Source organism: Lampris incognitus, chromosome 1, assembly GCF_029633865.1.
Source record: "Lampris incognitus isolate fLamInc1 chromosome 1, fLamInc1.hap2, whole genome shotgun sequence".
Taxonomy (NCBI): Eukaryota; Metazoa; Chordata; class Actinopteri; order Lampriformes; family Lampridae; genus Lampris; species Lampris incognitus.
Window position 1 is genome coordinate 85,592,667 of NC_079211.1, and position 144,179 is coordinate 85,736,845.

The window sequence follows — 144,179 nt, forward strand, 5'->3', positions numbered from 1 at the left end:
ACAAGGCTAATCTATGGTGTCTGCAGAGGACCAAAAACACCGAACAAGACTAATCTATGGTGACTGCGGAGGACCAAAAACACCGAACAAGACTAATCTACACTATCTGCAGAGGACCAAAAAAACCGAACACAACTAATCTACACTGTCTGCGGAGAACCAAAAAAACCGAACACAACTAATCTGCACTGTCTGCGGAGGACCAAAAACACCGAACAAGACTAATCTACACTGTCTGCAGAGGACCAAAAACACCGAACAAGACTAATCTATGGTGTCTGCGGAGGACCAAAAACACAGAACACAACTAATCTACACTGTCTGCGGAGAACCAAAAAAACCGAACACAACTAATCTACACTGTCTGCAGAGGACCAAAAACACCGAACAAGACTAATCTATGGTGACTGCGGAGGACCAAAAACACCGAACAAGACCAATCTACACTGTCTTTGGAGGACCAAAAACACCGAGCAAGACTAATCTACACTGTCTGCGGAGGACCAAAAACACCGAACAAGACTAATCTACACTGTCTGCGGAGGACCAAAAACACCGAACACAACTAATCTACACTGTCTGCGGAGGACCAAAAACACCGAACAAGACTAATCTACACTGTCTTTAGAGGACCAAGAACACGGAACAAGACTAATCTACGGTGTCTGCGGAGGACCAAAAACACCGAACAAGACTAATCTATGGTGTCTGCAGAGGACCCAAATCACCGAACAAGACTAATCTATGGTGTCTGCAGAGGACCCAAATCACCGAACAAGAGTGAACTATGGTATCTGCGGAGGACCAAAAACACCGAACAAGACTAATCTATGGTGTCTGCGGAGGACCAAAAACACCGAACAAGACTAATCTACACTGTCTGCAGAAGACCAAAAACACCGAACAAGACTAAGCTACACTGTTTGCGGATGACCAAAAACACCGAACAAGACTAATCTATGGTGTTTGCGGAGGACCAAAAACACTGAACACAACTAATCTACACTGTCTGCGGAGGACCAAAAACACCGAACAAGAATAATCTATGGTGTCTGCGGAGGACCAAAAACACCGAACACAACTAATCTACACTGTCTGCGGAGGACCAAAAACACCAAACAAGACTAATCTGCACTGTCTGCGGAGGACCAAAAACACCGAACAAGACTAATCTACACTGTCTGCACAGGATCAAAACACTGAACAAGACTAATCTACACTGTCTGCAGAGGACCTAAAACACGGAACAAGACTAATCTACACTGTCTGCAGAGGACCAAAAACACCGAACAAGACTAATCTATGGTATCTGCGGAGGACCAAAAACACCGAACACAACTAATCTACACTGTCTGCGGATAACCAAAAAAACCGAACACAACTAATCTACACTGTCTGCGGAGAACCAAAAAAACCGAACACAACTAATCTGCACTGTCTGCGGAGGACCAAAAACACCGAACAAGACTAATCTATACTCTCTGCAGAGGACCAAAAACACTGAACAAGACTCATCTACACTGTCTGCAGAGGACCTAAAACACGGAACAAGACTAATCTACACTGTCTGCAGAGGACCAAAAACACCGAACAAGACTCATCTACACTGTCTGCAGAGGACCTAAAACACGGAACAAGACTAATCTACACTGTCTGCAGAGGACCAAAAACACCGAACAAGACTAATCTATGGTATCTGCGGAGGACCAAAAACACCGAACACAACTAATCTACACTGTCTGCGGAAGACCAAAAACACCGAACAAGACTAATCTACACTATCTGCAGAGGACCAAAAACACTGAACAAGACTCATCTACACTGTCTGCAGAGGACCTAAAACACGGAACAAGACTAATCTACACTGTCTGCAGAGGACCAAAAACACCGAACAAGACTAATCTATGGTATCTGCGGAGGACCAAAAACACCGAACACAACTAATCTACACTGTCTGCGGAGGACCAAAAACACCGAACAAGGCTAATCTATGGTGTCTGCAGAGGACCAAAAACACCGAACAAGACTAATCTATGGTGACTGCGGAGGACCAAAAACACCGAACAAGACCAATCTACACTGTCTGCAGAGGACCAAAAACACCGAGCAAGACTAATCTACACTGTCTGCGGAGGACCAAAAACACCGAACAAGACTAATCTACACTGTCTTTGGAGGACCAAAAACACCGAACAAGACTAATCTACACTGTCTGCAGAGGACCAAAAACACCGAACAAGACTAATCTATGGTATCTGCGGAGGACCAAAAACACCGAACACAACTAATCTACACTGTCTGCGGAGGCCCAAAAACACCGAACACAACTAATCTACACTGTCTTTAGAGGACCAAGAACACGGAACAAGACTAATCTACGGTGTCTGCGGAGGACCAAAAACACCGAACAAGACTAATCTATGGTGTCTGCAGAGGACCCAAATCACCGAACAAGACTAATCTATGGTGTCTGCAGAGGACCCAAATCACCGAACAAGAGTGAACTATGGTATCTGCGGAGGACCAAAAACACCGAACAAGACTAATCTATGGTGTCTGCGGAGGACCCAAATCACCGAACAAGAGTGAACTATGGTATCTGCGGAGGACCAAAAACACCGAACAAGACTAATCTATGGTGTCTGCGGAGGACCAAAAACACCGAACAAGACTAATCTACACTGTCTGCAGAAGACCAAAAACACCGAACAAGACTAAGCTACACTGTTTGCGGATGACCAAAAACACCGAACAAGACTAATCTATGGTGTCTGCGGAGGACCAAAAACACCGAACAAGACTAATCTACACTGTCTGCAGAAGACCAAAAACACCGAACAAGACTAAGCTACACTGTTTGCGGATGACCAAAAACACCGAACAAGACTAATCTATGGTGTCTGCGGAGGACCAAAAACACTGAACACAACTAATCTACACTGTCTGCGGAGGACCAAAAACACTTAACAAGAATAATCTATGGTGTCTGCGGAGGACCAAAAACACCGAACACAACTAATCTACACTGTCTGCGGAGGACCAAAAACACCAAACAAGACTAATCTGCACTGTCTGCGGAGGACCAAAAACACCGAACAAGACTCATCTACACTGTCTGCAGAGGACCAAAAACACCGAACAAGACTAATCTATGGTATCTGCAGAGGACCAAAAACACCGAACAAGACTAATCTACACTGTCTTTAGAGGACCAAGAACACGGAACAAGACTAATCTACGGTGTCTGCGGAGGACCAAAAACACCGAACAAGACTAATCTATGGTGTCTGCAGAGGACCCAAATCACCGAACAAGACTAATCTATGGTGTCTGCAGAGGACCCAAATCAACGAACAAGAGTGAACTATGGTATCTGCGGAGGACCAAAAACACCGAACAAGACTAATCTATGGTGTCTGCGGAGGACCAAAAACACCGAACAAGACTAATCTACACTGTCTGCAGAAGACCAAAAACACCGAACAAGACTAAGCTACACTGTTTGCGGATGACCAAAAACACCGAACAAGACTAATCTATGGTGTTTGCGGAGGACCAAAAACACTGAACACAACTAATCTACACTGTCTGCGGAGGACCAAAAACACCGAACAAGAATAATCTATGGTGTCTGCGGAGGACCAAAAACACCGAACACAACTAATCTACACTGTCTGCGGAGGACCAAAAACACCAAACAAGACTAATCTGCACTGTCTGCGGAGGACCAAAAACACCGAACAAGACTAATCTACACTGTCTGCACAGGATCAAAACACTGAACAAGACTAATCTACACTGTCTGCAGAGGACCTAAAACACGGAACAAGACTAATCTACACTGTCTGCAGAGGACCAAAAACACCTAACAAGACTAATCTATGGTATCTGCGGAGGACCAAAAACACCGAACACAACTAATCTACACTGTCTGCGGATAACCAAAAAAACCGAACACAACTAATCTACACTGTCTGCGGAGAACCAAAAAAACCGAACACAACTAATCTGCACTGTCTGCGGAGGACCAAAAACACCGAACAAGACTAATCTATACTGTCTGCAGAGGACCAAAAACACTGAACAAGACTCATCTACACTGTCTGCAGAGGACCTAAAACACGGAACAAGACTAATCTACACTGTCTGCAGAGGACCAAAAACACCGAACAAGACTCATCTACACTGTCTGCAGAGGACCTAAAACACGGAACAAGACTAATCTACACTGTCTGCAGAGGACCAAAAACACCGAACAAGACTAATCTATGGTATCTGCGGAGGACCAAAAACACCGAACACAACTAATCTACACTGTCTGCGGAGGACCAAAAACACCGAACAAGACTAATCTACACTGTCTGCAGAGGACCAAAACACTGAACAAGACTAATCTACACTGTCTGCAGAGGACCTAAAACACGGAACAAGACTAATCTACACTGTCTGCAGAGGACCAAAAACACCGAACAAGACTAATCTATGGTATCTGCGGAGGACCAAAAACACCGAACACAACTAATCTACACTGTCTGCGGAGGACAAAAAACACCGAACAAGGCTAATCTATGGTGTCTAGGGAGGACCAAAAACACCGAACAAGACTAATCTACACTGTCTTTGGAGGACCAAAAACACCGAACAAGACTAATCTACACTATCTGCAGAGGACCAAAAACACTGAACAAGACTCATCTACACTGTCTGCAGAGGACCTAAAACACGGAACAAGACTAATCTACACTGTCTGCAGAGGACCAAAAACACCGAACAAGACTAATCTATGGTATCTGCGGAGGACCAAAAACACCGAACACAACTAATCTACACTGTCTGCGGAGGACCAAAAACACCGAACAAGGCTAATCTATGGTGTCTGCAGAGGACCAAAAACACCGAACAAGACTAATCTATGGTGACTGCGGAGGACCAAAAACACCGAACAAGACCAATCTACACTGTCTGCAGAGGACCAAAAACACCGAGCAAGACTAATCTACACTGTCTGCGGAGGACCAAAAACACCGAACAAGACTAATCTACACTGTCTTTGGAGGACCAAAAACACCGAACAAGACTAATCTACACTGTCTGCAGAGGACCAAAAACACCGAACAAGACTAATCTATGGTATCTGCGGAGGACCAAAAACACCGAACACAACTAATCTACACTGTCTGCGGAGGCCCAAAAACACCGAACACAACTAATCTACACTGTCTTTAGAGGACCAAGAACACGGAACAAGACTAATCTACGGTGTCTGCGGAGGACCAAAAACACCGAACAAGACTAATCTATGGTGTCTGCAGAGGACCCAAATCACCGAACAAGACTAATCTATGGTGTCTGCAGAGGACCCAAATCACCGAACAAGAGTGAACTATGGTATCTGCGGAGGACCAAAAACACCGAACAAGACTAATCTATGGTGTCTGCGGAGGACCAAAAACACCGAACAAGACTAATCTACACTGTCTGCAGAAGACCAAAAACACCGAACAAGACTAAGCTACACTGTTTGCGGATGACCAAAAACACCGAACAAGACTAATCTATGGTGTCTGCGGAGGACCAAAAACACTGAACACAACTAATCTACACTGTCTGCGGAGGACCAAAAACACTTAACAAGAATAATCTATGGTGTCTGCGGAGGACCAAAAACACCGAACACAACTAATCTACACTGTCTGCGGAGGACCAAAAACACCAAACAAGACTAATCTGCACTGTCTGCGGAGGACCAAAAACACCGAACAAGACTAATCTACACTGTCTGCAGAGGATCAAAACACTGAACAAGACTAATCTACACTGTCTGCAGAGGACCTAAAACACGGAACAAGACTAATCTACACTGTCTGCAGAGGACCAAAAACACCGAACAAGACTAATCTATGGTATCTGCGGAGGACCAAAAACACCGAACACAACTAATCTACACTGTCTGCGGAGAACCAAAAAAACCGAACACAACTAATCTACACTGTCTGCGGAGAACCAAAAAAACCGAACACAACTAATCTGCACTGTCTGCGGAGGACCAAAAACACCGAACAAGACTAATCTATACTGTCTGCAGAGGACCAAAAACACTGAACAAGACTCATCTACAATGTCTGCAGAGGACCTAAAACACGGAACAAGACTAATCTACACTGTCTGCAGAGGACCAAAAACACCGAACAAGACTCATCTACACTGTCTGCAGAGGACCTAAAACACGGAACAAGACTAATCTACACTGTCTGCAGAGGACCAAAAACACCGAACAAGACTAATCTATGGTATCTGTGGAGGACGAAAAACACCGAACACAACTAATCTACACTGTCTGCGGAGGACCAAAAACACCGAACAAGACTAATCTACACTGTCTGTAGAGGACCAAAACACTGAACAAGACTAATCTACACTGTCTGCAGAGGACCTAAAACACGGAACAAGACTAATCTACACTGTCTGCAGAGGACCAAAAACACCGAACAAGACTAATCTATGGTATCTGCGGAGAACCAAAAACACCGAACACAACTAATCTACACTGTCTGCGGAGGACCAAAAACACCGAACAAGGCTAATCTATGGTGTCTAGGGAGGACCAAAAACACTGAACAAGACTAATCTACACTGTCTTTGGAGGACCAAAAACACCGAACAAGACTAATCTACACTATCTGCAGAGGACCAAAAAAACCGAACACTACTAATCTACACTGTCTGCGGAGAACCAAAAAAACCGAACACAACTAATCTGCACTGTCTGCGGAGGACCAAAAACACCGAACAAGACTAATCTACACTATCTGCAGAGGACCAAAAACACTGAACAAGACTCATCTACACTGTCTGCAGAGGACCTAAAAAACGCAACAAGACTAATCTACACTGTCTGCAGAGGACCAAAAACACCGAACAAGACTAATCTATGGTATCTGCGGAGGACCAAAAACACCGAACACAACTAATCTACACTGTCTGCGGAGGACCAAAAACACCGAACAAGGCTAATCTATGGTGTCTGCAGAGGACCAAAAACACCGAACAAGACTAATCTATGGTGACTGCGGAGGACCAAAAACACCGAACAAGACTAATCTACACTATCTGCAGAGGACCAAAAAAACCGAACACAACTAATCTACACTGTCTGCGGAGAACCAAAAAAACCGAACACAACTAATCTGCACTGTCTGCGGAGGACCAAAAACACCGAACAAGACTAATCTACACTGTCTGCAGAGGACCAAAAACACCGAACAAGACTAATCTATGGTGTCTGCGGAGGACCAAAAACACAGAACACAACTAATCTACACTGTCTGCGGAGAACCAAAAAAACCGAACACAACTAATCTACACTGTCTGCAGAGGACCAAAAACACCGAACAAGACTAATCTATGGTGACTGCGGAGGACCAAAAACACCGAACAAGACCAATCTACACTGTCTTTGGAGGACCAAAAACACCGAGCAAGACTAATCTACACTGTCTGCGGAGGACCAAAAACACCGAACAAGACTAATCTACACTGTCTGCGGAGGACCAAAAACACCGAACACAACTAATCTACACTGTCTGCGGAGGACCAAAAACACCGAACAAGACTAATCTACACTGTCTTTAGAGGACCAAGAACACGGAACAAGACTAATCTACGGTGTCTGCGGAGGACCAAAAACACCGAACAAGACTAATCTATGGTGTCTGCAGAGGACCCAAATCACCGAACAAGACTAATCTATGGTGTCTGCAGAGGACCCAAATCACCGAACAAGAGTGAACTATGGTATCTGCGGAGGACCAAAAACACCGAACAAGACTAATCTATGGTGTCTGCGGAGGACCAAAAACACCGAACAAGACTAATCTACACTGTCTGCAGAAGACCAAAAACACCGAACAAGACTAAGCTACACTGTTTGCGGATGACCAAAAACACCGAACAAGACTAATCTATGGTGTTTGCGGAGGACCAAAAACACTGAACACAACTAATCTACACTGTCTGCGGAGGACCAAAAACACCGAACAAGAATAATCTATGGTGTCTGCGGAGGACCAAAAACACCGAACACAACTAATCTACACTGTCTGCGGAGGACCAAAAACACCAAACAAGACTAATCTGCACTGTCTGCGGAGGACCAAAAACACCGAACAAGACTAATCTACACTGTCTGCACAGGATCAAAACACTGAACAAGACTAATCTACACTGTCTGCAGAGGACCTAAAACACGGAACAAGACTAATCTACACTGTCTGCAGAGGACCAAAAACACCGAACAAGACTAATCTATGGTATCTGCGGAGGACCAAAAACACCGAACACAACTAATCTACACTGTCTGCGGATAACCAAAAAAACCGAACACAACTAATCTACACTGTCTGCGGAGAACCAAAAAAACCGAACACAACTAATCTGCACTGTCTGCGGAGGACCAAAAACACCGAACAAGACTAATCTATACTCTCTGCAGAGGACCAAAAACACTGAACAAGACTCATCTACACTGTCTGCAGAGGACCTAAAACACGGAACAAGACTAATCTACACTGTCTGCAGAGGACCAAAAACACCGAACAAGACTCATCTACACTGTCTGCAGAGGACCTAAAACACGGAACAAGACTAATCTACACTGTCTGCAGAGGACCAAAAACACCGAACAAGACTAATCTATGGTATCTGCGGAGGACCAAAAACACCGAACACAACTAATCTACACTGTCTGCGGAAGACCAAAAACACCGAACAAGACTAATCTACACTGTCTGCAGAGGACCAAAACACTGAACAAGACTAATCTACACTGTCTGCAGAGGACCTAAAACACGGAACAAGACTAATCTACACTGTCTGCAGAGGACCAAAAACACCGAACAAGACTAATCTATGGTATCTGCGGAGGACCAAAAACACCGAACACAACTAATCTACACTGTCTGCGGAGGACAAAAAACACCGAACAAGGCTAATCTATGGTGTCTAGGGAGGACCAAAAACACCGAACAAGACTAATCTACACTGTCTTTGGAGGACCAAAAACACCGAACAAGACTAATCTACACTATCTGCAGAGGACCAAAAACACTGAACAAGACTCATCTACACTGTCTGCAGAGGACCTAAAACACGGAACAAGACTAATCTACACTGTCTGCAGAGGACCAAAAACACCGAACAAGACTAATCTATGGTATCTGCGGAGGACCAAAAACACCGAACACAACTAATCTACACTGTCTGCGGAGGACCAAAAACACCGAACAAGGCTAATCTATGGTGTCTGCAGAGGACCAAAAACACCGAACAAGACTAATCTATGGTGACTGCGGAGGACCAAAAACACCGAACAAGACCAATCTACACTGTCTGCAGAGGACCAAAAACACCGAGCAAGACTAATCTACACTGTCTGCGGAGGACCAAAAACACCGAACAAGACTAATCTACACTGTCTTTGGAGGACCAAAAACACCGAACAAGACTAATCTACACTGTCTGCAGAGGACCAAAAACACCGAACAAGACTAATCTATGGTATCTGCGGAGGACCAAAAACACCGAACACAACTAATCTACACTGTCTGCGGAGGCCCAAAAACACCGAACACAACTAATCTACACTGTCTTTAGAGGACCAAGAACACGGAACAAGACTAATCTACGGTGTCTGCGGAGGACCAAAAACACCGAACAAGACTAATCTATGGTGTCTGCAGAGGACCCAAATCACCGAACAAGACTAATCTATGGTGTCTGCAGAGGACCCAAATCACCGAACAAGAGTGAACTATGGTATCTGCGGAGGACCAAAAACACCGAACAAGACTAATCTATGGTGTCTGCGGAGGACCAAAAACACCGAACAAGACTAATCTACACTGTCTGCAGAAGACCAAAAACACCGAACAAGACTAAGCTACACTGTTTGCGGATGACCAAAAACACCGAACAAGACTAATCTATGGTGTTTGCGGAGGACCAAAAACACTGAACACAACTAATCTACACTGTCTGCGGAGGACCAAAAACACCGAACAAGAATAATCTATGGTGTCTGCGGAGGACCAAAAACACCGAACACAACTAATCTACACTGTCTGGGGAGGACCAAAAACACCAAACAAGACTAATCTGCACTGTCTGCGGAGGACCAAAAACACCGAACAAGACTAATCTACACTGTCTGCACAGGATCAAAACACTGAACAAGACTAATCTACACTGTCTGCAGAGGACCTAAAACACGGAACAAGACTAATCTACACTGTCTGCAGAGGACCAAAAACACCGAACAAGACTAATCTATGGTATCTGCGGAGGACCAAAAACACCGAACACAACTAATCTACACTGTCTGCGGATAACCAAAAAAACCGAACACAACTAATCTACACTGTCTGCGGAGAACCAAAAAAACCGAACACAACTAATCTGCACTGTCTGCGGAGGACCAAAAACACCGAACAAGACTAATCTATACTGTCTGCAGAGGACCAAAAACACTGAACAAGACTCATCTACACTGTCTGCAGAGGACCTAAAACACGGAACAAGACTAATCTACACTGTCTGCAGAGGACCAAAAACACCGAACAAGACTCATCTACACTGTCTGCAGAGGACCTAAAACACGGAACAAGACTAATCTACACTGTCTGCAGAGGACCAAAAACACCGAACAAGACTAATCTATGGTATCTGCGGAGGACCAAAAACACCGAACACAACTAATCTACACTGTCTGCGGAGGACCAAAAACACCGAACAAGACTAATCTACACTGTCTGCAGAGGACCAAAACACTGAACAAGACTAATCTACACTGTCTGCAGAGGACCTAAAACACGGAACAAGACTAATCTACACTGTCTGCAGAGGACCAAAAACACCGAACAAGACTAATCTATGGTATCTGCGGAGGACCAAAAACACCGAACACAACTAATCTACACTGTCTGCGGAGGACAAAAAACACCGAACAAGGCTAATCTATGGTGTCTAGGGAGGACCAAAAACACCGAACAAGACTAATCTACACTGTCTTTGGAGGACCAAAAACACCGAACAAGACTAATCTACACTATCTGCAGAGGACCAAAAACACTGAACAAGACTCATCTACACTGTCTGCAGAGGACCTAAAACACGGAACAAGACTAATCTACACTGTCTGCAGAGGACCAAAAACACCGAACAAGACTAATCTATGGTATCTGCGGAGGACCAAAAACACCGAACACAACTAATCTACACTGTCTGCGGAGGACCAAAAACACCGAACAAGGCTAATCTATGGTGTCTGCAGAGGACCAAAAACACCGAACAAGACTAATCTATGGTGACTGCGGAGGACCAAAAACACCGAACAAGACCAATCTACACTGTCTGCAGAGGACCAAAAACACCGAGCAAGACTAATCTACACTGTCTGCGGAGGACCAAAAACACCGAACAAGACTAATCTACACTGTCTTTGGAGGACCAAAAACACCGAACAAGACTAATCTACACTGTCTGCAGAGGACCAAAAACACCGAACAAGACTAATCTATGGTATCTGCGGAGGACCAAAAACACCGAACACAACTAATCTACACTGTCTGCGGAGGCCCAAAAACACCGAACACAACTAATCTACACTGTCTTTAGAGGACCAAGAACACGGAACAAGACTAATCTACGGTGTCTGCGGAGGACCAAAAACACCGAACAAGACTAATCTATGGTGTCTGCAGAGGACCCAAATCACCGAACAAGACTAATCTATGGTGTCTGCAGAGGACCCAAATCACCGAACAAGAGTGAACTATGGTATCTGCGGAGGACCAAAAACACCGAACAAGACTAATCTATGGTGTCTGCGGAGGACCAAAAACACCGAACAAGACTAATCTACACTGTCTGCAGAAGACCAAAAACACCGAACAAGACTAAGCTACACTGTTTGCGGATGACCAAAAACACCGAACAAGACTAATCTATGGTGTCTGCGGAGGACCAAAAACACTGAACACAACTAATCTACACTGTCTGCGGAGGACCAAAAACACTTAACAAGAATAATCTATGGTGTCTGCGGAGGACCAAAAACACCGAACACAACTAATCTACACTGTCTGCGGAGGACCAAAAACACCAAACAAGACTAATCTGCACTGTCTGCGGAGGACCAAAAACACCGAACAAGACTAATCTACACTGTCTGCAGAGGATCAAAACACTGAACAAGACTAATCTACACTGTCTGCAGAGGACCTAAAACACGGAACAAGACTAATCTACACTGTCTGCAGAGGACCAAAAACACCGAACAAGACTAATCTATGGTATCTGCGGAGGACCAAAAACACCGAACACAACTAATCTACACTGTCTGCGGAGAACCAAAAAAACCGAACACAACTAATCTACACTGTCTGCGGAGAACCAAAAAAAACCGAACACAACTAATCTGCACTGTCTGCGGAGGACCAAAAACACCGAACAAGACTAATCTATACTGTCTGCAGAGGACCAAAAACACTGAACAAGACTCATCTACACTGTCTGCAGAGGACCTAAAACACGGAACAAGACTAATCTACACTGTCTGCAGAGGACCAAAAACACCGAACAAGACTCATCTACACTGTCTGCAGAGGACCTAAAACACGGAACAAGACTAATCTACACTGTCTGCAGAGGACCAAAAACACCGAACAAGACTAATCTATGGTATCTGTGGAGGACCAAAAACACCGAACACAACTAATCTACACTGTCTGCGGAGGACCAAAAACACCGAACAAGACTAATCTACACTGTCTGTAGAGGACCAAAACACTGAACAAGACTAATCTACACTGTCTGCAGAGGACCTAAAACACGGAACAAGACTAATCTACACTGTCTGCAGAGGACCAAAAACACCGAACAAGACTAATCTATGGTATCTGCGGAGAACCAAAAACACCGAACACAACTAATCTACACTGTCTGCGGAGGACCAAAAACACCGAACAAGGCTAATCTATGGTGTCTAGGGAGGACCAAAAACACTGAACAAGACTAATCTACACTGTCTTTGGAGGACCAAAAACACCGAACAAGACTAATCTACACTATCTGCAGAGGACCAAAAAAACCGAACACTACTAATCTACACTGTCTGCGGAGAACCAAAAAAACCGAACACAACTAATCTGCACTGTCTGCGGAGGACCAAAAACACCGAACAAGACTAATCTACACTATCTGCAGAGGACCAAAAACACTGAACAAGACTCATCTACACTGTCTGCAGAGGACCTAAAAAACGCAACAAGACTAATCTACACTGTCTGCAGAGGACCAAAAACACCGAACAAGACTAATCTATGGTATCTGCGGAGGACCAAAAACACCGAACACAACTAATCTACACTGTCTGCGGAGGACCAAAAACACCGAACAAGGCTAATCTATGGTGTCTGCAGAGGACCAAAAACACCGAACAAGACTAATCTATGGTGACTGCGGAGGACCAAAAACACCGAACAAGACTAATCTACACTATCTGCAGAGGACCAAAAAAACCGAACACAACTAATCTACACTGTCTGCGGAGAACCAAAAAAACCGAACACAACTAATCTGCACTGTCTGCGGAGGACCAAAAACACCGAACAAGACTAATCTACACTATCTGCAGAGGACCAAAAACACTGAACAAGACTCATCTACACTGTCTGCAGAGGACCTAAAACACGGAACAAGACTAATCTACACTGTCTGCAGAGGACCAAAAACACCGAACAAGACTAATCTATGGTATCTGCGGAGGACCAAAAACACCGAACACAACTAATCTACACTGTCTGCGGAGGACCAAAAACACCGAACAAGGCTAATCTATGGTGTCTGCAGAGGACCAAAAACACCGAACAAGACTAATCTATGGTGACTGCGGAGGACCAAAAACACCGAACAAGACCAATCTACACTGTCTTTGGAGGACCAAAAACACCGAGCAAGACTAATCTACACTGTCTGCGGAGGACCAAAAACACCGAACAAGACTAATCTACACTGTCTGCGGAGGACCAAAAACACCGAACACAACTAATCTACACTGTCTGCGGAGGACCAAAAACACCGAACAAGACTAATCTACACTGTCTTTAGAGGACCAAGAACACGGAACAAGACTAATCTACGGTGTCTGCGGAGGACCAAAAACACCGAACAAGACTAATCTATGGTGTCTGCAGAGGACCCAAATCACCGAACAAGACTAATCTATGGTGTCTGCAGAGGACCCAAATCACCGAACAAGAGTGAACTATGGTATCTGCGGAGGACCAAAAACACCGAACAAGACTAATCTATGGTGTCTGCGGAGGACCAAAAACACCGAACAAGACTAATCTACACTGTCTGCAGAAGACCAAAAACACCGAACAAGACTAAGCTACACTGTTTGCGGATGACCAAAAACACCGAACAAGACTAATCTATGGTGTCTGCGGAGGACCAAAAACACTGAACACAACTAATCTACACTGTCTGCGGAGGACCAAAAACACCGAACAAGAATAATCTATGGTGTCTGCGGAGGACCAAAAACACCGAACACAACTAATCTACACTGTCTGCGGAGGACCAAAAACACCAAACAAGACTAATCTGCACTGTCTGCGGAGGACCAAAAACACCGAACAAGACTAATCTACACTGTCTGCAGAGGATCAAAACACTGAACAAGACTAATCTACACTGTCTGCAGAGGACCTAAAACACGGAACAAGACTAATCTACACTGTCTGCAGAGGACCAAAAACACCGAACAAGACTAATCTATGGTATCTGCGGAGGACCAAAAACACCGAACACAACTAATCTACACTGTCTGCGGAGAACCAAAAAAACCGAACACAACTAATCTACACTGTCTGCGGAGAACCAAAAAAACCGAACACAACTAATCTGCACTGTCTGCGGAGGACCAAAAACACCGAACAAGACTAATCTATACTGTCTGCAGAGGACCAAAAACACTGAACAAGACTCATCTACACTGTCTGCAGAGGACCTAAAACACGGAACAAGACTAATCTACACTGTCTGCAGAGGACCAAAAACACCGAACAAGACTCATCTACACTGTCTGCAGAGGACCTAAAACACGGAACAAGACTAATCTACACTGTCTGCAGAGGACCAAAAACACCGAACAAGACTAATCTATGGTATCTGCGGAGGACCAAAAACACCGAACACAACTAATCTACACTGTCTGCGGAGGACCAAAAACACCGAACAAGACTAATCTACACTGTCTGCAGAGGACCAAAACACTGAACAGGACTAATCTACACTGTCTGCAGAGGACCTAAAACACGGAACAAGACTAATCTACACTGTCTGCAGAGGACCAAAAACACCGAACAAGACTAATCTATGGTATCTGCGGAGGACCAAAAACACCGAACACAACTAATCTACACTGTCTGCGGAGGACAAAAAACACCGAACAAGGCTAATCTATGGTGTCTAGGGAGGACCAAAAACACCGAACAAGACTAATCTACACTGTCTTTGGAGGACCAAAAACACCGAACAAGACTAATCTACACTATCTGCAGAGGACCAAAAACACTGAACAAGACTCATCTACACTGTCTGCAGAGGACCTAAAACACGGAACAAGACTAATCTACACTGTCTGCAGAGGACCAAAAACACCGAACAAGACTAATCTATGGTATCTGCGGAGGACCAAAAACACCGAACACAACTAATCTACACTGTCTGCGGAGAACCAAAAAAACCGAACACAACTAATCTGCACTGTCTGCGGAGGACCAAAAACACCGAACAAGACTAATCTACACTATCTGCAGAGGACCAAAAACACTGAACAAGACTCATCTACACTGTCTGCAGAGGACCTAAAACACGGAACAAGACTAATCTACACTGTCTGCAGAGGACCAAAAACACCGAACAAGACTAATCTATGGTATCTGCGGAGGACCAAAAACACCGAACACAACTAATCTACACTGTCTGCGGAGGACCAAAAACACCGAACAAGGCTAATCTATGGTGTCTGCAGAGGACCAAAAACACCGAACAAGACTAATCTATGGTGACTGCGGAGGACCAAAAACACCGAACAAGACCAATCTACACTGTCTTTGGAGGACCAAAAACACCGAGCAAGACTAATCTACACTGTCTGCGGAGGACCAAAAACACCGAACAAGACTAATCTACACTGTCTGCGGAGGACCAAAAACACCGAACACAACTAATCTACACTGTCTGCGGAGGACCAAAAACACCGAACAAGACTAATCTACACTGTCTTTAGAGGACCAAGAACACGGAACAAGACTAATCTACGGTGTCTGCGGAGGACCAAAAACACCGAACAAGACTAATCTATGGTGTCTGCAGAGGACCCAAATCACCGAACAAGACTAATCTATGGTGTCTGCAGAGGACCCAAATCACCGAACAAGAGTGAACTATGGTATCTGCGGAGGACCAAAAACACCGAACAAGACTAATCTATGGTGTCTGCGGAGGACCAAAAACACCGAACAAGACTAATCTACACTGTCTGCAGAAGACCAAAAACACCGAACAAGACTAAGCTACACTGTTTGCGGATGACCAAAAACACCGAACAAGACTAATCTATGGTGTTTGCGGAGGACCAAAAACACTGAACACAACTAATCTACACTGTCTGCGGAGGACCAAAAACACCGAACAAGAATAATCTATGGTGTCTGCGGAGGACCAAAAACACCGAACACAACTAATCTACACTGTCTGCGGAGGACCAAAAACACCAAACAAGACTAATCTGCACTGTCTGCGGAGGACCAAAAACACCGAACAAGACTAATCTACACTGTCTGCACAGGATCAAAACACTGAACAAGACTAATCTACACTGTCTGCAGAGGACCTAAAACACGGAACAAGACTAATCTACACTGTCTGCAGAGGACCAAAAACACCGAACAAGACTAATCTATGGTATCTGCGGAGGACCAAAAACACCGAACACAACTAATCTACACTGTCTGCGGAGAACCAAAAAAACCGAACACAACTAATCTACACTGTCTGCGGAGAACCAAAAAAACCGAACACAACTAATCTGCACTGTCTGCGGAGGACCAAAAACACCGAACAAGACTAATCTATACTGTCTGCAGAGGACCAAAAACACTGAACAAGACTCATCTACACTGTCTGCAGAGGACCTAAAACACGGAACAAGACTAATCTACACTGTCTGCAGAGGACCAAAAACACTGAACAAGACTCATCTACACTGTCTGCAGAGGACCTAAAACACGGAACAAGACTAATCTACACTGTCTGCAGAGGACCAAAAACACCGAACAAGACTAATCTATGGTATCTGCGGAGGACCAAAAACACCGAACACAACTAATCTACACTGTCTGCGGAGGACCAAAAACACCGAACAAGACTAATCTACACTGTCTGCAGAGGACCAAAACACTGAACAAGACTAATCTACACTGTCTGCAGAGGACCTAAAACACGGAACAAGACTAATCTACACTGTCTGCAGAGGACCAAAAACACCGAACAAGACTAATCTATGGTATCTGCGGAGGACCAAAAACACCGAACACAACTAATCTACACTGTCTGCGGAGGACAAAAAACACCGAACAAGTCTAATCTATGGTGTCTAGGGAGGACCAAAAACACCGAACAAGACTAATCTACACTGTCTTTGGAGGACCAAAAACACCGAACAAGACTAATCTACACTATCTGCAGAGGACCAAAAACACTGAACAAGACTCATCTACACTGTCTGCAGAGGACCTAAAACACGGAACAAGACTAATCTACACTGTCTGCAGAGGACCAAAAACACCGAACAAGACTAATCTATGGTATCTGCGGAGGACCAAAAACACCGAACACAACTAATCTACACTGTCTGCGGAGAACCAAAAAAACCGAACACAACTAATCTGCACTGTCTGCGGAGGACCAAAAACACCGAACAAGACTAATCTACACTATCTGCAGAGGACCAAAAACACTGAACAAGACTCATCTACACTGTCTGCAGAGGACCTAAAACACGGAACAAGACTAATCTACACTGTCTGCAGAGGACCAAAAACACCGAACAAGACTAATCTATGGTATCTGCGGAGGACCAAAAACACCGAACACAACTAATCTACACTGTCTGCGGAGGACCAAAAACACCGAACAAGGCTAATCTATGGTGTCTGCAGAGGACCAAAAACACCGAACAAGACTAATCTATGGTGACTGCGGAGGACCAAAAACACCGAACAAGACCAATCTACACTGTCTGCAGAGGACCAAAAACACCGAGCAAGACTAATCTACACTGTCTGCGGAGGACCAAAAACACCGAACAAGACTAATCTACACTGTCTTTGGAGGACCAAAAACACCGAACAAGACTAATCTACACTGTCTGCAGAGGACCAAAAACACCGAACAAGACTAATCTATGGTATCTGCGGAGGACCAAAAACACCGAACACAACTAATCTACACTGTCTTTAGAGGACCAAGAACACGGAACAAGACTAATCTACGGTGTCTGCGGAGGACCAAAAACACCGAACAAGACTAATCTATGGTGTCTGCAGAGGACCCAAATCACCGAACAAGACTAATCTATGGTGTCTGCAGAGGACCCAAATCACCGAACAAGAGTGAACTATGGTATCTGCGGAGGACCAAAAACACCGAACAAGACTAATCTATGGTGTCTGCGGAGGACCAAAAACACCGAACAAGACTAATCTACACTGTCTGCAGAAGACCAAAAACACCGAACAAGACTAAGCTACACTGTTTGCGGATGACCAAAAACACCGAACAAGACTAATCTATGGTGTCTGCGGAGGACCAAAAACACTGAACACAACTAATCTACACTGTCTGCGGAGGACCAAAAACACTTAACAAGAATAATCTATGGTGTCTGCGGAGGACCAAAAACACCGAACACAACTAATCTACACTGTCTGCGGAGGACCAAAAACACCAAACAAGACTAATCTGCACTGTCTGCGGAGGACCAAAAACACCGAACAAGACTAATCTACACTGTCTGCAGAGGATCAAAACACTGAACAAGACTAATCTACACTGTCTGCAGAGGACCTAAAACACGGAACAAGACTAATCTACACTGTCTGCAGAGGACCAAAAACACCGAACAAGACTAATCTATGGTATCTGCGGAGGACCAAAAACACCGAACACAACTAATCTACACTGTCTGCGGAGAACCAAAAAAACCGAACACAACTAATCTACACTGTCTGCGGAGAACCAAAAAAACCGAACACAACTAATCTGCACTGTCTGCGGAGGACCAAAAACACCGAACAAGACTAATCTATACTGTCTGCAGAGGACCAAAAACACTGAACAAGACTCATCTACACTGTCTGCAGAGGACCTAAAACACGGAACAAGACTAATCTACACTGTCTGCAGAGGACCAAAAACACCGAACAAGACTCATCTACACTGTCTGCAGAGGACCTAAAACACGGAACAAGACTAATCTACACTGTCTGCAGAGGACCAAAAACACCGAACAAGACTAATCTATGGTATCTGTGGAGGACCAAAAACACCGAACACAACTAATCTACACTGTCTGCGGAGGACCAAAAACACCGAACAAGACTAATCTACACTGTCTGTAGAGGACCAAAACACTGAACAAGACTAATCTACACTGTCTGCAGAGGACCTAAAACACGGAACAAGACTAATCTACACTGTCTGCAGAGGACCAAAAACACCGAACAAGACTAATCTATGGTATCTGCGGAGAACCAAAAACACCGAACACAACTAATCTACACTGTCTGCGGAGGACCAAAAACACCGAACAAGGCTAATCTATGGTGTCTAGGGAGGACCAAAAACACTGAACAAGACTAATCTACACTGTCTTTGGAGGACCAAAAACACCGAACAAGACTAATCTACACTATCTGCAGAGGACCAAAAAAACCGAACACTACTAATCTACACTGTCTGCGGAGAACCAAAAAAACCGAACACAACTAATCTGCACTGTCTGCGGAGGACCAAAAACACCGAACAAGACTAATCTACACTATCTGCAGAGGACCAAAAACACTGAACAAGACTCATCTACACTGTCTGCAGAGGACCTAAAAAACGCAACAAGACTAATCTACACTGTCTGCAGAGGACCAAAAACACCGAACAAGACTAATCTATGGTATCTGCGGAGGACCAAAAACACCGAACACAACTAATCTACACTGTCTGCGGAGGACCAAAAACACCGAACAAGACCAATCTACACTGTCTGCAGAGGACCAAAAACACCGAGCAAGACTAATCTACACTGTCTGCGGAGGACCAAAAACACCGAACAAGACTAATCTACACTGTCTTTGGAGGACCAAAAACACCGAACAAGACTAATCTACACTGTCTGCAGAGGACCAAAAACACCGAACAAGACTAATCTATGGTATCTGCGGAGGACCAAAAACACCGAACACAACTAATCTACACTGTCTGCGGAGGACCAAAAACACCGAACACAACTAATCTACACTGTCTGCGGAGGACCAAAAACACCGAACAAGACTAATCTACACTGTCTTTAGAGGACCAAGAACACGGAACAAGACTAATCTACGGTGTCTGCGGAGGACCAAAAACACCGAACAAGACTAATCTATGGTGTCTGCAGAGGACCCAAATCACCGAACAAGACTAATCTATGGTGTCTGCAGAGGACCCAAATCACCGAACAAGAGTGAACTATGGTATCTGCGGAGGACCAAAAACACCGAACAAGACTAATCTATGGTGTCTGCGGAGGACCAAAAACACCGAACAAGACTAATCTACACTGTCTGCAGAAGACCAAAAACACCGAACAAGACTAAGCTACACTGTTTGCGGATAACCAAAAACACCGAACAAGACTAATCTATGGTGTCTGCGGAGGACCAAAAACACTGAACACAACTAATCTACACTGTCTGCGGAGGACCAAAAACACCGAACAAGAATAATCTATGGTGTCTGCGGAGGACCAAAAACACCGAACACAACTAATCTACACTGTCTGGGGAGGACCAAAAACACCAAACAAGACTAATCTGCACTGTCTGCGGAGGACCAAAAACACAGAACAAGACTAATCTACACTGTCTGCAGAGGATCAAAACACCGCACAAGACTAATCTACACTGTCTTTGGAGGACCAAAAACACCGAACAAGACTAATCTACACTGTCTGCAGAGGACCAAAAACACCGAACAAGACTAATCTATAGTGTCTGCGGAGGACCAAAAACACAGAAGACAACTAATCTACACTGTCTGCGGAGGACCAAAAACACTGAACATACCTAATCTAAACTGTTTGCGGAGGACTAAAAACACTGAACAAGACTAATCTATGGTGTCTGCGGAGGACCAAAAACACCGAACAAGAGTAAGCTATGGTGTCTGCGGAGGACCAAAAACACCGAACTTGAGTGATCTACACTGTCTGCGGAGGAACAAAAACACCGAACAAGACTAATCTATAGTGTCTGCGGAGGACCAAAAACACAGAAGACAACTAATCTACACTGTCTGCGGAGGACCAAAAACACTGAACATACCTAATCTAAACTGTTTGCGGAGGACTAAAAACACTGAACAAGACTAATCTATGGTGTCTGCGGAGGACCAAAAACACCGAACAAGAGTAAGCTATGGTGTCTGCGGAGGACCAAAAACACCGAACTTGAGTGATCTACACTGTCTGCGGAGGAACAAAAACACCGAACAAGACTAATCTACACTGTCTGCGGAGGACCAAAAACACCGAACAAGACTAATCTATGGTGTCTGCGGAGGACCAAAAACACCGAACAAGACTAAACTATGGTGTCTGCAGAGGACCAAAAACACAGAACAAGACTAATCTATGGTGTCTGCAGAGGACCCAAATCACCGAACAAGAGTGAGCTATGGTATCTTCGGAGGACCAAAAACACCGAACAAGACTAATCTATGGTGTCTGCGGAGGACCAAAAACACCGAACAAGACTAATCTACACTATCTGCAGAGGACCAAAAACACCGAACAAGACTAATCTATGGTGTCTGCGGAGGACCAAAAACACAGAACACAACTAATCTACACTGTCTGCGGAGAACCAAAAAAACCGAACACAACTAATCTACACTGTCTGCGGAGAACCAAAAAAACCGAACACATCTAATCTGCACTGTCTGCGGAGGACCAAAAACACCGAACAAGACTAATCTACACTATCTGCAGAGAACCAAAAACACCGAACAAGACTAATCTATGGTGTCTGCGGAGGACCAAAAACACAGAACACAACTAATCTACACTGTCTGCGGAGAACCAAAAAAACCGAACACAACTAATCTGCACTGTCTGCGGAGGACCAAAAACACCGAACAAGACTAATCTATACTGTCTGCAGAGGACCAAAAACACTGAACAAGACTCATCTACACAGTCTGCAGAGGACCTAAAACACGGAACAAGACTAATCTACACTGTCTGCAGAGGACCAAAAACAACGAACAAGACTAATCTATGGTATCTGCGGAGGACCAAAAACACCGAACACAACTAATCTACACTGTCTGCGGAGGACCAAAAACACCGAACAAGACTAATCTACACTGTCTTCAGAGGACCAAAAACACCGAGCAAGACTAATCTACACTGTCTGCGGAGGACCAAAAACACCGAACAAGACTAATCTACACTGTCTGCAGAGGACAAAAAACACCGAACAAGGCTAATCTTTGGTGTCTAGGGAGGACCAAAAACACCGCACAAGACTAATCTACACTGTCTTTGGAGGACCAAAAACACCGAACAAGACTAATCTACACTGTCTGCAGAGGACCAAGAACACCGAACAAGACTAATCTATAGTGTCTGCGGAGGACCAAAAACACAGAACACAACTAATCTACACTGTCTGCGGAGGACCAAAAACACTGAACACAACTAATCTACACTGTTTGCGGAGGACTAAAAACACTGAACAAGACTAATCTATGGTGTCTGCGGAGGACCAAAAAAAACAGAACAAGACTAATCTATGGTGTCTGCAGAGGACCCAAATCACCGAACAAGAGTGAGCTATGGTATCTTCGGAGGACCAAAAACACCGAACAAGACTAATCTATGGTGTCTGCGGAGGACCAAAAACACCGAACATAACTAATCTATGGTGTCTGCGGAGGACCAAAAACACCGAACAAGACTAAACTATGGTGTCTGCAGAGGACCAAAAAAAACAGAACAAGACTAATCTATGGTGTCTGCAGAGGACCCAAATCACCGAACAAGAGTGAGCTATGGTATCTTCGGAGGACCAAAAACACCGAACAAGACTAATCTATGGTGTCTGCGGAGGACCAAAAACACCGAACAAGACTAATCTACACTGTCTGCGGAGGACCAAAAACACCGAACAAGGCTAATCTATGGTGTCTGCAGAGGACCAAAAACACCGAACAAGACTAATCTATGGTGACTGCGGAGGACCAAAAACACCGAACAAGACTAATCTACACTGTCTTCAGAGGACCAAAAACACCGAGCAAGACTAATCTACACTGTCTGCGGAGGACCAAAAACACCGAACAAGACTAATCTACACTGTCTTTGGAGGACCAAAAACACCGAACAAGACTAATCTACACTGTCTGCAGAGGACCAAAAACACCGAACAAGACTAATCTATGGTATCTGCGGAGGACCAAAAACACCGAACACAACTAATCTACACTGTCTGCGGAGGACCAAAAACACCGAACACAACTAAACTATACTGTCTGCGGAGGACCAAAAAAACCGAACAAGACTAATCTACACTGTCTTTAGAGGACCAAGAACACGGAACAAGACTAATCTACGGTGTCTGCGGAGGACCAAAAACACCGAACAAGACTAATCTATGGTGTCTGCAGAGGACCCAAATCACCGAACAAGACTAATCTATGGTGTCTGCGGAGGACCAAAAACACCGAACAAGACTAATCTATGGTGTCTGCGGAGGACCAAAAACACCGAACAAGACTAATCTACACTGTCTGCAGAGGACCAAAAACACCGAACAAGACTAAGCTACACTGTTTGCGGAGGACCAAAAACACCGAACAAGACTAATCTATGGTGTCTGCGGAGGACCAAAAACACCGAACACAACTAATCTACACTGTCTGCGGAGGACTAAAAACACTGAACAAGACTAATCTACGGTGTCTGCGGAGGACCAAAAACACCGAACACAACTAATCTACACTGTCTGCGGAGGACCAAAAACACCAAACAAGACTAATCTGCACTGTCTGCGGAGGACCAAAAACACCGAACAAGACTAATCTACACTGTCTGCAGAGGACCAAAACACTGAACAAGACTAATCTACACTGTCTGCAGAGGACCTAAAACACGGAACAAGACTAATCTACACTGTCTGCAGAGGACCAAAAACACCGAACAAGACTAATCTATGGTGTCTGCGGAGGACCAAAAACACCGAACACAACTAATCTACACTGTCTGCGGAGGACCAAAAACACCAAACAAGACTAATCTGCACTGTCTGCGGAGGACCAAAAACACCGAACAAGACTAATCTACACTGTCTGCAGAGGACCAAAACACTGAACAAGACTAATCTACACTGTCTGCAGAGGACCTAAAACACGGAACAAGACTAATCTACACTGTCTGCAGAGGACCAAAAACACCGAACAAGACTAATCTATGGTATCTGCGGAGGACCAAAAACACCGAACACAACTAATCTACACTGTCTGCGGAGGACAAAAAACACCGAACAAGGCTAATCTATGGTGTCTAGGGAGGACCAAAAACACCGAACAAGACTAATCTACACTGTCTTTGGAGGACCAAAAACACCGAACAAGACTAATCTACACTATCTGCAGAGGACCAAAAACACTGAACAAGACTCATCTACACTGTCTGCAGAGGACCTAAAACACGGAACAAGACTAATCTACACTGTCTGCAGAGGACCAAAAACACCGAACAAGACTAATCTATGGTATCTGCGGAGGACCAAAAACACCGAACACAACTAATCTACACTGTCTGCGGAGAACCAAAAAAACCGAACACAACTAATCTGCACTGTCTGCGGAGGACCAAAAACACCGAACAAGACTAATCTACACTATCTGCAGAGGACCAAAAACACTGAACAAGACTCATCTACACTGTCTGCAGAGGACCTAAAACACGGAACAAGACTAATCTACACTGTCTGCAGAGGACCAAAAACACCGAACAAGACTAATCTATGGTATCTGCGGAGGACCAAAAACACCGAACACAACTAATCTACACTGTCTGCGGAGGACCAAAAACACCGAACAAGGCTAATCTATGGTGTCTGCAGAGGACCAAAAAAACCGAACACAACTAATCTGCACTGTCTGCGGAGGACCAAAAACACCGAACAAGACTAATCTACACTATCTGCAGAGGACCAAAAACACCGAACAAGACTAATCTATGGTGTCTGCGGAGGACCAAAAACACAGAACACAACTAATCTACACTGTCTGCGGAGAACCAAAAAAACCGAACACAACTAATCTACACTGTCTGCGGAGAACCAAAAAAACCGAACACAACTAATCTGCACTGTCTGCGGATGACCAAAAACACCGAACAAGACTAATCTATACTGTCTGCAGAGGACCAAAAACACTGAACAAGACTCATCTACACAGTCTGCAGAGGACCTAAAACACGGAACAAGACTAATCTACACTGTCTGCAGAGGACCAAAAACAACGAACAAGACTAATCTATGGTATCTGCGGAGGACCAAAAACACCGAATACAACTAATCTACACTGTCTGCGGAGGACCAAAACACCAAACAAGACTAATCTACACTGTCTGCAGAGGACCAAAAACACTGAACAAGACTAATCTACACTGTCTGCAGAGGACCTAAAACACGGAACAAGGCTAATCTACACTGTCTGCAGAGGACCAAAAACACAGAACAAGGCTAATCTATGGTGTCTAGGGAGGACCAAAAACACCGCACAAGACTAATCTACACTGTCTTTGGAGGACCAAAAACACCGAACAAGACTAATCTACACTGTCTGCAGAGGACCAAGAACACCGAACAAGACTAATCTATAGTGTCTGCGGAGGACCAAAAACACAGAACACAACTAATCTACACTGTCTGCGGAGGACCAAAAACACTGAACACAACTAATCTAAACTGTTTGCGGAGGACTAAAAACACTGAACAAGACTAATCTATGGTGTCTGCGGAGGACCAAAAACACCGAACAAGAGTAAGCTATGGTGTCTGCGGAGGACCAAAAACACCGAACAAGAGTGATCTACACTGTCTGCGGAGGAATAAAAACACCGAACAAGACTAATCTATGGTGTCTGCGGAGGACCAAAAACACCGAACAAGACTAATCTACACTGTCTGCGGAGGACCAAAAACACCGAACAAGACTAATCTATGGTGTCTGCGGAGGACCAAAAACACCGAACAAGACTAATCTATGGTGTCTGCGGAGGACCAAAAACACCGAACAAGACTAAACTATGGTGTCTGCAGAGGACCAAAAACACAGAACAAGACTAATCTATGGTGTCTGCAGAGGACCCAAATCACCGAACAAGAGTGAGCTATGGTATCTTCGGAGGACCAAAAACACCGAACAAGACTAATCTATGGTGTCTGCGGAGGACCAAAAACACCGAACAAGACTAATCTACACTATCTGCAGAGGACCAAAAACACCGAACAAGACTAATCTATGGTGTCTGCGGAGGACCAAAAACACAGAACACAACTAATCTACACTGTCTGCGGAGAACCAAAAACACCGAACACAACTAATCTACACTGTCTGCGGAGGACCAAAAACACCGAACACAACTAATCTACACTGTCTGCGGAGGACTAAACAAACCAAGCAAGACTAATCTACACTGTCTGCGGAGGACCAAAAACACTGAACAAGACTAATCTACACTGTCTGCAGAGGACCTAAAACACGGAACAAGACTAATCTACACTGTCTGCAGAGGACCAAAAACACTGAACAAGACTAATCTACACTGTCTGCAGAGGACCTAAAACACGGAACAAGACTAATCTACACTGTCTGCAGAGGACCAAAAACACCGAACAAGGCTAATCTATGGTGTCTAGGGAGGACCAAAAACACCGAACAAGACTAATCTACACTGTCTTTGGAGGACCAAAAACACCGAACAAGACAAATCTACACTGTCTGCAGAGGACCAAGAAAACCGAACAAGACTAATCTATAGTGTCTGCGGAGGACCAAAAACACAGAACACAACTAATCTACACTGTCTGCGGAGGACCAAAAACACTGAAAACAACTAATCTACACTGTCTGCGGAGGACTAAAAACACTGAACAAGACTAATCTATGGTGTCTGGGAGGACCAAAAACACCGAACAAGAGTAATCTATGGTGTCTGCGGAGGACCAAAAACACCGAACAAGAGTGATCTACACTGTCTGCGGAGGACCAAAAACACCGAACAAGACTAATCTATGGTGTCTGCGGAGGACCAAAAACACCGAACACAACTAATCTACACTGTCTGCGGAGGACACAACACACCGAACAAGGCTAATCTATGGTGTCTAGGGAGGACCAAAAACACCGAACAAGACTAATCTACACTGTCTTTGGAGGACCAAAAACACCGAACAAGACTAATCTACACTGTCTGCAGAAGACCAAAAACACCGAACAAGACTAAGCTACACTGTTTGCGGATGACCAAAAACACCGAACAAGACTAATCTATGGTGTTTGCGGAGGACCAAAAACACCGAACAAGACTAATCTACACTGTCTGCAGAGGACCAAGAACACCGAACAAGACTAATCTATAGTGTCTGCGGAGGACCAAAAACACAGAACACAACTAATCTACACAGTCTACGGAGGACCAAAAACACTGAACACAACTAATCTACACTGTTTGCGGAGGACTAAAAACACTGAACAAGACTAATCTATGGTGTCTGCGGAGGACCAAAAACACCGAACAAGAGTAAGCTATGGTGTCTGCGGAGGAGCAAAAACACCGAACAAGAGTGATCTACACTGTCTGCGGAGGAACAAAAACACCAAACAAGACTAATCTATGGTGTCTGCGGAGGACCAAAAACACCGAACAAGACTAATCTACACTGTCTGCGGAGGAACAAAAACACCGAACAAGACTAATCTATGGTGTCTGCGGAGGACCAAAAACACCGAACAAGACTAATCTCTGGTGTCTGCGGAGGACCAAAAACACCGAACAAGACTAAACTATGGTGTCTGCAGAGGACCAAAAACACAGAACAAGACTAATCTATGGTGTCTGCAGAGGACCCAAATCACCGAACAAGAGTGAGCTATGGTATCTTCGGAGGACCAAAAACACCGAACACAACTAATCTATGGTGACTGCGGAGGACCAAAAACACCGAACAAGACCAATCTACACTGTCTTTGGAGGACCAAAAACACCGAGCAAGACTAATCTACACTGTCTGCGGAGGACCAAAAACACCGAACAAGACTAATCTACACTGTCTGCGGAGGACCAAAAACACCGAACACAACTAATCTACACTGTCTGCGGAGGACCAAAAACACCGAACAAGACTAATCTACACTGTCTTTAGAGGACCAAGAACACGGAACAAGACTAATCTACGGTGTCTGCGGAGGACCAAAAACACCGAACAAGACTAATCTATGGTGTCTGCAGAGGACCCAAATCACCGAACAAGACTAATCTATGGTGTCTGCAGAGGACCCAAATCACCGAACAAGAGTGAACTATGGTATCTGCGGAGGACCAAAAACACCGAACAAGACTAATCTATGGTGTCTGCGGAGGACCAAAAACACCGAACAAGACTAATCTACACTGTCTGCAGAAGACCAAAAACACCGAACAAGACTAAGCTACACTGTTTGCGGATGACCAAAAACACCGAACAAGACTAATCTATGGTGTCTGCGGAGGACCAAAAACACTGAACACAACTAATCTACACTGTCTGCGGAGGACCAAAAACACCGAACAAGAATAATCTATGGTGTCTGCGGAGGACCAAAAACACCGAACACAACTAATCTACACTGTCTGCGGAGGACCAAAAACACCAAACAAGACTAATCTGCACTGTCTGCGGAGGACCAAAAACACCGAACAAGACTAATCTACACTGTCTGCACAGGATCAAAACACTGAACAAGACTAATCTACACTGTCTGCAGAGGACCTAAAACACGGAACAAGACTAATCTACACTGTCTGCAGAGGACCAAAAACACCGAACAAGACTAATCTACACTGTCTGCGGAGGACCAAGAACACCGAACAAGACTAATCTATAGTGTCTGCGGAGGACCAAAAACACAGAACACAACTAATCTACACTGTCTGCGGAGGACCAAAAACACTGAACACAACTAATCTACACTGTCTGCGGAGGACTAAAAACACTGAACAAGACTAATCTATGGTGTCTGCGGAGGACCAAAAACACCGAACAAGAGTAAGCTATGGTGTCTGCGGAGGAGCAAAAACACCGAACAAGAGTGATCTACACTGTCTGCGGAGGAACAAAAACACCGAACAAGACAAATCTATGGTGTCTGCGGAGGACCAAAAACACCGAACAAGACTAATCTACACTGTCTGCGGAGGACCAAAAACACCGAACAAGACTAATCTATGGTGTCTGCGGAGGACCAAAAACACCGAACAAGACTAATCTATGGTGTCTGCGGAGGACCAAAAACACCGAACAAGACTAAACTATGGTGTCTGCAGAGGACCAAAAACACAGAACAAGACTAATCTATGGTGTCTGCAGAGGACCCAAATCACCGAACAAGAGTAAGCTATGGTATCTTCGGAGGACCAAAAACACCGAACAAGACTAATCTATGGTGTCTGCGGAGGACCAAAAACACCGAACAAGACTAATCTACACTATCTGCAGAGGACCAAAAACACCGAACAAGACTAATCTATGGTGTCTGCGGAGGACCAAAAACACAGAACACAACTAATCTACACTGTCTGCGGAGAACAGAAAAAAACCGAACACAACTAATCTACACTGTCTGCGGAGGACCAAAAACACCGAACACAACTAATCTACACTGTTTGCGGAGGACTAAACACACCAAACAAGACTAATCTATGGTGTCTGCGGAGGACCAAAAACACTGAACAAGACTCATCTACACTGTCTGCAGAGGACCTAAAACACGGAACAAGACTAAACTACACTGTCTGCAGAGGACCAAAAACACCGAACAAGACTAATCTATGGTATCTGCGGAGGACCAAAAACACCGAACACAACTAATCTACACTGTCTGCGGAGGACCAAAACACCGAAAAAGACTAATCTACACTGTCTGCAGAGGACCAAAAACACTGAACAAGACTAATCTACACTGTCTGCAGAGGACCAAAACACCGAACAAGACTAATCTACACTGTCTGCAGAGGACCAAAAACACTGAACAATACTAATCTACACTGTCTGCAGAGGACCTAAAACACGGAACAAGACTAATCTACACTGTCTGCAGAGGACCAAAAACACCGAACAAGGCTAATCTATGGTGTCTAGGGAGGACCAAAAACACCGAACAAGACTAATCTACACTGTCTGCAGAGGACCAAGAACACCGAACAAGACTAATCTATAGTGTCTGCGGAGGACCAAAAACACAGAACACAACTAATCTACACTGTCTGCGGAGGACCAAAAACACTGAACACAACTAATCTACACTGTATGCGGAGGACTAAAAACACTGAACAAGACTAATCTATGGTGTCTGCGGAGGACCAATAACACCGAACAAGAGTAATCTAGGGTGTCTGCGGAGTACCAAAAACACCGAACAAGAATAATCTACACTGTCTGCGGAGGACCAAAAACACCGAACAAGACTAATCTATGGTATCTGCGGAGGACCAAAAACACCGAACACAACTAATCTACACTGTCTGCGGAGGACCAAAACACCGAACAAGACTAATCTACACTGTCTGCAGAGGACCAAAAACACTGAACAAGACTAATCTACACTGTCTGCGGAGGACCAAAAACACCGAACAAGACTAAACTATGGTGTCTGCGGAGGACCAAAAACACTGAACAAGACTAATCTATGGTGTCTGCGGAGGACCAAAATCACCGAACAAGACTAAACTATGGTGTCTGCAGAGGACCAAAAACACAGAACAAGACTAATCTATGGTGTCTGCAGAGGACCCAAATCACCGAACAAGAGTGAGCTATGATATCTTCGGAGGACCAAAAACACCGAACAAGACTAATCTATGGTGTCTGCGGAGGACCAAAAACACCGAACAAGACTAATCTATGGTGTCTGCGGAGGACCAAAAACACAGAACACAACTAATCTACACTGTCTGCGGAGAACCAAAAAAACCGAACACAACTAATCTGCACTGTCTGCGGAGGACCAAAAACACCGAACAAGACTAATCTATACTGTCTGCGGAGGACCAAAAACACCGAACACAACTAATCTACACTGTTTGCGGAGGACTAAACACACCAAACAAGACTAATCTATGGTGTCTGCGGAGGACCAAAAACACTGAACAAGTCTCATCTACACTGTCTGCAGAGGACCTAAAACACGGAACAAGACTAATCTACACTGTCTGCAGAGGACCAAAAACACCGAACAAGACTAATCTATGGTATCTGCGGAGGACCAAAAACACCGAACACAACTAATCTACACTGTCTGCGGAGGACCAAAACACCGAACAAGACTAATCTACACTGTCTGCAGAGGACCAAAAACACCGAACAAGACTAATCTATACTGTCTGCAGAGGACCAAAAACACTGAAAAAGACTCATCTACACTGTCTGCAGAGGACCTAAAACACGGAACAAGACTAATCTACACTGTCTGCAGAGGACCAAAAACACCGAACAAGACTAATCTATGGTATCTGCGGAGGACCAAAAACACCGAACAAGACTAATCTACACTGTCTTTGGAGGACCAAACACACCGAACAAGACTAATCTACACTGTCTGCAGAGGACCAAGAACACCGAACAAGACTAATCTATAGTGTCTGCGGAGGACCAAAAACACAGAACACAACTAATCTACACTGTCTGCAGAGGACCTAAAACACGGAACAAGACTAATCTACACTGTCTGCAGAGGACCAAAAACACCGAACAAGGCTAATCTATGGTGTCTAGGGAGGACCAAAAACACCGAACAAGACTAATCTACACTGTCTTTGGAGGACCAAAAACACCGAACAAGACTAATCTACACTGTCTGCAGAGGACCAAAAACACCGAACAAGACTAATCTATGGTGTCTGCGGAGGACCAAAAACACCGAACAAGAGTGATCTACACTGTCTGCGGAGGACCAAAAACACCGAACAAGACTAATCTATGGTGTCTGCGGAGGACCAAAAACACCGAACAAGACTAATCTACACTGTCTGCGGAGGACCAAAAACACCGAACAAGACTAATCTATGGTGTCTGCGGAGGACCAAAAACACCGAACAAGACTAAACTATGGTGTCTGCGGAGGACCAAAAACACCGAACAAGACTAATCTACACTGTCTGCAGAGGACCAAAAACACTGAACAAGACTAATCTACACTTTCTGCAGAGGACCTAAAACACGGAACAAGACTAATCTACACTGTCTGCAGAGGACCAAAAACACCGAACAAGGCTAATCTATGGTGTCTAGGGAGGACCAAAAACACCGCACAAGACTAATCTACACTGTCTTTGGAGGACCAAAAACACCGAACAAGACTAATCTACACTGTCTGCAGAGGACCAAGAACACCGAACAAGACTAATCTATAGTGTCTGCGGAGGACCAAAAACACAGAACACAACTAATCTACACTGTCTGCGGAGGACCAAAAACACTGAACACAACTAATCTACACTGTCTGCGGAGGACTAAAAACACTGAACAAGACTAATCTATGGTGTCTGCGGAGGACCAAAAACACCGAACAAGAGTAATCTATGGTGTCTGCAGAGGACCAAAAACACCGAACAAGAGTGATCTACACTGTCTGCGGAGGATCAAAAACACCGAACAAGACTAATCTATGGTGTCTGCGGAGGACCAAAAACACCGAACAAGACTAATCTACACTGTCTGCGGAGGACCAAAAACACCGAACAAGACTAATCTATGGTGTCTGCGGAGGACCAAAAACACCGAACAAGACTAATCTATGGTGTCTGCGGAGGACCAAAAACACCGAACAAGACTAAACTATGGTGTCTGCAGAGGACCAAAAACACAGAACAAGACTAATCTACACTGTCTGCAGAGGACCAAGAACACCGAACAAGACTAATCTATAGTGTCTGCGGAGGACCAAAAACACAGAACACAACTAATCTACACTGTCTGCGGAGGACCAAAAACACTGAACACAACTAATCTACACTGTCTGCGGAGGACTAAAAACACTGAACAAGACTAATCTATGGTGTCTGCGGAGGACCAAAAACACAGAACACAACTAATCTACACTGTCTGCAGAGGACCTAAAACACGGAACAAGACTAATCTACACTGTCTGCAGAGGACCAAAAACACCGAACAAGGCTAATCTATGGTGTCTAGGGAGGACCAAAAACACCGAACAAGACTAATCTACACTGTCTTTGGAGGACCAAAAACACCGAACAAGACTAATCTACACTGTCTGCAGAGGACCAAAAACACCGAACAAGACTAATCTATGGTGTCTGCGGAGGACCAAAAACACCGAACAAGAGTGATCTACACTGTCTGCGGAGGACCAAAAACACCGAACAAGACTAATCTATGGTGTCTGCGGAGGACCAAAAACACCGAACAAGACTAATCTACACTGTCTGCGGAGGACCAAAAACACCGAACAAGACTAATCTATGGTGTCTGCGGAGGACCAAAAACACCGAACAAGACTAAACTATGGTGTCTGCGGAGGACCAAAAACACCGAACAAGACTAATCTACACTGTCTGCAGAGGACCAAAAACACTGAACAAGACTAATCTACACTTTCTGCAGAGGACAAAAAACACGGAACAAGACTAATCTACACTGTCTGCAGAGGACCAAAAACACCGAACAAGGCTAATCTATGGTGTCTAGGGAGGACCAAAAACACCGCACAAGACTAATCTACACTGTCTTTGGAGGACCAAAAACACCGAACAAGACTAATCTACACTCTCTGCAGAGGACCAAGAACACCGAACAAGACTAATCTATAGTGTCTGCGGAGGACCAAAAACACAGAACACAACTAATCTACACTGTCTGCGGAGGACCAAAAACACTGAACACAACTAATCTACACTGTCTGCGGAGGACTAAAAACACTGAACAAGACTAATCTATGGTGTCTGCGGAGGACCAAAAACACCGAAAGAGAGTAATCTATGGTGTCTGCAGAGGACCAAAAACACCGAACAAGAGTGATCTACACTGTCTGCGGAGGATCAAAAACACCGAACAAGACTAATCTATGGTGTCTGCGGAGGACCAAAAACACCGAACAAGACTAATCTACACTGTCTGCGGAGGACCAAAAACACCGAACAAGACTAATCTATGGTGTCTGCGGAGGACCAAAAACACCGAACAAGACTAATCTATGGTGTCTGCGGAGGACCAAAAACACCGAACAAGACTAAACTATGGTGTCTGCAGAGGACCAAAAACACAGAACAAGACTAATCTATGGTGTCTGCAGAGGACCCAAATCACCGAACGAGAGTGAGCTATGGTATCTTCGGAGGACCAAAAACACCGAACAAGACTAATCTATGGTGTCTGCGGAGGACCAAAAACACCGAACAAGACTAATCTACACTATCTGCAGAGGACCAAAAACACCGAACAAGACTAATCTATGGTGTCTCCAGAGGACCCAAATCACCGAACAAGAGTGAGCTATGGTATCTTCGGAGGACCAAAAACACCGAACAAGACTAATCTATTTTGTCTGCAGAGGACCAAAAACACCGAACACAACTAATCTACACTGTCTGCAGAGGACCTAAAACACGGAACAAGACTAATCTACACTGTCTGCAGAGGACCAAAAACACCGAACAAGGCTAATCTATGGTGTCTAGGGAGGACCAAAAACACCGCACAAGACTAATCTACACTGTCTTTGGAGGACCAAAAACACCGAACAAGACTAATCTACACTGTCTGCAGAGGACCAAGAACACCGAACAAGACTAATCTATAGTGTCTGCGGAGGACCAAAAACACAGAACACAACTAATCTACACTGTCTGCGGAGGACCAAAAACACTGAACACAACTAATCTACACTGTCTGCGGAGGACTAAAAACACTGAACAAGACTAATCTATGGTGTCTGCGGAGGACCAAAAACACCGAACAAGAGTAATCTATGGTGTCTGCGGAAGACCAAAAACACCGAACAAGAGTGATCTACACTGTCTGCGGAGGATCAAAAACACCGAACAAGACTAATCTATGGTGTCTGCGGAGGACCAAAAACACCGAACAAGACTAATCTACACTGTCTGCGGAGGACCAAAAACACCGAACAAGACTAATCTATGGTGTCTGCGGAGGACCAAAAACACCGAACAAGACTAATCTATGGTGTCTGCGGAGGACCAAAAACACCGAACAAGACTAAACTATGGTGTCTGCAGAGGACCAACAACACAGAACAAGACTAATCTATGGTGTCTGCAGAGGACCCAAATCACCGAACAAGAGTGAGCTATGGTATCTTCGGAGGACCAAAAACACCGAACAAGACTAATCTATGGTGTCTGCGGAGGACCAAAAACACCGAACAAGACTAATCTACACTATCTGCAGAGGACCAAAAACACCGAACAAGACTAATCTATGGTGTCTGCGGAGGACCAAAAACACAGAACACAACTAATCTACACTGTCTGCGGAGAACCAAAAAAACCGAACACAACTAATCTACACTGTCTGCGGAGGACCAAAAACACCGAACACAACTAATCTACACTGTTTGCGGAGGACTAAACACACCAAACAAGACTAATCTATGGTGTCTGCGGAGGACCAAAAACACTGAACAAGACTCATCTACACTGTCTGCAGAGGACCTAAAACACGGAACAAGACTAAACTACACTGTCTGCAGAGGACCAAAAACACCGAACAAGACTAATCTATGGTATCTGCGGAGGACCAAAAACACCAAACACAACTAATCTACACTGTCTGCGGAGGACCAAAACACCGAACAAGACTAATCTACACTGTCTGCAGAGGACCAAAAACACTGAACAAGACTAATCTACACTGTCTGCAGAGGACCAAAACACCGAACAAGACTAATCTACACTGTCTGCAGAGGACCAAAAACACTGAACAATACTAATCTACACTGTCTGCAGAGGACCTAAAACACGGAACAAGACTAATCTACACTGTCTGCAGAGGACCAAAAACACCGAACAAGGCTAATCTATGGTGTCTAGGGAGGACCAAAAACACCGAACAAGACTAATCTACACTGTCTGCAGAGGACCAAGAACACCGAACAAGACTAATCTATAGTGTCTGCGGAGGACCAAAAACACAGAACACAACTAATCTACACTGTCTGCGGAGGACCAAAAACACTGAACACAACTAATCTACACTGTATGCGGAGGACTAAAAACACTGAACAAGACTAATCTATGGTGTCTGCGGAGGACCAATAACACCGAACAAGAGTAATCTAGGGTGTCTGCGGAGTACCAAAAACACCGAACAAGAATAATCTACACTGTCTGCGGAGGACCAAAAACACCGAACAAGACTAATCTATGGTGTCTCCGGAGGACCAAAAACACCGAACAAGACTAATCTACACTGTCTGCGGAGGACCAAAAACACCGAACAAGACTAAACTATGGTGTCTGCGGAGGACCAAAAACACTGAACAAGACTAATCTATGGTGTCTGCGGAGGACCAAAATCACCGAACAAGACTAAACTATGGTGTCTGCAGAGGACCAAAAACACAGAACAAGACTAATCTATGGTGTCTGCAGAGGACCCAAATCACCGAACAAGAGTGAGCTATGATATCTTCGGAGGACCAAAAACACCGAACAAGACTAATCTATGGTGTCTGCGGAGGACCAAAAACACCGAACAAGACTAATCTATGGTGTCTGCGGAGGACCAAAAACACAGAACACAACTAATCTACACTGTCTGCGGAGAACCAAAAAAACCGAACACAACTAATCTGCACTGTCTGCGGAGGACCAAAAACACCGAACAAGACTAATCTATACTGTCTGCGGAGGACCAAAAACACCGAACACAACTAATCTACACTGTTTGCGGAGGACTAAACACACCAAACAAGACTAATCTATGGTGTCTGCGGAGGACCAAAAACACTGAACAAGTCTCATCTACACTGTCTGCAGAGGACCTAAAACACGGAACAAGACTAATCTACACTGTCTGCAGAGGACCAAAAACACCGAACAAGACTAATCTATGGTATCTGCGGAGGACCAAAAACACCGAACACAACTAATCTACACTGTCTGCGGAGGACCAAAACACCGAACAAGACTAATCTACACTGTCTGCAGAGGACCAAAAACACCGAACAAGACTAATCTATACTGTCTGCAGAGGACCAAAAACACTGAACAAGACTCATCTACACTGTCTGCAGAGGACCTAAAACACGGAACAAGACTAATCTTCACTGTCTGCAGAGGACCAAAAACACCGAACAAGACTAATCTATGGTATCTGCGGAGGACCAAAAACACCGAACACAACTAATCTAGACTGTCTGCGGAGGACCAAAACACCGAACAAGACTAATCTACACTGTCTGCAGAGGACCAAAAACACTGAACAAGACTAATCTACACTGTCTGCAGAGGACCTAAAACACGGAACAAGACTAATCTACACTGTCTGCAGAGGACCAAAAACACCGAACAAGGCTAATCTATGGTGTCTAGGGAGGACCAAAAACACCGAACAAGACTAATCTACACTGTCTTTGGAGGACCAAAAACACCGAACAAGACTAATCTACACTGTCTGCAGAGGACCAAGAACACCGAACTAGACTAATCTATAGTGTCTGCGGAGGACCAAAAACACAGAACACAACTAATCTACACTGTCTGCAGAGGACCTAAAACACGGAACAAGACTAATCTACACTGTCTGCAGAGGACCAAAAACACCGAACAAGGCTAATCTATGGTGTCTAGGGAGGACCAAAAACACCGAACAAGACTAATCTACACTGTCTTTGGAGGACCAAAAACACCGAACAAGACTAATCTACACTGTCTGCAGAGGACCAAGAACACCGAACAAGACTAATCTATAGTGTCTGCGGAGGACCAAAAACACAGAACACAACTAATCTACACTGTTTGCGGAGGACCAAAAACACCGAACACAACTAATCTACACTGTCTGCGGAGGACTAAAAACACTGAACAAGACTAATCTACACTGTCTGCGGAGGACCAAAAACACCGAACAAGAGTAATCTATGGTGTCTGCGGAGGACCAAAAACACCGAACAAGAGTGATCTACACTGTCTGCGGAGGACCAAAAACACCGAACAAGACTAATCTATGGTGTCTGCGGAGGACCAAAAACACCGAACAAGACTAATCTACACTGTCTGCGGAGGACCAAAACACCGAACAAGACTAAACTATGGTGTCTGCGGAGGACCAAAAACACCGAACAAGACTAATCTATGGTGTCTGCGGAGGACCAAAAACACCGAACAAGACTAAACTATGGTGTCTGCAGAGGACCAAAAACACAGAACAAGACTAATCTATGGTGTCTGCAGAGGACCCAAATCACCGAACAAGAGTGAGCTATGATATCTTCGGAGGACCAAAAACACAGAACACAACTAATCTACACTGTCTGCGGAGAACCAAAAAAACCGAACACAACTAATCTGCACTGTCTGCGGAGGACCAAAAACACCGAACAAGACTAATCTATACTGTCTGCAGAGGACCAAAAACACTGAACAAGACTCATCTACACTGTCTGCAGAGGACCTAAAACACGGAACAAGACTAATCTACACTGTCTGCAGAGGACCAAAAACACCGAACAAGACTAATCTATGGTATCTGCGGAGGACCAAAAACACCGAACACAACTAATCTACACTGTCTGCGGAGGACCAAAACACCGAACAAGACTAATCTACACTGTCTGCAGAGGACCAAAAACACTGAACAAGACTAATCTACACTGTCTGCAGAGGACCAAAAACACGGAACAAGACTAATCTACACTGTCTGCAGAGGACCAAAAACACCGAACAAGGCTAATCTATGGTGTCTAGGGAGGACCAAAAACACCGAACAAGACTAATCTACACTGTCTTTGGAGGACCAAAAACACCGAACAAGGCTAATCTATGGTGTCTAGGGAGGACCAAAAACACCGCACAAGACTAATCTACACTGTCTTTGGAGGACCAAAAACACCGAACAAGACTAATCTACACTGTCTGCAGAGGACCAAGAACACCGAACAAGTCTAATCTATAGTGTCTGCGGAGGACCAAAAACACAGAACACAACTAATCTACACTGTCTGCGGAGGACCAAAAACACTGAACACAACTAATCTACACTGTCTGCGGAGGACTAAAAACACTGAACAAGACTAATCTATGGTGTCTGCGGAGGACCAAAAACACCGAACAAGAGTAATCTATGGTGTCTGCGGAAGACCAAAAACACCGAACAAGAGTGATCTACACTGTCTGCGGAGGATCAAAAACACCGAACAAGACTAATCTATGGTGTCTGCGGAGGACCAAAAACACCGAACAAGACTAATCTACACTGTCTGCGGAGGACCAAAAACACCGAACAAGACTAATCTATGGTGTCTGCGGAGGACCAAAAACACCGAACAAGACTAATCTATGGTGTCTGCGGAGGACCAAAAACACCGAACAAGACTAAACTATGGTGTCTGCAGAGGACCAACAACACAGAACAAGACTAATCTATGGTGTCTGCAGAGGACCCAAATCACCGAACAAGAGTGAGCTATGGTATCTTCGGAGGACCAAAAACACCGAACAAGACTAATCTATGGTGTCTGCGGAGGACCAAAAACACCGAACAAGACTAATCTACACTATCTGCAGAGGACCAAAAACACCGAACAAGACTAATCTATGGTGTCTGCGGAGGACCAAAAACACAGAACACAACTAATCTACACTGTCTGCGGAGAACCAAAAAAACCGAACACAACTAATCTACACTGTCTGCGGAGGACCAAAAACACCGAACACAACTAATCTACACTGTTTGCGGAGGACTAAACACACCAAACAAGACTAATCTATGGTGTCTGCGGAGGACCAAAAACACTGAACAAGACTCATCTACACTGTCTGCAGAGGACCTAAAACACGGAACAAGACTAAACTACACTGTCTGCAGAGGACCAAAAACACCGAACAAGACTAATCTATGGTATCTGCGGAGGACCAAAAACACCAAACACAACTAATCTACACTGTCTGCGGAGGACCAAAACACCGAACAAGACTAATCTACACTGTCTGCAGAGGACCAAAAACACTGAACAAGACTAATCTACACTGTCTGCAGAGGACCAAAACACCGAACAAGACTAATCTACACTGTCTGCAGAGGACCAAAAACACTGAACAATACTAATCTACACTGTCTGCAGAGGACCTAAAACACGGAACAAGACTAATCTACACTGTCTGCAGAGGACCAAAAACACCGAACAAGGCTAATCTATGGTGTCTAGGGAGGACCAAAAACACCGAACAAGACTAATCTACACTGTCTGCAGAGGACCAAGAACACCGAACAAGACTAATCTATAGTGTCTGCGGAGGACCAAAAACACAGAACACAACTAATCTACACTGTCTGCGGAGGACCAAAAACACTGAACACAACTAATCTACACTGTATGCGGAGGACTAAAAACACTGAACAAGACTAATCTATGGTGTCTGCGGAGGACCAATAACACCGAACAAGAGTAATCTAGGGTGTCTGCGGAGTACCAAAAACACCGAACAAGAATAATCTACACTGTCTGCGGAGGACCAAAAACACCGAACAAGACTAATCTATGGTGTCTCCGGAGGACCAAAAACACCGAACAAGACTAATCTACACTGTCTGCGGAGGACCAAAAACACCGAACAAGACTAAACTATGGTGTCTGCGGAGGACCAAAAACACTGAACAAGACTAATCTATGGTGTCTGCGGAGGACCAAAATCACCGAACAAGACTAAACTATGGTGTCTGCAGAGGACCAAAAACACAGAACAAGACTAATCTATGGTGTCTGCAGAGGACCCAAATCACCGAACAAGAGTGAGCTATGATATCTTCGGAGGACCAAAAACACCGAACAAGACTAATCTATGGTGTCTGCGGAGGACCAAAAACACCGAACAAGACTAATCTATGGTGTCTGCGGAGGACCAAAAACACAGAACACAACTAATCTACACTGTCTGCGGAGAACCAAAAAAACCGAACACAACTAATCTGCACTGTCTGCGGAGGACCAAAAACACCGAACAAGACTAATCTATACTGTCTGCGGAGGACCAAAAACACCGAACACAACTAATCTACACTGTTTGCGGAGGACTAAACACACCAAACAAGACTAATCTATGGTGTCTGCGGAGGACCAAAAACACTGAACAAGTCTCATCTACACTGTCTGCAGAGGACCTAAAACACGGAACAAGACTAATCTACACTGTCTGCAGAGGACCAAAAACACCGAACAAGACTAATCTATGGTATCTGCGGAGGACCAAAAACACCGAACACAACTAATCTACACTGTCTGCGGAGGACCAAAACACCGAACAAGACTAATCTACACTGTCTGCAGAGGACCAAAAACACCGAACAAGACTAATCTATACTGTCTGCAGAGGACCAAAAACACTGAACAAGACTCATCTACACTGTCTGCAGAGGACCTAAAACACGGAACAAGACTAATCTACACTGTCTGCAGAGGACCAAAAACACCGAACAAGACTAATCTATGGTATCTGCGGAGGACCAAAAACACCGAACACAACTAATCTAGACTGTCTGCGGAGGACCAAAACACCGAACAAGACTAATCTACACTGTCTGCAGAGGACCAAAAACACTGAACAAGACTAATCTACACTGTCTGCAGAGGACCAAAAACACCGAACAAGAGTAATCTATGGTGTCTGCGGAGGACCAAAAACACCGAACAAGAGTGATCTACACTGTCTGCGGAGGACCAAAAACACCGAACAAGACTAATCTATGGTGTCTGCGGAGGACCAAAAACACCGAACACAACTAATCTACACTGTCTGCGGAGGACCAAAAACACCGAACACAACTAATCTACACTGTTTGCGGAGGACTAAACACACCAAACAAGACTAATCTATGGTGTCTGCAGAGGACCCAAATCACCGAACAAGACTAATCTATGGTGTCTGCGGAGGACCAAAAACACAGAACACAACTAATCTACACTGTCTGCGGAGAACCAAAAAAACCGAACACAACTAATCTACACTGTTTGCGGAGGACTAAACACACCAAACAAGACTAATCTATGGTGTCTGCAGAGGACCCAAATCACCGAACAAGACTAATCTATGGTGTCTGCGGAGGACCAAAAACACAGAACACAACTAATCTACACTGTCTGCGGAGAACCAAAAAAACCGAACACAACTAATCTACACTGTTTGCGGAGGACTAAACACACCAAACAAGACTAATCTATGGTGTCTGCAGAGGACCCAAATCACCGAACAAGACTAATCTATGGTGTCTGCGGAGGACCAAAAACACAGAACACAACTAATCTACACTGTCTGCGGAGGACCAAAAACACCGAACACAACTAATCTACACTGTTTGCGGAGGACTAAACACACCAAACAAGACTAAACTATGGTGTCTGCGGAGGACCAAAAACACCGAACAAGACTAATCTATGGTGTCTGCGGAGGACCAAAAACACCGAACAAGACTAAACTATGGTGTCTGCAGAGGACCAAAAACACAGAACAAGACTAATCTATGGTGTCTGCAGAGGACCCAAATCACCGAACAAGAGTGAGCTATGATATCTTCGGAGGACCAAAAACACCGAACAAGACTAATCTATGGTGTCTGCGGAGGACCAAAAACACCGAACAAGACTAATCTATGGTGTCTGCGGAGGACCAAAAACACAGAACACAACTAATCTACACTGTCTGCGGAGAACCAAAAAAACCGAACACAACTAATCTGCACTGTCTGCGGAGGACCAAAAACACCGAACAAGACTAATCTATACTGTCTGCAGAGGACCAAAAACACTGAACAAGACTCATCTACACTGTCTGCAGAGGACCTAAAACACGGAACAAGACTAATCTACACTGTCTGCAGAGGACCAAAAACACCGAACAAGACTAATCTATGGTATCTGCGGAGGACCAAAAACACCGAACACAACTAATCTACACTGTCTGCGGAGGACCAAAACACCGAACAAGACTAATCTACACTGTCTGCAGAGGACCAAAAACACTGAACAAGACTAATCTACACTGTCTGCAGAGGACCTAAAACACGGAACAAGACTAATCTACACTGTCTGCAGAGGACCAAAAACACCGAACAAGGCTAATCTATGGTGTCTAGGGAGGACCAAAAACACCGAACAAGACTAATCTACACTGTCTTTGGAGGACCAAAAACACCGAACAAGACTAATCTACACTGTCTGCAGAGGACCAAGAACACCGAACAAGACTAATCTATAGTGTCTGCGGAGGACCAAAAACACAGAACACAACTAATCTACACTGTCTGCAGAGGACCTAAAACACGGAACAAGACTAATCTACACTGTCTGCAGAGGACCAAAAACACCGAACAAGGCTAATCTATGGTGTCTAGGGAGGAAAAAAAACACCGAACAAGACTAATCTACACTGTCTTTGGAGGACCAAAAACACCGAACAAGACTAATCTACACTGTCTGCAGAGGACCAAAAACACCGAACAAGAGTAATCTATGGTGTCTGCGGAGGACCAAAAACACCGAACAAGAGTGATCTACACTGTCTGCGGAGGACCAAAAACACCGAACAAGACTAATCTATGGTGTCTGCGGAGGACCAAAAACACCGAACAAGACTAATCTACACTGTCTGCGGAGGACCAAAAACACCGAACAAGACTAATCTGTGGTGTCTGTGGAGGACCAAAAACACCGAACAAGACTAATCTATGGTGTCTGCGGAGGACAAAAAACACCGAAAGAGACTAAACTATGGTGTCTGCAGAGGACCAAAAACACAGAACAAGAATAATCTATGGTGTCTGCAGAGGACCCAAATCACCGAACAAGAGTGAGCATTGGTATCTTCGGAGGACCAAAAACACCGAACAAGACTAATCTACACTGTCTGCAGAGGACCAAAAACACCGAACAAGAGTAATCTATGGTGTCTGCGGAGGACCAAAAACACCGAACAAGAGTGATCTACACTGTCTGCGGAGGACCAAAAACACCGAACAAGACTAATCTATGGTGTCTGCGGAGGACCAAAAACACCGAACAAGACTAATCTACACTGTCTGCGGAGGACCAAAAACACCGAACAAGACTAATCTGTGGTGTCTGTGGAGGACCAAAAACACCGAACAAGACTAATCTATGGTGTCTGCGGAGGACAAAAAACACCGAAAGAGACTAAACTATGGTGTCTGCAGAGGACCAAAAACACAGAACAAGAATAATCTATGGTGTCTGCAGAGGACCCAAATCACCGAACAAGAGTGAGCATTGGTATCTTCGGAGGACCAAAAACACCGAACAAGACTAATCTACACTGTCTGCGGAGGACCAAAAACACCGAACAAGACTAATCTACACTGTCTGCAGAGGACCAAAAACACCGAACAAGACTAATCTATGGTGTCTGCGGAGAACCAAAAACACTGAACACAACTAATCTACACTGTCTGCGGAGGACTAAAAACACTGAAAAAGACTAATCTATGGTGTCTGCGGAGGACTAAACACACCAAACAAGAGTAATCTATGATGTCTGCGGAGGACCAAAAACACCGAACAAGACTAATCTACACTGTCTGTGGAGGACCAAAAACACCGAACAAGACTAATCTATGGTGTCTGCGGAGGACCAAAAACACCGAACAAGACTAATCTATGCTGTCTGCAGAGGACCAAAAACACCGAACAAGACTAATCTACACTGTCTGCGGAGGACCAAAAACACCGAACAAGACTAATCTATGGTGTCTGCGGAGGACCAAAAACACCGAACACAACTAATCTACACTGTCTGCGGAGGACCAAAAACACCGAACAAGACTAATCTGCACTGTCTGTGGAGGACCAAAAACACCGAACAAGACTAATCTACACTGTCTGCAGAGGAACAAAAATACCGAAAAAAGGCTAATCTATGGTGTCTAGGGAGGACCAAAAACACCGAACAAGACTAATCTACACTGTCTGCAGAGGACCAAGAACACCGAACAAGACTAATCTATGGTGTCTGCGGAGGACCAAAAACACAGAACACAACTAATCTACACTGTCTGCGGAGAACCAAAAAAACCGAACACAACTAATCTACACTGTCTGCGGAGGACCAAAAACACCGAACACAACTAATCTACACTGTTTGCGGAGGACTAAACACACCAAACAAGACTAATCTATGGTGTCTGCAGAGGACCCAAATCACCGAACAAGACTAATCTATGGTGTCTGCGGAGGACCAAAAACACAGAACACAACTAATCTACACTGTCTGCGGAGAACCAAAAAAACCGAACACAACTAATCTACACTGTTTGCGGAGGACTAAACACACCAAACAAGACTAATCTATGGTGTCTGCAGAGGACCCAAATCACCGAACAAGACTAATCTATGGTGTCTGCGGAGGACCAAAAACACAGAACACAACTAATCTACACTGTCTGCGGAGAACCAAAAAAACCGAACACAACTAATCTACACTGTTTGCGGAGGACTAAACACACCAAACAAGACTAATCTATGGTGTCTGCAGAGGACCCAAATCACCGAACAAGACTAATCTATGGTGTCTGCGGAGGACCAAAAACACAGAACACAACTAATCTACACTGTCTGCGGAGGACCAAAAACACCGAACACAACTAATCTACACTGTTTGCGGAGGACTAAACACACCAAACAAGACTAAACTATGGTGTCTGCGGAGGACCAAAAACACCGAACAAGACTAATCTATGGTGTCTGCGGAGGACCAAAAACACCGAACAAGACTAAACTATGGTGTCTGCAGAGGACCAAAAACACAGAACAAGACTAATCTATGGTGTCTGCAGAGGACCCAAATCACCGAACAAGAGTGAGCTATGATATCTTCGGAGGACCAAAAACACCGAACAAGACTAATCTATGGTGTCTGCGGAGGACCAAAAACACCGAACAAGACTAATCTATGGTGTCTGCGGAGGACCAAAAACACAGAACACAACTAATCTACACTGTCTGCGGAGAACCAAAAAAACCGAACACAACTAATCTGCACTGTCTGCGGAGGACCAAAAACACCGAACAAGACTAATCTATACTGTCTGCAGAGGACCAAAAACACTGAACAAGACTCATCTACACTGTCTGCAGAGGACCTAAAACACGGAACAAGACTAATCTACACTGTCTGCAGAGGACCAAAAACACCGAACAAGACTAATCTATGGTATCTGCGGAGGACCAAAAACACCGAACACAACTAATCTACACTGTCTGCGGAGGACCAAAACACCGAACAAGACTAATCTACACTGTCTGCAGAGGACCAAAAACACTGAACAAGACTAATCTACACTGTCTGCAGAGGACCTAAAACACGGAACAAGACTAATCTACACTGTCTGCAGAGGACCAAAAACACCGAACAAGGCTAATCTATGGTGTCTAGGGAGGACCAAAAACACCGAACAAGACTAATCTACACTGTCTTTGGAGGACCAAAAACACCGAACAAGACTAATCTACACTGTCTGCAGAGGACCAAGAACACCGAACAAGACTAATCTATAGTGTCTGCGGAGGACCAAAAACACAGAACACAACTAATCTACACTGTCTGCAGAGGACCTAAAACACGGAACAAGACTAATCTACACTGTCTGCAGAGGACCAAAAACACCGAACAAGGCTAATCTATGGTGTCTAGGGAGGAAAAAAAACACCGAACAAGACTAATCTACACTGTCTTTGGAGGACCAAAAACACCGAACAAGACTAATCTACACTGTCTGCAGAGGACCAAAAACACCGAACAAGAGTAATCTATGGTGTCTGCGGAGGACCAAAAACACCGAACAAGAGTGATCTACACTGTCTGCGGAGGACCAAAAACACCGAACAAGACTAATCTATGGTGTCTGCGGAGGACCAAAAACACCGAACAAGACTAATCTACACTGTCTGCGGAGGACCAAAAACACCGAACAAGACTAATCTGTGGTGTCTGTGGAGGACCAAAAACACCGAACAAGACTAATCTATGGTGTCTGCGGAGGACAAAAAACACCGAAAGAGACTAAACTATGGTGTCTGCAGAGGACCAAAAACACAGAACAAGAATAATCTATGGTGTCTGCAGAGGACCCAAATCACCGAACAAGAGTGAGCATTGGTATCTTCGGAGGACCAAAAACACCGAACAAGACTAATCTACACTGTCTGCAGAGGACCAAAAACACCGAACAAGAGTAATCTATGGTGTCTGCGGAGGACCAAAAACACCGAACAAGAGTGATCTACACTGTCTGCGGAGGACCAAAAACACCGAACAAGACTAATCTATGGTGTCTGCGGAGGACCAAAAACACCGAACAAGACTAATCTACACTGTCTGCGGAGGACCAAAAACACCGAACAAGACTAATCTGTGGTGTCTGTGGAGGACCAAAAACACCGAACAAGACTAATCTATGGTGTCTGCGGAGGACAAAAAACACCGAAAGAGACTAAACTATGGTGTCTGCAGAGGACCAAAAACACAGAACAAGAATAATCTATGGTGTCTGCAGAGGACCCAAATCACCGAACAAGAGTGAGCATTGGTATCTTCGGAGGACCAAAAACACCGAACAAGACTAATCTACACTGTCTGCGGAGGACCAAAAACACCGAACAAGACTAATCTACACTGTCTGCAGAGGACCAAAAACACCGAACAAGACTAATCTATGGTGTCTGCGGAGAACCAAAAACACTGAACACAACTAATCTACACTGTCTGCGGAGGACTAAAAACACTGAAAAAGACTAATCTATGGTGTCTGCGGAGGACTAAACACACCAAACAAGAGTAATCTATGATGTCTGCGGAGGACCAAAAACACCGAACAAGACTAATCTACACTGTCTGTGGAGGACCAAAAACACCGAACAAGACTAATCTATGGTGTCTGCGGAGGACCAAAAACACCGAACAAGACTAATCTATGCTGTCTGCAGAGGACCAAAAACACCGAACAAGACTAATCTGTGGTGTCTGTGGAGGACCAAAAACACCGAACAAGACTAATCTATGGTGTCTGCGGAGGACAAAAAACACCGAACAAGACTAATCTACACTGTCTGCGGAGGACCAAAAACACCGAACAAGACTAATCTATGGTGTCTGCGGAGGACCAGAAACACCGAACACAACTAATCTACACTGTCTGCGGAGGACCAAAAACACCGAACAAGACTAATCTGCACTGTCTGTGGAGGACCAAAAACACCGAACAAGACTAATCTACACTGTCTGCAGAGGAACAAAAATACCGAAAAAAGGCTAATCTATGGTGTCTAGGGAGGACCAAAAACACCGAACAAGACTAATCTACACTGTCTGCAGAGGACCAAGAACACCGAACAAGACTAATCTATGGTGTCTGCGGAGGACCAAAAACACAGAACACAACTAATCTACACTGTCTGCGGAGAACCAAAAAAACCGAACACAACTAATCTACACTGTCTGCGGAGGACCAAAAACACCGAACACAACTAATCTACACTGTTTGCGGAGGACTAAACACACCAAACAAGACTAATCTATGGTGTCTGCAGAGGACCCAAATCACCGAACAAGACTAATCTATGGTGTCTGCGGAGGACCAAAAACACAGAACACAACTAATCTACACTGTCTGCGGAGAACCAAAAAAACCGAACACAACTAATCTATACTGTCTGCGGAGGACCAAAAACACCGAACAAGACTAATCTACACTGTCTTTAGAGGACCAAGAACACGGAACAAGACTAATCTACGGTGTCTGCGGAGGACCAAAAACACCGAACAAGACTAATCTATGGTGTCTGCGGAGGACCAAAAACACCGAACAAGACTAACCTATGGTGTCTGCGGAGGACCAAAAACACCGAACAAGACTAATCTATGCTGTCTGCAGAGGACCAAGAACACCGAACAAGACTAATCTATGGTGTCTGCGGAGGACCAAAAACACAGAACACAACTAATCTACACTGTCTGCGGAGAACCAAAAAAACCGAACACAACTAATCTACACTGTCTGCGGAGGACCAAAAACACCGAACACAACTAATCTACACTGTTTGCGGAGGACTAAACACACCAAACAAGACTAAACTATGGTGTCTGCGGAGGACCAAAAACACCGAACAAGACTAATCTATGGTGTCTGCGGAGGACCAAAAACACCGAACAAGACTAATCTACACTGTCTGTGGAGGACCAAAAACACCGAACAAGACTAATCTATGGTGTCTGCGGAGGACCAAAAACACCGAACAAGACTAATCTATGCTGTCTGCAGAGGACCAAAAACACCGAACAAGACTAATCTGTGGTGTCTGTGGAGGACCAAAAACACCGAACAAGACTAAGCTACACTGTTTGCGGAGGACCAAAAACACCGAACAAGACTAATCTACACTGTCTGCGGAGGACCAAAAACACCGAACAAGACTAATCTATGGTGTCTGCGGAGGACCAGAAACACCGAACACAACTAATCTACACTGTCTGCGGAGGACCAAAAACACCGAACAAGACTAATCTGCACTGTCTGTGGAGGACCAAAAACACCGAAAAAGACTAATCTACACTGTCTGCAGAGGAACAAAAATACCGAAAAAAGGCTAATCTATGGTGTCTAGGGAGGACCAAAAACACCGAACAAGACTAATCTACACTGTCTGCAGAGGACCAAGAACACCGAACAAGACTAATCTATGGTGTCTGCGGAGGACCAAAAACACAGAACACAACTAATCTACACTGTCTGCGGAGAACCAAAAAAACCGAACACAACTAATCTACACTGTCTGCGGAGGACCAAAAACACCGAACACAACTAATCTACACTGTTTGCGGAGGACTAAACACACCAAACAAGACTAATCTATGGTGTCTGCAGAGGACCCAAATCACCGAACAAGACTAATCTATGGTGTCTGCGGAGGACCAAAAACACAGAACACAACTAATCTACACTGTCTGCGGAGAACCAAAAAAACCGAACACAACTAATCTATACTGTCTGCGGAGGACCAAAAACACCGAACAAGACTAATCTACACTGTCTTTAGAGGACCAAGAACACGGAACAAGACTAATCTACGGTGTCTGCGGAGGACCAAAAACACCGAACAAGACTAATCTATGGTGTCTGCGGAGGACCAAAAACACCGAACAAGACTAACCTATGGTGTCTGCGGAGGACCAAAAACACCGAACAAGACTAATCTATGCTGTCTGCAGAGGACCAAGAACACCGAACAAGACTAATCTATGGTGTCTGCGGAGGACCAAAAACACAGAACACAACTAATCTACACTGTCTGCGGAGAACCAAAAAAACCGAACACAACTAATCTACACTGTCTGCGGAGGACCAAAAACACCGAACACAACTAATCTACACTGTTTGCGGAGGACTAAACACACCAAACAAGACTAAACTATGGTGTCTGCGGAGGACCAAAAACACCGAACAAGACTAATCTATGGTGTCTGCGGAGGACCAAAAACACCGAACAAGACTAAACTATGGTGTCTGCAGAGGACCAAAAACACAGAACAAGACTAATCTATGGTGTCTGCAGAGGACCCAAATCACCGAACAAGAGTGAGCTATGATATCTTCGGAGGACCAAAAACACCGAACAAGACTAATCTATGGTGTCTGCGGAGGACCAAAAACACCGAACAAGACTAATCTATGGTGTCTGCGGAGGACCAAAAACACAGAACACAACTAATCTACACTGTCTGCGGAGAACCAAAAAAACCGAACACAACTAATCTGCACTGTCTGCGGAGGACCAAAAACACCGAACAAGACTAATCTATACTGTCTGCAGAGGACCAAAAACACTGAACAAGACTCATCTACACTGTCTGCAGAGGACCTAAAACACGGAACAAGACTAATCTACACTGTCTGCAGAGGACCAAAAACACCGAACAAGACTAATCTATGGTATCTGCGGAGGACCAAAAACACCGAACACAACTAATCTACACTGTCTGCGGAGGACCAAAACACCGAACAAGACTAATCTACACTGTCTGCAGAGGACCAAAAACACTGAACAAGACTAATCTACACTGTCTGCAGAGGACCTAAAACACGGAACAAGACTAATCTACACTGTCTGCAGAGGACCAAAAACACCGAACAAGGCTAATCTATGGTGTCTAGGGAGGACCAAAAACACCGAACAAGACTAATCTACACTGTCTTTGGAGGACCAAAAACACCGAACAAGACTAATCTACACTGTCTGCAGAGGACCAAGAACACCGAACAAGACTAATCTATAGTGTCTGCGGAGGACCAAAAACACAGAACACAACTAATCTACACTGTCTGCAGAGGACCTAAAACACGGAACAAGACTAATCTACACTGTCTGCAGAGGACCAAAAACACCGAACAAGGCTAATCTATGGTGTCTAGGGAGGAAAAAAAACACCGAACAAGACTAATCTACACTGTCTTTGGAGGACCAAAAACACCGAACAAGACTAATCTACACTGTCTGCAGAGGACCAAGAACACCGAACAAGACTAATCTATGGTGTCTGCGGAGGACCAAAAACACCGAACAAGAGTGATCTACACTGTCTGCGGAGGACCAAAAACACCGAACAAGACTAATCTATGGTGTCTGCGGAGGACCAAAAACACCGAACAAGACTAATCTACACTGTCTGCGGAGGACCAAAAACACCGAACAAGACTAATCTGTGGTGTCTGTGGAGGACCAAAAACACCGAACAAGACTAATCTATGGTGTCTGCGGAGGACAAAAAACACCGAAAGAGACTAAACTATGGTGTCTGCAGAGGACCAAAAACACAGAACAAGAATAATCTATGGTGTCTGCAGAGGACCCAAATCACCGAACAAGAGTGAGCATTGGTATCTTCGGAGGACCAAAAACACCGAACAAGACTAATCTACACTGTCTGCGGAGGACCAAAAACACCGAACAAGACTAATCTACACTGTCTGCAGAGGACCAAAAACACCGAACAAGACTAATCTATGGTGTCTGCGGAGAACCAAAAACACTGAACACAACTAATCTACACTGTCTGCGGAGGACTAAAAACACTGAAAAAGACTAATCTATGGTGTCTGCGGAGGACTAAACACACCAAACAAGAGTAATCTATGATGTCTGCGGAGGACCAAAAACACCGAACAAGACTAATCTACACTGTCTGTGGAGGACCAAAAACACCGAACAAGACTAATCTATGGTGTCTGCGGAGGACCAAAAACACCGAACAAGACTAATCTATGCTGTCTGCAGAGGACCAAAAACACCGAACAAGACTAATCTACACTGTCTGCGGAGGACCAAAAACACCGAACAAGACTAATCTATGGTGTCTGCGGAGGACCAAAAACACCGAACACAACTAATCTACACTGTCTGCGGAGGACCAAAAACACCGAACAAGACTAATCTGCACTGTCTGTGGAGGACCAAAAACACCGAACAAGACTAATCTACACTGTCTGCAGAGGAACAAAAATACCGAAAAAAGGCTAATCTATGGTGTCTAGGGAGGACCAAAAACACCGAACAAGACTAATCTACACTGTCTGCAGAGGACCAAGAACACCGAACAAGACTAATCTATGGTGTCTGCGGAGGACCAAAAACACAGAACACAACTAATCTACACTGTCTGCGGAGAACCAAAAAAACCGAACACAACTAATCTACACTGTCTGCGGAGGACCAAAAACACCGAACACAACTAATCTACACTGTTTGCGGAGGACTAAACACACCAAACAAGACTAATCTATGGTGTCTGCAGAGGACCCAAATCACCGAACAAGACTAATCTATGGTGTCTGCGGAGGACCAAAAACACAGAACACAACTAATCTACACTGTCTGCGGAGAACCAAAAAAACCGAACACAACTAATCTATACTGTCTGCGGAGGACCAAAAACACCGAACAAGACTAATCTACACTGTCTTTAGAGGACCAAGAACACGGAACAAGACTAATCTACGGTGTCTGCGGAGGACCAAAAACACCGAACAAGACTAATCTATGGTGTCTGCGGAGGACCAAAAACACCGAACAAGACTAACCTATGGTGTCTGCGGAGGACCAAAAACACCGAACAAGACTAATCTATGCTGTCTGCAGAGGACCAAGAACACCGAACAAGACTAATCTATGGTGTCTGCGGAGGACCAAAAACACAGAACACAACTAATCTACACTGTCTGCGGAGAACCAAAAAAACCGAACACAACTAATCTACACTGTCTGCGGAGGACCAAAAACACCGAACACAACTAATCTACACTGTTTGCGGAGGACTAAACACACCAAACAAGACTAAACTATGGTGTCTGCGGAGGACCAAAAACACCGAACAAGACTAATCTATGGTGTCTGCGGAGGACCAAAAACACCGAACAAGACTAAACTATGGTGTCTGCAGAGGACCAAAAACACAGAACAAGACTAATCTATGGTGTCTGCAGAGGACCCAAATCACCGAACAAGAGTGAGCTATGATATCTTCGGAGGACCAAAAACACCGAACAAGACTAATCTATGGTGTCTGCGGAGGACCAAAAACACCGAACAAGACTAATCTATGGTGTCTGCGGAGGACCAAAAACACAGAACACAACTAATCTACACTGTCTGCGGAGAACCAAAAAAACCGAACACAACTAATCTGCACTGTCTGCGGAGGACCAAAAACACCGAACAAGACTAATCTATACTGTCTGCAGAGGACCAAAAACACTGAACAAGACTCATCTACACTGTCTGCAGAGGACCTAAAACACGGAACAAGACTAATCTACACTGTCTGCAGAGGACCAAAAACACCGAACAAGACTAATCTATGGTATCTGCGGAGGACCAAAAACACCGAACACAACTAATCTACACTGTCTGCGGAGGACCAAAACACCGAACAAGACTAATCTACACTGTCTGCAGAGGACCAAAAACACTGAACAAGACTAATCTACACTGTCTGCAGAGGACCTAAAACACGGAACAAGACTAATCTACACTGTCTGCAGAGGACCAAAAACACCGAACAAGGCTAATCTATGGTGTCTAGGGAGGACCAAAAACACCGAACAAGACTAATCTACACTGTCTTTGGAGGACCAAAAACACCGAACAAGACTAATCTACACTGTCTGCAGAGGACCAAGAACACCGAACAAGACTAATCTATAGTGTCTGCGGAGGACCAAAAACACAGAACACAACTAATCTACACTGTCTGCAGAGGACCTAAAACACGGAACAAGACTAATCTACACTGTCTGCAGAGGACCAAAAACACCGAACAAGGCTAATCTATGGTGTCTAGGGAGGAAAAAAAACACCGAACAAGACTAATCTACACTGTCTTTGGAGGACCAAAAACACCGAACAAGACTAATCTACACTGTCTGCAGAGGACCAAAAACACCGAACAAGAGTAATCTATGGTGTCTGCGGAGGACCAAAAACACCGAACAAGAGTGATCTACACTGTCTGCGGAGGACCAAAAACACCGAACAAGACTAATCTATGGTGTCTGCGGAGGACCAAAAACACCGAACAAGACTAATCTACACTGTCTGCGGAGGACCAAAAACACCGAACAAGACTAATCTGTGGTGTCTGTGGAGGACCAAAAACACCGAACAAGACTAATCTATGGTGTCTGCGGAGGACAAAAAACACCGAAAGAGACTAAACTATGGTGTCTGCAGAGGACCAAAAACACAGAACAAGAATAATCTATGGTGTCTGCAGAGGACCCAAATCACCGAACAAGAGTGAGCATTGGTATCTTCGGAGGACCAAAAACACCGAACAAGACTAATCTACACTGTCTGCGGAGGACCAAAAACACCGAACAAGACTAATCTACACTGTCTGCAGAGGAACAAAAATACCGAAAAAAGGCTAATCTATGGTGTCTAGGGAGGACCAAAAACACCGAACAAGACTAATCTACACTGTCTGCAGAGGACCAAGAACACCGAACAAGACTAATCTATGGTGTCTGCGGAGGACCAAAAACACAGAACACAACTAATCTACACTGTCTGCGGAGAACCAAAAAAACCGAACACAACTAATCTACACTGTCTGCGGAGGACCAAAAACACCGAACACAACTAATCTACACTGTTTGCGGAGGACTAAACACACCAAACAAGACTAATCTATGGTGTCTGCAGAGGACCCAAATCACCGAACAAGACTAATCTATGGTGTCTGCGGAGGACCAAAAACACAGAACACAACTAATCTACACTGTCTGCGGAGAACCAAAAAAACCGAACACAACTAATCTATACTGTCTGCGGAGGACCAAAAACACCGAACAAGACTAATCTACACTGTCTTTAGAGGACCAAGAACACGGAACAAGACTAATCTACGGTGTCTGCGGAGGACCAAAAACACCGAACAAGACTAATCTATGGTGTCTGCGGAGGACCAAAAACACCGAACAAGACTAACCTATGGTGTCTGCGGAGGACCAAAAACACCGAACAAGACTAATCTATGCTGTCTGCAGAGGACCAAGAACACCGAACAAGACTAATCTATGGTGTCTGCGGAGGACCAAAAACACAGAACACAACTAATCTACACTGTCTGCGGAGAACCAAAAAAACCGAACACAACTAATCTACACTGTCTGCGGAGGACCAAAAACACCGAACACAACTAATCTACACTGTTTGCGGAGGACTAAACACACCAAACAAGACTAAACTATGGTGTCTGCGGAGGACCAAAAACACCGAACAAGACTAATCTATGGTGTCTGCGGAGGACCAAAAACACCGAACAAGACTAAACTATGGTGTCTGCAGAGGACCAAAAACACAGAACAAGACTAATCTATGGTGTCTGCAGAGGACCCAAATCACCGAACAAGAGTGAGCTATGATATCTTCGGAGGACCAAAAACACCGAACAAGACTAATCTATGGTGTCTGCGGAGGACCAAAAACACCGAACAAGACTAATCTATGGTGTCTGCGGAGGACCAAAAACACAGAACACAACTAATCTACACTGTCTGCGGAGAACCAAAAAAACCGAACACAACTAATCTGCACTGTCTGCGGAGGACCAAAAACACCGAACAAGACTAATCTATACTGTCTGCAGAGGACCAAAAACACTGAACAAGACTCATCTACACTGTCTGCAGAGGACCTAAAACACGGAACAAGACTAATCTACACTGTCTGCAGAGGACCAAAAACACCGAACAAGACTAATCTATGGTATCTGCGGAGGACCAAAAACACCGAACACAACTAATCTACACTGTCTGCGGAGGACCAAAACACCGAACAAGACTAATCTACACTGTCTGCAGAGGACCAAAAACACTGAACAAGACTAATCTACACTGTCTGCAGAGGACCTAAAACACGGAACAAGACTAATCTACACTGTCTGCAGAGGACCAAAAACACCGAACAAGGCTAATCTATGGTGTCTAGGGAGGACCAAAAACACCGAACAAGACTAATCTACACTGTCTTTGGAGGACCAAAAACACCGAACAAGACTAATCTACACTGTCTGCAGAGGACCAAGAACACCGAACAAGACTAATCTATAGTGTCTGCGGAGGACCAAAAACACAGAACACAACTAATCTACACTGTCTGCAGAGGACCTAAAACACGGAACAAGACTAATCTACACTGTCTGCAGAGGACCAAAAACACCGAACAAGGCTAATCTATGGTGTCTAGGGAGGAAAAAAAACACCGAACAAGACTAATCTACACTGTCTTTGGAGGACCAAAAACACCGAACAAGACTAATCTACACTGTCTGCAGAGGACCAAGAACACCGAACAAGACTAATCTATGGTGTCTGCGGAGGACCAAAAACACCGAACAAGAGTGATCTACACTGTCTGCGGAGGACCAAAAACACCGAACAAGACTAATCTATGGTGTCTGCGGAGGACCAAAAACACCGAACACAACTAATCTACACTGTCTGCGGAGGACCAAAAACACCGAACAAGACTAATCTGCACTGTCTGTGGAGGACCAAAAACACCGAACAAGACTAATCTACACTGTCTGCAGAGGAACAAAAATACCGAAAAAAGGCTAATCTATGGTGTCTGCGGAGGACCAAAAACACCGAACAAGACTAATCTACACTGTCTGCAGAGGACCAAGAACACCGAACAAGACTAATCTATGGTGTCTGCGGAGGACCAAAAACACAGAACACAACTAATCTACACTGTCTGCGGAGAACCAAAAAAACCGAACACAACTAATCTACACTGTCTGCGGAGGACCAAAAACACCGAACACAACTAATCTACACTGTTTGCGGAGGACTAAACACACCAAACAAGACTAATCTATGGTGTCTGCAGAGGACCCAAATCACCGAACAAGACTAATCTATGGTGTCTGCGGAGGACCAAAAACACAGAACACAACTAATCTACACTGTCTGCGGAGAACCAAAAAAACCGAACACAACTAATCTATACTGTCTGCGGAGGACCAAAAACACCGAACAAGACTAATCTACACTGTCTTTAGAGGACCAAGAACACGGAACAAGACTAATCTACGGTGTCTGCGGAGGACCAAAAACACCGAACAAGACTAATCTATGGTGTCTGCGGAGGACCAAAAACACCGAACAAGACTAACCTATGGTGTCTGCGGAGGACCAAAAACACCGAACAAGACTAATCTATGCTGTCTGCAGAGGACCAAGAACACCGAACAAGACTAATCTATGGTGTCTGCGGAGGACCAAAAACACAGAACACAACTAATCTACACTGTCTGCGGAGAACCAAAAAAACCGAACACAACTAATCTACACTGTCTGCGGAGGACCAAAAACACCGAACACAACTAATCTACACTGTTTGCGGAGGACTAAACACACCAAACAAGACTAAACTATGGTGTCTGCGGAGGACCAAAAACACCGAACAAGACTAATCTATGGTGTCTGCGGAGGACCAAAAACACCGAACAAGACTAAACTATGGTGTCTGCAGAGGACCAAAAACACAGAACAAGACTAATCTATGGTGTCTGCAGAGGACCCAAATCACCGAACAAGAGTGAGCTATGATATCTTCGGAGGACCAAAAACACCGAACAAGACTAATCTATGGTGTCTGCGGAGGACCAAAAACACCGAACAAGACTAATCTATGGTGTCTGCGGAGGACCAAAAACACAGAACACAACTAATCTACACTGTCTGCGGAGAACCAAAAAAACCGAACACAACTAATCTGCACTGTCTGCGGAGGACCAAAAACACCGAACAAGACTAATCTATACTGTCTGCAGAGGACCAAAAACACTGAACAAGACTCATCTACACTGTCTGCAGAGGACCTAAAACACGGAACAAGACTAATCTACACTGTCTGCAGAGGACCAAAAACACCGAACAAGACTAATCTATGGTATCTGCGGAGGACCAAAAACACCGAACACAACTAATCTACACTGTCTGCGGAGGACCAAAACACCGAACAAGACTAATCTACACTGTCTGCAGAGGACCAAAAACACTGAACAAGACTAATCTACACTGTCTGCAGAGGACCTAAAACACGGAACAAGACTAATCTACACTGTCTGCAGAGGACCAAAAACACCGAACAAGGCTAATCTATGGTGTCTAGGGAGGACCAAAAACACCGAACAAGACTAATCTACACTGTCTTTGGAGGACCAAAAACACCGAACAAGACTAATCTACACTGTCTGCAGAGGACCAAGAACACCGAACAAGACTAATCTATAGTGTCTGCGGAGGACCAAAAACACAGAACACAACTAATCTACACTGTCTGCAGAGGACCTAAAACACGGAACAAGACTAATCTACACTGTCTGCAGAGGACCAAAAACACCGAACAAGGCTAATCTATGGTGTCTAGGGAGGAAAAAAAACACCGAACAAGACTAATCTACACTGTCTTTGGAGGACCAAAAACACCGAACAAGACTAATCTACACTGTCTGCAGAGGACCAAAAACACCGAACAAGAGTAATCTATGGTGTCTGCGGAGGACCAAAAACACCGAACAAGAGTGATCTACACTGTCTGCGGAGGACCAAAAACACCGAACAAGACTAATCTATGGTGTCTGCGGAGGACCAAAAACACCGAACAAGACTAATCTACACTGTCTGCGGAGGACCAAAAACACCGAACAAGACTAATCTGTGGTGTCTGTGGAGGACCAAAAACACCGAACAAGACTAATCTATGGTGTCTGCGGAGGACAAAAAACACCGAAAGAGACTAAACTATGGTGTCTGCAGAGGACCAAAAACACAGAACAAGAATAATCTATGGTGTCTGCAGAGGACCCAAATCACCGAACAAGAGTGAGCATTGGTATCTTCGGAGGACCAAAAACACCGAACAAGACTAATCTGCACTGTCTGTGGAGGACCAAAAACACCGAACAAGACTAATCTACACTGTCTGCAGAGGAACAAAAATACCGAAAAAAGGCTAATCTATGGTGTCTAGGGAGGACCAAAAACACCGAACAAGACTAATCTACACTGTCTGCAGAGGACCAAGAACACCGAACAAGACTAATCTATGGTGTCTGCGGAGGACCAAAAACACAGAACACAACTAATCTACACTGTCTGCGGAGAACCAAAAAAACCGAACACAACTAATCTACACTGTCTGCGGAGGACCAAAAACACCGAACACAACTAATCTACACTGTTTGCGGAGGACTAAACACACCAAACAAGACTAATCTATGGTGTCTGCAGAGGACCCAAATCACCGAACAAGACTAATCTATGGTGTCTGCGGAGGACCAAAAACACAGAACACAACTAATCTACACTGTCTGCGGAGAACCAAAAAAACCGAACACAACTAATCTATACTGTCTGCGGAGGACCAAAAACACCGAACAAGACTAATCTACACTGTCTTTAGAGGACCAAGAACACGGAACAAGACTAATCTACGGTGTCTGCGGAGGACCAAAAACACCGAACAAGACTAATCTATGGTGTCTGCGGAGGACCAAAAACACCGAACAAGACTAACCTATGGTGTCTGCGGAGGACCAAAAACACCGAACAAGACTAATCTATGCTGTCTGCAGAGGACCAAGAACACCGAACAAGACTAATCTATGGTGTCTGCGGAGGACCAAAAACACAGAACACAACTAATCTACACTGTCTGCGGAGAACCAAAAAAACCGAACACAACTAATCTACACTGTCTGCGGAGGACCAAAAACACCGAACACAACTAATCTACACTGTTTGCGGAGGACTAAACACACCAAACAAGACTAAACTATGGTGTCTGCGGAGGACCAAAAACACCGAACAAGACTAATCTATGGTGTCTGCGGAGGACCAAAAACACCGAACAAGACTAAACTATGGTGTCTGCAGAGGACCAAAAACACAGAACAAGACTAATCTATGGTGTCTGCAGAGGACCCAAATCACCGAACAAGAGTGAGCTATGATATCTTCGGAGGACCAAAAACACCGAACAAGACTAATCTATGGTGTCTGCGGAGGACCAAAAACACCGAACAAGACTAATCTATGGTGTCTGCGGAGGACCAAAAACACAGAACACAACTAATCTACACTGTCTGCGGAGAACCAAAAAAACCGAACACAACTAATCTGCACTGTCTGCGGAGGACCAAAAACACCGAACAAGACTAATCTATACTGTCTGCAGAGGACCAAAAACACTGAACAAGACTCATCTACACTGTCTGCAGAGGACCTAAAACACGGAACAAGACTAATCTACACTGTCTGCAGAGGACCAAAAACACCGAACAAGACTAATCTATGGTATCTGCGGAGGACCAAAAACACCGAACACAACTAATCTACACTGTCTGCGGAGGACCAAAACACCGAACAAGACTAATCTACACTGTCTGCAGAGGACCAAAAACACTGAACAAGACTAATCTACACTGTCTGCAGAGGACCTAAAACACGGAACAAGACTAATCTACACTGTCTGCAGAGGACCAAAAACACCGAACAAGGCTAATCTATGGTGTCTAGGGAGGACCAAAAACACCGAACAAGACTAATCTACACTGTCTTTGGAGGACCAAAAACACCGAACAAGACTAATCTACACTGTCTGCAGAGGACCAAGAACACCGAACAAGACTAATCTATAGTGTCTGCGGAGGACCAAAAACACAGAACACAACTAATCTACACTGTCTGCAGAGGACCTAAAACACGGAACAAGACTAATCTACACTGTCTGCAGAGGACCAAAAACACCGAACAAGGCTAATCTATGGTGTCTAGGGAGGAAAAAAAACACCGAACAAGACTAATCTACACTGTCTTTGGAGGACCAAAAACACCGAACAAGACTAATCTACACTGTCTGCAGAGGACCAAGAACACCGAACAAGACTAATCTATGGTGTCTGCGGAGGACCAAAAACACCGAACAAGAGTGATCTACACTGTCTGCGGAGGACCAAAAACACCGAACAAGACTAATCTATGGTGTCTGCGGAGGACCAAAAACACCGAACAAGACTAATCTACACTGTCTGCGGAGGACCAAAAACACCGAACAAGACTAATCTGTGGTGTCTGTGGAGGACCAAAAACACCGAACAAGACTAATCTATGGTGTCTGCGGAGGACAAAAAACACCGAAAGAGACTAAACTATGGTGTCTGCAGAGGACCAAAAACACAGAACAAGAATAATCTATGGTGTCTGCAGAGGACCCAAATCACCGAACAAGAGTGAGCATTGGTATCTTCGGAGGACCAAAAACACCGAACAAGACTAATCTACACTGTCTGCGGAGGACCAAAAACACCGAACAAGACTAATCTACACTGTCTGCAGAGGACCAAAAACACCGAACAAGACTAATCTATGGTGTCTGCGGAGAACCAAAAACACTGAACACAACTAATCTACACTGTCTGCGGAGGACTAAAAACACTGAAAAAGACTAATCTATGGTGTCTGCGGAGGACTAAACACACCAAACAAGAGTAATCTATGATGTCTGCGGAGGACCAAAAACACCGAACAAGACTAATCTACACTGTCTGTGGAGGACCAAAAACACCGAACAAGACTAATCTATGGTGTCTGCGGAGGACCAAAAACACCGAACAAGACTAATCTATGCTGTCTGCAGAGGACCAAAAACACCGAACAAGACTAATCTACACTGTCTGCGGAGGACCAAAAACACCGAACAAGACTAATCTATGGTGTCTGCGGAGGACCAGAAACACCGAACACAACTAATCTACACTGTCTGCGGAGGACCAAAAACACCGAACAAGACTAATCTGCACTGTCTGTGGAGGACCAAAAACACCGAACAAGACTAATCTACACTGTCTGCAGAGGAACAAAAATACCGAAAAAAGGCTAATCTATGGTGTCTAGGGAGGACCAAAAACACCGAACAAGACTAATCTACACTGTCTGCAGAGGACCAAGAACACCGAACAAGACTAATCTATGGTGTCTGCGGAGGACCAAAAACACAGAACACAACTAATCTACACTGTCTGCGGAGAACCAAAAAAACCGAACACAACTAATCTACACTGTCTGCGGAGGACCAAAAACACCGAACACAACTAATCTACACTGTTTGCGGAGGACTAAACACACCAAACAAGACTAATCTATGGTGTCTGCAGAGGACCCAAATCACCGAACAAGACTAATCTATGGTGTCTGCGGAGGACCAAAAACACAGAACACAACTAATCTACACTGTCTGCGGAGAACCAAAAAAACCGAACACAACTAATCTATACTGTCTGCGGAGGACCAAAAACACCGAACAAGACTAATCTACACTGTCTTTAGAGGACCAAGAACACGGAACAAGACTAATCTACGGTGTCTGCGGAGGACCAAAAACACCGAACAAGACTAATCTATGGTGTCTGCGGAGGACCAAAAACACCGAACAAGACTAACCTATGGTGTCTGCGGAGGACCAAAAACACCGAACAAGACTAATCTATGCTGTCTGCAGAGGACCAAGAACACCGAACAAGACTAATCTATGGTGTCTGCGGAGGACCAAAAACACAGAACACAACTAATCTACACTGTCTGCGGAGAACCAAAAAAACCGAACACAACTAATCTACACTGTCTGCGGAGGACCAAAAACACCGAACACAACTAATCTACACTGTTTGCGGAGGACTAAACACACCAAACAAGACTAAACTATGGTGTCTGCGGAGGACCAAAAACACCGAACAAGACTAATCTATGGTGTCTGCGGAGGACCAAAAACACCGAACAAGACTAAACTATGGTGTCTGCAGAGGACCAAAAACACAGAACAAGACTAATCTATTGTGTCTGCAGAGGACCCAAATCACCGAACAAGAGTGAGCTATGATATCTTCGGAGGACCAAAAACACCGAACAAGACTAATCTATGGTGTCTGCGGAGGACCAAAAACACCGAACAAGACTAATCTATGGTGTCTGCGGAGGACCAAAAACACAGAACACAACTAATCTACACTGTCTGCGGAGAACCAAAAAAACCGAACACAACTAATCTGCACTGTCTGCGGAGGACCAAAAACACTGAACAAGACTAATCTATACTGTCTGCAGAGGACCAAAAACACTGAACAAGACTCATCTACACTGTCTGCAGAGGACCTAAAACACGGAACAAGACTAATCTACACTGTCTGCAGAGGACCAAAAACACCGAACAAGACTAATCTATGGTATCTGCGGAGGACCAAAAACACCGAACACAACTAATCTACACTGTCTGCGGAGGACCAAAACACCGAACAAGACTAATCTACACTGTCTGCAGAGGACCAAAAACACTGAACAAGACTAATCTACACTGTCTGCAGAGGACCTAAAACACGGAACAAGACTAATCTACACTGTCTGCAGAGGACCAAAAACACCGAACAAGGCTAATCTATGGTGTCTAGGGAGGACCAAAAACACCGAACAAGACTAATCTACACTGTCTTTGGAGGACCAAAAACACCGAACAAGACTAATCTACACTGTCTGCAGAGGACCAAGAACACCGAACAAGACTAATCTATAGTGTCTGCGGAGGACCAAAAACACAGAACACAACTAATCTACACTGTCTGCAGAGGACCTAAAACACGGAACAAGACTAATCTACACTGTCTGCAGAGGACCAAAAACACCGAACAAGGCTAATCTATGGTGTCTAGGGAGGAAAAAAAACACCGAACAAGACTAATCTACACTGTCTTTGGAGGACCAAAAACACCGAACAAGACTAATCTACACTGTCTGCAGAGGACCAAAAACACCGAACAAGAGTAATCTATGGTGTCTGCGGAGGACCAAAAACACCGAACAAGAGTGATCTACACTGTCTGCGGAGGACCAAAAACACCGAACAAGACTAATCTATGGTGTCTGCGGAGGACCAAAAACACCGAACAAGACTAATCTACACTGTCTGCGGAGGACCAAAAACACCGAACAAGACTAATCTGTGGTGTCTGTGGAGGACCAAAAACACCGAACAAGACTAATCTATGGTGTCTGCGGAGGACAAAAAACACCGAAAGAGACTAAACTATGGTGTCTGCAGAGGACCAAAAACACAGAACAAGAATAATCTATGGTGTCTGCAGAGGACCCAAATCACCGAACAAGAGTGAGCATTGGTATCTTCGGAGGACCAAAAACACCGAACAAGACTAATCTACACTGTCTGCGGAGGACCAAAAACACCGAACAAGACTAATCTACACTGTCTGCAGAGGACCAAAAACACCGAACAAGACTAATCTATGGTGTCTGCGGAGAACCAAAAACACTGAACACAACTAATCTACACTGTCTGCGGAGGACTAAAAACACTGAAAAAGACTAATCTATGGTGTCTGCGGAGGACTAAACACACCAAACAAGAGTAATCTATGATGTCTGCGGAGGACCAAAAACACCGAACAAGACTAATCTACACTGTCTGTGGAGGACCAAAAACACCGAACAAGACTAATCTATGGTGTCTGCGGAGGACCAAAAACACCGAACAAGACTAATCTATGCTGTCTGCAGAGGACCAAAAACACCGAACAAGACTCATCTACACTGTCTGCAGAGGACCTAAAACACGAAACAAGACTAATCTACACTGTCTGCAGAGGACCAAAAACACCGAACAAGACTAATCTATGGTATCTGCGGAGGACCAAAAACACCGAACACAACTAATCTACACTGTCTGCGGAGGACCAAAACACCGAACAAGACTAATCTACACTGTCTGCAGAGGACCAAAAACACTGAACAAGACTAATCTACACTGTCTGCAGAGGACCTAAAACACGGAACAAGACTAATCTACACTGTCTGCGGAGAACCAAAAAAACCGAACACAACTAATCTACACTGTCTGCGGAGGACCAAAAACACCGAACACAACTAATCTACACTGTTTGCGGAGGACTAAACACACCAAACAAGACTAATCTATGGTGTCTGCGGAGGACCAAAAACACAGAACACAACTAATCTACACTGTCTGCGGAGAACCAAAAAAACCGAACACAACTAATCTGCACTGTCTGCGGAGGACCAAAACACCGAACAAGACTAATCTACACTGTCTGCAGAGGACCAAAAACACTGAACAAGACTAATCTACACTGTCTGCAGAGGACCTAAAACACGGAACAAGACTAATCTACACTGTCTGCAGAGGACCAAAAACACAGAACAAGACTAATCTATGGTGTCTGCGGAGGACCAAAAACACCGAACAAGACTAATCTATGCTGTCTGCAGAGGACCAAAAACACCGAACAAGACTAAGCTAAACTGTTTGCGGAGGACCAAAAACACCGAACAAGACTAATCTACACTGTCTGCGGAGGACCAAAAACACCGAACAAGACTAATCTATGGTGTCTGCGGAGGACCAAAAACACAGAACACAACTAATCTACACTGTCTGCGGAGAACCAAAAAAACCGAACACAACTAATCTACACTGTCTGCGGAGGACCAAAAACACCGAACACAACTAATCTACACTGTTTGCGGAGGACTAAACACACCAAACAAGACTAATCTATGGTGTCTGCGGAGGACCAAAAACACAGAACACAACTAATCTACACTGTCTGCGGAGAACCAAAAAAACCGAACACAACTAATCTGCACTGTCTGCGGAGGACCAAAAACACCGAACAAGACTAATCTACACTGTCTGCGGAGGACCAAAAACACCGAACAAGACTAATCTATGGTGTCTGCGGACGACCAAAAAGACCGAACAAGACTAATCTACACTATCTGCAGAGGACCAAAAACACCGAACAAGACTAATCTATGGTGTCTGCGGAGGACCAAAAACACAGAACACAACTAATCTACACTGTCTGCGGAGAACCAAAAACACCGAACACAACTAATCTACACTGTCTGCGGAGGACCAAAAACACCGAACACAACTAATCTACACTGTTTGCGGAGGACTAAACACACAAAACAAGAGTAATCTATGGTGTCTGCGGAGGACCAAAAACACCGAACAAGACTAATCTACACTGTCTGTGGAGGACCAAAAACACCGAACAAGACTAACCTATGGTGTCTGCGGAGGACGAAAAACACCGAACAAGACTAATCTATGCTGTCTGCAGAGGACCAAAAACACCGAACAAGACTAAGCTACACTGTTTGCGGAGGACCAAAAACACCGAACAAGACTAATCTACACTGTCTGCGGAGGACCAAAAACACCGAACAAGACTAATCTATGGTGTCTGCGGAGGACCAGAAACACCGAACACAACTAATCTACACTGTCTGCGGAGGACCAAAAACACCGAACAAGACTAATCTGCACTGTCTGTGGAGGACCAAAAACACCGAACAAGACTAATCTACACTGTCTGCAGAGGAACAAAAATACCGAAAAAAGGCTAATCTATGGTGTCTAGGGAGGACCAAAAACACCGAACAAGACTAATCTACACTGTCTGCAGAGGACCAAGAACACCGAACAAGACTAATCTATGGTGTCTGCGGAGGACCAAAAACACAGAACACAACTAATCTACACTGTCTGCGGAGAACCAAAAAAACCGAACACAACTAATCTACACTGTCTGCGGAGGACCAAAAACACCGAACACAACTAATCTACACTGTTTGCGGAGGACTAAACACACCAAACAAGACTAATCTATGGTGTCTGCAGAGGACCCAAATCACCGAACAAGACTAATCTATGGTGTCTGCGGAGGACCAAAAACACAGAACACAACTAATCTACACTGTCTGCGGAGAACCAAAAAAACCGAACACAACTAATCTATACTGTCTGCGGAGGACCAAAAACACCGAACAAGACTAATCTACACTGTCTTTAGAGGACCAAGAACACGGAACAAGACTAATCTACGGTGTCTGCGGAGGACCAAAAACACCGAACAAGACTAATCTATGGTGTCTGCGGAGGACCAAAAACACCGAACAAGACTAACCTATGGTGTCTGCGGAGGACCAAAAACACCGAACAAGACTAATCTATGCTGTCTGCAGAGGACCAAGAACACCGAACAAGACTAATCTATGGTGTCTGCGGAGGACCAAAAACACAGAACACAACTAATCTACACTGTCTGCGGAGAACCAAAAAAACCGAACACAACTAATCTACACTGTCTGCGGAGGACCAAAAACACCGAACACAACTAATCTACACTGTTTGCGGAGGACTAAACACACCAAACAAGACTAAACTATGGTGTCTGCGGAGGACCAAAAACACCGAACAAGACTAATCTATGGTGTCTGCGGAGGACCAAAAACACCGAACAAGACTAAACTATGGTGTCTGCAGAGGACCAAAAACACAGAACAAGACTAATCTATGGTGTCTGCAGAGGACCCAAATCACCGAACAAGAGTGAGCTATGATATCTTCGGAGGACCAAAAACACCGAACAAGACTAATCTATGGTGTCTGCGGAGGACCAAAAACACCGAACAAGACTAATCTATGGTGTCTGCGGAGGACCAAAAACACAGAACACAACTAATCTACACTGTCTGCGGAGAACCAAAAAAACCGAACACAACTAATCTGCACTGTCTGCGGAGGACCAAAAACACCGAACAAGACTAATCTATACTGTCTGCAGAGGACCAAAAACACTGAACAAGACTCATCTACACTGTCTGCAGAGGACCTAAAACACGGAACAAGACTAATCTACACTGTCTGCAGAGGACCAAAAACACCGAACAAGACTAATCTATGGTATCTGCGGAGGACCAAAAACACCGAACACAACTAATCTACACTGTCTGCGGAGGACCAAAACACCGAACAAGACTAATCTACACTGTCTGCAGAGGACCAAAAACACTGAACAAGACTAATCTACACTGTCTGCAGAGGACCTAAAACACGGAACAAGACTAATCTACACTGTCTGCAGAGGACCAAAAACACCGAACAAGGCTAATCTATGGTGTCTAGGGAGGACCAAAAACACCGAACAAGACTAATCTACACTGTCTTTGGAGGACCAAAAACACCGAACAAGACTAATCTACACTGTCTGCAGAGGACCAAGAACACCGAACAAGACTAATCTATAGTGTCTGCGGAGGACCAAAAACACAGAACACAACTAATCTACACTGTCTGCAGAGGACCTAAAACACGGAACAAGACTAATCTACACTGTCTGCAGAGGACCAAAAACACCGAACAAGGCTAATCTATGGTGTCTAGGGAGGAAAAAAAACACCGAACAAGACTAATCTACACTGTCTTTGGAGGACCAAAAACACCGAACAAGACTAATCTACACTGTCTGCAGAGGACCAAAAACACCGAACAAGAGTAATCTATGGTGTCTGCGGAGGACCAAAAACACCGAACAAGAGTGATCTACACTGTCTGCGGAGGACCAAAAACACCGAACAAGACTAATCTATGGTGTCTGCGGAGGACCAAAAACACCGAACAAGACTAATCTACACTGTCTGCGGAGGACCAAAAACACCGAACAAGACTAATCTGTGGTGTCTGTGGAGGACCAAAAACACCGAACAAGACTAATCTATGGTGTCTGCGGAGGACAAAAAACACCGAAAGAGACTAAACTATGGTGTCTGCAGAGGACCAAAAACACAGAACAAGAATAATCTATGGTGTCTGCAGAGGACCCAAATCACCGAACAAGAGTGAGCATTGGTATCTTCGGAGGACCAAAAACACCGAACAAGACTAATCTACACTGTCTGCGGAGGACCAAAAACACCGAACAAGACTAATCTACACTGTCTGCAGAGGACCAAAAACACCGAACAAGACTAATCTATGGTGTCTGCGGAGAACCAAAAACACTGAACACAACTAATCTACACTGTCTGCGGAGGACTAAAAACACTGAAAAAGACTAATCTATGGTGTCTGCGGAGGACTAAACACACCAAACAAGAGTAATCTATGATGTCTGCGGAGGACCAAAAACACCGAACAAGACTAATCTACACTGTCTGTGGAGGACCAAAAACACCGAACAAGACTAATCTATGGTGTCTGCGGAGGACCAAAAACACCGAACAAGACTAATCTATGCTGTCTGCAGAGGACCAAAAACACCGAACAAGACTAATCTACACTGTCTGCGGAGGACCAAAAACACCGAACAAGACTAATCTATGGTGTCTGCGGAGGACCAAAAACACCGAACACAACTAATCTACACTGTCTGCGGAGGACCAAAAACACCGAACAAGACTAATCTATGGTGTCTGCGGAGGACCAAAAACACCGAACACAACTAATCTACACTGTCTGCGGAGGACATAAAACACCAAACAAGACTAATCTGCACTGTCTGCGGAGGACCAAAAACACCGAACAAGACTAATCTACACTGTCTGCAGAGGACCAAAAACACTGAACAAGACTCATCTACAATGTCTGCAGAGGACCTAAAACACGGAACAAGACTAATCTACACTGTCTGCAGAGGACCAAAAACACCGAACAAGACTAATCTATGGTATCTGCGTAGGACCAAAAACACCGAACACAACTAATCTACACTGTCTGCGGAGGACCAAAAACACCGAACAAGGCTAATCTATGGTGTCTAGGGAGGACCAAAAACACCGAACAAGGCTAATCTATGGTGTCTAGGGAGGACGAAAAACACCGAACAAGACTAATCTACACTGTCTGCGGAGGACCAAAAACACCGAACAAGACTAATCTACACTATCTGCAGAGGACCAAAAACACCGAACAAGACTAATCTACACTGTCTGCGGAGGACCAAAAACACAGAACACAACTAATCTACACTGTCTGCGGAGAACCAAAAACACCAAACACAACTAATCTACACTGTCTGCGGAGGACCAAAAACACCGAACACAACTAATCTACACTGTTTGCGGAGGACTAAACACACCAAACAAGAGTAATCTATGGTGTCTGCGGAGGACCAAAAACACCGAACAAGACTAATCTATGGTATCTGCGGAGGACCAAAAACACCGAACACAACTAATCTACACTGTCTGCGGAGAACCAAAAAAATCGAACACAACTAATCTATACTGTCTGCGGTGGACCAAAAACACCGAACACAACTAATCTACACTGTTTGCGGAGGACTAAATACACCAAACAAGACTAATCTATGGTGTCTGCGGAGGACCAAAAACACAGAACACAACTAATCTACACTGTCTGCGGAGAACCAAAAAAACCGAACACAACTAATCTGCACTGTCTGCGGAGGACCAAAAACACCGAACAAGACTAATCTATACTGTCTGCAGAGGACCAAAAACACTGAACAAGACTCATCTACACTGTCTGCAGAGGACCTAAAACACGGAACAAGACTAATCTACACTGTCTGCAGAGGACCAAAAACACCGAACAAGACTAATCTATGGTATCTGCGGAGGACCAAAAACACCGAACACAACTAATCTACACTGTCTGCGGAGGACCAAAACACCGAACAAGACTAATCTACACTGTCTGCAGAGGACCAAAAACACTGAACAAGACTAATCTACACTGTCTGCAGAGGACCTAAAACACGGAACAAGACTAATCTACACTGTCTGCAGAGGACCAAAAACACAGAACAAGACTAATCTATGGTGTCTGCGGAGGACCAAAAACACCGAACAAGACTAATCTATGCTGTCTGCAGAGGACCAAAAACACCGAACAAGACTAAGCTAAACTGTTTGCGGAGGACCAAAAACACCGAACAATACTAATCTACACTGTCTGCGGAGGACCAAAAACACCGAACAAGACTAATCTATGGTGTCTGCGGAGCACCAAAAACACAGAACACAACTAATCTACACTGTCTGCGGAGAACCAAAAAAACCGAACACAACTAATCTACACTGTCTGCGGAGGACCAAAAACACCGAACACAACTAATCTACACTGTTTGCGGAGGACCAAAAACACCGAACAAGACTAATCTATGGTGTCTGCGGAGGACCAGAAACACCGAACACAACTAATCTACACTGTCTGCGGAGGACCAAACACACCAAACAAGACTAATCTATGGTGTCTGCGGAGGACCAAAAACACAGAACACAACTAATCTACACTGTCTGCGGAGAACCAAAAAAACCGAACACAACTAATCTGCACTGTCTGCGGAGGACCAAAAACACCGAACAAGACTAATCTACACTGTCTGCGGAGGACCAAAAACACCGAACAAGACTCATCTATGGTGTCTGCGGACGACCAAAAACACCGAACAAGACTAATCTATGGTGTCTGCGGAGCACCAAAAACACAGAACACAACTAATCTACACTGTCTGCGGAGAACCAAAAAAACCGAACACAACTAATCTGCACTGTCTGCGGAGGACCAAAAACACCGAACAAGACTAATCTATACTGTCTGCAGAGGACCAAAAACACTGAACAAGACTCATCTACACTGTCTGCAGAGGACCTAAAACACGGAACAAGACTAATCTACACTGTCTGCAGAGGACCAAAAACACCGAACAAGACTAATCTATGGTATCTGCGGAGGACCAAAAACACCGAACACAACTAATCTACACTGTCTGCGGAGGACCAAAACACCGAACAAGACTAATCTACACTGTCTGCAGAGGACCAAAAACACTGAACAAGACTAATCTACACTGTCTGCAGAGGACCTAAAACACGGAACAAGACTAATCTACACTGTCTGCAGAGGACCAAAAACGCAGAACAAGACTAATCTATGGTGTCTGCGGAGGACCAAAAACACCGAACAAGACTAATCTATGCTGTCTGCAGAGGACCAAAAACACCGAACAAGACTAAGCTAAACTGTTTGCGGAGGACCAAAAACACCGAACAATACTAATCTACACTGTCTGCGGAGGACCAAAAACACCGAACAAGACTAATCTATGGTGTCTGCGGAGCACCAAAAACACAGAACACAACTAATCTACACTGTCTGCGGAGAACCAAAAAAACCGAACACAACTAATCTACACTGTCTGCGGAGGACCAAAAACACCGAACACAACTAATCTACACTGTTTGCGGAGGAGTAAGCACACCAAACAAGACTAATCTATGTTGTCTGCGGAGGACCAAAAACACAGAACACAACTAATCTACACTGTCTGCGGAGAACCAAAAAAACCGAACACAACTAATCTGCACTGTCTGCGGAGGACCAAAACACCGAACAAGACTAATCTACACTGTCTGCAGAGGACCAAAAACACTGAACAAGACTAATCTACACTGTCTGCAGAGGACCTAAAACACGGAACAAGACTAATCTACACTGTCTGCAGAGGACCAAAAACACAGAACAAGACTAATCTATGGTGTCTGCGGAGGACCAAAAACACCGAACAAGACTAATCTACACTGTTTGCGGAGGACTAAACACACCCAACAAGACTAATCTATGGTGTCTGCGGAGGACCAAAAACACAGAACACAACTAATCTACACTGTCTGCGGAGAACCAAAAAAACCGAACACAACTAATCTGCACTGTCTGCGGAGGACCAAAAACACCGAACAAGACTAATCTATACTGTCTGCAGAGGACCAAAAACACTGAACAAGACTCATCTACACTGTCTGCAGAGGACCTAAAACACGAAACAAGACTAATCTACACTGTCTGCAGAGGACCAAAAACACCGAACAAGACTAATCTATGGTATCTGCGGAGGACCAAAAACACCGAACACAACTAATCTACACTGTCTGCGGAGGACCAAAACACCGAACAAGACTAATCTACACTGTCTGCAGAGGACCAAAAACACTGAACAAGACTAATCTACACTGTCTGCAGAGGACCTAAAACACGGAACAAGACTAATCTACACTGTCTGCGGAGAACCAAAAAAACCGAACACAACTAATCTACACTGTCTGCGGAGGACCAAAAACACCGAACACAACTAATCTACACTGTTTGCGGAGGACTAAACACACCAAACAAGACTAATCTATGGTGTCTGCGGAGGACCAAAAACACAGAACACAACTAATCTACACTGTCTGCGGAGAACCAAAAAAACCGAACACAACTAATCTGCACTGTCTGCGGAGGACCAAAACACCGAACAAGACTAATCTACACTGTCTGCAGAGGACCAAAAACACTGAACAAGACTAATCTACACTGTCTGCAGAGGACCTAAAACACGGAACAAGACTAATCTACACTGTCTGCAGAGGACCAAAAACACAGAACAAGACTAATCTATGGTGTCTGCGGAGGACCAAAAACACCGAACAAGACTAATCTATGCTGTCTGCAGAGGACCAAAAACACCGAACAAGACTAAGCTAAACTGTTTGCGGAGGACCAAAAACACCGAACAAGACTAATCTACACTGTCTGCGGAGGACCAAAAACACCGAACAAGACTAATCTATGGTGTCTGCGGAGGACCAAAAACACAGAACACAACTAATCTACACTGTCTGCGGAGAACCAAAAAAACCGAACACAACTAATCTACACTGTCTGCGGAGGACCAAAAACACCGAACACAACTAATCTACACTGTTTGCGGAGGACTAAACACACCAAACAAGACTAATCTATGGTGTCTGCGGAGGACCAAAAACACAGAACACAACTAATCTACACTGTCTGCGGAGAACCAAAAAAACCGAACACAACTAATCTGCACTGTCTGCGGAGGACCAAAAACACCGAACAAGACTAATCTACACTGTCTGCGGAGGACCAAAAACACCGAACAAGACTAATCTATGGTGTCTGCGGACGACCAAAAAGACCGAACAAGACTAATCTACACTATCTGCAGAGGACCAAAAACACCGAACAAGACTAATCTATGGTGTCTGCGGAGGACCAAAAACACAGAACACAACTAATCTACACTGTCTGCGGAGAACCAAAAACACCGAACACAACTAATCTACACTGTCTGCGGAGGACCAAAAACACCGAACACAACTAATCTACACTGTTTGCGGAGGACTAAACACACAAAACAAGAGTAATCTATGGTGTCTGCGGAGGACCAAAAACACCGAACAAGACTAATCTACACTGTCTGTGGAGGACCAAAAACACCGAACAAGACTAACCTATGGTGTCTGCGGAGGACGAAAAACACCGAACAAGACTAATCTATGCTGTCTGCAGAGGACCAAAAACACCGAACAAGACTAAGCTACACTGTTTGCGGAGGACCAAAAACACCGAACAAGACTAATCTACACTGTCTGCGGAGGACCAAAAACACCGAACAAGACTAATCTATGGTGTCTGCGGAGGACCAGAAACACCGAACACAACTAATCTACACTGTCTGCGGAGGACCAAAAACACCGAACAAGACTAATCTGCACTGTCTGTGGAGGACCAAAAACACCGAACAAGACTAATCTACACTGTCTGCAGAGGAACAAAAATACCGAAAAAAGGCTAATCTATGGTGTCTAGGGAGGACCAAAAACACCGAACAAGACTAATCTACACTGTCTGCAGAGGACCAAGAACACCGAACAAGACTAATCTATGGTGTCTGCGGAGGACCAAAAACACAGAACACAACTAATCTACACTGTCTGCGGAGAACCAAAAAAACCGAACACAACTAATCTACACTGTCTGCGGAGGACCAAAAACACCGAACACAACTAATCTACACTGTTTGCGGAGGACTAAACACACCAAACAAGACTAATCTATGGTGTCTGCAGAGGACCCAAATCACCGAACAAGACTAATCTATGGTGTCTGCGGAGGACCAAAAACACAGAACACAACTAATCTACACTGTCTGCGGAGAACCAAAAAAACCGAACACAACTAATCTATACTGTCTGCGGAGGACCAAAAACACCGAACAAGACTAATCTACACTGTCTTTAGAGGACCAAGAACACGGAACAAGACTAATCTACGGTGTCTGCGGAGGACCAAAAACACCGAACAAGACTAATCTATGGTGTCTGCGGAGGACCAAAAACACCGAACAAGACTAACCTATGGTGTCTGCGGAGGACCAAAAACACCGAACAAGACTAATCTATGCTGTCTGCAGAGGACCAAGAACACCGAACAAGACTAATCTATGGTGTCTGCGGAGGACCAAAAACACAGAACACAACTAATCTACACTGTCTGCGGAGAACCAAAAAAACCGAACACAACTAATCTACACTGTCTGCGGAGGACCAAAAACACCGAACACAACTAATCTACACTGTTTGCGGAGGACTAAACACACCAAACAAGACTAAACTATGGTGTCTGCGGAGGACCAAAAACACCGAACAAGACTAATCTATGGTGTCTGCGGAGGACCAAAAACACCGAACAAGACTAAACTATGGTGTCTGCAGAGGACCAAAAACACAGAACAAGACTAATCTATGGTGTCTGCAGAGGACCCAAATCACCGAACAAGAGTGAGCTATGATATCTTCGGAGGACCAAAAACACCGAACAAGACTAATCTATGGTGTCTGCGGAGGACCAAAAACACCGAACAAGACTAATCTATGGTGTCTGCGGAGGACCAAAAACACAGAACACAACTAATCTACACTGTCTGCGGAGAACCAAAAAAACCGAACACAACTAATCTGCACTGTCTGCGGAGGACCAAAAACACCGAACAAGACTAATCTATACTGTCTGCAGAGGACCAAAAACACTGAACAAGACTCATCTACACTGTCTGCAGAGGACCTAAAACACGGAACAAGACTAATCTACACTGTCTGCAGAGGACCAAAAACACCGAACAAGACTAATCTATGGTATCTGCGGAGGACCAAAAACACCGAACACAACTAATCTACACTGTCTGCGGAGGACCAAAACACCGAACAAGACTAATCTACACTGTCTGCAGAGGACCAAAAACACTGAACAAGACTAATCTACACTGTCTGCAGAGGACCTAAAACACGGAACAAGACTAATCTACACTGTCTGCAGAGGACCAAAAACACCGAACAAGGCTAATCTATGGTGTCTAGGGAGGACCAAAAACACCGAACAAGACTAATCTACACTGTCTTTGGAGGACCAAAAACACCGAACAAGACTAATCTACACTGTCTGCAGAGGACCAAGAACACCGAACAAGACTAATCTATAGTGTCTGCGGAGGACCAAAAACACAGAACACAACTAATCTACACTGTCTGCAGAGGACCTAAAACACGGAACAAGACTAATCTACACTGTCTGCAGAGGACCAAAAACACCGAACAAGGCTAATCTATGGTGTCTAGGGAGGAAAAAAAACACCGAACAAGACTAATCTACACTGTCTTTGGAGGACCAAAAACACCGAACAAGACTAATCTACACTGTCTGCAGAGGACCAAAAACACCGAACAAGAGTAATCTATGGTGTCTGCGGAGGACCAAAAACACCGAACAAGAGTGATCTACACTGTCTGCGGAGGACCAAAAACACCGAACAAGACTAATCTATGGTGTCTGCGGAGGACCAAAAACACCGAACAAGACTAATCTACACTGTCTGCGGAGGACCAAAAACACCGAACAAGACTAATCTGTGGTGTCTGTGGAGGACCAAAAACACCGAACAAGACTAATCTATGGTGTCTGCGGAGGACAAAAAACACCGAAAGAGACTAAACTATGGTGTCTGCAGAGGACCAAAAACACAGAACAAGAATAATCTATGGTGTCTGCAGAGGACCCAAATCACCGAACAAGAGTGAGCATTGGTATCTTCGGAGGACCAAAAACACCGAACAAGACTAATCTACACTGTCTGCGGAGGACCAAAAACACCGAACAAGACTAATCTACACTGTCTGCAGAGGACCAAAAACACCGAACAAGACTAATCTATGGTGTCTGCGGAGAACCAAAAACACTGAACACAACTAATCTACACTGTCTGCGGAGGACTAAAAACACTGAAAAAGACTAATCTATGGTGTCTGCGGAGGACTAAACACACCAAACAAGAGTAATCTATGATGTCTGCGGAGGACCAAAAACACCGAACAAGACTAATCTACACTGTCTGTGGAGGACCAAAAACACCGAACAAGACTAATCTATGGTGTCTGCGGAGGACCAAAAACACCGAACAAGACTAATCTATGCTGTCTGCAGAGGACCAAAAACACCGAACAAGACTAATCTACACTGTCTGCGGAGGACCAAAAACACCGAACAAGACTAATCTATGGTGTCTGCGGAGGACCAAAAACACCGAACACAACTAATCTACACTGTCTGCGGAGGACCAAAAACACCGAACAAGACTAATCTATGGTGTCTGCGGAGGACCAAAAACACCGAACACAACTAATCTACACTGTCTGCGGAGGACATAAAACACCAAACAAGACTAATCTGCACTGTCTGCGGAGGACCAAAAACACCGAACAAGACTAATCTACACTGTCTGCAGAGGACCAAAAACACTGAACAAGACTCATCTACAATGTCTGCAGAGGACCTAAAACACGGAACAAGACTAATCTACACTGTCTGCAGAGGACCAAAAACACCGAACAAGACTAATCTATGGTATCTGCGTAGGACCAAAAACACCGAACACAACTAATCTACACTGTCTGCGGAGGACCAAAAACACCGAACAAGGCTAATCTATGGTGTCTAGGGAGGACCAAAAACACCGAACAAGGCTAATCTATGGTGTCTAGGGAGGACGAAAAACACCGAACAAGACTAATCTACACTGTCTGCGGAGGACCAAAAACACCGAACAAGACTAATCTACACTATCTGCAGAGGACCAAAAACACCGAACAAGACTAATCTACACTGTCTGCGGAGGACCAAAAACACAGAACACAACTAATCTACACTGTCTGCGGAGAACCAAAAACACCAAACACAACTAATCTACACTGTCTGCGGAGGACCAAAAACACCGAACACAACTAATCTACACTGTTTGCGGAGGACTAAACACACCAAACAAGAGTAATCTATGGTGTCTGCGGAGGACCAAAAACACCGAACAAGACTAATCTATGGTATCTGCGGAGGACCAAAAACACCGAACACAACTAATCTACACTGTCTGCGGAGAACCAAAAAAATCGAACACAACTAATCTATACTGTCTGCGGTGGACCAAAAACACCGAACACAACTAATCTACACTGTTTGCGGAGGACTAAATACACCAAACAAGACTAATCTATGGTGTCTGCGGAGGACCAAAAACACAGAACACAACTAATCTACACTGTCTGCGGAGAACCAAAAAAACCGAACACAACTAATCTGCACTGTCTGCGGAGGACCAAAAACACCGAACAAGACTAATCTATACTGTCTGCAGAGGACCAAAAACACTGAACAAGACTCATCTACACTGTCTGCAGAGGACCTAAAACACGGAACAAGACTAATCTACACTGTCTGCAGAGGACCAAAAACACCGAACAAGACTAATCTATGGTATCTGCGGAGGACCAAAAACACCGAACACAACTAATCTACACTGTCTGCGGAGGACCAAAACACCGAACAAGACTAATCTACACTGTCTGCAGAGGACCAAAAACACTGAACAAGACTAATCTACACTGTCTGCAGAGGACCTAAAACACGGAACAAGACTAATCTACACTGTCTGCAGAGGACCAAAAACACAGAACAAGACTAATCTATGGTGTCTGCGGAGGACCAAAAACACCGAACAAGACTAATCTATGCTGTCTGCAGAGGACCAAAAACACCGAACAAGACTAAGCTAAACTGTTTGCGGAGGACCAAAAACACCGAACAATACTAATCTACACTGTCTGCGGAGGACCAAAAACACCGAACAAGACTAATCTATGGTGTCTGCGGAGCACCAAAAACACAGAACACAACTAATCTACACTGTCTGCGGAGAACCAAAAAAACCGAACACAACTAATCTACACTGTCTGCGGAGGACCAAAAACACCGAACACAACTAATCTACACTGTTTGCGGAGGACCAAAAACACCGAACAAGACTAATCTATGGTGTCTGCGGAGGACCAGAAACACCGAACACAACTAATCTACACTGTCTGCGGAGGACCAAACACACCAAACAAGACTAATCTATGGTGTCTGCGGAGGACCAAAAACACAGAACACAACTAATCTACACTGTCTGCGGAGAACCAAAAAAACCGAACACAACTAATCTGCACTGTCTGCGGAGGACCAAAAACACCGAACAAGACTAATCTACACTGTCTGCGGAGGACCAAAAACACCGAACAAGACTCATCTATGGTGTCTGCGGACGACCAAAAAGACCGAACAAGACTAATCTACACTATCTGCAGAGGACCAAAAACACCGAACAAGACTAATCTATGGTGTCTGCGGAGGACCAAAAACACAGAACACAACTAATCTACACTGTCTGCGGAGAACCAAAAACACCGAACACAACTAATCTACACTGTCTGCGGAGGACCAAAAACACCGAACACAACTAATCTACACTGTTTGCGGAGGACTAAACACACAAAACAAGAGTAATCTATGGTGTCTGCGGAGGACCAAAAACACCGAACAAGACTAATCTACACTGTCTGTGGAGGACCAAAAACACCGAACAAGACTAACCTATGGTGTCTGCGGAGGACGAAAAACACCGAACAAGACTAATCTATGCTGTCTGCAGAGGACCAAAAACACCGAACAAGACTAAGCTACACTGTTTGCGGAGGACCAAAAACACCGAACAAGACTAATCTACACTGTCTGCGGAGGACCAAAAACACCGAACAAGACTAATCTATGGTGTCTGCGGAGGACCAGAAACACCGAACACAACCAATCTACACTGTCTGCGGAGGACCAAAAACACCGAACAAGACTAATCTGCACTGTCTGTGGAGGACCAAAAACACCGAACAAGACTAATCTACACTGTCTGCAGAGGAACAAAAATACCGAAAAAAGGCTAATCTATGGTGTCTAGGGAGGACCAAAAACACCGAACAAGACTAATCTACACTGTCTGCAGAGGACCAAGAACACCGAACAAGACTAATCTATGGTGTCTGCGGAGGACCAAAAACACAGAACACAACTAATCTACACTGTCTGCGGAGAACCAAAAAAACCGAACACAACTAATCTACACTGTCTGCGGAGGACCAAAAACACCGAACACAACTAATCTACACTGTTTGCGGAGGACTAAACACACCAAACAAGACTAATCTATGGTGTCTGCAGAGGACCCAAATCACCGAACAAGACTAATCTATGGTGTCTGCGGAGGACCAAAAACACAGAACACAACTAATCTACACTGTCTGCGGAGAACCAAAAAAACCGAACACAACTAATCTATACTGTCTGCGGAGGACCAAAAACACCGAACAAGACTAATCTACACTGTCTTTAGAGGACCAAGAACACGGAACAAGACTAATCTACGGTGTCTGCGGAGGACCAAAAACACCGAACAAGACTAATCTATGGTGTCTGCGGAGGACCAAAAACACCGAACAAGACTAACCTATGGTGTCTGCGGAGGACCAAAAACACCGAACAAGACTAATCTATGCTGTCTGCAGAGGACCAAGAACACCGAACAAGACTAATCTATGGTGTCTGCGGAGGACCAAAAACACAGAACACAACTAATCTACACTGTCTGCGGAGAACCAAAAAAACCGAACACAACTAATCTACACTGTCTGCGGAGGACCAAAAACACCGAACACAACTAATCTACACTGTTTGCGGAGGACTAAACACACCAAACAAGACTAATCTATGGTGTCTGCAGAGGACCCAAATCACCGAACAAGACTAATCTATGGTGTCTAGGGAGGACCAAAAACACCGAACAAGACTAATCTACACTGTCTGCAGAGGACCAAGAACACCGAACAAGACTAATCTATGGTGTCTGCGGAGGACCAAAAACACAGAACACAACTAATCTACACTGTCTGCGGAGAACCAAAAAAACCGAACACAACTAATCTACACTGTCTGCGGAGGACCAAAAACACCGAACACAACTAATCTACACTGTTTGCGGAGGACTAAACACACCAAACAAGACTAATCTATGGTGTCTGCAGAGGACCCAAATCACCGAACAAGACTAATCTATGGTGTCTGCGGAGGACCAAAAACACAGAACACAACTAATCTACACTGTCTGCGGAGAACCAAAAAAACCGAACACAACTAATCTATACTGTCTGCGGAGGACCAAAAACACCGAACAAGACTAATCTACACTGTCTTTAGAGGACCAAGAACACGGAACAAGACTAATCTACGGTGTCTGCGGAGGACCAAAAACACCGAACAAGACTAATCTATGGTGTCTGCGGAGGACCAAAAACACCGAACAAGACTAACCTATGGTGTCTGCGGAGGACCAAAAACACCGAACAAGACTAATCTATGCTGTCTGCAGAGGACCAAGAACACCGAACAAGACTAATCTATGGTGTCTGCGGAGGACCAAAAACACAGAACACAACTAATCTACACTGTCTGCGGAGAACCAAAAAAACCGAACACAACTAATCTACACTGTCTGCGGAGGACCAAAAACACCGAACACAACTAATCTACACTGTTTGCGGAGGACTAAACACACCAAACAAGACTAATCTATGGTGTCTGCAGAGGACCCAAATCACCGAACAAGACTAATCTATGGTGTCTGCGGAGGACCAAAAACACAGAACACAACTAATCTACACTGTCTGCGGAGAACCAAAAAAACCGAACACAACTAATCTATACTGTCTGCGGAGGACCAAAAACACCGAACAAGACTAATCTACACTGTCTTTAGAGGACCAAGAACACGGAACAAGACTAATCTACGGTGTCTGCGGAGGACCAAAAACAGCGAACAAGACTAATCTATGGTGTCTGCGGAGGACCAAAAACACCGAACAAGACTAACCTATGGTGTCTGCGGAGGACCAAAAACACCGAACAAGACTAATCTATGCTGTCTGCAGAGGACCAAAAACACCGAACAAGACTAAGCTACACTGTTTGCGGAGGACCAAAAACACCGAACAAGACTAATCTACACTGTCTGCGGAGGACCAAAAACACCGAACAAGACTAATCTATGGTGTCTGCGGAGGACCAAAAACACCGAACACAACTAATCTACACTGTCTGCGGAGGACCAAAAACACCGAACAAGACTAATCTGCACTGTCTGTGGAGGACCAAAAACACCGAACAAGACTAATCTACACTGTCTGCAGAGGACCAAAAATACCGAACAAGGCTAATCTATGGTGTCTAGGGAGGACCAAAAACACCGAACAAGACTAATCTACACTTTGTTTGGAGGACTAAACACACCAAACAAGTCTAATCTACACTGTCTGCAGAGGACCAAGAACACCGAACAAGACTAATCTACACTGTTTGCGGAGGACTAAATACACCAAACAAGACTAATCTATGGTGTCTGCGGAGGACCAAAAACACAGAACACAACTAATCTACACAGTCTGCGGAGAACCAAAAAAACCGAACACAACTAATCTGCACTGTCTGCGGAGGACCAAAAACACCGAACAAGACTAATCTATACTGTCTGCAGAGGACCAAAAACACTGAACAAGACTCATCTACACTGTCTGCAGAGGACCTAAAACACGGAACAAGACTAATCTACACTGTCTGCAGAGGACCAAAAACACCGAACAAGACTAATCTACACTGTCTGCAGAGGACCTAAAACACGGAACAAGACTAATCTACACTGTCTGCAGAGGACCAAAAACACAGAACAAGACTAATCTATGGTGTCTGCGGAGGACCAAAAACACCGAACAAGACTAATCTATGCTGTCTGCAGAGGACCAAAAACACCGAACAAGACTAAGCTAAACTGTTTGCGGAGGACCAAAAACACCGAACAATACTAATCTACACTGTCTGCGGAGGACCAAAAACACCGAACAAGACTAATCTATGGTGTCTGCGGCGCACCAAAAACACAGAACACAACTAATCTACACTGTCTGCGGAGAACCAAAAAAACCGAACACAACTAATCTACACTGTCTGCGGAGGACCAAAAACACCGAACACAACTAATCTACACTGTTTGCGGAGGAGTAAGCACACCAAACAAGACTAATCTATGTTGTCTGCGGAGGACCAAAAACACAGAACACAACTAATCTACACTGTCTGCGGAGGACCAAAACACCGAACAAGACTAATCTACACTGTCTGCAGAGGACCAAAAACACTGAACAAGACTAATCTACACTGTCTGCAGAGGACCTAAAACACGGAACAAGACTAATCTACACTGTCTGCAGAGGACCAAAAACACAGAACAAGACTAATCTATGGTGTCTGCGGAGGACCAAAAACACCGAACAAGACTAATCTAAACTGTTTGCGGAGGACTAAACACACCAAACAAGACTAATCTACACTGTCTGCGGAGGACCAAAAACACAGAACACAACTAATCTACACTGTCTGCGGAGAACCAAAAAAACCGAACACAACTAATCTGCACTGTCTGCGGAGGACCAAAAACACCGAACAAGACTAATCTATACTGTCTGCAGAGGACCAAAAACACTGAACAAGACTCATCTACACTGTCTGCAGAGGACCTAAAACACGGAACAAGACTAATCTACACTGTCTGCAGAGGACCAAAAACACCGAACAAGACTAATCTATGGTATCTGCGGAGGACCAAAAACACCGAACACAACTAATCTACACTGTCTGCGGAGAACCAAAAAAATCGAACACAACTAATCTATACTGTCTGCGGTGGACCAAAAACACCGAACACAACTAATCTACACTGTTTGCGGAGGACTAAATACACCAAACAAGACTAATCTATGGTGTCTGCGGAGGACCAAAAACACAGAACACAACTAATCTACACTGTCTGCGGAGAACCAAAAAAACCGAACACAACTAATCTGCACTGTCTGCGGAGGACCAAAAACACCGAACAAGACTAATCTATACTGTCTGCAGAGGACCAAAAACACTGAACAAGACTCATCTACACTGTCTGCAGAGGACCTAAAACACGGAACAAGACTAATCTACACTGTCTGCAGAGGACCAAAAACACCGAACAAGACTAATCTATGGTATCTGCGGAGGACCAAAAACACCGAACACAACTAATCTACACTGTCTGCGGAGGACCAAAACACCGAACAAGACTAATCTACACTGTCTGCAGAGGACCAAAAACACTGAACAAGACTAATCTACACTGTCTGCAGAGGACCTAAAACACGGAACAAGACTAATCTACACTGTCTGCAGAGGACCAAAAACGCAGAACAAGACTAATCTATGGTGTCTGCGGAGGACCAAAAACACCGAACAAGACTAATCTATGCTGTCTGCAGAGGACCAAAAACACCGAACAAGACTAAGCTAAACTGTTTGCGGAGGACCAAAAACACCGAACAATACTAATCTACACTGTCTGCGGAGGACCAAAAACACCGAACAAGACTAATCTATGGTGTCTGCGGAGCACCAAAAACACAGAACACAACTAATCTACACTGTCTGCGGAGAACCAAAAAAACCGAACACAACTAATCTACACTGTCTGCGGAGGACCAAAAACACCGAACACAACTAATCTACACTGTTTGCGGAGGAGTAAGCACACCAAACAAGACTAATCTATGTTGTCTGCGGAGGACCAAAAACACAGAACACAACTAATCTACACTGTCTGCGGAGAACCAAAAAAACCGAACACAACTAATCTGCACTGTCTGCGGAGGACCAAAACACCGAACAAGACTAATCTACACTGTCTGCAGAGGACCAAAAACACTGAACAAGACTAATCTACACTGTCTGCAGAGGACCTAAAACACGGAACAAGACTAATCTACACTGTCTGCAGAGGACCAAAAACACAGAACAAGACTAATCTATGGTGTCTGCGGAGGACCAAAAACACCGAACAAGACTAATCTACACTGTTTGCGGAGGACTAAACACACCCAACAAGACTAATCTATGGTGTCTGCGGAGGACCAAAAACACAGAACACAACTAATCTACACTGTCTGCGGAGAACCAAAAAAACCGAACACAACTAATCTGCACTGTCTGCGGAGGACCAAAAACACCGAACAAGACTAATCTATACTGTCTGCAGAGGACCAAAAACACTGAACAAGACTCATCTACACTGTCTGCAGAGGACCTAAAACACGAAACAAGACTAATCTACACTGTCTGCAGAGGACCAAAAACACCGAACAAGACTAATCTATGGTATCTGCGGAGGACCAAAAACACCGAACACAACTAATCTACACTGTCTGCGGAGGACCAAAACACCGAACAAGACTAATCTACACTGTCTGCAGAGGACCAAAAACACTGAACAAGACTAATCTACACTGTCTGCAGAGGACCTAAAACACGGAACAAGACTAATCTACACTGTCTGCGGAGAACCAAAAAAACCGAACACAACTAATCTACACTGTCTGCGGAGGACCAAAAACACCGAACACAACTAATCTACACTGTTTGCGGAGGACTAAACACACCAAACAAGACTAATCTATGGTGTCTGCGGAGGACCAAAAACACAGAACACAACTAATCTACACTGTCTGCGGAGAACCAAAAAAACCGAACACAACTAATCTGCACTGTCTGCGGAGGACCAAAACACCGAACAAGACTAATCTACACTGTCTGCAGAGGACCAAAAACACTGAACAAGACTAATCTACACTGTCTGCAGAGGACCTAAAACACGGAACAAGACTAATCTACACTGTCTGCAGAGGACCAAAAACACAGAACAAGACTAATCTATGGTGTCTGCGGAGGACCAAAAACACCGAACAAGACTAATCTATGCTGTCTGCAGAGGACCAAAAACACCGAACAAGACTAAGCTAAACTGTTTGCGGAGGACCAAAAACACCGAACAAGACTAATCTACACTGTCTGCGGAGGACCAAAAACACCGAACAAGACTAATCTATGGTGTCTGCGGAGGACCAAAAACACAGAACACAACTAATCTACACTGTCTGCGGAGAACCAAAAAAACCGAACACAACTAATCTACACTGTCTGCGGAGGACCAAAAACACCGAACACAACTAATCTACACTGTTTGCGGAGGACTAAACACACCAAACAAGACTAATCTATGGTGTCTGCGGAGGACCAAAAACACAGAACACAACTAATCTACACTGTCTGCGGAGAACCAAAAAAACCGAACACAACTAATCTGCACTGTCTGCGGAGGACCAAAAACACCGAACAAGACTAATCTACACTGTCTGCGGAGGACCAAAAACACCGAACAAGACTAATCTATGGTGTCTGCGGACGACCAAAAAGACCGAACAAGACTAATCTACACTATCTGCAGAGGACCAAAAACACCGAACAAGACTAATCTATGGTGTCTGCGGAGGACCAAAAACACAGAACACAACTAATCTACACTGTCTGCGGAGAACCAAAAACACCGAACACAACTAATCTACACTGTCTGCGGAGGACCAAAAACACCGAACACAACTAATCTACACTGTTTGCGGAGGACTAAACACACAAAACAAGAGTAATCTATGGTGTCTGCGGAGGACCAAAAACACCGAACAAGACTAATCTACACTGTCTGTGGAGGACCAAAAACACCGAACAAGACTAACCTATGGTGTCTGCGGAGGACGAAAAACACCGAACAAGACTAATCTATGCTGTCTGCAGAGGACCAAAAACACCGAACAAGACTAAGCTACACTGTTTGCGGAGGACCAAAAACACCGAACAAGACTAATCTACACTGTCTGCGGAGGACCAAAAACACCGAACAAGACTAATCTATGGTGTCTGCGGAGGACCAGAAACACCGAACACAACTAATCTACACTGTCTGCGGAGGACCAAAAACACCGAACAAGACTAATCTGCACTGTCTGTGGAGGACCAAAAACACCGAACAAGACTAATCTACACTGTCTGCAGAGGAACAAAAATACCGAAAAAAGGCTAATCTATGGTGTCTAGGGAGGACCAAAAACACCGAACAAGACTAATCTACACTGTCTGCAGAGGACCAAGAACACCGAACAAGACTAATCTATGGTGTCTGCGGAGGACCAAAAACACAGAACACAACTAATCTACACTGTCTGCGGAGAACCAAAAAAACCGAACACAACTAATCTACACTGTCTGCGGAGGACCAAAAACACCGAACACAACTAATCTACACTGTTTGCGGAGGACTAAACACACCAAACAAGACTAATCTATGGTGTCTGCAGAGGACCCAAATCACCGAACAAGACTAATCTATGGTGTCTGCGGAGGACCAAAAACACAGAACACAACTAATCTACACTGTCTGCGGAGAACCAAAAAAACCGAACACAACTAATCTATACTGTCTGCGGAGGACCAAAAACACCGAACAAGACTAATCTACACTGTCTTTAGAGGACCAAGAACACGGAACAAGACTAATCTACGGTGTCTGCGGAGGACCAAAAACACCGAACAAGACTAATCTATGGTGTCTGCGGAGGACCAAAAACACCGAACAAGACTAACCTATGGTGTCTGCGGAGGACCAAAAACACCGAACAAGACTAATCTATGCTGTCTGCAGAGGACCAAGAACACCGAACAAGACTAATCTATGGTGTCTGCGGAGGACCAAAAACACAGAACACAACTAATCTACACTGTCTGCGGAGAACCAAAAAAACCGAACACAACTAATCTACACTGTCTGCGGAGGACCAAAAACACCGAACACAACTAATCTACACTGTTTGCGGAGGACTAAACACACCAAACAAGACTAATCTATGGTGTCTGCAGAGGACCCAAATCACCGAACAAGACTAATCTATGGTGTCTGCGGAGGACCAAAAACACAGAACACAACTAATCTACACTGTCTGCGGAGAACCAAAAAAACCGAACACAACTAATCTATACTGTCTGCGGAGGACCAAAAACACCGAACAAGACTAATCTACACTGTCTTTAGAGGACCAAGAACACGGAACAAGACTAATCTACGGTGTCTGCGGAGGACCAAAAACACCGAACAAGACTAATCTATGGTGTCTGCGGAGGACCAAAAACACCGAACAAGACTAACCTATGGTGTCTGCGGAGGACCAAAAACACCGAACAAGACTAATCTATGCTGTCTGCAGAGGACCAAAAACACCGAACAAGACTAAGCTACACTGTTTGCGGAGGACCAAAAACACCAAACAAGACTAATCTACACTGTCTGCGGAGGACCAAAAACACCGAACACAACTAATCTACACTGTCTGCGGAGGACCAAAAACACCGAACAAGACTAATCTGCACTGTCTGTGGAGGACCAAAAACACCGAACAAGACTAATCTACACTGTCTGCAGAGGACCAAAAATACCGAACAAGGCTAATCTATGGTGTCTAGGGAGGACCAAAAACACCGAACAAGACTAATCTACACTTTGTTTGGAGGACTAAACACACCAAACAAGACTAATCTACACTGTCTGCAGAGGACCAAGAACACCGAACAAGACTAATCTATGGTGTCTGCGGAGGACCAAAAACACAGAACACAACTAATCTACACTGTCTGCGGAGAACCAAAAAAACCGAACACAACTAATCTACACTGTCTGCGGAGGACCAAAAACACAGAACACAACTAATCTACACTGTTTGCGGAGGACTAAACACACCAAACAAGACTAATCTATGGTGTCTGCAGAGGACCCAAATCACCGAACAAGACTAATCTATGGTGTCTGCGGAGGACCAAAAACACAGAACACAACTAATCTACACTGTCTGCGGAGAACCAAAAAAACCGAACACAACTAATCTACACTGTCTGCAGAGGACCAAAAACACCGAACAAGACTAATCTATGGTATCTGCGGAGGACCAAAAACACCGAACACAACTAATCTACACTGTCTGCGGAGGACCAAAAACACCGAACACAACTAATCTATACTGTCTGCGGAGGACCAAAAACACCGAACAAGACTAATCTACAATGTCTTTAGAGGACCAAGAACACGGAACAAGACTAATCTACGGTGTCTGCGGAGGACCAAAAACACCGAACAAGACTAATCTATGGTGTCTGCAGAGGACCCAAATCACCGAACAAGACTAATCTATGGTGTCTGCAGAGGACCCAAATCACCGAACAAGAGTGAACTATGGTATCTGCGGAGGACCAAAAACACCGAACAAGACTAATCTATGGTGTCTGCGGAGGACCCAAAACACCGAACAAGAGTAATCTACACTGTCTGCAGAGGACCAAAAACACCGAACAAGACTAATCTACAGTGTCTGCGGAGGACCAAAAACACCGAACAAGACTAATCTACACTGTCTGCAGAGGACCAAAAACACCGAACAAGACTAATCTATGGTGACTGCGGAGGACCAAAAACACCGAACAAGACTAATCTACACTGTCTGTGGAGGACCAAAAACACCGAACAAGACTAACCTATGGTGTCTGCGGAGGACCAAAAACACCGAACAAGACTAATTGATGCTGTCTGCAGAGGACCAAAAACACCGAACAAGACTAAGCTACACTGTTTGCGGAGGACCAAAAACACCGAACAAGACTAATCTACACTGTCTGCGGAGGACCAAAAACACCGAACAAGACTAATCTATGGTGTCTGCGGAGGACCAAAAACAACGAACACAACTAATCTACACTGTCTGTGGAGGACCAAAAACACCGAACAAGACTAATCTACACTGTCTGCAGAGGACCAAAAATACCGAACAAGGCTAATCTATGGTGTCTAGGGAGGACCAAAAACACCGAACAAGACTAATCTACACTGTCTGCAGAGGACCAAGAACACCGAACAAGACTAATCTATGGTGTCTGCGGAGGACCAAAAACACAGAACACAACTAATCTACACTGTCTGCGGAGAACCAAAAAAACCGAACACAACTAATCTACACTGTCTGCGGAGGACCAAAAACACCGAACACAACTAATCTACACTGTTTGCGGAGGACTAAACACACCAAACAAGACTAATCTATGGTGTCTGCAGAGGACCCAAATCACCGAACAAGACTAATCTATGGTGTCTGCGGAGGACCAAAAACACCGAACAAGACTAATCTATGGTATCTGCGGAGGACCAAAAACACCGAACACAACTAATCTACACTGTCTGCGGAGGACCAAAAACACCGAACACAATTAATATATACTGTCTGCGGAGGACCAAAAACACCGAACAAGACTAATCTACACTGTCTTTAGAGGACCAAGAACACGGAACAAGACTAATCTACGGTGTCTGCGGAGGACCAAAAACACCGAACAAGACTAATCTATGGTGTCTGCGGAGGACCAAAAACACCGAACAAGACTAAACTATGGTGTCTGCAGAGGACCAAAAACACCGAACAAGACTAATCTACACTGTCTGCGGAGGACCAAAAACACCGAACAAGACTAATCTATGGTGTCTGCGGAGGACCAAAAACACCGAACAAGACTAATCTACACTATCTGCAGAGGACCAAAAACACCGAACAAGACTAATCTATGGTGTCTGCGGAGGACCAAAAACACAGAACACAACTAATCTACACTGTCTGCGGAGAACCAAAAACACCGAACACAACTAATCTACACTGTCTGCGGAGGACCAAAAACACCGAACACAACTAATCTACACTGTTTGCGGAGGACTAAACACACCAAAAAAGAGTAATCTATGGTGTCTGCGGAGGACCAAAAACACCGAACAAGACTAATCTACACTGTCTGTGGAGGACCAAAAACACCGAACAAGACTAACCTATGGTGTCTGCGGAGGACCAAAAACACCGAACAAGACTAATCTATGCTGTCTGCAGAGGACCAAAAACACCGAACAAGACTAAGCTACACTGTTTGCGGAGGACCAAAAACACCGAACAAGACTAATCTACACTGTCTGCGGAGGACCAAAAACACCGAACAAGACTAATCTATGGTGTCTGCGGAGGACCAAAAACACCGAACACAACTAATCTACACTGTCTGCGGAGGACCAAAAACACCGAACAAGACTAATCTGCACTGTCTGTGGAGGACCAAAAACACCGAACAAGACTAATCTACACTGTCTGCAGAGGACCAAAAATACCGAACAAGGCTAATCTATGGTGTCTAGGGAGGACCAAAAACACCGAACAAGACTAATCTACACTTTGTTTGGAGGACTAAACACACCAAACAAGACTAATCTACACTGTCTGCAGAGGACCAAGAACACCGAACAAGACTAATCTATGGTGTCTGCGGAGGACCAAAAACACAGAACACAACTAATCTACACTGTCTGCGGAGAACCAAAAAAACCGAACACAACTAATCTACACTGTCTGCGGAGGACCAAAAACACAGAACACAACTAATCTACACTGTTTGCGGAGGACTAAACACACCAAACAAGACTAATCTATGGTGTCTGCAGAGGACCCAAATCACCGAACAAGACTAATCTATGGTGTCTGCGGAGGACCAAAAACACAGAACACAACTAATCTACACTGTCTGCGGAGAACCAAAAAAACCGAACACAACTAATCTACACTGTCTGCAGAGGACCAAAAACACCGAACAAGACTAATCTATGGTATCTGCGGAGGACAAAAAACACCGAACACAACTAATCTACACTGTCTGCGGAGGACCAAAAACACCGAACACAACTAATCTATACTGTCTGCGGAGGACCAAAAACACCGAACAAGACTAATCTACAATGTCTTTAGAGGACCAAGAACACGGAACAAGACTAATCTACGGTGTCTGCGGAGGACCAAAAACACCGAACAAGACTAATCTATGGTGTCTGCAGAGGACCCAAATCACCGAACAAGACTAATCTATGGTGTGTGCAGAGGACCCAAATCACCGAACAAGAGTGAACTATGGTATCTGCGGAGGACCAAAAACACCGAACAAGACTAATCTATGGTGTCTGCGGAGGACCCAAAACACCGAACAAGAGTAATCTACGCTGTCTGCAGAGGACCAAAAACACCGAACAAGACTAATCTACAGTGTCTGCGGAGGACCAAAAACACCGAACAAGACTAATCTACACTGTCTGCAGAGGACCAAAAACACCGAACAAGACTAATCTATGGTGTCTGCGGAGGACCAAAAACACCGAACAAGACTAATCTACACTGTCTGTGGAGGACCAAAAACACCGAACAAGACTAACCTATGGTGTCTGCGGAGGACCAAAAACACCGAACAAGAATAATTGATGCTGTCTGCAGAGGACCAAAAACACCGAACAAGACTAAGCTACACTGTTTGCGGAGGACCAAAAACACCGAACAAGACTAATCTACACTGTCTGCGGAGGACCAAAAACACCGAACAAGACTAATCTATGGTGTCTGCGGAGGACCAAAAACAACGAACACAACTAATCTACACTGTCTGTGGAGGACCAAAAACACCGAACAAGACTAATCTACACTGTCTGCAGAGGACCAAAAATACCGAACAAGGCTAATCTATGGTGTCTTGGGAGGACCAAAAACACCGAACAAGACTAATCTACACTGTCTGCAGAGGACCAAGAACACCGAACAAGACTAATCTATGGTGTCTGCGGAGGACCAAAAACACAGAACACAACTAATCTACACTGTCTGCGGAGAACCAAAAAAACCGAACACAACTAATCTACACTGTCTGCGGAGGACCAAAAACACCGAACACAACTAATCTACACTGTTTGCGGAGGACTAAACACACCAAACAAGACTAATCTATGGTTTCTGCAGAGGACCCAAATCACCGAACAAGACTAATCTATGGTGTCTGCGGAGGACCAAAAACACCGAACAAGACTAATCTATGGTATCTGCGGAGGACCAAAAACACCGAACACAACTAATCTACACTGTCTGCGGAGGACCAAAAACACCGAACACAATTAATCTATACTGTCTGCGGAGGACCAAAAACACCGAACAAGACTAATCTACACTGTCTTTAGAGGACCAAGAACACGGAACAAGACTAATCTACGGTGTCTGCGGAGGACCAAAAACACCGAACACAACTAATCTACACTGTTTGCGGAGGACTAAACACACCAAACAAGACTAATCTATGGTGTCTGCGGAGGACCAAAAACACAGAACACAACTAATCTACACTGTCTGCGGAGAACCAAAAAAACCGAACACAACTAATCTGCACTGTCTGCGGAGGACCAAAAACACCGAACAAGACTAATCTACACTGTCTGCGGAGGACCAAAAACACCGAACAAGACTAATCTATGGTGTCTGCGGACGACCAAAAAGACCGAACAAGACTAATCTACACTATCTGCAGAGGACCAAAAACACCGAACAAGACTAATCTATGGTGTCTGCGGAGGACCAAAAACACAGAACACAACTAATCTACACTGTCTGCGGAGAACCAAAAACACCGAACACAACTAATCTACACTGTCTGCGGAGGACCAAAAACACCGAACACAACTAATCTACACTGTTTGCGGAGGACTAAACACACAAAACAAGAGTAATCTATGGTGTCTGCGGAGGACCAAAAACACCGAACAAGACTAATCTACACTGTCTGTGGAGGACCAAAAACACCGAACAAGACTAACCTATGGTGTCTGCGGAGGACGAAAAACACCGAACAAGACTAATCTATGCTGTCTGCAGAGGACCAAAAACACCGAACAAGACTAAGCTACACTGTTTGCGGAGGACCAAAAACACCGAACAAGACTAATCTACACTGTCTGCGGAGGACCAAAAACACCGAACAAGACTAATCTATGGTGTCTGCGGAGGACCAGAAACACCGAACACAACTAATCTACACTGTCTGCGGAGGACCAAAAACACCGAACAAGACTAATCTGCACTGTCTGTGGAGGACCAAAAACACCGAACAAGACTAATCTACACTGTCTGCAGAGGAACAAAAATACCGAAAAAAGGCTAATCTATGGTGTCTAGGGAGGACCAAAAACACCGAACAAGACTAATCTACACTGTCTGCAGAGGACCAAGAACACCGAACAAGACTAATCTATGGTGTCTGCGGAGGACCAAAAACACAGAACACAACTAATCTACACTGTCTGCGGAGAACCAAAAAAACCGAACACAACTAATCTACACTGTCTGCGGAGGACCAAAAACACCGAACACAACTAATCTACACTGTTTGCGGAGGACTAAACACACCAAACAAGACTAATCTATGGTGTCTGCAGAGGACCCAAATCACCGAACAAGACTAATCTATGGTGTCTGCGGAGGACCAAAAACACAGAACACAACTAATCTACACTGTCTGCGGAGAACCAAAAAAACCGAACACAACTAATCTATACTGTCTGCGGAGGACCAAAAACACCGAACAAGACTAATCTACACTGTCTTTAGAGGACCAAGAACACGGAACAAGACTAATCTACGGTGTCTGCGGAGGACCAAAAACACCGAACAAGACTAATCTATGGTGTCTGCGGAGGACCAAAAACACCGAACAAGACTAACCTATGGTGTCTGCGGAGGACCAAAAACACCGAACAAGACTAATCTATGCTGTCTGCAGAGGACCAAGAACACCGAACAAGACTAATCTATGGTGTCTGCGGAGGACCAAAAACACAGAACACAACTAATCTACACTGTCTGCGGAGAACCAAAAAAACCGAACACAACTAATCTACACTGTCTGCGGAGGACCAAAAACACCGAACACAACTAATCTACACTGTTTGCGGAGGACTAAACACACCAAACAAGACTAATCTATGGTGTCTGCAGAGGACCCAAATCACCGAACAAGACTAATCTATGGTGTCTGCGGAGGACCAAAAACACAGAACACAACTAATCTACACTGTCTGCGGAGAACCAAAAAAACCGAACACAACTAATCTATACTGTCTGCGGAGGACCAAAAACACCGAACAAGACTAATCTACACTGTCTTTAGAGGACCAAGAACACGGAACAAGACTAATCTACGGTGTCTGCGGAGGACCAAAAACACCGAACAAGACTAATCTATGGTGTCTGCGGAGGACCAAAAACACCGAACAAGACTAACCTATGGTGTCTGCGGAGGACCAAAAACACCGAACAAGACTAATCTATGCTGTCTGCAGAGGACCAAAAACACCGAACAAGACTAAGCTACACTGTTTGCGGAGGACCAAAAACACCAAACAAGACTAATCTACACTGTCTGCGGAGGACCAAAAACACCGAACACAACTAATCTACACTGTCTGCGGAGGACCAAAAACACCGAACAAGACTAATCTGCACTGTCTGTGGAGGACCAAAAACACCGAACAAGACTAATCTACACTGTCTGCAGAGGACCAAAAATACCGAACAAGGCTAATCTATGGTGTCTAGGGAGGACCAAAAACACCGAACAAGACTAATCTACACTTTGTTTGGAGGACTAAACACACCAAACAAGACTAATCTACACTGTCTGCAGAGGACCAAGAACACCGAACAAGACTAATCTATGGTGTCTGCGGAGGACCAAAAACACAGAACACAACTAATCTACACTGTCTGCGGAGAACCAAAAAAACCGAACACAACTAATCTACACTGTCTGCGGAGGACCAAAAACACAGAACACAACTAATCTACACTGTTTGCGGAGGACTAAACACACCAAACAAGACTAATCTATGGTGTCTGCAGAGGACCCAAATCACCGAACAAGACTAATCTATGGTGTCTGCGGAGGACCAAAAACACAGAACACAACTAATCTACACTGTCTGCGGAGAACCAAAAAAACCGAACACAACTAATCTACACTGTCTGCAGAGGACCAAAAACACCGAACAAGACTAATCTATGGTATCTGCGGAGGACCAAAAACACCGAACACAACTAATCTACACTGTCTGCGGAGGACCAAAAACACCGAACACAACTAATCTATACTGTCTGCGGAGGACCAAAAACACCGAACAAGACTAATCTACAATGTCTTTAGAGGACCAAGAACACGGAACAAGACTAATCTACGGTGTCTGCGGAGGACCAAAAACACCGAACAAGACTAATCTATGGTGTCTGCAGAGGACCCAAATCACCGAACAAGACTAATCTATGGTGTCTGCAGAGGACCCAAATCACCGAACAAGAGTGAACTATGGTATCTGCGGAGGACCAAAAACACCGAACAAGACTAATCTATGGTGTCTGCGGAGGACCCAAAACACCGAACAAGAGTAATCTACACTGTCTGCAGAGGACCAAAAACACCGAACAAGACTAATCTACAGTGTCTGCGGAGGACCAAAAACACCGAACAAGACTAATCTACACTGTCTGCAGAGGACCAAAAACACCGAACAAGACTAATCTATGGTGACTGCGGAGGACCAAAAACACCGAACAAGACTAATCTACACTGTCTGTGGAGGACCAAAAACACCGAACAAGACTAACCTATGGTGTCTGCGGAGGACCAAAAACACCGAACAAGACTAATTGATGCTGTCTGCAGAGGACCAAAAACACCGAACAAGACTAAGCTACACTGTTTGCGGAGGACCAAAAACACCGAACAAGACTAATCTACACTGTCTGCGGAGGACCAAAAACACCGAACAAGACTAATCTATGGTGTCTGCGGAGGACCAAAAACAACGAACACAACTAATCTACACTGTCTGTGGAGGACCAAAAACACCGAACAAGACTAATCTACACTGTCTGCAGAGGACCAAAAATACCGAACAAGGCTAATCTATGGTGTCTAGGGAGGACCAAAAACACCGAACAAGACTAATCTACACTGTCTGCAGAGGACCAAGAACACCGAACAAGACTAATCTATGGTGTCTGCGGAGGACCAAAAACACAGAACACAACTAATCTACACTGTCTGCGGAGAACCAAAAAAACCGAACACAACTAATCTACACTGTCTGCGGAGGACCAAAAACACCGAACACAACTAATCTACACTGTTTGCGGAGGACTAAACACACCAAACAAGACTAATCTATGGTGTCTGCAGAGGACCCAAATCACCGAACAAGACTAATCTATGGTGTCTGCGGAGGACCAAAAACACCGAACAAGACTAATCTATGGTATCTGCGGAGGACCAAAAACACCGAACACAACTAATCTACACTGTCTGCGGAGGACCAAAAACACCGAACACAATTAATATATACTGTCTGCGGAGGACCAAAAACACCGAACAAGACTAATCTACACTGTCTTTAGAGGACCAAGAACACGGAACAAGACTAATCTACGGTGTCTGCGGAGGACCAAAAACACCGAACAAGACTAATCTATGGTGTCTGCGGAGGACCAAAAACACCGAACAAGACTAAACTATGGTGTCTGCAGAGGACCAAAAACACCGAACAAGACTAATCTACACTGTCTGCGGAGGACCAAAAACACCGAACAAGACTAATCTATGGTGTCTGCGGAGGACCAAAAACACCGAACAAGACTAATCTACACTATCTGCAGAGGACCAAAAACACCGAACAAGACTAATCTATGGTGTCTGCGGAGGACCAAAAACACAGAACACAACTAATCTACACTGTCTGCGGAGAACCAAAAACACCGAACACAACTAATCTACACTGTCTGCGGAGGACCAAAAACACCGAACACAACTAATCTACACTGTTTGCGGAGGACTAAACACACCAAAAAAGAGTAATCTATGGTGTCTGCGGAGGACCAAAAACACCGAACAAGACTAATCTACACTGTCTGTGGAGGACCAAAAACACCGAACAAGACTAACCTATGGTGTCTGCGGAGGACCAAAAACACCGAACAAGACTAATCTATGCTGTCTGCAGAGGACCAAAAACACCGAACAAGACTAAGCTACACTGTTTGCGGAGGACCAAAAACACCGAACAAGACTAATCTACACTGTCTGCGGAGGACCAAAAACACCGAACAAGACTAATCTATGGTGTCTGCGGAGGACCAAAAACACCGAACACAACTAATCTACACTGTCTGCGGAGGACCAAAAACACCGAACAAGACTAATCTGCACTGTCTGTGGAGGACCAAAAACACCGAACAAGACTAATCTACACTGTCTGCAGAGGACCAAAAATACCGAACAAGGCTAATCTATGGTGTCTAGGGAGGACCAAAAACACCGAACAAGACTAATCTACACTTTGTTTGGAGGACTAAACACACCAAACAAGACTAATCTACACTGTCTGCAGAGGACCAAGAACACCGAACAAGACTAATCTATGGTGTCTGCGGAGGACCAAAAACACAGAACACAACTAATCTACACTGTCTGCGGAGAACCAAAAAAACCGAACACAACTAATCTACACTGTCTGCGGAGGACCAAAAACACAGAACACAACTAATCTACACTGTTTGCGGAGGACTAAACACACCAAACAAGACTAATCTATGGTGTCTGCAGAGGACCCAAATCACCGAACAAGACTAATCTATGGTGTCTGCGGAGGACCAAAAACACAGAACACAACTAATCTACACTGTCTGCGGAGAACCAAAAAAACCGAACACAACTAATCTACACTGTCTGCAGAGGACCAAAAACACCGAACAAGACTAATCTATGGTATCTGCGGAGGACAAAAAACACCGAACACAACTAATCTACACTGTCTGCGGAGGACCAAAAACACCGAACACAACTAATCTATACTGTCTGCGGAGGACCAAAAACACCGAACAAGACTAATCTACAATGTCTTTAGAGGACCAAGAACACGGAACAAGACTAATCTACGGTGTCTGCGGAGGACCAAAAACACCGAACAAGACTAATCTATGGTGTCTGCAGAGGACCCAAATCACCGAACAAGACTAATCTATGGTGTGTGCAGAGGACCCAAATCACCGAACAAGAGTGAACTATGGTATCTGCGGAGGACCAAAAACACCGAACAAGACTAATCTATGGTGTCTGCGGAGGACCCAAAACACCGAACAAGAGTAATCTACACTGTCTGCAGAGGACCAAAAACACCGAACAAGACTAATCTACAGTGTCTGCGGAGGACCAAAAACACCGAACAAGACTAATCTACACTGTCTGCAGAGGACCAAAAACACCGAACAAGACTAATCTATGGTGTCTGCGGAGGACCAAAAACACCGAACAAGACTAATCTACACTGTCTGTGGAGGACCAAAAACACCGAACAAGACTAACCTATGGTGTCTGCGGAGGACCAAAAACACCGAACAAGACTAATTGATGCTGTCTGCAGAGGACCAAAAACACCGAACAAGACTAAGCTACACTGTTTGCGGAGGACCAAAAACACCGAACAAGACTAATCTACACTGTCTGCGGAGGACCAAAAACACCGAACAAGACTAATCTATGGTGTCTGCGGAGGACCAAAAACAACGAACACAACTAATCTACACTGTCTGTGGAGGACCAAAAACACCGAACAAGACTAATCTACACTGTCTGCAGAGGACCAAAAATACCGAACAAGGCTAATCTATGGTGTCTTGGGAGGACCAAAAACACCGAACAAGACTAATCTACACTGTCTGCAGAGGACCAAGAACACCGAACAAGACTAATCTATGGTGTCTGCGGAGGACCAAAAACACAGAACACAACTAATCTACACTGTCTGCGGAGAACCAAAAAAACCGAACACAACTAATCTACACTGTCTGCGGAGGACCAAAAACACCGAACACAACTAATCTACACTGTTTGCGGAGGACTAAACACACCAAACAAGACTAATCTATGGTTTCTGCAGAGGACCCAAATCACCGAACAAGACTAATCTATGGTGTCTGCGGAGGACCAAAAACACCGAACAAGACTAATCTATGGTATCTGCGGAGGACCAAAAACACCGAACACAACTAATCTACACTGTCTGCGGAGGACCAAAAACACCGAACACAATTAATCTATACTGTCTGCGGAGGACCAAAAACACCGAACAAGACTAATCTACACTGTCTTTAGAGGACCAAGAACACGGAACAAGACTAATCTACGGTGTCTGCGGAGGACCAAAAACACCGAACAAGACTAATCTATGGTGTCTGCGGAGGACCAAAAACACCGAACAAGACTAAACTATGGTGTCTGCAGAGGACCAAAAACACCGAACAAGACTAATCTACACTGTCTGCGGAGGACCAAAAACACCGAACAAGACTAATCTATGGTGTCTGCGGAGGACCAAAAACACCGAACAAGACTAATCTACACTATCTGCAGAGGACCAAAAACACCGAACAAGACTAATCTATGGTGTCTGCGGAGGACCAAAAACACAGAACACAACTAATCTACACTGTCTGCGGAGAACCAAAAACACCGAACACAACTAATCTACACTGTCTGCGGAGGACCAAAAACACCGAACACAACTAATCTACACTGTTTGCGGAGGACTAAACACACCAAAAAAGAGTAATCTATGGTGTCTGCGGAGGACCAAAAACACCGAACAAGACTAATCTACACTGTCTGTGGAGGACCAAAAACACCGAACAAGACTAACCTATGGTGTCTGCGGAGGACCAAAAACACCGAACAAGACTAATCTATGCTGTCTGCAGAGGACCAAAAACACCGAACAAGACTAAGCTACACTGTTTGCGGAGGACCAAAAACACCGAACAAGACTAATCTACGCTGTCTGCGGAGGACCAAAAACACCGAACAAGACTAATCTATGGTGTCTGCGGAGGACCAAAAACACCGAACACAACTAATCTACACTGTCTGCGGAGGACCAAAAACACCGAACAAGACTAATCTGCACTGTCTGTGGAGGACCAAAAACACCGAACAAGACTAATCTATGGTGTCTGCGGAGGACCAAAAACAACGAACACAACTAATCTACACTGTCTGTGGAGGACCAAAAACACCGAACAAGACTAATCTACACTGTCTGCAGAGGACCAAAAATACCGAACAAGGCTAATCTATGGTGTCTAGGGAGGACCAAAAACACCGAACAAGACTAATCTACACTGTCTGCAGAGGACCAAGAACACCGAACAAGACTAATCTATGGTGTCTGCGGAGGACCAAAAACACAGAACACAACTAATCTACACTGTCTGCGGAGAACCAAAAAAACCGAACACAACTAATCTACACTGTCTGCGGAGGACCAAAAACACCGAACACAACTAATCTACACTGTTTGCGGAGGACTAAACACACCAAACAAGACTAATCTATGGTGTCTGCAGAGGACCCAAATCACCGAACAAGACTAATCTATGGTGTCTGCGGAGGACCAAAAACACCGAACAAGACTAATCTATGGTATCTGCGGAGGACCAAAAACACCGAACACAACTAATCTACACTGTCTGCGGAGGACCAAAAACACCGAACACAATTAATATATACTGTCTGCGGAGGACCAAAAACACCGAACAAGACTAATCTACACTGTCTTTAGAGGACCAAGAACACGGAACAAGACTAATCTACGGTGTCTGCGGAGGACCAAAAACACCGAACAAGACTAATCTATGGTGTCTGCGGAGGACCAAAAACACCGAACAAGACTAAACTATGGTGTCTGCAGAGGACCAAAAACACCGAACAAGACTAATCTACACTGTCTGCGGAGGACCAAAAACACCGAACAAGACTAATCTATGGTGTCTGCGGAGGACCAAAAACACCGAACAAGACTAATCTACACTATCTGCAGAGGACCAAAAACACCGAACAAGACTAATCTATGGTGTCTGCGGAGGACCAAAAACACAGAACACAACTAATCTACACTGTCTGCGGAGAACCAAAAACACCGAACACAACTAATCTACACTGTCTGCGGAGGACCAAAAACACCGAACACAACTAATCTACACTGTTTGCGGAGGACTAAACACACCAAAAAAGAGTAATCTATGGTGTCTGCGGAGGACCAAAAACACCGAACAAGACTAATCTACACTGTCTGTGGAGGACCAAAAACACCGAACAAGACTAACCTATGGTGTCTGCGGAGGACCAAAAACACCGAACAAGACTAATCTATGCTGTCTGCAGAGGACCAAAAACACCGAACAAGACTAAGCTACACTGTTTGCGGAGGACCAAAAACACCGAACAAGACTAATCTACACTGTCTGCGGAGGACCAAAAACACCGAACAAGACTAATCTATGGTGTCTGCGGAGGACCAAAAACACCGAACACAACTAATCTACACTGTCTGCGGAGGACCAAAAACACCGAACAAGACTAATCTGCACTGTCTGTGGAGGACCAAAAACACCGAACAAGACTAATCTACACTGTCTGCAGAGGACCAAAAATACCGAACAAGGCTAATCTATGGTGTCTAGGGAGGACCAAAAACACCGAACAAGACTAATCTACACTTTGTTTGGAGGACTAAACACACCAAACAAGACTAATCTACACTGTCTGCAGAGGACCAAGAACACCGAACAAGACTAATCTATGGTGTCTGCGGAGGACCAAAAACACAGAACACAACTAATCTACACTGTCTGCGGAGAACCAAAAAAACCGAACACAACTAATCTACACTGTCTGCGGAGGACCAAAAACACAGAACACAACTAATCTACACTGTTTGCGGAGGACTAAACACACCAAACAAGACTAATCTATGGTGTCTGCAGAGGACCCAAATCACCGAACAAGACTAATCTATGGTGTCTGCGGAGGACCAAAAACACAGAACACAACTAATCTACACTGTCTGCGGAGAACCAAAAAAACCGAACACAACTAATCTACACTGTCTGCAGAGGACCAAAAACACCGAACAAGACTAATCTATGGTATCTGCGGAGGACAAAAAACACCGAACACAACTAATCTACACTGTCTGCGGAGGACCAAAAACACCGAACACAACTAATCTATACTGTCTGCGGAGGACCAAAAACACCGAACAAGACTAATCTACAATGTCTTTAGAGGACCAAGAACACGGAACAAGACTAATCTACGGTGTCTGCGGAGGACCAAAAACACCGAACAAGACTAATCTATGGTGTCTGCAGAGGACCCAAATCACCGAACAAGACTAATCTATGGTGTGTGCAGAGGACCCAAATCACCGAACAAGAGTGAACTATGGTATCTGCGGAGGACCAAAAACACCGAACAAGACTAATCTATGGTGTCTGCGGAGGACCCAAAACACCGAACAAGAGTAATCTACACTGTCTGCAGAGGACCAAAAACACCGAACAAGACTAATCTACAGTGTCTGCGGAGGACCAAAAACACCGAACAAGACTAATCTACACTGTCTGCAGAGGACCAAAAACACCGAACAAGACTAATCTATGGTGTCTGCGGAGGACCAAAAACACCGAACAAGACTAATCTACACTGTCTGTGGAGGACCAAAAACACCGAACAAGACTAACCTATGGTGTCTGCGGAGGACCAAAAACACCGAACAAGAATAATTGATGCTGTCTGCAGAGGACCAAAAACACCGAACAAGACTAAGCTACACTGTTTGCGGAGGACCAAAAACACCGAACAAGACTAATCTACACTGTCTGCGGAGGACCAAAAACACCGAACAAGACTAATCTATGGTGTCTGCGGAGGACCAAAAACAACGAACACAACTAATCTACACTGTCTGTGGAGGACCAAAAACACCGAACAAGACTAATCTACACTGTCTGCAGAGGACCAAAAATACCGAACAAGGCTAATCTATGGTGTCTTGGGAGGACCAAAAACACCGAACAAGACTAATCTACACTGTCTGCAGAGGACCAAGAACACCGAACAAGACTAATCTATGGTGTCTGCGGAGGACCAAAAACACAGAACACAACTAATCTACACTGTCTGCGGAGAACCAAAAAAACCGAACACAACTAATCTACACTGTCTGCGGAGGACCAAAAACACCGAACACAACTAATCTACACTGTTTGCGGAGGACTAAACACACCAAACAAGACTAATCTATGGTTTCTGCAGAGGACCCAAATCACCGAACAAGACTAATCTATGGTGTCTGCGGAGGACCAAAAACACCGAACAAGACTAATCTATGGTATCTGCGGAGGACCAAAAACACCGAACACAACTAATCTACACTGTCTGCGGAGGACCAAAAACACCGAACACAATTAATCTATACTGTCTGCGGAGGACCAAAAACACCGAACAAGACTAATCTACACTGTCTTTAGAGGACCAAGAACACGGAACAAGACTAATCTACGGTGTCTGCGGAGGACCAAAAACACCGAACAAGACTAAACTATGGTGTCTGCAGAGGACCAAAAACACCGAACAAGACTAATCTACACTGTCTGCGGAGGACCAAAAACACCGAACAAGACTAATCTATGGTGTCTGCGGAGGACCAAAAACACCGAACAAGACTAATCTACACTGTCTGCAGAGGACCAAAAACACCGAACAAGACTAATCTATGGTGTCTGCGGAGGACCAAAAACACAGAACACAACTAATCTACACTGTCTGCGGAGAACCAAAAACACCGAACACAACTAATCTACACTGTCTGCGGAGGACCAAAAACACCGAACACAACTAATCTACACTGTTTGCGGAGGACTAAACACACCAAAAAAGAGTAATCTATGGTGTCTGCGGAGGACCAAAAACACCGAACAAGACTAATCTACACTGTCTGTGGAGGACCAAAAACACCGAACAAGACTAACCTATGGTGTCTGCGGAGGACCAAAAACACCGAACAAGACTAATCTATGCTGTCTGCAGAGGACCAAAAACACCGAACAAGACTAAGCTACACTGTTTGCGGAGGACCAAAAACACCGAACAAGACTAATCTACGCTGTCTGCGGAGGACCAAAAACACCGAACAAGACTAATCTATGGTGTCTGCGGAGGACCAAAAACACCGAACACAACTAATCTACACTGTCTGCGGAGGACCAAAAACACCGAACAAGACTAATCTGCACTGTCTGTGGAGGACCAAAAACACCGAACAAGACTAATCTACACTGTCTGCAGAGGACCAAAAATACCGAACAAGGCTAATCTATGGTGTCTGCAGAGGACCCAAATCACCGAACAAGACTAATCTATGGTGTCTGCGGAGGACCAAAAACACAGAACACAACTAATCTACACTGTCTGCGGAGAATCAAAAAAACCGAACACAACTAATCTACACTGTCTGCAGAGGACCAAAAACACCGAACAAGACTAATCTATGGTATCTGCGGAGGACCAAAAACAACGAACACAACTAATCTACACTGTCTGCGGAGGACCAAAAACACCGAACACAACTAATCTATACTGTCTGCGGAGGACCAAAAACACCGAACAAGACTAATCTACAATGTCTTTAGAGGACCAAGAACACCAAACAAGACTAATCTACGGTGTCTGCGGAGGACCAAAAACACCGAACAAGACTAATCTATGGTGTCTGCAGAGGACCCAAATCACCGAACAAGACTAATCTATGGTGTCTGCAGAGGACCCAAATCACCGAACAAGAGTGAACTATGGTATCTGCGGAGGACCAAAAACACCGAACAAGACTAATCTATGGTGTCTGCGGAGGACCCAAAACACCGAACAAGAGTAATCTACACTGTCTGCAGAGGACCAAAAACACCGAACAAGACTAATCTACAGTGTCTACGGAGGACCAAAAACACCGAACAAGACTAATCTACACTGTCTGCAGAGGACCAAAAACACCGAACAAGACTAATCTATGGTGTCTGCGGAGGACCAAAAACACCGAACAAGACTAATCTACACTGTCTGTGGAGGACCAAAAACACCGAACAAGACTAACCTATGGTGTCTGCGGAGGACCAAAAACACCGAACAAGACTAACCTATGGTGTCTGCGGAGGACCAAAAACACCGAACAAGACTAACCTATGGTATCTGCGGAGGACCAAAAACACCGAACACAACTAATCTACACTGTCTGCGGAGGACCAACAACACCGAACACAACTAATCTATACGGTCTGCGGAGGACCAAAAACACCGAACAAGACTAATCTACACTGTCTTTAGAGGACCAAGAACACGGAACAAGACTAATCTATGGTGTCTGCGGAGGACCAAAAACACAGAACACAACTAACCTACACTGTCTGCGGAGAACCAAAAACACCGAACACAACTAATCTACACTGTCTGCGGAGGACCAAAAACACCGAACACAACTAATCTACACTGTTTGCGGAGGACTAAACACACCAAACAAGAGTAATCTATGGTGTCTGCGGAGGACCAAAAACACCGAACAAGACTAATCTACACTGTCTGTGGAGGACCAAAAACACCGAACAAGACTAACCTATGGTGTCTGCGGAGGACCAAAAACACCGAACAAGACTAATCTATGCTGTCTGCAGAGGACCAAAAACACCGAACAAGACTAAGCTACACTGTTTGCGGAGGACCAAAAACACCGAACAAGACTAATCTACACTGTCTGCGGAGGACCAAAAACACCGAACAAGACTAACCTATGGTGTCTGCGGAGGACCAAAAACACCGAACAAGACTAATTGATGCTGTCTGCAGAGGACCAAAAACATCGAACAAGACTAAGCTACACTGTTTGCGGAGGACCAAAAACACCGAACAAGACTAATCTACACTGTCTGCGGAGGACCAAAAACACCGAACAAGACTAAGCTATGTTGTCTGCGGAGGACCAAAAACAACGAACACAACTAATCTACACTGTCTGCGGAGGACCAAAAACACCGAACAAGACTAATCTGCACTGTCTGTGGAGGACCAAAAACACCGAACAAGACTAATCTACACTGTCTGCAGAGGACCAAAAATACCGAACAAGGCTAATCTATGGTGTCTAGGGAGGACCAAAAACACCGAACAAGACTAATCTACACTGTCTGCAGAGGACCAAGAACACCGAACAAGACTAATCTATGGTGTCTGCGGAGGACCAAAAACACAGAACACAACTAATCTACACTGTCTGCGGAGAACCAAAAAAACCGAACACAACTAATCTACACTGTCTGCGGAGGACCAAAAACACCGAACACAACTAATCTACACTGTTTGTGGAGGACTAAACACACCAAACAAGACTAATCTATGGTGTCTGCAGAGGACCCAAATCACCGAACAAGACTAATCTATGGTGTCTGCGGAGGACCAAAAACACCGAACACAACTAATCTACACTGTCTGCGGAGAACCAAAAAAACCGAACACAACTAATCTACACTGTCTGCAGAGGACCAAAAACACCGAACAAGACTAATCTGCACTGTCTGTGGAGGACCAAAAACACCGAACAAGACTAATCTACACTGTCTGCAGAGGACCAAAAATACCGAACAAGGCTAATCTATGGTGTCTAGGGAGGACCAAAAACACCGAACAAGACTAATCTACACTTTCTTTGGAGGACGAAAAACACCGAACAAGACTAATCTACACTGTCTGCAGAGGACCAAGAACACCGAACAAGACTAACCTATGGTGTCTGCGGAGGACCAAAAACACAGAACACAACTAATCTACACTGTCTGCGGAGAACCAAAAAAACCGAACACAACTAATCTACACTGTCTGCGGAGGACCAAAAACACAGAACACAACTAATCTACACTGTTTGCGGAGGACTAAACACACCAAACAAGACTAATCTATGGTGTCTGCAGAGGTCCCAAATCACCGAACAAGACTAATCTATGGTGTCTGCGGAGGACCAAAAACACAGAACACAACTAATCTACACTGTCTGCGGAGAACCAAAAAAACCGAACACAACTAATCTACACTGTCTGCAGAGGACCAAAAACACCGAACAAGACTAATCTATGGTATCTGCGGAGGACCAAAAACAACGAACACAACTAATCTACAGTGTCTGCGGAGGACCAAAAACACCGAACACAACTAATCTATACTGTCTGCGGAGGACCAAAAACACCGAACAAGACTAATCTACAATGTCTTTAGAGGACCAAGAACACCAAACAAGACTAATCTACGGTGTCTGCGGAGGACCAAAAACACCGAACAAGACTAATCTATGGTGTCTGCAGAGGACCCAAATCACCGAACAAGACTAATCTATGGTGTCTGCAGAGGACCCAAATCACCGAACAAGAGTGAACTATGGTATCTGCGGAGGACCAAAAACACCGAACAAGACTAATCTATGGTGTCTGCGGAGGACCCAAAACACCGAACAAGAGTAATCTACACTGTCTGCAGAGGACCAAAAACACCGAACAAGACTAATCTACAGTGTCTGCGGAGGACCAAAAACACCGAACAAGACTAATCTACACTGTCTGCAGAGGACCAAAAACACCGAACAAGACTAATCTATGGTGTCTGCGGAGGACCAAAAACACCGAACAAGACTAATCTACACTGTCTGTGGAGGACCAAAAACACCGAACAAGACTAACCTATGGTGTCTGCGGAGGACCAAAAACACCGAACAAGACTAACCTATGGTGTCTGCGGAGGACCAAAAACACCGAACAAGACTAACCTATGGTATCTGCGGAGGACCAAAAACACCGAACACAACTAATCTACACTGTCTGCGGAGGACCAACAACACCGAACACAACTAATCTATACGGTCTGCGGAGGACCAAAAACACCGAACAAGACTAATCTACACTGTCTGCGGAGGACCAAAAACACCGAACAAGACTAAGCTATGTTGTCTGCGGAGGACCAAAAACAACGAACACAACTAATCTACACTGTCTGCGGAGGACCAAAAACACCGAACAAGACTAATCTGCACTGTCTGTGGAGGACCAAAAACACCGAACAAGACTAATCTACACTGTCTGCAGAGGACCAAAAATACCGAACAAGGCTAATCTATGGTGTCTAGGGAGGACCAAAAACACCGAACAAGACTAATCTACACTGTCTGCAGAGGACCAAGAACACCGAACAAGACTAATCTATGGTGTCTGCGGAGGACCAAAAACACAGAACACAACTAATCTACACTGTCTGCGGAGAACCAAAAAAACCGAACACAACTAATCTACACTGTCTGCGGAGGACCAAAAACACCGAACACAACTAATCTACACTGTTTGTGGAGGACTAAACACACCAAACAAGACTAATCTATGGTGTCTGCAGAGGACCCAAATCACCGAACAAGACTAATCTATGGTGTCTGCGGAGGACCAAAAACACCGAACACAACTAATCTACACTGTCTGCGGAGAACCAAAAAAACCGAACACAACTAATCTACACTGTCTGCAGAGGACCAAAAACACCGAACAAGACTAATCTATGGTATCTGCGGAGGACCAAAAACACCGAACACAACTAATCTACACTGTCTGCGGAGGACCAAAAACACCGAACACAACTAATCTATACTGTCTGCGGAGGACCAAAAACACCGAACAAGACTAATCTACACTGTCTTTAGAGGACCAAGAACACGGAACAAGACTAATCTATGGTGTCTGCGGAGGACCAAAAACACAGAACACAACTAATCTACACTGTCTGCGGAGAACCAAAAACACCGAACACAACTAATCTACACTGTCTGCGGAGGACCAAAAACACCGAACACAACTAATCTACACTGTTTGCGGAGGACTAAACACACCAAACAAGAGTAATCTATGGTGTCTGCGGAGGACCAAAAACACCGAACAAGACTAATCTACACTGTCTGTGGAGGACAAAAAACATCGAACAAGACTAACCTATGGTGTCTGCGGAGGACCAAAAACACCGAACAAGACTAATCTATGCTGTCTGCAGAGGACCAAAAACACCGAACAAGACTAAGCTACACTGTTTGCGGAGGACCAAAAACACCGAACAAGACTAATCTACACTGTCTGCGGAGGACCAAAAACACAGAACAAGACTAATCTATGGTGTCTGCGGAGGACCAAAAACACCGAACACAACTAATCTACACTGTCTGCGGAGGACCAAAAACACCGAACAAGACTAATCTGCACTGTCTGTGGAGGACCAAAAACACCGAACAAGACTAATCTACACTGTCTGCAGAGGACCAAAAATACCGAACAAGGCTAATCTATGGTGTCTAGGGAGGACCAAAAACACCGAACAAGACTAATCTACACTGTCTGCAGAGGACCAAGAACACCGAACAAGACTAATCTATGGTGTCTGCGGAGGACCAAAAACACAGAACACAACTAATCTACACTGTCTGCGGAGAACCAAAAAAACCGAACACAACTAATCTACACTGTCTGCGGAGGACCAAAAACACCGAATACAACTAATCTACACTGTTTGCAGAGGACTAAACACACCAAACAAGACTAATCTATGGTGTCTGCAGAGGACCAAAAACACCGAACAAGACTAATCTACACTGTCTTTAGAGGACCAAGAACACGGAACAAGACTAATCTACGGTGTCTGCGGAGGACCAAAAACACCGAACAAGACTAATCTATGGTGTCTGCGGAGGACCAAAAACACCGACCAAGACTAATCTACACTGTCTGCGGAGGACCAAAAACACCGAACAACACTAATCTATGGTGTCTGCGGAGGACCAAAAACACCGAAAAAGACTAATCTACACTATCTGCAGAGGACCAAAAACACCGAACAAGACTAATCTATGGTGTCTGCGGAGGACCAAAAACACAGAACACAACTAATCTACACTGTCTGCGGAGAACCAAAAACACCGAACACAACTAATCTACACTGTCTGCGGAGGACCAAAAACACCGAACACAACTAATCTACACTGTTTGCGGAGGACTAAACACACCAAACAAGAGTAATCTATGGTGTCTGCGGAGGACCAAAAACACCGAACAAGACTAATCTACACTGTCTGTGGAGGCCCAAAAACACCGAACAAGACTAATCTATGGTATCTGCGGAGGACCAAAAACACCGAACTAGACTAATCTACACTGTCTGCGGAGGACCAAAAACACCGAACACAACTAATCTATACTGTCTGCGGAGGACCAAAAACACCGAACAAGACTAATCTACACTGTCTTTAGAGGACCATGAACATGGAACAAGACTAATCTACGGTGTCTGCGGAGGACCAAAAACACCGAACAAGACTAATCTATGGTGTCTGCGGAGGACCAAAAACACCGAACAAGACTAAACTATGGTGTCTGCAGAGGACCAAAAACACCGAACAAGACTAATTTACACTGTCTGCGGAGGACCAAAAACAACGAACAAGACTAATCTATGGTGTCTGCAGAGGACCAAAAACACCGAACAAGACTAATCTACACTATCTGCAGAGGACCAAAAACACCGAACAAGACTAATCTATGGTGTCTGCAGAGGACCCAAATCACCGAACAAGACTAATCTATGGTGTCTGTGGAGGACCAAAAACACAGAACACAACTAATCTACACTGTCTGCGGAGAACCAAAAAAACCGAACACAACTAATCTACACTGTCTGCAGAGGACCAAAAACACCGAACAAGACTATTCTATGGTATCTGCGGAGGACCAAAAACACCGAACACAACTAATCTACACTGTCTGCGGAGGACCAAAAACACCGAACACAACTAATCTATACTGTCTGCGGAGGACCAAAAACACCGAACAAGACTAATCTATGGTGTCTGCAGAGGACCCAAATCACCAAACAAGACTAATCTATGGTGTCTGCAGAGGACCCAAATCACCGAACAAGAGTGAACTATGGTATCTGCGGAGGACCAAAAACACCGAACAAGACTAATCTATGGTGTCTGCGGAGGACCCAAAACACCGAACAAGAGTAATCTACACTGTCTGCAGAGGACCAAAAACACCGAACAAGAGTAATCTACACTGTCTGCGGAGGACCAAAAACACCGAACAAGACTAATCTACACTGTCTGCAGAGGACCAAAAACACCGAACAAGACTAATCTATGGTGTCTGCGGAGGACCAAAATCACCGAACAAGACTAATCTACACTGTCTGTGGAGGACCAAAAACACCGAACAAGACTAACCTATGGTGTCTGCGGAGGACCAAAAACACCGAACAAGACTAATCTATGCTGTCTGCAGAGGACCAAAAACACCGAACAAGACTAAGCTACACTGTTTGCGGAGGACCAAAAACACAGAACAAGACTAATCTACACTGTCTGCGGAGGACAAAAAACACCGAACAAGACTAATCTATGGTGTCTGCGGAGGACCAAAAACACCGAACACAACTAATCTACACTGTCTGCGGAGGACCAAAAACACCGAACAAGACTAATCTACACTGTCTGCGGTGGACCAAAAACACCGAACACAACTAATCTACACTGTTTGCGGAGGACTAAACATACCAAACAAGACTAATCTATGGTGTCTGCGGAGGACCAAAAACACAGAACACAACTAATCTACACTGTCTGCGGAGAACCAAAAAAACCGAACACAACTAATCTGCACTGTCTGCGGAGGACCAAAAACACCGAACAAGACTAATCTATACTGTCTGCAGAGGACCAAAAACACTGAACAAGACTCATCTACACTGTCTGCAGAGGACCTAAAACACGGAACAAGACTAATCTACACTGTCTGCAGAGGACCAAAAACACCGAACAAGACTAATCTATGGTATCTGCGGAGGACCAAAAACACCGAACACAACTAATCTACACTGTCTGCGGAGGACCAAAACACCGAACAAGACTAATCTACACTGTCTGCAGAGGACCAAAAACACTGAACAAGACTAATCTAAACTGTCTGCAGAGGACCTAAAACACGGAACAAGACTAATCTACACTGTCTGCAGAGGACCAAAAACACAGAACAAGACTAATCTATGGTGTCTGCGGAGGACCAAAAACACCGAACAAGACTAAGCTACACTGTTTGCGGAGGACCAAAAACACAGAACAAGACTAATCTACACTGTCTGCGGAGGACAAAAAACACCGAACAAGACTAATCTATGGTGTCTGCGGAGGACCAAAAACACCGAACACAACTAATCTACACTGTCTGCGGAGGACCAAAAACACCGAACAAGACTAATCTACACTGTCTGCGGTGGACCAAAAACACCGAACACAACTAATCTACACTGTTTGCGGAGGACTAAACATACCAAACAAGACTAATCTATGGTGTCTGCGGAGGACCAAAAACACAGAACACAACTAATCTACACTGTCTGCGGAGAACCAAAAAAACCGAACACAACTAATCTGCACTGTCTGCGGAGGACCAAAAACACCGAACAAGACTAATCTATACTGTCTGCAGAGGACCAAAAACACTGAACAAGACTCATCTACACTGTCTGCAGAGGACCTAAAACACGGAACAAGACTAATCTACACTGTCTGCAGAGGACCAAAAACACCGAACAAGACTAATCTATGGTATCTGCGGAGGACCAAAAACACCGAACACAACTAATCTACACTGTCTGCGGAGGACCAAAACACCGAACAAGACTAATCTACACTGTCTGCAGAGGACCAAAAACACTGAACAAGACTAATCTAAACTGTCTGCAGAGGACCTAAACACGGAACAAGACTAATCTACACTGTCTGCAGAGGACCAAAAACACAGAACAAGACTAATCTATGGTGTCTGCGGAGGACCAAAAACACCGAACAAGACTAATCTATGCTGTCTGCAGAGGACCAAAAACACCGAACAAGACTAAGCTAAACTGTTTGCGGAGGACCAAAAACACCGAACAATACTAATCTACACTGTCTGCGGAGGACCAAAAACACCGAACAAGACTAATCTATGGTGTCTGCGGAGCACCAAAAACACAGAACACAACTAATCTTCACTGTCTGCGGAGAACCAAAAAAACCGAACACAACTAATCTACACTGTCTGCGGAGGACCAAAAACACCGAACACAACTAATCTACACTGTTTGCGGAGGACTAAACACACCAAACAAGACTAATCTATGGTGTCTGCGGAGGACCAAAAACACAGAACACAACTAATCTACACTGTCTGCGGAGAACCAAAAAAACCGAACACAACTAATCTGCACTGTCTGCGGAGGACCAAAACACCGAACAAGACTAATCTACACTGTCTGCAGAGGACCAAAAACACTGAACAAGACTAATCTACACTGTCTGCAGAGGACCTAAAACACGGAACAAGACTAATCTACACTGTCTGCAGAGGACCAAAAACACAGAACAAGACTAATCTATGGTGTCTGCGGAGGACCAAAAACACAGAACACAACTAATCTACACTGTCTGCGGAGAACCAAAAAAACCGAACACAACTAATCTGCACTGTCTGCGGAGGACCAAAAACACCGAACAAGACTAATCTATACTGTCTGCAGAGGACCAAAAACACTGAACAAGACTCATCTACACTGTCTGCAGAGGACCTAAAACACGGAACAAGACTAATCTACACTGTCTGCAGAGGACCAAAAACACCGAACAAGACTAATCTATGGTATCTGCGGAGGACCAAAAACACCGAACACAACTAATCTACACTGTCTGCGGAGGACCAAAACACCGAACAAGACTAATCTACACTGTCTGCAGAGGACCAAAAACACTGAACAAGACTAATCTACACTGTCTGCAGAGGACCTAAAACACGGAACAAGACTAATCTACACTGTCTGCAGAGGACCAAAAACACAGAACAAGACTAATCTATGGTGTCTGCGGAGGACCAAAAACACCGAACAAGACTAATCTATGCTGTCTGCAGAGGACCAAAAACACCGAACAAGACTAAGCTAAACTGTTTGCGGAGGACCAAAAACACCGAACAATACTAATCTACACTGTCTGCGGAGGACCAAAAACACCGAACAAGACTAATTTATGGTGTCTGCGGAGCACCAAAAACACAGAACACAACTAATCTACACTGTCTGCGGAGAACCAAAAAAACTGAACACAACTAATCTACACTGTCTGCGGAGGACCAAAAACACCGAACACAACTAATCTACACTGTTTGCGGAGGACTAAACACACCAAACAAGACTAATCTATGGTGTCTGCGGAGGACCAAAAACACAGAACACAACTAATCTACACTGTCTGCGGAGAACCAAAAAAACCGAACACAACTAATCTGCACTGTCTGCGGAGGACCAAAACACCGAACAAGACTAATCTACACTGTCTGCAGAGGACCAAAAACACTGAACAAGACTAATCTACACTGTCTTCAGAGGACCTAAAACACGGAACAAGACTAATCTACACTGTCTGCAGAGGACCAAAAACACAGAACAAGACTAATCTATGGTGTCTGCGGAGGACCAAAAACACCGAACAAGACTAATCTATGCTGTCTGCAGAGGACCAAAAACACCGAACAAGACTAAGCTAAACTGTTTGCGGAGGACCAAAAACACCGAACAAGACTAATCTACACTGTCTGCGGAGGACCAAAAACACCGAACAAGACTAATCTATGGTGTCTGCGGAGGACAAAAAACACAGAACACAACTAATCTACACTGTCTGCGGTGAACCAAAAAAACCGAACACAACTAATCTACACTGTCTGCGGAGGACCAAAAACACCGAACACAACTAATCTATGGTGTCTGCGGAGGACTAAACACACCAAACAAGAGTAATCTATGGTGTCTGCGGAGGACCAAAAACACCGAACAAGACTAATCTACACTGTCTGTGGAGGACCAAAAACACCGAACAAGACTAATCTATGGTGTCTGCGGAGGACCAAAAACACCGAACAAGACTAATCTATGCTGTCTGCTTAGGACCAAAAACACCGAACAAGACTAAGCTACACTGTTTGCGGAGGACCAAAAACACCAAACAAGACTAATCTACACTGTCTGCGGAGGACCAAAAACACCGAACAAGACTAATCTATGGTGTCTGCGGAGGACCAAAAACACAGAACACAACTAATCTACACTGTCTGCGGAGAACCAAAAACACCGAACACAACTAATCTACACTGTCTGCGGAGGACCAAAAACACCTAACACAACTAATCTACACTGTTTGCGGAGGACTAAACACACTAAACAAGAGTAATCTATGGTGTCTGCGGAGGACCAAAAACACTGAACAAGACTAATCTACACTGTCTGTGGAGGACCAAAAACACCGAACAAGACTAACCTATGGTGTCTGCGGAGGACCAAAAACACCGAACTAGACTAATCTATGCTTTCTGCAGAGGACCAAAAACACCGAACAAGACTAAGCTACACTGTTTGCGGAGGACCAAAAACACCGAACAAGACTAATCTACACTGTCTGCGGAGGACCAAAAACACCGAACAAGACTAAGCTATGGTGTCTGCGGACGACCAAAAACAACGAACACAACTAATCTACACTGTCTGCGGAGGACCAAAAACACCGAACAAGACTAATCTGCACTGTCTGTGGAGGACCAAAAACACCGAACAAGACTAATCTATGCTGTCTGCAGAGGACCAAAAACACCGAACAAGACTAAGCTACACTGTTTGCGGAGGACCAAAAACACCGAACAAGACTAATCTACACTGTCTGCGGAGGACCAAAAACACCGAACAAGACTAATCTATGGTGTCTGCGGAGGACCAAAAACACCGAACACAACTAATCTACACTGTCTGCGGAGGACCAAAAACACCGAACAAGACTAATCTACACTGTCTGCGGTGGACCAAAAACACCGAACACAACTAATCTACACTGTTTGCGGAGGACTAAACATACCAAACAAGACTAATCTATGGTGTCTGCGGACGACAAAAAACACAGAACACAACTAATCTACACTGTCTGCGGAGAACCAAAAAAACTGAACACAACTAATCTGCACTGTCTGCGGAGGACCAAAAACACCGAACAAGACTAATCTATACTGTCTGCAGAGGACCAAAAACACCGAACAAGACTAATCTATGGTATCTGCGGAGGACCAAAAACACCGAACACAACTAATCTACACTGTCTGCGGAGGACCAAAACACCGAACAAGACTAATCTACACTGTCTGCAGAGGACCAAAATCACTGAACAAGACTAATCTACACTGTCTGCAGAGGACCTAAAACACGGAACAAGACTAATCTACACTGTCTGCAGAGGACCAAAAACACAGAACAAGACTAATCTATGGTGTCTGCGGAGGACCAAAAACACCGAACAAGACTAATCTATGCTGTCTGCAGAGGACCAAAAACACCGAACAAGACTAAGCTAAACTGTTTGCGGAGGACCAAAAACACCGAACAATACTAATCTACACTGTCTGCGGAGGACCAAAAACACCGAACAAGACTAATCTATGGTGTCTGCGGAGCACCAAAAACACAGAACACAACTAATCTTCACTGTCTGCGGAGAACCAAAAAAACCGAACACAACTAATCTACACTGTCTGCGGAGGACCAAAAACACCGAACACAACTAATCTACACTGTTTGCGGAGGACTAAACACACCAAACAAGACTAATCTATGGTGTCTGCGGAGGACCAAAAACACAGAACACAACTAATCTACACTGTCTGCGGAGAACCAAAAAAACCGAACACAACTAATCTGCACTGTCTGCGGAGGACCAAAACACCGAACAAGACTAATCTACACTGTCTGCAGAGGACCAAAAACACTGAACAAGACTAATCTACACTGTCTGCAGAGGACCTAAAACACGGAACAAGACTAAGCTATGGTGTCTGCGGAGGACCAAAAACACAGAACACAACTAATCTACACTGTCTGCGGAGAACCAAAAAAACCGAACACAACTAATCTGCACTGTCTGCGGAGGACCAAAAACACCGAACAAGACTAATCTACACTGTCTGCGGAGGACCAAAAACACCGAACAAGACTAATCTATGGTGTCTGCGGAGGACCAAAAAGACCGAACAAGACTAATCTACACTATCTGCAGAGGACCAAAAACACCGAACAAGACTAATCTATGGTGTCTGCGGAGGACCAAAAACACAGAACACAACTAATCTACACTGTCTGCGGAGAACCAAAAACACCGAACACAACTAATCTACACTGTCTGCGGAGGACCAAAAACACCTAACACAACTAATCTACACTGTTTGCGGAGGACTAAACACACCAAACAAGAGTAATCTATGGTGTCTGCGGAGGACCAAAAACACTGAACAAGACTAATCTACACTGTCTGTGGAGGACCAAAAACACCGAACAAGACTAACCTATGGTGTCTGCGGAGGACCAAAAACACCGAACAAGACTAAGCTATGGTGTCTGCGGACGACCAAAAACAACGAACACAACTAATCTACACTGTCTGCGGAGGACCAAAAACACCGAACAAGACTAATCTGCACTGTCTGTGGAGGACCAAAAACACCGAACAAGACTAATCTATGCTGTCTGCAGAGGACCAAAAACACCGAACAAGACTAAGCTACACTGTTTGCGGAGGACCAAAAACACCGAACAAGACTAATCTACACTGTCTGCGGAGGACCAAAAACACCGAACAAGACTAATCTATGGTGTCTGCGGAGGACCAAAAACACCGAACACAACTAATCTACACTGTCTGCGGAGGACCAAAAACACCGAACAAGATTAATCTACACTGTCTGCGGTGGACCAAAAACACCGAACACAACTAATCTACACTGTTTGCGGAGGACTAAACATACCAAACAAGACTAATCTATGGTGTCTGCGGAGGACCAAAAACACAGAACACAACTAATCTACACTGTCTGCGGAGAACCAAAAAAACCGAACACAACTAATCTGCACTGTCTGCGGAGGACCAAAAACACCGAACAAGACTAATCTATACTATCTGCAGAGGACCAAAAACACCGAACAAGACTAATCTATGGTATCTGCGGAGGACCAAAAACACCGAACACAACTAATCTACACTGTCTGCGGAGGACCAAAACACCGAACAAGACTAATCTACACTGTCTGCAGAGGACCAAAAACACTGAACAAGACTAATCTACACTGTCTGCAGAGGACCTAAAACACGGAACAAGACTAATCTACACTGTCTGCAGAGGACCAAAAACACAGAACAAGACTAATCTATGGTGTCTGCGGAGGACCAAAAACACCGAACAAGACTAATCTATGCTGTCTGCAGAGGACCAAAAACACCGAACAAGACTAAGCTAAACTGTTTGCGGAGGACCAAAAACACCGAACAATACTAATCTACACTGTCTGCGGAGGACCAAAAACACCGAACAAGACTAATCTATGGTGTCTGCGGAGCACCAAAAACACAGAACACAACTAATCTTCACTGTCTGCGGAGAACCAAAAAAACCGAACACAACTAATCTACACTGTCTGCGGAGGACCAAAAACACCGAACACAACTAATCTACACTGTTTGCGGAGGACTAAACACACCAAACAAGACTAATCTATGGTGTCTGTGGAGGACCAAAAACACAGAACACAACTAATCTACACTGTCTGCGGAGAACCAAAACACCGAACAAGACTAATCTACACTGTCTGCAGAGGACCAAAAACACTGAACAAGACTAATCTACACTGTCTGCAGAGGACCTAAAACACGGAACAAGACTAAGCTATGGTGTCTGCGGAGGACCAAAAACAACGAGCACAACTAATCTACACTGTCTGCGGAGGACCAAAAACACCGAACAAGACTAATCTGCACTGTCTGTGGAGGACCAAAAACACCGAACAAGACTAATCTACACTGTCTGCAGAGGACCAAAAACACTGAACAAGACTAATCTACACTGTCTGCAGAGGACCTAAAACACGGAACAAGACTAATCTACACTGTCTGCAGAGGACCAAAAACACAGAACAAGACTAATCTATGGTGTCTGCGGAGGACCAAAAACACCGAACAAGACTAATCTATGCTGTCTGCAGAGGACCAAAAACACCGAACAAGACTAAGCTAAACTGTTTGCGGAGGACCAAAAACACCGAACAATACTAATCTACACTGTCTGCGGAGGACCAAAAACACCGAACAAGACTAATCTATGGTGTCTGCGGAGCACCAAAAACACAGAACACAACTAATCTTCACTGTCTGCGGAGAACCAAAAAAACCGAACACAACTAATCTACACTGTCTGCGGAGGACCAAAAACACCGAACACAACTAATCTACACTGTTTGCGGAGGACTAAACACACCAAACAAGACTAATCTATGGTGTCTGTGGAGGACCAAAAACACAGAACACAACTAATCTACACTGTCTGCGGAGAACCAAAACACCGAACAAGACTAATCTACACTGTCTGCAGAGGACCAAAAACACTGAACAAGACTAATCTACACTGTCTGCAGAGGACCTAAAACACGGAACAAGACTAAGCTATGGTGTCTGCGGAGGACCAAAAACAACGAGCACAACTAATCTACACTGTCTGCGGAGGACCAAAAACACCGAACAAGACTAATCTGCACTGTCTGTGGAGGACCAAAAACACCGAACAAGACTAATCTACACTGTCTGCAGAGGACCAAAAACACTGAACAAGACTAATCTACACTGTCTTCAGAGGACCTAAAACACGGAACAAGACTAATCTACACTGTCTGCAGAGGACCAAAAACACAGAACAAGACTAATCTATGGTGTCTGCGGAGGACCAAAAACACCGAACAAGACTAATCTATGCTGTCTGCAGAGGACCAAAAACACCGAACAAGACTAAGCTAAACTGTTTGCGGAGGACCAAAAACACCGAACAAGACTAATCTACACTGTCTGCGGAGGACCAAAAACACCGAACAAGACTAATCTATGGTGTCTGCGGAGGACAAAAAACACAGAACACAACTAATCTACACTGTCTGCGGAGAACCAAAAAAACCGAACACAACTAATCTACACTGTCTGCGGAGGACCAAAAACACCGAACACAACTAATCTACACTGTTTGCGGAGGACTAAACACACCAAACAAGACTAATCTATGGTGTCTGCGGAGGACCAAAAACACAGAACACAACTAATCTACACTGTCTGCGGAGAACCAAAAAAACCGAACACAACTAATCTGCACTGTCTGCGGAGGACCAAAAACACCTAACACAACTAATCTACACTGTTTGCGGAGGACTAAACACACCAAACAAGAGTAATCTATGGTGTCTGCGGAGGACCAAAAACACTGAACAAGACTAATCTACACTGTCTGTGGAGGACCAAAAACACCGAACAAGACTAACCTATGGTGTCTGCGGAGGACCAAAAACACCGAACTAGACTAATCTATGCTGTCTGCGGAGGACCAAAAACACCGAACAACACTAAGCTATGGTGTCTGCGGACGACCAAAAACAACGAACACAACTAATCTACACTGTCTGCGGAGGACCAAAAACACCGAACAAGACTAATCTGCACTGTCTGTGGAGGACCAAAAACACCGAACAAGACTAATCTATGCTGTCTGCAGAGGACCAAAAACACCGAACAAGACTAAGCTACACTGTTTGCGGAGGACCAAAAACACCGAACAAGACTAATCTACACTGTCTGCGGAGGACCAAAAACACCGAACAAGACTAATCTATGGTGTCTGCGGAGGACCAAAAACACCGAACACAACTAATCTACACTGTCTGCGGAGGACCAAAAACACCGAACAAGACTAATCTACACTGTCTGCGGTGGACCAAAAACACCGAACACAACTAATCTACACTGTTTGCGGAGGACTAAACATACCAAACAAGACTAATCTATGTTGTCTGCGGAGGACCAAAAACACAGAACACAACTAATCTACACTGTCTGCGGAGAACCAAAAAAACCGAACACAACTAATCTGCACTGTCTGCGGAGGACCAAAAACACCGAACAAGACTAATCTATACTGTCTGCAGAGGACCAAAAACACCGAACAAGACTAATCTATGGTATCTGCGGAGGACCAAAAACACCGAACACAACTAATCTACACTGTCTGCGGAGGACCAAAACACCGAACAAGACTAATCTACACTGTCTGCAGAGGACCAAAAACACTGAACAAGACTAATCTACACTGTCTGCAGAGGACCTAAAACACGGAACAAGACTAATCTACACTGTCTGCAGAGGACCAAAAACACAGAACAAGACTAATCTATGGTGTCTGCGGAGGACCAAAAACACCGAACAAGACTAATCTATGCTGTCTGCAGAGGACCAAAAACACCGAACAAGACTAAGCTAAACTGTTTGCGGAGGACCAAAAACACCGAACAATACTAATCTACACTGTCTGCGGAGGACCAAAAACACCGAACAAGACTAATCTATGGTGTCTGCGGAGCACCAAAAACACAGAACACAACTAATCTTCACTGTCTGCGGAGAACCAAAAAAACCGAACACAACTAATCTACACTGTCTGCGGAGGACCAAAAACACCGAACACAACTAATCTACACTGTTTGCGGAGGACTAAACACACCAAACAAGACTAATCTATGGTGTCTGCGGAGGACCAAAAACACAGAACACAACTAATCTACACTGTCTGCGGAGAACCAAAAAAACCGAACACAACTAATCTGCACTGTCTGCGGAGGACCAAAACACCGAACAAGACTAATCTACACTGTCTGCAGAGGACCAAAAACACTGAACAAGACTAATCTACACTGTCTGCAGAGGACCTAAAACACGGAACAAGACTAAGCTATGGTGTCTGCGGAGGACCAAAAACAACGAACACAACTAATCTACACTGTCTGCGGAGGACCAAAAACACCGAACAAGACTAATCTGCACTGTCTGTGGAGGACCAAAAACACCGAACAAGACTAATCTACACTGTCTGCAGAGGACCAAAAACACTGAACAAGACTAATCTACACTGTCTTCAGAGGACCTAAAACACGGAACAAGACTAATCTACACTGTCTGCAGAGGACCAAAAACACAGAACAAGACTAATCTATGGTGTCTGCGGAGGACCAAAAACACCGAACAAGACTAATCTATGCTGTCTGCAGAGGACCAAAAACACCGAACAAGACTAATCTATGGTGTCTGCGGAGGACCAAAAACACAGAACACAACTAATCTACACTGTCTGCGGAGAACCAAAAACACCGAACACAACTAATCTACACTGTCTGCGGAGGACCAAAAACACCTAACACAACTAATCTACACTGTTTGCGGAGGACTAAACACACCAAACAAGAGTAATCTATGGTGTCTGCGGAGGACCAAAAACACTGAACAAGACTAATCTACACTGTCTGTGGAGGACCAAAAACACCGAACAAGACTAACCTATGGTGTCTGCGGAGGACCAAAAACACCGAACTAGACTAATCTATGCTGTCTGCAGAGGACCAAAAACACCGAACAAGACTAAGCTACACTGTTTGCGGAGGACCAAAAACACCGAACAAGACTAATCTACACTGTCTGCGGAGGACCAAAAACACCGAACAAGACTAAGCTATGGTGTCTGCGGACGACCAAAAACAACGAACACAACTAATCTACACTGTCTGCGGAGGACCAAAAACACCGAACAAGACTAATCTGCACTGTCTGTGGAGGACCAAAAACACCGAACAAGACTAATCTATGCTGTCTGCAGAGGACCAAAAACACCGAACAAGACTAAGCTACACTGTTTGCGGAGGACCAAAAACACCGAACAAGACTAATCTACACTGTCTGCGGAGGACCAAAAACACCGAACAAGACTAATCTATGGTGTCTGCGGAGGACCAAAAACACCGAACACAACTAATCTACACTGTCTGCGGAGGACCAAAAACACCGAACAAGACTAATCTACACTGTCTGCGGTGGACCAAAAACACCGAACACAACTAATCTACACTGTTTGCGGAGGACTAAACATACCAAACAAGACTAATCTATGGTGTCTGCGGACGACAAAAAACACAGAACACAACTAATCTACACTGTCTGCGGAGAACCAAAAAAACTGAACACAACTAATCTGCACTGTCTGCGGAGGACCAAAAACACCGAACAAGACTAATCTATACTGTCTGCAGAGGACCAAAAACACCGAACAAGACTAATCTATGGTATCTGCGGAGGACCAAAAACACCGAACACAACTAATCTACACTGTCTGCGGAGGACCAAAACACCGAACAAGACTAATCTACACTGTCTGCAGAGGACCAAAATCACTGAACAAGACTAATCTACACTGTCTGCAGAGGACCTAAAACACGGAACAAGACTAATCTACACTGTCTGCAGAGGACCAAAAACACAGAACAAGACTAATCTATGGTGTCTGCGGAGGACCAAAAACACCGAACAAGACTAATCTATGCTGTCTGCAGAGGACCAAAAACACCGAACAAGACTAAGCTAAACTGTTTGCGGAGGACCAAAAACACCGAACAATACTAATCTACACTGTCTGCGGAGGACCAAAAACACCGAACAAGACTAATCTATGGTGTCTGCGGAGCACCAAAAACACAGAACACAACTAATCTTCACTGTCTGCGGAGAACCAAAAAAACCGAACACAACTAATCTACACTGTCTGCGGAGGACCAAAAACACCGAACACAACTAATCTACACTGTTTGCGGAGGACTAAACACACCAAACAAGACTAATCTATGGTGTCTGCGGAGGACCAAAAACACAGAACACAACTAATCTACACTGTCTGCGGAGAACCAAAAAAACCGAACACAACTAATCTGCACTGTCTGCGGAGGACCAAAACACCGAACAAGACTAATCTACACTGTCTGCAGAGGACCAAAAACACTGAACAAGACTAATCTACACTGTCTGCAGAGGACCTAAAACACGGAACAAGACTAAGCTATGGTGTCTGCGGAGGACCAAAAACACAGAACACAACTAATCTACACTGTCTGCGGAGAACCAAAAAAACCGAACACAACTAATCTGCACTGTCTGCGGAGGACCGAAAACACCGAACAAGACTAATCTACACTGTCTGCGGAGGACCAAAAACACCGAACAAGACTAATCTATGGTGTCTGCGGAGGACCAAAAAGACCGAACAAGACTAATCTACACTATCTGCAGAGGACCAAAAACACCGAACAAGACTAATCTATGGTGTCTGCGGAGGACCAAAAACACAGAACACAACTAATCTACACTGTCTGCGGAGAACCAAAAACACCGAACACAACTAATCTACACTGTCTGCGGAGGACCAAAAACACCTAACACAACTAATCTACACTGTTTGCGGAGGACTAAACACACCAAACAAGAGTAATCTATGGTGTCTGCGGAGGACCAAAAACACTGAACAAGACTAATCTACACTGTCTGTGGAGGACCAAAAACACCGAACAAGACTAACCTATGGTGTCTGCGGAGGACCAAAAACACCGAACTAGACTAATCTATGCTGTCTGCAGAAGACCAAAAACACCGAACAAGACTAAGCTACACTGTTTGCGGAGGACCAAAAACACCGAACAAGACTAATCTACACTGTCTGCGGAGGACCAAAAACACCGAACAAGACTAAGCTATGGTGTCTGCGGACGACCAAAAACAACGAACACAACTAATCTACACTGTCTGCGGAGGACCAAAAACACCGAACAAGACTAATCTGCACTGTCTGTGGAGGACCAAAAACACCGAACAAGACTAATCTATGCTGTCTGCAGAGGACCAAAAACACCGAACAAGACTAATCTATGGTGTCTGCGGAGGACCAAAAACACAGAACACAACTAATCTACACTGTCTGCGGAGAACCAAAAACACCGAACACAACTAATCTACACTGTCTGCGGAGGACCAAAAACACCTAACACAACTAATCTACACTGTTTGCGGAGGACTAAACACACCAAACAAGAGTAATCTATGGTGTCTGCGGAGGACCAAAAACACTGAACAAGACTAATCTACACTGTCTGTGGAGGACCAAAAACACCGAACAAGACTAACCTATGGTGTCTGCGGAGGACCAAAAACACCGAACTAGACTAATCTATGCTGTCTGCAGAGGACCAAAAACACCGAACAAGACTAAGCTACACTGTTTGCGGAGGACCAAAAACACCGAACAAGACTAATCTACACTGTCTGCGGAGGACCAAAAACACCGAACAAGACTAAGCTATGGTGTCTGCGGACGACCAAAAACAACGAACACAACTAATCTACACTGTCTGCGGAGGACCAAAAACACCGAACAAGACTAATCTGCACTGTCTGTGGAGGACCAAAAACACCGAACAAGACTAATCTATGCTGTCTGCAGAGGACCAAAAACACCGAACAAGACTAAGCTACACTGTTTGCGGAGGACCAAAAACACCGAACAAGACTAATCTACACTGTCTGCGGAGGACCAAAAACACCGAACAAGACTAATCTATGGTGTCTGCGGAGGACCAAAAACACCGAACACAACTAATCTACACTGTCTGCGGAGGACCAAAAACACCGAACAAGACTAATCTACACTGTCTGCGGTGGACCAAAAACACCGAACACAACTAATCTACACTGTTTGCGGAGGACTAAACATACCAAACAAGACTAATCTATGGTGTCTGCGGACGACAAAAAACACAGAACACAACTAATCTACACTGTCTGCGGAGAACCAAAAAAACTGAACACAACTAATCTGCACTGTCTGCGGAGGACCAAAAACACCGAACAAGACTAATCTATACTGTCTGCAGAGGACCAAAAACACCGAACAAGACTAATCTATGGTATCTGCGGAGGACCAAAAACACCGAACACAACTAATCTACACTGTCTGCGGAGGACCAAAACACCGAACAAGACTAATCTACACTGTCTGCAGAGGACCAAAATCACTGAACAAGACTAATCTACACTGTCTGCAGAGGACCTAAAACACGGAACAAGACTAATCTACACTGTCTGCAGAGGACCAAAAACACAGAACAAGACTAATCTATGGTGTCTGCGGAGGACCAAAAACACCGAACAAGACTAATCTATGCTGTCTGCAGAGGACCAAAAACACCGAACAAGACTAAGCTAAACTGTTTGCGGAGGACCAAAAACACCGAACAATACTAATCTACACTGTCTGCGGAGGACCAAAAACACCGAACAAGACTAATCTATGGTGTCTGCGGAGCACCAAAAACACAGAACACAACTAATCTTCACTGTCTGCGGAGAACCAAAAAAACCGAACACAACTAATCTACACTGTCTGCGGAGGACCAAAAACACCGAACACAACTAATCTACACTGTTTGCGGAGGACTAAACACACCAAACAAGACTAATCTATGGTGTCTGCGGAGGACCAAAAACACAGAACACAACTAATCTACACTGTCTGCGGAGAACCAAAAAAACCGAACACAACTAATCTGCACTGTCTGCGGAGGACCAAAACACCGAACAAGACTAATCTACACTGTCTGCAGAGGACCAAAAACACTGAACAAGACTAATCTACACTGTCTGCAGAGGACCTAAAACACGGAACAAGACTAAGCTATGGTGTCTGCGGAGGACCAAAAACACAGAACACAACTAATCTACACTGTCTGCGGAGAACCAAAAAAACCGAACACAACTAATCTGCATTGTCTGCGGAGGACCGAAAACACCGAACAAGACTAATCTACACTGTCTGCGGAGGACCAAAAACACCGAACAAGACTAATCTATGGTGTCTGCGGAGGACCAAAAAGACCGAACAAGACTAATCTACACTATCTGCAGAGGACCAAAAACACCGAACAAGACTAATCTATGGTGTCTGCGGAGGACCAAAAACACAGAACACAACTAATCTACACTGTCTGCGGAGAACCAAAAACACCGAACACAACTAATCTACACTGTCTGCGGAGGACCAAAAACACCTAACACAACTAATCTACACTGTTTGCGGAGGACTAAACACACCAAACAAGAGTAATCTATGGTGTCTGCGGAGGACCAAAAACACTGAACAAGACTAATCTACACTGTCTGTGGAGGACCAAAAACACCGAACAAGACTAACCTATGGTGTCTGCGGAGGACCAAAAACACCGAACTAGACTAATCTATGCTGTCTGCAGAAGACCAAAAACACCGAACAAGACTAAGCTACACTGTTTGCGGAGGACCAAAAACACCGAACAAGACTAATCTACACTGTCTGCGGAGGACCAAAAACACCGAACAAGACTAAGCTATGGTGTCTGCGGACGACCAAAAACAACGAACACAACTAATCTACACTGTCTGCGGAGGACCAAAAACACCGAACAAGACTAATCTGCACTGTCTGTGGAGGACCAAAAACACCGAACAAGACTAATCTATGCTGTCTGCAGAGGACCAAAAACACCGAACAAGACTAAGCTACACTGTTTGCGGAGGACCAAAAACACCGAACAAGACTAATCTACACTGTCTGCGGAGGACCAAAAACACCGAACAAGACTAATCTATGGTGTCTGCGGAGGACCAAAAACACCGAACACAACTAATCTACACTGTCTGCGGAGGACCAAAAACACCGAACAAGACTAATCTACACTGTCTGCGGTGGACCAAAAACACCGAACACAACTAATCTACACTGTTTGCGGAGGACTAAACATACCAAACAAGACTAATCTATGGTGTCTGCGGAGGACCAAAAACACAGAACACAACTAATCTACACTGTCTGCGGAGAACCAAAAAAACCGAACACAACTAATCTGCACTGTCTGCGGAGGACCAAAAACACCGAACAAGACTAATCTATACTATCTGCAGAGGACCAAAAACACCGAACAAGACTAATCTATGGTATCTGCGGAGGACCAAAAACACCGAACACAACTAATCTACACTGTCTGCGGAGGACCAAAACACCGAACAAGACTAATCTACACTGTCTGCAGAGGACCAAAAACACTGAACAAGACTAATCTACACTGTCTGCAGAGGACCTAAAACACGGAACAAGACTAATCTACACTGTCTGCAGAGGACCAAAAACACAGAACAAGACTAATCTATGGTGTCTGCGGAGGACCAAAAACACCGAACAAGACTAATCTATGCTGTCTGCAGAGGACCAAAAACACCGAACAAGACTAAGCTAAACTGTTTGCGGAGGACCAAAAACACCGAACAATACTAATCTACACTGTCTGCGGAGGACCAAAAACACCGAACAAGACTAATCTATGGTGTCTGCGGAGCACCAAAAACACAGAACACAACTAATCTTCACTGTCTGCGGAGAACCAAAAAAACCGAACACAACTAATCTACACTGTCTGCGGAGGACCAAAAACACCGAACACAACTAATCTACACTGTTTGCGGAGGACTAAACACACCAAACAAGACTAATCTATGGTGTCTGCGGAGGACCAAAAACACAGAACACAACTAATCTACACTGTCTGCGGAGAACCAAAACACCGAACAAGACTAATCTACACTGTCTGCAGAGGACCAAAAACACTGAACAAGACTAATCTACACTGTCTGCAGAGGACCTAAAACACGGAACAAGACTAAGCTATGGTGTCTGCGGAGGACCAAAAACAACGAGCACAACTAATCTACACTGTCTGCGGAGGACCAAAAACACCGAACAAGACTAATCTGCACTGTCTGTGGAGGACCAAAAACACCGAACAAGACTAATCTACACTGTCTGCAGAGGACCAAAAACACTGAACAAGACTAATCTACACTGTCTTCAGAGGACCTAAAACACGGAACAAGACTAATCTACACTGTCTGCAGAGGACCAAAAACACAGAACAAGACTAATCTATGGTGTCTGCGGAGGACCAAAAACACCGAACAAGACTAATCTATGCTGTCTGCAGAGGACCAAAAACACCGAACAAGACTAAGCTAAACTGTTTGCGGAGGACCAAAAACACCGAACAAGACTAATCTACACTGTCTGCGGAGGACCAAAAACACCGAACAAGACTAATCTATGGTGTCTGCGGAGGACAAAAAACACAGAACACAACTAATCTACACTGTCTGCGGAGAACCAAAAAAACCGAACACAACTAATCTACACTGTCTGCGGAGGACCAAAAACACCGAACACAACTAATCTACACTGTTTGCGGAGGACTAAACACACCAAACAAGACTAATCTATGGTGTCTGCGGAGGACCAAAAACACAGAACACAACTAATCTACACTGTCTGCGGAGAACCAAAAAAACCGAACACAACTAATCTGCACTGTCTGCGGAGGACCAAAAACACCTAACACAACTAATCTACACTGTTTGCGGAGGACTAAACACACCAAACAAGAGTAATCTATGGTGTCTGCGGAGGACCAAAAACACTGAACAAGACTAATCTACACTGTCTGTGGAGGACCAAAAACACCGAACAAGACTAACCTATGGTGTCTGCGGAGGACCAAAAACACCGAACTAGACTAATCTATGCTGTCTGCGGAGGACCAAAAACACCGAACAACACTAAGCTATGGTGTCTGCGGACGACCAAAAACAACGAACACAACTAATCTACACTGTCTGCGGAGGACCAAAAACACCGAACAAGACTAATCTGCACTGTCTGTGGAGGACCAAAAACACCGAACAAGACTAATCTATGCTGTCTGCAGAGGACCAAAAACACCGAACAAGACTAAGCTACACTGTTTGCGGAGGACCAAAAACACCGAACAAGACTAATCTACACTGTCTGCGGAGGACCAAAAACACCGAACAAGACTAATCTATGGTGTCTGCGGAGGACCAAAAACACCGAACACAACTAATCTACACTGTCTGCGGAGGACCAAAAACACCGAACAAGACTAATCTACACTGTCTGCGGTGGACCAAAAACACCGAACACAACTAATCTACACTGTTTGCGGAGGACTAAACATACCAAACAAGACTAATCTATGGTGTCTGCGGAGGACCAAAAACACAGAACACAACTAATCTACACTGTCTGCGGAGAACCAAAAAAACCGAACACAACTAATCTGCACTGTCTGCGGAGGACCAAAAACACCGAACAAGACTAATCTATACTGTCTGCAGAGGACCAAAAACACCGAACAAGACTAATCTATGGTATCTGCGGAGGACCAAAAACACCGAACACAACTAATCTACACTGTCTGCGGAGGACCAAAACACCGAACAAGACTAATCTACACTGTCTGCAGAGGACCAAAAACACTGAACAAGACTAATCTACACTGTCTGCAGAGGACCTAAAACACGGAACAAGACTAATCTACACTGTCTGCAGAGGACCAAAAACACAGAACAAGACTAATCTATGGTGTCTGCGGAGGACCAAAAACACCGAACAAGACTAATCTATGCTGTCTGCAGAGGACCAAAAACACCGAACAAGACTAAGCTAAACTGTTTGCGGAGGACCAAAAACACCGAACAATACTTATCTACACTGTCTGCGGAGGACCAAAAACACCGAACAAGACTAATCTATGGTGTCTGCGGAGCACCAAAAACACAGAACACAACTAATCTTCACTGTCTGCGGAGAACCAAAAAAACCGAACACAACTAATCTACACTGTCTGCGGAGGACCAAAAACACCGAACACAACTAATCTACACTGTTTGCGGAGGACTAAACACACCAAACAAGACTAATCTATGGTGTCTGCGGAGGACCAAAAACACAGAACACAACTAATCTACACTGTCTGCGGAGAACCAAAAAAACCGAACACAACTAATCTGCACTGTCTGCGGAGGACCAAAACACCGAACAAGACTAATCTACACTGTCTGCAGAGGACCAAAAACACTGAACAAGACTAATCTACACTGTCTGCAGAGGACCTAAAACACGGAACAAGACTAAGCTATGGTGTCTGCGGAGGACCAAAAACAACGAACACAACTAATCTACACTGTCTGCGGAGGACCAAAAACACCGAACAAGACTAATCTGCACTGTCTGTGGAGGACCAAAAACACCGAACAAGACTAATCTACACTGTCTGCAGAGGACCAAAAACACTGAACAAGACTAATCTACACTGTCTTCAGAGGACCTAAAACACGGAACAAGACTAATCTACACTGTCTGCAGAGGACCAAAAACACAGAACAAGACTAATCTATGGTGTCTGCGGAGGACCAAAAACACCGAACAAGACTAATCTATGCTGTCTGCAGAGGACCAAAAACACCGAACAAGACTAAGCTAAACTGTTTGCGGAGGACCAAAAACACCGAACAAGACTAATCTACACTGTCTGCGGAGGACCAAAAACACCGAACAAGACTAATCTATGGTGTCTGCGGAGGACAAAAAACACAGAACACAACTAATCTACACTGTCTGCGGAGAACCAAAAAAACCGAACACAACTAATCTACACTGTCTGCGGAGGACCAAAAACACCGAACACAACTAATCTACACTGTTTGCGGAGGACTAAACACACCAAACAAGACTAATCTATGGTGTCTGCGGAGGACCAAAAACACAGAACACAACTAATCTACACTGTCTGCGGAGAACCAAAAAAACCGAACACAACTAATCTGCACTGTCTGCGGAGGACCAAAAACACCGAACAAGACTAATCTACACTGTCTGCGGAGGACCAAAAACACCGAACAAGACTAATCTATGGTGTCTGCGGAGGACCAAAAACACCGAACAAGACTAATCTACACTATCTGCAGAGGACCAAAAACACCGAACAAGACTAATCTATGGTGTCGGCGGAGGACCAAAAACACAGAACACAACTAATCTACACTGTCTGCGGAGAACCAAAAACACCGAACACAACTAATCTACACTGTCTGCGGAGGACCAAAAACACCTAACACAACTAATCTACACTGTTTGCGGAGGACTAAACACACCAAACAAGAGTAATCTATGGTGTCTGCGGAGGACCAAAAACACTGAACAAGACTAATCTACACTGTCTGTGGAGGACCAAAAACACCGAACAAGACTAACCTATGGTGTCTGCGGAGGACCAAAAACACCGAACTAGACTAATCTATGCTGTCTGCAGAGGACCAAAAACACCGAACAAGACTAAGCTACACTGTTTGCGGAGGACCAAAAACACCGAACAAGACTAATCTACACTGTCTGCGGAGGACCAAAAACACCGAACAAGACTAAGCTATGGTGTCTGCGGAGGACCAAAAACAACGAACAAAACTAATCTACACTGTCTGCGGAGGACCAAAAACACCGAACAAGACTAATCTGCACTGTCTGTGGAGGACCAAAAACACCGAACAAGACTAATCTATGCTGTCTGCAGAGGACCAAAAACACCGAACAAGACTAAGCTACACTGTTTGCGGAGGACCAAAAACACCGAACAAGACTATCTACACTGTCTGCGGAGGACCAAAAACACCGAACAAGACTAATCTATGGTGTCTGCGGAGGACCAAAAACACCGAACACAACTAATCTACACTGTCTGCGGAGGACCAAAAACACCGAACAAGACTAATCTACACTGTCTGCGGTGGACCAAAAACACCGAACACAACTAATCTACACTGTTTGCGGAGGACTAAACATACCAAACAAGACTAATCTATGGTGTCTGCGGAGGACCAAAAACACAGAACACAACTAATCTACACTGTCTGCGGAGAACCAAAAAAACCGAACACAACTAATCTGCACTGTCTGCGGAGGACCAAAAACACCGAACAAGACTAATCTATACTGTCTGCAGAGGACCAAAAACACCGAACAAGACTAATCTATGGTATCTGCGGAGGACCAAAAACACCGAACACAACTAATCTACACTGTCTGCGGAGGACCAAAACACCGAACAAGACTAATCTACACTGTCTGCAGAGGACCAAAAACACTGAACAAGACTAATCTACACTGTCTGCAGAGGACCTAAAACACGGAACAAGACTAATCTACACTGTCTGCAGAGGACCAAAAACACAGAACAAGACTAATCTATGGTGTCTGCGGAGGACCAAAAACACCGAACAAGACTAATCTATGCTGTCTGCAGAGGACCAAAAACACCGAACAAGACTAAGCTAAACTGTTTGCGGAGGACCAAAAACACCGAACAATACTAATCTACACTGTCTGCGGAGGACCAAAAACACCGAACAAGACTAATCTATGGTGTCTGCGGAGCACCAAAAACACAGAACACAACTAATCTTCACTGTCTGCGGAGAACCAAAAAAACCGAACACAACTAATCTACACTGTCTGCGGAGGACCAAAAACACCGAACACAACTAATCTACACTGTTTGCGGAGGACTAAACACACCAAACAAGACTAATCTATGGTGTCTGCGGAGGACCAAAAACACAGAACACAACTAATCTACACTGTCTGCGGAGAACCAAAAAAACCGAACACAACTAATCTGCACTGTCTGCGGAGGACCAAAACACCGAACAAGACTAATCTACACTGTCTGCAGAGGACCAAAAACACTGAACAAGACTAATCTACACTGTCTGCAGAGGACCTAAAACACGGAACAAGACTAATCTACACTGTCTGCAGAGGACCAAAAACACAGAACAAGACTAATCTATGGTGTCTGCGGAGGACCAAAAACACAGAACACAACTAATCTACACTGTCTGCGGAGAACCAAAAAAACCGAACACAACTAATCTGCACTGTCTGCGGAGGACCAAAAACACCGAACAAGACTAATCTATACTGTCTGCAGAGGACCAAAAACACTGAACAAGACTCATCTACACTGTCTGCAGAGGACCTAAAACACGGAACAAGACTAATCTATGGTATCTGCTTAAGGACCAAAAACACCGAACACAACTAATCTACACTGTCTGCGGAGGACCAAAACACCGAACAAGACTAATCTACACTGTCTGCAGAGGACCAAAAACACCGAACAAGACTAATCTACACTGTCTGCAGAGGACCTAAAACACGGAACAAGACTAATCTACACTGTCTGCAGAGGACCAAAAACACAAAACAAGACTAATCTATGATGTCTGCGGAGGACCAAAAACACCGAACAAGACTAATCTATGCTGTCTGCAGAGGACCAAAAACACCGAACAAGACTAATCTATGGTGTCTGCGGAGGACCAAAAACACCGAACAAGACTAATCTACACTGTCTGCGGAGGACCAAAAACACCGAACAAGACTAATCTATGGTGTCTGCGGAGCACCAAAAACACAGAACACAACTAATCTACACTGTCTGCGGAGAACCAAAAAAACCGAACACAACTAATCTACACTGTCTGCGGAGGACCAAAAACACCGAACACAACTAATCTACACTGTTTGCGGAGGACTAAACACACCAAACAAGACTAATCTATGGTGTCTGCGGAGGACCAAAAACACAGAACACAACTAATCTACACTGTCTGCGGAGAACCAAAAAAACCGAACACAACTAATCTGCACTGTCTGCGGAGGACCAAAACACCGAACAAGACTAATCTACACTGTCTGCAGAGGACCAAAAACACTGAACAAGACTAATCTACACTGTCTTCAGAGGACCTAAAACACGGAACAAGACTAATCTACACTGTCTGCAGAGGACCAAAAACACAGAACAAGACTAATCTATGGTGTCTGCGGAGGACCAAAAACACCGAACAAGACTAATCTATGCTGTCTGCAGAGGACCAAAAACACCGAACAAGACTAAGCTAAACTGTTTGCGGAGGACCAAAAACACAAAACAAGACTAATCTACACTGTCTGCGGAGGACCAAAAACACCGAACAAGACTAATCTATGGTGTCTGCGGAGGACCAAAAACACAGAACACAACTAATCTACACTGTCTGCGGAGAACCAAAAAAACCGAACACAACTAATCTACACTGTCTGCGGAGGACCAAAAACACCGAACACAACTAATCTACACTGTTTGCGGAGGACTAAACACACCAAACAAGACTAATCTATGGTGTCTGCGGAGGACCAAAAACACAGAACACAACTAATCTACACTGTCTAAGGAGAACCAAAAAAACCGAACACAACTAATCTGCACTGTCTGCGGAGGACCAAAAACACCGAACAAGACTAATCTACACTGTCTGCGGAGGACCAAAAACACCGAACAAGACTAATCTATGGTGTCTGCGGAGGACCAAAAAGACCGAACAAGACTAATCTACACTATCTGCAGAGGACCAAAAACACCGAACAAGACTAATCTATGGTGTCTGCGGAGGACCAAAAACACAGAACACAACTAATCTACACTGTCTGCGGAGAACCAAAAACACCGAACACAACTAATCTACACTGTCTGCGGAGGACCAAAAACACCGAACACAACTAATCTACACTGTTTGCGGAGGACTAAACACACCAAACAAGAGTAATCTATGGTGTCTGCGGAGGACCAAAAACACTGAACAAGACTAATCTACACTGTCTGTGGAGGACCAAAAACACCGAACAAGACTAACCTATGGTGTCTGCGGAGGACCAAAAACACCGAACTAGACTAATCTATGCTGTCTGCAGAGGACCAAAAACACCGAACAAGACTAAGCTACACTGTTTGCGGAGGACCAAAAACACCGAACAAGACTAATCTACACTGTCTGCGGAGGACCAAAAACACCGAACAAGACAAAGCTATGGTGTCTGCGGAGGACCAAAAACAACGAACACAACTAATCTACACTGTCTGCGGAGGACCAAAAACACCGAACAAGACCAATCTGCACTGTCTGTGGAGGACCAAAAACACCGAACAAGACTAATCTACACTGTCTGCAGAGGACCAAGAACACCGAACAAGACTAATGTATGGTGTCTGCGGAGGACCAAAAACACAGAACACAACTAATCAACACTGTCTGCGGAGAACCAAAAAAACCAAACACAACTAATCTACACTGTCTGCGGAGGACCAAAAACACCGAACACAACTAATCTACACTGTTTGCGGAGGACTAAACACACCAAACAAGACTAATCTATGGTGTCTGCAGAGGACCCAAATCACCGAACAAGACTAATCTATGGTGTCTGCGGAGGACCAAAAACACCGAACACAACTAATCTACACTGTCTGCAGAGAACCAAAAAAACCGAACACAACTAATCTACACTGTCTGCAGAGGACCAAAAACACCGAACAAGACTAATCTATGGTATCTGCGGAGGACCAAAAACACCGAACACAACTAATCTACACTGTCTGCGGAGGACCAAAAACACCGAACACAACTAATCTATACTGTCTGCGGAGGACCAAAAACACCGAACAAGACTAATCTACACTGTCTTTAGAGGACCAAGAACACGGAACAAGACTAATCTATGGTGTCTGCGGAGGACCAAAAACACAGAACACAACTAATCTACACTGTCTGCGGAGAACCAAAAACACCGAACACAACTAATCTACACTGTCTGCGGAGGACCAAAAACACCGAACACAACTAATCTACACTGTTTGCGGAGGACTAAACACACCAAACAAGAGTAATCTATGTTGTCTGCGGAGGACCAAAAACACCGAACAAGACTAATCTACACTGTCTGTGGAGGACAAAAAACACCGAACAAGACTAACCTATGGTGTCTGCGGAGGACCAAAAACACCGAACAAGACTAATCTATGCTGTCTGCAGAGGACCAAAAACACCGAACAAGACTAAGCTACAATTTTTGGGGAGGACCAAAAACACCGAACAAGACTAATCTACACTGTCTGCGGAGGACCAAAAACACCGAACAAGACTAATCTATGGTGTCTGCGGAGGACCAAAAACACCGAACACAACTAATCTACACTGTCTGCGGAGGACCAAAAACACCGAACAAGACTAATCTGCACTGTCTGTGGAGGACCAAAAACACCGAACAAGACTAATCTACACTGTCTGCAGAGGACCAAAAATACCGAACAAGGCTAATCTATGGTGTCTAGGGAGGACCAAAAACACCGAACAAGACTAATCTACACTGTCTGCAGAGGACCAAGAACACCGAACAAGACTAATCTATGGTGTCTACGGAGGACCAAAAACACAGAACACAACTAATCTACACTGTCTGCGGAGAACCAAAAAAACCGAACACAACTAATCTACACTGTCTGCGGAGGACCAAAAACACCGAACACAACTAATCTACACTGTTTATGGAGGACTAAACACACCAAACAAGACTAATCTATGGTGTCTGCAGAGGACCCAAATCACCGAACAAGACTAATCTATGGTGTCTGCGGAGGACCAAAAACACAGAACATAACTAATCTACACTGTCTGCGGAGAACCAAAAAAACCGAACACAACTAATCTACACTGTCTGCAGAGGACCAAAAACACCGAACAAGACTAATCTATGGTATCTAAGGAGGACCAAAAACACCGAACACAACTAATCTACACTGTCTGCGGAGGACCAAAAACACCGAACACAACTAATCTATACTGTCTGCGGAGGACCAAAAACACCGAACAAGACTAATCTACACTGTCTTTAGAGGACCAAGAACACGGAACAAGACTAATCTACGGTGTCTGCGGAGGACCAAAAACACCGAACAAGACTAATCTATGGTGTCTGCGGAGGACCAAAAACACCGAACAAGACTAATCTACACTGTCTGCGGAGGACCAAAAACACCGAACAACACTAATCTATGGTGTCTGCGGAGGACCAAAAACACCGAAAAAGACTAATCTACACTATCTGCAGAGGACCAAAAACACCGAACAAGACTAATCTATGGTGTCTGCGGAGGACCAAAAACACAGAACACAACTAATCTACACTGTCTGCGGAGAACCAAAAACACCGAACACAACTAATCTACACTGTCTGCGGAGGACCAAAAACACCGAACACAACTAATCTACACTGTCTGCGGAGGACTAAACACACCAAACAAGAGTAATCTTTGGTGTCTGCGGAGGACCAAAAACACCGAACAAGACTAATCTACACTGTCTGTGGAGGCCCAAAAACACCGAACAAGAGTAATCTATGGTATCTGCGGAGGACCAAAAACACCGAACACAACTAATCTACACTGTCTGCGGAGGACCAAAAACACCGAACACAACTAATCTATACTGTCTGCGGAGGACCAAAAACACCGAACAAGACTAATCTACACTGTCTTTAGAGGACCATGAACACGGAACAAGACTAATCTACGGTGTCTGCGGAGGACCAAAAACACCGAACAAGACTAATCTATGGTGTCTGCGGAGGACCAAAAACACCGAACAAGACTAAACTATGGTGTCTGCAGAGGACCAAAAACACCGAACAAGACTAATCTACACTGTCTGCGGAGGACCAAAAACAACGAACAAGACTAATCTATGGTGTCTGCAGAGGACCAAAAACACCGAACAAGACTAATCTACACTATCTGCAGAGGACCAAAAACACCGAACAAGACTAATCTATGGTGTCTGCGGAGGACCAAAAACACAGAACACAACTAATCTACACTGTCTGCGGAGAACCAAAAAAACCGAACACAACTAATCTACACTGTCTGCGGAGGACCAAAAACACCGAACAAGACTAATCTACACTGTTTGTGGAGGACTAAACACACCAAACAAGACTAATCTATGGTGTCTGCAGAGGACCCAAATCACCGAACAAGACTAATCTATGGTGTCTGTGGAGGACCAAAAACACAGAACACAACTAATCTACACTGTCTGCGGAGAACCAAAAAAACCGAACACAACTAATCTACACTGTCTGCAGAGGACCAAAAACACCGAACAAGACTATTCTATGGTATCTGCGGAGGACCAAAAACACCGAACACAACTAATCTACACTGTCTGCGGAGGACCAAAAACACCGAACACAACTAATCTATACTGTCTGCGGAGGACCAAAAACACCGAACAAGACTAATCTATGGTGTCTGCAGAGGACCCAAATCACCAAACAAGACTAATCTATGGTGTCTGCAGAGGACCCAAATCACCGAACAAGAGTGAACTATGGTATCTGCGGAGGACCAAAAACACCGAACAAGACTAATCTATGGTGTCTGCGGAGGACCCAAAACACCGAACAAGAGTAATCTACACTGTCTGCAGAGGACCAAAAACACCGAACAAGAGTAATCTACACTGTCTGCGGAGGACTAAACACACCAAACAAGAGTAATCTATGTTGTCTGCGGAGGACCAAAAACACCGAACAATACTAATCTACACTGTCTGCGGAGGACCAAAAACACCGAACAAGACTAATCTATGGTGTCTGCGGAGGACCAAAAACACCGAACAAGACTAATCTTCACTGTCTGCGGAGAACCAAAAACACCGAACAAGACTAAGCTACACTGTCTGCGGAGGACCAAAAACACCGAACACAACTAATCTACACTGTTTGCGGAGGACTAAACACACCGAACAAGACTAATCTATGGTGTCTGCGGAGGACCAAAAACACAGAACACAACTAATCTACACTGTCTGCGGAGAACCAAAAAAACCGAACACAACTAATCTGCACTGTCTGCGGAGGACCAAAACACCGAACAAGACTAATCTACACTGTCTGCAGAGGACCAAAAACACTGAACAACACTAATCTACACTGTCTGCAGAGGACCTAAAACACGGAACAAGACTAATCTACACTGTTTGCGGAGGACTAAACACACCAAACAAGAGTAATCTATGGTGTCTGCGGAGGACCAAAAACACCGAACAAGACTAATCTACACTGTTTGCGGAGGACTAAACACACCAAACAAGAGTAATCTATGGTGTCTGTGGAGGACCAAAGACACCGAACACAACTAATCTACACTGTCTGCGGAGAACCAAAAAAACCGAACACAACTAATCTGCACTGTCTGCGGAGGACCAAAAACACCGAACAAGACTAATCTACACTGTCTGCAGAGGACCAAAAACACTGAACAAGACTCATCTACACTGTCTGCAGAGGACCTAAAACACGGAACAAGACTAATCTACAGTCTGTAGAGGACCAAAAACACCGAACAAGACTAATCTATGGTATCTGCGGAGGACCAAAAACACCGAACACAACTAATCTACACTGTCTGCGGAGGACCAAAACACCGAACAAGACTAATCTACACTGTCTGCAGAGGACCTAAAACACGGAACAAGACTAATCTACACTGTCTGCAGAGGACCAAAAACACAGAACAAGACTAATCTATGGTGTCTGCGGAGGACCAAAAACACCGAACAAGACTAATCTATGCTGTCTGCAGAGGACCAAAAACACCGAACAAGACTAAGCTAAACTGTTTGCGGAGGACCAAAAACACCGAACAATACTAATCTACACTGTCTGCGGAGGACCAAAAACACCGAACAAGACTAATCTATGGTGTCTGCGGAGCACCAAAAACACAGAACACAACTAATCTACACTGTCTGCGGAGAACCAAAAAAACCGAACACAACTAATCTACACTGTCTGCGGAGGACCAAAAACACCGAACACAACTAATCTACACTGTTTGCGGAGGACTAAACACACCAAACAAGACTAATCTATGGTGTCTGCGGAGGACCAAAAACACAGAACACAACTAATCTACACTGTCTGCGGAGAACCAAAAAAACCGAACACATCTAATCTGCACTGTCAGCGGAGGACCAAAACACCGAACAAGACTAATCTACACTGTCTGCAGAGGACCAAAAACACTGAACAAGACTAATCTACACTGTCTTCAGAGGACCTAAAACACGGAACAAGACTAATCTACACTGTCTGCAGAGGACCAAAAACACAGAACAAGACTAATCTATGGTGTCTGCGGAGGACCAAAAACACCGAACAAGACTAATCTATGCTGTCTGCAGAGGACCAAAAACACCGAACAAGACTAAGCTAAACTGTTTGCGGAGGACCAAAAACACCGAACAAGACTAATCTACACTGTCTGCGGAGGACCAAAAACACCGAACAAGACTAATCTATGGTGTCTGCGGAGGACCAAAAACACAGAACACAACTAATCTACACTGTCTGCGGAGAACCAAAAAAACCGAACACAACTAATCTACACTGTCTGCGGAGGACCAAAAACACCGAACACAACTAATCTACACTGTTTGCGGAGGACTAAACACACCAAACAAGACTAATCTATGGTGTCTGCGGAGGACCAAAAACACAGAACACAACTAATCTACACTGTCTGCGGAGAACCAAAAAAACCGAACACAACTAATCTGCACTGTCTGCGGAGGACCAAAAACACCGAACAAGACTAATCTACACTGTCTGCGGAGGACCAAAAACACCGAACAAGACTAATCTATGGTGTCTGCGGAGGACCAAAAAGACCGAACAAGACTAATCTACACTATCTGCAGAGGACCAAAAACACCGAACAAGACTAATCTATGGTGTCTGCGGAGGACCAAAAACACAGAACACAACTAATCTACACTGTCTGCGGAGAACCAAAAACACCGAACACAACTAATCTACACTGTCTGCGGAGGACCAAAAACACCGAACACAACTAATCTACACTGTTTGCGGAGGACTAAACACACCAAACAAGACTAATCTATGGTGTCTGCGGAGGACCAAAAACACTGAACAAGACTAATCTACACTGTCTGTGGAGGA